Source organism: Micrasema longulum, unplaced genomic scaffold, assembly GCF_059751315.1.
Source record: "Micrasema longulum isolate JH-2025_06_02 unplaced genomic scaffold, ASM5975131v1 h1tg002105l, whole genome shotgun sequence".
NCBI classification, from domain to species: Eukaryota; Metazoa; Arthropoda; class Insecta; order Trichoptera; family Brachycentridae; genus Micrasema; species Micrasema longulum.
Window position 1 is genome coordinate 46,007 of NW_028279271.1, and position 144,179 is coordinate 190,185.

General features: G+C 32.2%; 7 protein-coding genes and 2 long non-coding RNA genes across 11 annotated transcripts; 3 read left to right on the top strand and 6 right to left on the bottom strand.

The window, feature by feature from the left end:
* Positions 1–2,106: 2,106 nt before the first annotated feature.
* Pgant5 (polypeptide N-acetylgalactosaminyltransferase 5) lies at positions 2,107–20,486 on the bottom strand. Of its 2 annotated transcripts, none has more exons than XM_088239269.1 (13): positions 20,352–20,486; positions 19,702–20,042; positions 18,242–18,446; positions 16,457–16,586; positions 16,027–16,193; positions 15,770–15,934; positions 14,999–15,152; positions 14,325–14,502; positions 13,227–13,407; positions 7,486–7,625; positions 6,606–6,839; positions 4,506–4,708; positions 2,107–3,327 (listed from the first exon to the last, which is right to left on the bottom strand). In XM_088239269.1, exons 2-12 carry the CDS (start codon positions 19,852–19,854, stop codon positions 4,526–4,528), a joined length of 1,890 nt encoding a protein of 629 aa, XP_088095395.1. In that variant the 5' UTR covers positions 19,855–20,042; positions 20,352–20,486; the 3' UTR covers positions 2,107–3,327; positions 4,506–4,525. The 2 variants fall into 2 exon arrangements, with proteins under 2 accessions (XP_088095395.1, XP_088095396.1); XM_088239270.1 differs by lacking the exon at positions 13,227–13,407 and adding an exon at positions 10,639–10,819 and having other exon boundaries at positions 20,352–20,485.
* A 2,838-nt stretch (positions 20,487–23,324) lies between these two features.
* On the top strand, positions 23,325–25,544 carry LOC148273017 (solute carrier family 41 member 1-like). The gene has a single exon (XM_088239266.1). It carries the CDS (start codon positions 23,745–23,747, stop codon positions 25,068–25,070), a length of 1,326 nt encoding a protein of 441 aa, XP_088095392.1. The 5' UTR covers positions 23,325–23,744; the 3' UTR covers positions 25,071–25,544.
* Positions 25,545–27,053: 1,509 nt separating this feature from the next.
* LOC148273018 (uncharacterized) lies at positions 27,054–27,967 on the bottom strand. Its single transcript, XR_015824712.1, has 2 exons — positions 27,419–27,967; positions 27,054–27,346 (listed from the first exon to the last, which is right to left on the bottom strand). It is a non-coding gene; the product is annotated as an uncharacterized LOC148273018 (long non-coding RNA).
* A 9,539-nt stretch (positions 27,968–37,506) lies between these two features.
* Tak1 (TGF-beta activated kinase 1) lies at positions 37,507–97,567 on the bottom strand. The gene is made up of 11 exons (XM_088239264.1): positions 97,296–97,567; positions 96,812–97,111; positions 95,536–95,715; positions 94,798–94,936; positions 91,868–91,968; positions 91,530–91,766; positions 90,705–90,890; positions 88,503–88,608; positions 43,490–43,707; positions 41,334–41,447; positions 37,507–38,608 (listed from the first exon to the last, which is right to left on the bottom strand). Exons 1-11 carry the CDS (start codon positions 97,374–97,376, stop codon positions 38,492–38,494), a joined length of 1,779 nt encoding a protein of 592 aa, XP_088095390.1. The 5' UTR covers positions 97,377–97,567; the 3' UTR covers positions 37,507–38,491.
* On the top strand, positions 46,533–48,474 carry LOC148273020 (uncharacterized). The gene is made up of 3 exons (XR_015824711.1): positions 46,533–46,725; positions 47,051–47,247; positions 47,508–48,474. It is a non-coding gene; the product is annotated as an uncharacterized LOC148273020 (long non-coding RNA).
* Positions 49,084–52,567, bottom strand: LOC148273021 (uncharacterized). Its single transcript, XM_088239265.1, has 2 exons — positions 51,430–52,567; positions 49,084–51,242 (listed from the first exon to the last, which is right to left on the bottom strand). Exons 1-2 carry the CDS (start codon positions 51,613–51,615, stop codon positions 49,830–49,832), a joined length of 1,599 nt encoding a protein of 532 aa, XP_088095391.1. The 5' UTR covers positions 51,616–52,567; the 3' UTR covers positions 49,084–49,829.
* Positions 51,978–55,024, top strand: LOC148273022 (uncharacterized). The gene is made up of 2 exons (XM_088239267.1): positions 51,978–53,208; positions 53,940–55,024. The coding sequence occupies exon 2, from the start codon at positions 54,550–54,552 to the stop codon at positions 54,961–54,963; it is 414 nt and encodes a 137-aa protein (XP_088095393.1). The 5' UTR covers positions 51,978–53,208; positions 53,940–54,549; the 3' UTR covers positions 54,964–55,024.
* Positions 97,568–99,195: 1,628 nt separating the features above from the next.
* On the bottom strand, positions 99,196–104,155 carry LOC148273023 (putative neuropeptide precursor protein). Of its 2 annotated transcripts, none has more exons than XM_088239263.1 (4): positions 103,991–104,155; positions 101,943–102,140; positions 100,669–100,879; positions 99,196–100,326 (listed from the first exon to the last, which is right to left on the bottom strand). In XM_088239263.1, exons 1-4 carry the CDS (start codon positions 104,088–104,090, stop codon positions 99,813–99,815), a joined length of 1,023 nt encoding a protein of 340 aa, XP_088095389.1. In that variant the 5' UTR covers positions 104,091–104,155; the 3' UTR covers positions 99,196–99,812. The 2 variants fall into 2 exon arrangements, with proteins under 2 accessions (XP_088095389.1, XP_088095388.1); XM_088239262.1 differs by having other exon boundaries at positions 99,196–100,344; positions 103,991–104,153.
* A 10,812-nt stretch (positions 104,156–114,967) lies between these two features.
* On the bottom strand, positions 114,968–118,203 carry LOC148273024 (uncharacterized). Its single transcript, XM_088239258.1, has one exon. The coding sequence runs from the start codon at positions 118,017–118,019 to the stop codon at positions 115,605–115,607; it is 2,415 nt and encodes an 804-aa protein (XP_088095384.1). The 5' UTR covers positions 118,020–118,203; the 3' UTR covers positions 114,968–115,604.
* Positions 118,204–144,179: the final 25,976 nt, after the last annotated feature.

Genomic DNA, 144,179 nt, shown 5'->3' on the forward strand with positions numbered 1-144,179 from the left:
ATACAAGTCTTATTTTAATATAGGTTGTACATAAATATGTAATGCATAATACTTTAACATTTTATTTAAATCATTTTTATATAATGAAACCTTTGTATAATGTAATACATAGCATATATATTGAGGAAGCTATTGGAAGAACTTAGTTTATTCTTCATTATCCCATTCCTAGGTATAATAATTGATCAAATCTAGTAAATATTAAATGCAAGCAAGCACAACAAAAGACGATAAGTTAACAATATATATATTTTCATGAATCTTATCAGTGTGTATTTATATTTATAAAACAAAAATGAGTATTCAACTGCATACATAACTATGTACCATTAAAAATTATTCACTAATATTTGACATCGATTTTAAGTAACTGATGTCGAAAAGTAACGTTTGAGAAATATCATTCCAAATTACAAACAGGTATCAATCACATAATATATACATAAATATTATAACACCATGGAACAATATTTTCTCATTCGGATACGGAATTAAATTTAAAGGACATATCTTTTTACCCTGAAAGGTTGTGTGGAAACCATAATTAAAATATTATGTATTATGTACATATATATAAATGCAGAAATTATTACTTTATTTCAATTTTACAATTTGGTACACTATTGATTCTTTTATTTTAAATTCTATAATTATGTAGTAAATTTACTTTGCAATAATAATGTAAAAAATATTATAGAAATAAAAAATCCATGAATACATATTTTTTTAAAAGGAATATCCCGCTAAGCTTCTATTTTAAAGGCTTGTCAGCAGGTAGAAAAGAGGATATGGAAGGAAGTTATGAAAAATACACCAGAAATAAAAAATGATATTAAATATCACCAGTATTTCATATTTACAATCAATTAAAATGATCATTAATCAAGAACATTTGCTACATAATTTGAATGGGAATGCGGATGATTAGTAACATCATAAAAAAGGGTTATGTAAATGGAATTTCTTACTACTAAATTGTTAGGACTGAAAAAATCAATGAAACACATCCAAATATCAGGCGAATGAATTAAAAATTATATTAATAAAATGCACAGAATTAATAAGTACATTAAAAAATGAGATAGGTTTAATATTGAAGTGAGGACCATTAAATCTTGTAAAATATTACAAAATACAAAAAGTGCATTTGTACAAACAGGCCCCTAACATCAGTTATCGTTAGAAGAAATAAATAAGCATATTTTTTTACTAAATCAATACTAACAAAAATGATTGACTTACGGAAGACTTTTTTTAAATGCTAGCTATTAAAAACATAATTAATTATAATTATTACAACATTTGATCTGTAATATGTTAAAATCCTAATAAAAAAAATCAACTAGAATTGAAATGCATACGGCGTATTAACAGACAAAATATTTTTATTCTTAAACCAGAGTTTATGAACTTTACATAATATATGTATGTACATACAATCATAATAGACCAAATAATAAAACATTTTGTTAATAATATACAACCATTCATCTTATATAATATGTGTATTCATATCGCAGAAATAACTCTCACAACAAAGTGTGCATAAAAACCACACAAAAAACCAACTCTTCAATATTTCTTAAATTACAAGTCGAGAGAGGAATACATTGTAAACATGCTTACGGGAACAGGTTTTAAAAAATCTCAATTCACTTAATCATTTTTAAACATTTCTAAATATGCTTTAAACTTTCAGCCAATTTACATCTTGAAACGGGGAGCTTATAGAATTTATTTACCGATATATTATTACGAAATGGGGTTAATTTTGTTAATATGTACATACGTAAGTATTTTTTTAAACAATATTTATGAAATAACATGATTGAAAGAGTGCAGAAAAACAAGTGAAATTTTGGGGACCAACAAGGCATAGACATCATATTTGTTGAAATTCAGCAATAATGTGATAGAAGACATAAAGCACTATCTCTGAATCTTTTCCAAATTACACTGATAATTAAATTTATAAACTCCAATATTCTTTCAAATCATATAACGAGGCAAAAATCTATTTCAAATTTGGATTAATTTTTTAATATTTGGTAAAAAGAGAATGTTTGAAAACCTGTTCACGTAAACTAGGCTTAGTGGGATTTTAAATTTTATTTTTCAGCAAACTGACCTGAAACTAGGCCATTTAAAATGCAGAATTAATATTTATACAAATTAAAAAATCATAATTTCACAACTAAAATTAAATAGAAACTTGTTAAAATAAATTGTCTCTTTGTGAATAAATCTTAAAATAGAGAGAAAATCATTACAAACTTAAATTGTCTTGTTTTTGTATATTGAGTTATTTTTTGTCAAATTTCAGAATCGTGGAAGATCTTCCAACGCAGTTAAATATGAATAAAATAACTGATAGCAATTTCTATATCTAATTACATGTATAATTTAGGTTGATTATCGGAAATCCAATTTAGAATGTAATATATACACATCTTTAGATGTACCTAGATTATCTAAATTTAGTAAGCAATTTAAATGATTTATTTATGCATATTGAGAAGATATGCATACACATTTAAGCAATACAGTGGGTTTTAAGTAAAATTATGCTATATGTGTGAATATTTTTTTATTTTATTACTCTGGTCTGTACTATAAAGTTGTATTTTGTTAGACAAGAGCCGGTAAAAGTGTTATCAAAGATGAGATTAGTTTATTTTACCTTTGGTAAAATCAATGACATAAAAAATCTTGTGATACTTTATTTTAAAACACATTTTTGTTAAAAGTAAATAAAAATTATTACTATCACAGAATATATCATATTACTGTAGCCGGCTCGTATTTATATATTGCGAGAGTTCTCTGGATTAAACAGAAAAGCAAATTAATTAAGTATAATAAATCTACTACTTGGAATGTAAATAACAAAAAGAAAGACATAGTTTTAATACTTTAGGCATACATCACGCTTGACTAATTTATTTACAAATAATATTAATTGAAGTGAAAAGTGTAAAAAATAATAATAAGTCAAACACTAAGGTTCCCTTTTCATAAAAAAGTTCTTAATTTTCAACAGTCTATATTACAAATGTTTAGGAAATATATACAAAGGAATTATTTCACCCGTGTAAAATATCAGCAAGTATCGGGATAGATAAATATTATCTTATTTTTAATACGTTTTATAAGGCCGGATAGCATTTCAAATGACAAGTCTGACCTAAAGTTATACAAATAAAATCTGTTTGTGGTTAAGTCTTTGAAAATTATATATATTTACCATATAATAGGATAAACCGTAAAGTACATGTTAAGGATATCTCTCCAACAGCTGGAAGACTTGAGACTTGAAGCACAGCACCACTGAAAAATACAAAGTACTCTCCACTATTATAATACATATAAATAAACATTAAAATAGCTTTAATATGAAAACAAATATTAATACAATTTATTGTGTATGCAGACAATTGGTAGAATTCCATATTTAATTTGGTAATGTATCCAAAATAAAACAAGTTTATTGAATTATAATTCTACTTTACTTTTTATAAAATATACAAAGGGTATATTGTGACGCGTTTCGTCTTGTTAGGACATTTTCAAACAAACAGTTTGTTAAAAATAAATATGTAACCAAATGTAGACGAACATCATATTAATTTTATCTATGAATGTGAAATGCTATTTGTTCTGGTAAATATTGTAAAGTTGTATTTTGTTAGACAGGTTAGTAGGTTGTAAAATTGTTACCAAAGGTGCAGCTAAAACGTCAAGAAGTATTTACAAATTGAATGTTGATGGATGTAGAATATGAGGAACACCGAGAAAAACATGGCATGACCAAATCAAACAAATACTTGAAAATAGACATGTCACAAGTCAGAATAATTGGCGTGTGTGCTTGAGAAGATTTATGAATGCAGAGGAAGCAAGGTCTGAATGCAAAGACAGAGTGATGTGGTGTTCAATCCTTTCTGCCTTTCCTTATGGAGGAGACAGTTCATAGACAGTCGTCATAATGTGCACGACAACAAACCTAATCAAAGATGGACACCCATCTTTGATTAGTGATGAACTCGTTCATGCAGTTGAAGGATTAAAGAAAATGGAATGTTTACAATTTTGGCTCTCTAATTGAATTCCTATCTCTATTGATTTTCCGCAAATTTCAAGACTGAAAACTCTTACTGAGGAACACTAATGGACTGAATGGACTAAGTCCGTTAATAAATAAACACACCCTTTTATGAAGAGGGAATACAAAAGCTTGTGTAGAAAAATAGTTTAGGGTCCAAAGATTATTTCAAAATAATTTTCTTTTTTGAATATGCACCACTTTGTTTCTTTAACTTGTCAAACAGAACATACTTTCTGAATACACTACATATATTATATAATTTATGTGACAATTTATGTAACTAATTACAAGGAAGCTCTTAATAGGACTTTATGAAATTTAGCTTAGAGCTTCTAATAATTGTTTGTGCCGGCTTTCTAATAAAACAGAATTTCAAAAATATATTTCAGTGGGTACTAACTTATGGCGTAGGAGGCCCGACTAGCTGGCGTGGCCATTATGTGAATTGGCAGACTGGCCGTCCGCCTGCCACTTGAACTTGGTGTCCATGAGCCACTGCTGACCAGCCTCTCCTGTACATGGCCGCAGCACGGGTACAGCGGGCTGTTCAGGCTCTGCACGCTGCAAACACGCCCCTGTGTTTGTGTGCTTTATAGTTTTACTCTGTTGAAAATGCAAAGATTATTATTACAAATTAAAATCATGTATTGCTCAATGAAAAAGTTCAGTGCTACGGGAAATCGGATGTAAAAAAATGTTTTCTTACATGTGGTAAAAATTAGAGTGCTTAATTGTATGGCAAAGTTTCTCAAAAATATATAAAAAAATTAACAAAAATGGTTTGGAGTAAAATGTAGTGCCTTATGCACCACTAGGTGAAGACAAGGAAATTACGATATTACTAGTTAAAAAAAAATTAGAACACTGTACAGTCCTTCTCAAAACAGGTTATCCTAGTGAGGACTCATTGAATACATTTTATAAATGTACAATGTTACATTGTCATCTTGATAAATACCACCCGTAACAAACTTTTCATAGCGCTTTATTTCAAAATTTGTAGTAATAGGTTGGGGAAAAAGTAATTTCCTATTTCGCACCCTTTTTTTTCAACTAAGTATATCTCGTTCATTATTGGTCACATCGGATCATACGATACGCCGTTGTAAAGGTGTGAGTGTATACTACAAACGCTTTTTTGACAGTATTGCGCTTGGTCGGTTCAGTCGTGAACTATTGTGCGTCTAGTATGGAGGTCTTAAAGGAAGAAATTTGCCATATTTTACATTTTTACTACCTGAAAGGGAAAAACGTGTCGAAAGCGATTAAAAAAAAAAAGCGATGTATACAGGGCCGATACTCAGTTTGTGCTGCACAACAGTGGTTCGAGCCATTTCGTTCTGGTGTAGTGGAGGTGAATGATGCGCCACGCTCTGGCAGGCCTGTTGTTGAAAATGTCTATGAAATCATGGAAAATATCGAGATAGACCGTCATGTTAGCAGTCGTAGCATCGCCCAGGAGCTGAATATCGATCATAAAACCGTTTTGAACCATTTGCAGACGTCTGGACTAAAAATACAGCTCAATGTTTGGGTGTCACATGAGCTGACGCAAAAAAACCTAATGGACCGAATTTACATATGCTAATCGCTGCTGAATCGCAACAAAATCGACCCATTTCTGAAGCAGATGGTGACTGGTGATGAACAGTGAGTCACTTACAACAATGTCAAGCGACATAGATCGTGGTCGAAAGCCAACGAAGCGGCCCAGGCCGTGGCCAAGCCAGGACTGAGGGCCAGGAAGGTGTTGCTGTGTATTAGGTGGGATTGGCAGGGAATACTCTACTATGAGCTGCTCCCCTATGACCAAACGTTCAATTCTGCCCTCTACTGCGAACAACTCAACCGTTTGAAGCTGGCGATTGAACAGAAGCGGCCAGCATTGGTGAATAGAAGAGGAATTGTGTTTCATCAGGACAACGCCAGGCCGCACACATCTTTGATGATGCGCCAGAAGCTACGGGAGTTCGGATGGGAAGTTCCTATGCATCCACCTGGTACCTGGTGGTGGACCTGGTACCAAGTGACTACCACCTGTTTCCTGTCTATGGCCAATGCGCTTGTGGGTACAAATTTGGCCTCAATAAAGGCCTGTGAAAATTGCTTGTCTGAGTTTTTTGCCAATAGGGACAAGGGCTTCTACGAGAGGGGCATTAAGAAGTTGGATTCTCGTTGGCAACAAGTTATCAAACAGAATGGCGCATATTTGACTTAAATCGGATGATTGTAACACTTTTTATAAAGCATTGAAATAAAGCGAAAAATACAAATTTACTTTTTCCCCAACCTATTATATCGGGTTATTGACATTTCCTGAACGTATCATTAACTTAGCTGAATAAATATCAGTACTACGACGGAAAGATGTATTTTTTCTTAACTAGTCAACATAAAAATAATTTATCTCAAAACAATGGTATTATGGCTCAGTTTTTTTTCCTAATAATAATAATTACTGTAACCTGATACACATATAACACAGAAATTTTTAACTCACATTTGTATCATACACCCATGCCTGGTTACCGGCCATTCCATGGCACCTTACTAGGCGGACAGGACCTCGTGGGTGTGCTGAATCCAAGCAGTTGTCATCAGACATGATCTGTTGCCTCTTGGTATAGGCAAACACCTGGTTCCCACCCAACTCGTGGCAATATGCCATCCCCAAGTTTTCCCCGGACTTGTGACCCATTGTATCCAGACAGTTCTGTGTCTCAGAGTTCCGGATCTTCAAACAAATACAAAGTATTTTCAATATATTACAAAAAACACGATATTAAAGAACATTTCAAAATAAGGATAAGTACATCATCGCTAATTCTTCAATCTATTTATTGTGTGAATCCACAATTTAAGAGAATTAATGGTAGAATATCCTGAGCTATGTCCTTCCGGAAGATAATGGATATATTATATTCACAGCTATTTTGGCTAGACCGATCGGAGAAACATCATTCCAAAACTCAGTAAGAGAAGAAGAGATACACTAAATACTCAACAAAACCTCGTTTTGCTAAGAGGTATAGACATCCTCATATAACAAGAAACCGTGTGTCTTACCAATAGGTGGTAAAATCCCACTAGCAGGACTATGGACATTTTGTCACTAAGCCCATAGTATAAATTTACAAAATGTACCCTCTAGTACTTCTAGTTTTTATAATTGCTTACTTAGTATGCATTGTAACTTATTTTTGCTCTCCTGTTGACATTTCTGCTCTGGAGATTCACTACCTTCGTACAAACTTGATGATATAATATACATAATAAGTTGTTTGTGAATAAATATGTAGTAAATATAATACAATATACATAATATCTTAAGTTAACAAACTATATGTGTAAATTTTCATAACAGCAAATGTGATACTTACATCTCCTAGATAGTAGTAATCCAATGGCATTTGACTCTCCGGGTAAACATTTTCCAAGTACCATCGGAAACTTTTACATTTGAGATTCTTCCTTAGTTCCTGTCTTTCTGTTATGTTTCCCAATGGGACCAAACGGGCTCCTAAATTGCCAAAAAAAAATAAATACATATGAATAAGACATATTTTGAGTCAATCACTGTTATGTATTTAGTCTGAAGATGCATTACTAGTTGCCCAAAAAGTATTGGTTAATATTTATGTTTTGAAAAATTATAATTACATACAAGGGATTACTCCCTTTTAAAAGAGACAGCTTACTTTACATTTTTAAAACATAAATATTTTAGATATGTTTTAGGAATTGTTTTGCTAATTTACTATTATTTACTGAAGTTGGCAGTATGAAGTATTTAAACATTTGATTTTAGTTCAATGTCCTACTTTTTTATAATTTGCCAGGATAGACTAAAAATCTCAGTAAATGCACAACCATACACATATTATGTACTAAGCTATTTTAATTTTTATAGATTTCAATTTTAACTATTAATTTATTTTATTTTTTATCTTGTTTTAGTTACATTTATGAGTGTTTACTATTTTTCCTTATTTAAGTTTATTCTTTAATTTAATTAGATTTTTTATAACCCTCAATTATTTTTAACTATTTTTACAGTTTTTAATTATTATTTTTTTCTTTTTAAAGCATCAAAACCATAACATACATACTGTTCATTATATGTTATGTATGTATATACATTTTATTTTAATCAAAACTATTGTCTGAGCACCATATGACTATTGGTTGATAGTTTATTGGGACGAATATTGTTTAATATTTTACATTTTATTAAGTAAAATAATGTTGTATTAAGGCTGTAGTCAGGTAAAACGAATGCAAAATTAGGAAATCATACGATTTTGCCATTTTAAAAAGAATGTTTTTTTTTTAATCGGGCAATGATAAAAAATCATAAATTAGATAAAAACAATATTTTTTAAAGGTATTTTTGTTAAAAAATAAAATAATTACTTTTAGACTGGCAGATTACGCCATTTCAAATTTAGACTAAACTTAGGTATCTGGGATCTCAATAAAGACTAAGTATTGAACAAAAATTTGTTGTAACAATAAGATATTGTTTGAAATTGAATATTACCACCAGAATTATCTTCTTTTTTAAAAAAAAAAGAATTATACTCCTATAAAAAAAGGTTTCAACTAAAGTATTTCAATTTTTTTAAGTATTACCGAAGGCATAATTTTAGGTAGAAATAAAGGAAAATGCCACAAAAATGTATGTGATTTAAAATGCTTGTATTTTTTTTCAAAAACAAAAAATTAAAATTTGGCCGAGACCACTTTTATGTTAAATGTATTATCTTCAAATTATTACAATAAAATTTTGATCAATACTTAGTCTTTATTGAGATCCCAGATACCTAAGTTTAGTCTAAATTTGAAATGGCGTAATCTGCCGGTCTAAAAGTAATTACATTTTAGTTACATAAATATATATTGGTATATTTTTTGTTTTTTGAAATGTATATTTTTTAACAGAAATACCTTTAAAAATATTGTTTTTAAATAATTAATGTTTTTTTATTATTTTATTATTGCGCAATTAAAAGAAACCATTTGTTTTAAAATTGCAAAATCGTATGATTTCCTAATTTTGCGTTCGTTTTACCAGACTACAGCCTTAACATATGTATATTTTCTTGAATAAAGACTATAAACAATATTTTAAAAGGCGCCCAGCTGATAAAAGTCTGTGCAGTTTTTACAGCCAGATACCTTTTCATTTTCATATCAACTATAATGAAAAAATCTCATGTTAGTATTTTCTTAGTTATGATGAACATAATAAATATATCAAGTCTACAAATATGAATGATCAAGTAGGCAGAATTTTTTTCTCAAGTGATGCATACAGTACTAAACTACCAAGCTGCTCTAAATTATATAATAATCATGTGTACCTATGACAAATTGAATAACTAAATTCATATCCAGATTTAAATAAACCCCAGTTCAATACTACATTTTGAATTTGGTACAGAAATATATTGCAAAGTTGGTCAGATCGGTTTTATCATGGATTCTTTGATATTTTAAGGATTTGGTCTGTTCTAAAATGTTCATATTTAAACTATTATTTTTTTGTTAATTTACAAAATTGAAAACAAAATAAGATATATCAGATTGATCAAAGCTGGGTTTTGCAAAAATTTCTGTACATCACTAAATAAAAGCTCATTTTGATAAAGAAAATCATTAGTGTATACCTGTATTATATATTTTTCACTCTTAAATTTTCTTTTACCAAAAACATAATTTAACATTTAAGAAAACAATAATGAAAACCATGTTATTAATGTATTAGTGTTATTGAGTGATCAGTTAATAAACTTATTCAAAATACAGTTATGTATGATGTGATTAAATGGGTATGATTTTCAATAAATAAGTTAGCTTCACATTCATGTTTTAATCGGTGCATTATATTTTTAAAATGTCAAAGTTGTTGTAGCATTTAAAAAAAAAAGAAAATTGTTAAATCATGCTTACTATCGGTAAAAGTGTATTATTGCTATAATAATAAAGTACATTTAGAATTCTGAACTCAAATGACGGAGTAAAAGACGCCATTCAGATTAAACTTTCTAAAAAAACAAGAAAAAACATTGCACTTTATAAGCGGTACTTAATAGATCATTGTGAATAGAATGCGAATTTTTCAAGTCATTCCAATATTTTAACAATTACAAGTAAATACATATATCAAAAGATAAATTGTATCCAATGTAATGCAGACACCACAAAAATTATGATATTTTTTAGTTGTGCAATCAACTGCAAACATAAGTTTTGTATGTTGAAAATTATTATAATGAATTTTTAAACACTTTTAAAGGCAATTTGTTGAAACAAACTATAAACATTCTGTAATACTAGAACCTGTCTATAAGATAATTCAACAAAATCCAAGAAAAAAAAACCTTCATCAAATCATAAATTAATAGCTAAGTGCAATAATTATGTAAGTAGTACTGTTTTTCAGTTGCATTAACCTTTAATACAAAAAATGAATGCACAGTACAATTACTGCAAATAACTATTGGATTGCGTTAGAATATTAGTGAAAAAACCTGGGTTTATGCTGTAGTAGAAATTCTTCCACGAGTCAAGCCAGACCTCGGCGAGACGTGCATTGTTGTGATTGACAATTCGGCTGGTGCCCCCGGGGAAGGAGTAGGGGGTGGATTTCCTGAAAACGTGCCCCACGTGCGAGCACGGCACGATCTCCAGAATACCCCCGCACATCCAAACCTACACCGAGTTAGCATGCCACATGACACAATTATTCCCCTCACTTCGCTATATCCCTTTCTCAACGGTTAATAGTGGATGTTTGTTAGTGTCGTGTGATATGATCAACACTCTTCAGGGTGATTTAAGAGTTTTATTTAAAATTCATACAAGAGGTCAATGAGGAAATTTAGTTTTTTTTAATTTAAAATCTGAACAATTTAATTGATCATTGTGTTATTTTGACGGCATAACAATTTTTTTATAGATTTTTTTTCAAAATTATATTATTACATATTCTCACCGGAATATGATCATACAATAAAAATCTAATACTACGATAGCAACATTACAAGATTATTAAGTGTGTACTGATCAGTAAACAGAACTGATAAAAATTGATGGAAACATATAAGTTCAACTGTCACTTAATATGCCTCGTTAAATTCATTTAATGTATGACAATAAATTTGAATAATCAAAATTACAATTAACAAATAACAAATAATAATGTTGCATTATAGGTGATTATGATAGACAAATTAGCAGAAAACGAACGGTTGGTGATTGCACATGTTTAAAATGTGTAAAATTTTTGACTATTTTTATAATTTTTTTGTAAACGTTAGAAAAGTTTTGCCAAACAATTTAATATTAATAGAGTTAAGCCGTCTAAGAATTTTTCCAATACAAAATTTCAGGTAGCACTAAACTTCCTCATTAATAATACAAGCTTTTGGCCAAAATGGATGGAGTTAACACATGAGCTGCAATGGGATAGCGATAAGGGTAGATTTTTCAATAAACCAAAATCTGCAACAAACGGTTTATTTTATATTGTAACCATTGAAAATAGACTTTCTGTTGCATCTTAATGTGGAATAGTGAAAAATCAAATTAAAACAACAAAAAAAAACAATATATATTTATAGGTATTTGATATACTAACATGATATCAAATTTAACAAACATTATGTTATGTTGGTTGAATTGAAAACAAATGTGCATAACTTCATATTAGTAATTAAATACACACAAAGTAAGTTATTATCAGTTATCAGAATAATAAAATTCCAAAATAGGATCTTAGTCCACCAATTTAATAACTTATTTTGTAGGCAAAAATGAGTGATTGTCAATATACATATTTTTATAACTGGTGATAAAGTAGGCTTTATCTGATATAAAAATATGTGTATTGGTGTTAGAAGTGACTAAGTATAATTTTATGGATACCTGCAAACACATGAAAATTAAAAATGAATTGTTATATTGTTAGCAAAACAAGGTGCACATTATTGTTAAGTAAAATAAATGAATACTGGTAGTCCACTGCGCCTAAATAAAGCATTTGGTTGCTTGCTTAGTTTCACTGGATGGATATCAAATGATAAGTAATAATAATGTTATTTCTATTATGCCATGAACACCCACTAAGGCTTACACCGCAAAATCTAAATCAAATCATTTTCAGTAAGTTGATGATAAATTAGGTATGTTTATTATGAACATGATATTTAAAATAAAAAATGGCATTAATTGAAAAAGCACAATGAAGAAAATAAATAAGTTGACTTAAGATATAATATTAACGCACTGCGTAAATGATATAACAAGAATATATTAATACATTGCAGTTAAGTAAAAATATTAATTTCATAGATTTAAATATGTATACATAATATATTAAAATAAATAAAGTATTTTTCATTAATTTGATTTTGTCAATCTAAATATATGTATTTTTGTATCATAATTGAATACGAATGTATTTTTTAATGCTGTAAAATGAAGTTTCTGACTTCTCCCAGGATTTGATACATCAATAAAAATGAAGATAGAACTGATTATTGTAATTTCCCGGAGGGAGGTAGCAAGATAAATTGTTAGCTCAAAGATAAATATATAAATATTTAGCAAAAATATATATGCAGTAATAAAAAACAGGCTTGCACATTTATGAATATTAAGATAATTCCAGAGAATAATAAAAACAATGAGAAAATGCTATATTGATATTACAATATGCATGTGAAATGAAAAAAAAATCTATTAAAACAATAAAATTTTAAACTACACGAAAATTCTGAGCAATTATTAAATATAGTTCATAAATAAAACATGCTATGATAGATTTTTGTAAATGCTGTTAAATAAATTCGACAGAATAAATTGCAAAATATAATATAAATTAATTAGGAGCTAAAATTTTACTAGAATCAAAATTAATTTAAATAAGTGAAAAAATGTATAAATAGGCGGAGCACAAAAATAAAAATATATACTTAAAAAATAAAAAACTGTCAAAATGGATTTTAAAAAACTTCTTGGGCGTAGCGTAGCTGTAACATGTTAGTAGATTGATTTTGTTATTGTTAAGGTGGTAATGTTTAGTTTGGCTATATCCCACACAGTGCTACTGGCCAACCTGGGTTCATGGCGTAATAGAAATCCCTCCATTCGTCCATCCAAACTTCGGCCACTCGAGCAGCGTTGTGCAGCACGATCCGGCTCACACCGCCGGGGAACGTGTATGGAGACTTGTCCCTAAACACGTGCCCTACGTGCGAGCACGGGATAATTTCCAGAATACCACCACACTGCCAAACCTATTACCATCAACATGTCAAGGTTACCATACAATTTTATATTCGCACACTCTCCGGAAACATGATGGGGTATTTTAAAAAACATAATAAGGTGAGAACAATGTTGAAAACATACTGAATATCGAGAGCAGATTTTTATGATTCTAATGCAGAAAATAACTAGTTTTCATTCATAATTTTTGGGTTTAAAAACGAGCACATACAAAACGGGTTGTAGTTGGCGTCACTTCACTTTGACGTCACACGTCATGCTTGCCGAGTGTTTCTAACAATCATCGCGTATAAATATGGTGCAGAACAGAAACATCTCATTTTCAAGGAGCTCAAAATATACGTATTTTAAAACCATTGTAATTTTTCTTTGTATTTGAGATACAAATATTTTTTGTAAATATACAATTATTATTAACATTTGAGGGTGAGGGCTCAGTGCCCCTTTAGCTCCTGATGTCACTGCAATCAGTGTAGTAATCTAACTCTAGATTTTTAAATAACCGAACTACTAAGTGATGAGCGAATGATTGAACATCTATATGTAGATTTCCCTCTAGTGGCCTACAATTTACTGGTTTAGATATATGTAGTACGTAATATCATATTAATTTAAAAATGCAATTGTAAACCAATTTTGATCGATATTTTATCAACATAAAATTAAAGAGTACATTTTGAAAACATGAACATTAATAATTTAATCTATTTTTATATAGCAGTAGATAAGTATCAATTTGTAAAGAGTATAAGGTATCCAAATACCATTAATTTGTAAACTAGTGAAAAAAACAATCAATGGTCTGAAAAAATATTTTTAAAAAGAAAATACCTAAGTTGAATGCCATTTTTTGGAAAGAATATTACAATTTATAAATACATAATATGAAAATTAAAAATTGCATTATAAAGTGTGGAGTTGTTACCCTGAAACTCATCTCAAGGTTTTCTCCACCCCAGATGTCCATGCCCTCATCGTAAGACCCAATCTTGTAGAAGAAGTCTCTGTCAATGGCAAAAAGTCCTCCAGCCATAGTCGGGGAGCGCAGTGGAGCAGTACGATCTCCTTTTCGTCTAGCCATTTCCCGATCAGGTACTCGGTACCTAGAGATAAATAAATAATAATGTTCAAAACATATTTTTCTTTAAAGCTTTCAATTATTTAGATTTAATAAAAACAACAAAACTTACAATATACATTAGTATTTGCCAAAAAAAATATTTTGTTTTATCATTAGCTCCTGATTATAAAGATGAGCATAATAGGAATCGGCGAGAATGCTAATGGGATAGAATCATTACCTCCCTTAAAACAACTTTCTGGGGACAGTTTTTTGTAAAGAGTAAACACTTTTTGAACAAATATCTGCTGATTTTATATGAACTCTTAGAAAACTTTTATTCATATTCTGTTCTCAAAGAGATTTTTCATCTCTGTTAAAAATATTTGTGAATCTTTATCTAAGCTGTTAAATATTATAGTTGTTAGACAAGCCACATTCATTTGACTGGCTAGTAATATATAATGATTTGTAAATAGTACCCAGAATGGCCGTTCTAATAATGGAGCACTACGTAAATAGAATTTATAAATAATTACCATCTGAAGTTTAATTTCCAGTTAAATCCTCCCCACGTCATATCTGAAGCCGTGATGTATTCAAATGTCTCATCCGATATAACATCGATAATGGGGCACACAACCGTCGTGCGGTCCTCCACTATCCGAGCCAACAATGGTTCCAGCCATCCCTCTGTTACAAATATTACATCATTTTAAATACTGTGAATATTTAATAAACACTTCATCAGCAGTTAGGTTGAAACAAAAAGCGCGGTTGCGTACAATTTTAATAGTTATTTTGTAAAATTAATTCCAAGAAAATGACAAATTAAAGTAATTTTTATTCGTAATAAATGTCCATTGAAGTAAATACAATTCATTCATGTAATTTTTGGTTTAGAAAATCAGTCAGCATTTTTTGCACTAGCGATGTTAACAATTTTTAAAAACAAGCAAAATTTCATAATTGGCTACATAAATTACATTCAGTAAAAGAGTTTGTTGACATAAAGTTTCCAAGAATTATTCCGTTTGTTAATATTAAAAGAAGCAGGAAACAGTTATTCATAAAACGATTTGACGGTTCAGGGTAATAAATAAATGTGTTCTCGCCTATTTGGATTTTTATCAATTTACGATAAACAGTATAAATATATACATCCACGTAAACAGATATTTTTGTATATTCTTGCCTTTTGGCAAGTATTTAATCATTAAGCTACATTGTTTCTTTACACCTTTTAAAATGATTATTTATTTAGGAATGAAATGATGAATGTCTGCGGACAATAAATTTGGGAAATTTACCTGTACATTCACAATGAGCATCTAAGAATGTAATAACATCTCCCGTGACATGTTTAGCTCCGAGTAAACGAGCTCGTATAAGCCCAGAGCGAGTCTGTGTCCTGTATACATAAGTAGGAACTGGAAGTGTATCAACATAATCTTCCAACTGTCTACCTAAATGGTCTGCAACGAAAAAGTCAACCAATTTTTAATACTTATAAATAATATCATAACATTTTAATTACCATTTCAGTTTAAAATGTCACAAAACTCACCCTTTTCACTAGAATCGTCAACTAAAATAATTTCCTTGAGCAAAGGTTTTGGTGACCTGTTTATGACACTCCAGACGGTTCTCAGCAGAGTAGTCCACGCTTCATTATGAAAGACTATAACAATACTGGTAGTAGGGAGAAGCTTTGGATAGTGTAAAGATTTGCACCTACAGGATAAATTTTGCTTTATAAAAATGTAAGTTAGACAATTGAATACAATACAATTTAAACGTAAACCTATAAATTACCTACATGTAAGTAATATTATGTTGCAATAGAAAAAGAATATCCTAGTGTTGGGGATTTTTCATACTTTTTTGTATCTTGTTAAGTTATAGAAATATTTGAGAAGTCACCAAATAATGATAATCAAAATGGTGATCGGGATCAGTAAAATAAAAAAGTAAACATTTTCATAATTTGTACTCACGATTCCATTCTAACATCTACGAGAGATCTGTTCAAAGAGATCATATCACTAGCCATTAAATTAAACTGATTTTCTTTAAATTTTTCTTTCATAATGGCTTCCTTTTCAGGAGGAATTTTTACTGCAGTACCTGTGAATAGAATATAATCTTAAAATGAACACTGCTAAGGTTGAGTTTATCAATACTAGCAATCAAATACTACAAACATATTTATGTCGTCATTACTTTTGACTTATCACAAAAATAATATAGGTTTATTTCCCCAGTTAAAATAATATGAAAGTAGGTTATGGTTGCCATGGAACATTAATTTTCAATAGATTTTTAATTAAGTGTTTTGAAAAATCAGCTAGGTAAGAGAAAAAAGCATTAACACTATCAGTGTTTAAAATCTTAAAAGAGTTAAGTGTGTCACATTTCACATTGCATGTTGAGATTCTAAATTAGTGTTGCATGTAAAAATTGCATCTCAACTTCAATTATTTAACTCTTCTTTCAGAATCAATTGTCAACTGGACATGAAAAATAAAGAAATGTTGCGTGTAATAAGATTCCTTGTAAATTGGGTAATAATCAGACAAGAACATTGAAAAAATGCAGCTTGCTCCACAAAAAACAAAATTACTAAACTGGCTTTTGAAAACAATACATAAATAAGTACATAACAGAAAAGTTTAAAAAGAAAATTGTTATTTTTTATATACAATTTTATTTTGAATAAATTTATTGTCAAACGCTTTTTTAATTTAGTGATTTGATTGTGGTTTTTACATTTCTAATGAACATATATATACTATCTAAAAATATTAAATTATATTGCCTGTGATAAGGTACTACGTTTACATAACGGAATAGTCCACCACCTGTTTTTACAATAATATTACCCATATGTTTATATAAAAAAACAAATAAGAAATTGATTTATGCAACTTATATAAATACTAAAACAGAAGTTCAATCCAGAAATGATAAGGAAAAAAAACAATGATTCAAGTTATAAAAATTAAGAGAGCTATGAGACATAATTAAAATTAGATAACATTTAAAAAAATTGTGAGTATTAAACATTGTGTGTGGTGAGCAGAATATGAATTTAAGAATATTTTTTTTTTTAAAGTTATCATTTATTAGGTAATAGGCAAACAAAACTGTGTTACCTATTGACAAAGATAATGGAGATTAAGTTAGTAATTTATAACAAAATGTTTTGAACATTTCAACTGCTTGAGGAGCAAACTTCAAAAAACTTCAAAGATAAAGACTCAAGAGATTTGTCTAAGCGGAGCACTATCTTTCAATAAAAAAAGAACTTTGTAATACAAAATAACAATCAAGTATTTCTAATATGTAAATTAGTTTTGAACATAAGAATTTTAAAAAAAAGAAGAAATATTATTTTTCCAATTACTTCAATTTTGGGGGCCATTTTTTACGAGTTGTAAATAACTTACTATTAGAAAATGGGAATAAAGTTGTGGCAGAGTGGGGTTTGAACCTCGAACCTCTGATCCGTGAGTCTGCGATTCTAATACAATACATATTGTTATTTTACAATATTAAGGTGAGCAAATAAATCTTACACTCATATTGTAATATCCAAATTAAGATCAATGTGGTCTAAAATTTCATAGCAGTGTTTATCTTATTTCCTGCAGATTTTGATTAGTAAATAATTAATTTTATGTTGTAATATCCTATTATAAAATGTACATTTTGTTGATACATTTATCTGGTTTTTAATATCCATAATGCGGTGTTAATAAAATGTAAATATAAGAACTGACCCATTTCTCCTGCTGAGCCCGCGTGCTCGGTGACAACAGGCGCTGGATCCCACCTCTTCAGTCTGGAGGGAGGATAGAGATCCATGTGGTGAATGGCTCCCTCGTCACTATGTTGGGAGTGCTTATTGCCATGTTCTAGTGAGTCCCGTTTCCCATTACTGTGGAACTTGTGATCATCTTCAGATTTCAAGTGACTAGCTTGCACCTGAAGAAATTAAAAAGAAAAATACTAATGAAGAGCGCCATCTTTAACATATTGGTATAAAATCTTTAACAATGAAAGATTTTTTCACAAAAAAATTATAAATAAAAATGTTCATAGACACTTATATTATTATTTTGTTGTTATGATTCATATAACTTATCGTATTGCTTTCATATTTTATATCCACAGGTTGATTTCTTCTAATGTATTGTGCAAGCTTAACAGTGAATGTATTGTGCAAGCTTTACCGTGGATGTATTGATGCAAGGAAATAACATTTTTACAATCCCAAGGGAGTATTTTACATAAGGGTTTAAGGCTAACAAATTCATAAGTTTTGATGAAGAAATGGGTCTGTGTATTATTGGAATGTTTAAGAACAAAGTTTTGGAGTCAGAAATAATAAGAAACACTTTTTTACTACAGGGGACAACTGATTTTTGTCATCATTTAGTATTTTATTTTGTTATTAAGGCCTTTTACAAAATCAGGAGCAAAAGATATAAAAAAATTAATACATTCAATTAACTTGATTTTTTTATTTAAAATACCTTGGTCTATCTTATCTGTAAAAAAAACTATTACAGGGTAAAACTATGTAATAACAGTTACTTAAATCATGAAATAACGATTCATTTTAGGCATACGTAAATAGTATTTCACTATTTTAACATATAACAAATTATACAAAAAATTGGTTAACATTTACTACTCCATCCATTTAACAAAATGAACTTTTTGTAAGTTGATTTTACAAAAAAATACACTTTAATAATCCAATAAAACAAATTTATCTTTAGAGGAAAATTATGACAGTTCAAGGTAATTAACCCATTGAAACTAAAAGGTCACGTTAGTTTTAAAAATTACACAATGTGCATTTTATTCATTTTAAACCTTCTGCATGTTCAGCAGTATTTTCAAGTGAGGAAGTTAGTTTTCAAAGGCCTAATTTTCATTTGCAAAATGTGAACAAAGTATAGAATCATAGTGGAATTATTGTTGAGATTGTTTTAAAGAAATGCACACTTTTAATGTAAAATAAGGTTTATCATTATCAGTTGTCCTTTATTTTGCTTTTAATCTATCATCGAGATTCTATTAAAATTCCATGTCGACACAAAAACAAAAATATAAAAACTCTTGAAATCATTCCTAGAGTTTGAGTTAATATTTTGATTTAATTGATTTTGATACCGTTTGTTTGGTTATTCTGGTTATTCATTATAAAGTAGTGTATTTTGAGTTAACTTACCATGGCATCATATTCCCCGGGCTTCTTTCCGCAGTCCCACGAACCGAGGCAATCCGCATAAAACATTAGGAGAACTACATCTATCATTAGCCACACTAAAGATGTCAGGAGGATGATGCGGCACGTATGGATTCTGATTTTACTCCGAAACATGTTTATTAAGTAAGGGGTCAACACTGTTATACTGTCATGTAAACTTGTCTCATTTACAGCACTATTTTTAAATTATAAATGTGATTAATTCACAAACTAGATCCAGAACAGGGGTTACCGCAATGAAGTCATTTTTAATTTAAGGGTTACAATTGAACACGGGTTTAAACTAAAACCTAAAAAAACACCTGAAACAAGTAGCCTCAGTTAACTTAAACCAGACAAAAGGTACTAAAGTATTTGGAACAAAATCACAATTAAATACATATAAACAATATATTGCACGTATCAATTAATATATGTATAAATTATTTGAATTCAGATCCGTATTTATTGTTTTAAGTTATAATACAGGTTTAATGAGCCAGGTAGACAAACGTATTTTGCGTTACTACGAACGATAAACAAAATTCAACCAAATCAGTGGAACAAACAATTGAAAAAATATTCACTGTTCAAATACATAATAATGATTCGGCACCAAAATTTGCAATCACCTGTATTAATTTATAACACGTCGTACTAATGCACCACCCGCAAAAGCAGCCATCGAAGCAAAATTCATACGTCAAACGGGTATGTTGAAAAACTTTCTCATTTGTTACTAGCGCTTAACTCTTCGTGATTACTACAAATCGTATACTCTATCTTTGTCTAACAAGTAGTGATGAAGGCCAAGAAAAGGCTAGCAGTATTTGAATGTTGCTGACCGCTAATAAACGTGTTGACGTGTAGGTACTTTAGTTGCTATAAAAAAAATATTTGTAAAGATCAAAGTGAAATCAGGTTAGCGGTGTTGAGTGTTGAGCTGATATTCCAATCGCTCTCGCGGCCGTATTATCTCCAAATTACATCCAAAATACACGAGAAAAACTGTTTTCACGTGCGGCGAGAGTGGTTTAAAATAGCGCCCCTGGGCAAGCTCGCTGGTTCCGTAGCATTCCGTAGCTTGAGTTGTTCAATTGACTATCAAATATAAAAACTAAAGCCATGCAAAAATAATAAAAAAGTGCCGTTGTAAATAATAATAATAATCTAAATGTAAATAATGAATAATGACTATTCACATAAACAGTAAAAAATAAAATTGATTCATGCCTCTGCGTTTTTTACTGTGGCAGTTTATATGCTTTTATTTTTGTGCAGTACGTTCATTTTTTTTATATTTTTTTTTTTAAAAAAAGAAATATTTGCGTTCTTATGATTTACCCAAATATTTAATTTTGAGGGCCATTTTCAACGAGTTGTAAATAACTCACTATTAGAAAATGGGAATCAAGTTGGGGTAAAGTGGGATTCGAACTACAGACCTTTGGTCCGTGAGTCCAAGACACTAGCCACAGGACCACAACCCGATTCATTTAGTCGGTGTTGAGTACATTACATATATCCGTGTAGCCAGGATTTTTGTGAAGGATAAAACAAGCCATCTGAAAACAATTTTCAAATCTTTTTCATCATTAATACGTTTAATACTTATTTACAAATTTATTATGAAAAAATATCGATAAACTTACAAAAAATATTATTATTTTTGCCTATAAGTATTGTCGCAAACTTATAGTTGATTGGAATATAATATTATACATAGCTTCAAAAATAACTTCTGAATTATAGTTGGAGTAGTTTTACGTTTTGACCTATTAGTTTGTTTTTAGATGTCGCTCAGTACGCAACTCCCAATTTGAATTTAACTATGCCGTGTTGTGTCGTTTTAAAGTGTAGAAATGCTGCTGGGATCAACGTACGAATGCTTTTTTATAAGGAGTATTTTAGCCAAAACCTATCCGCCAAACATTGTCTTCTCATTCCAAGTGGGGAATCAGAAAATCAAAAGCCTCTACTTTTAAAGCTTGAACTGGAGAGTACTTAATTGCTCCGATGACTAGTTTAAGACTTTGAGATTGGATCCGGTTGAATCTTTGGAGATTCTTTTTTGAACATGGTTCTAAAAAAACAAGACATAATTGAGATGGCTCCGGATACATGCAGTGTAAAAAAGTCGCTGTATAAAATGGTGGCTCCCCCACCATACTCACAAGACTGCTCTTAACGTATTCAATCCGGCTTGACACTTGTTTTTAATATGGTTTATATATGAGTTCCATGTAAGATGAGTGTCCAAAATTATTCCTAAGAACTTAATCTGTGTCGTAAAAGGGACTATCTCATCTCCATGCTGAATTTTTATGGTTGAGATTTTTCGCTGTCTACAAAAAGTTATGGCATTACTTTCGTCGATAGATCATGAATTAATAGAAGTCATGTTCTACTAACGGATTCTTGATGTTACTTATACCTAAATTTAGAACATTTTCCAGATTGTTTGGGTCCTTCCCATTTACATACATGAAGAAATCATCCACGTACTGAAGCAAACTGGCCTCCATAGGAACAATGTCGCTGATGTCATGCGTATAGATATTGTAGAGAACTGAGCTCAGAACAGAACCCTGAGGCAGTCCCTTGCTCTCTCTCTCCACCGCAACATGATGGCAAACACTGATTTCTACCTTTTTGGAAATAATCCAATTTGCTATGAAAGACGTGAGCTTTCGCGGGATTTCGATTCACGGCATTTTAGTTTATAGAATATAAATAATAACATTGTTACTACTTACATCCAGACAGACTCCTATTAAAAAATATTTTTTAATCAGAGCGGCTCTGATCTTGGATATCAGAATTGAAACGCTTTTCGGTTTTTCTTTCTTTTCCTGAATCCAAATTGAGATTTGAGGAGAGTTTTCGAGCTCCACACAAACCAGTCCAAGAGTTGTCTAACCGCGTGTTCCGCCACTTTCAACAATATGGAGGAGAGGGCTATGGGGCGGTAGGAAGACCCAAAATTTTGGTCTTTGTTGGGTTTAAGGATTGGGTTGATGGATGAGGTTTTTCATGAAAGAGGGATGCTTCCTTATTCAAAAATCACATCATATTGATCAGTGAAAAGATGTAGGAGAGGGTAGGATCACTGTTGTGTTGGATAAAACTATTATAGGGTACCGTCAATCGCCGGAACTGAGTTGGTAAGTCTGGCCAGAATAGTCTTCAGTTCATCTAAACCAAAGCTATGATCCAACCAGCTTCTATTAGTAAACTGGTAGGTACCAATAGAGAGACTCATTCCAGTTTTTCGCGGTCTGCGGGGCTAGCTTGTTGGTGAACTCCACAACCTACTCAAGGGACTCAGGACTAAAATTATCTAAAACAAAGTAATTTTACTATAACCACTTCAAAGTAAAAAAATATTATACCAACCAACTGTTTTTTTAACAAATTAGTATGTTATTTTCAATTGAGAATATGGGATACACAATTATAATTTTCTACAACACACAAAATCAACCGCCACCAATGTAAGTCATGGACCTATATTTGAACGATGCACATTATTCATCATATTGTCTATGGTAAATCAGCTGTCAGCCACCTGTCAGACGTGTGCCGTTCGTAGGTTTGTCAGTTCGGATTCGAGTTTTGGAGACTAGTAACTGCAATCAATCATGTCTAAAGACTTTAATAAAAATACATTGTTGAAATAGAAGCCGGTTAAGATTTTAGAGTTAGTAAATCGCAATTCGGTGAGTTACAAGTGCTTGTCTTATCGCGCAGTTAACAAATTTAATTGTTATAATAAAACTTTTTAAAATAGATTTATTTTACAAATTCTCCCGTCATAAATATAATATTTAAAAGTTGGTTTTAATGATTTTATATTTCATAATTATAAGGGAAGAATAAAATCGCAGCACCTCACGTTTGACTATTTATAGTTTTGAGCTACCGTTATATTTATACCACAGTAATATCAGTGAAAACTTTATTAGTTTTAGTTCCACTAGTGTAAATCGTGTGCAGTGAGTGGGTATAAACACATATTGGAAAATATGCATAGATTGAAAAGTTCATCAGTTTACAAAATGACCCAAGAAAGCGAGAATAAATGTGACGATTCTTCGGATAGTGATAGGGAGCATTTGTTGAATAATAACGTAAAGGGACGGGAATCTCAAGATGCCGAAAACTTGTGGATTGTAGCTGTTCAGATGTTTATACCGTTTCTCTTTGCCGGATTTGGGATGGTAGCCGCGAGTTTGCTTTTAGATAAAGTGCAACATTGGCCTGTGTTTCTGCAAGTCTCGGAGGTTTACATTCTTGTTCCCGCTCTGTTAGGGCTGAAGGGAAACTTGGAGATGACTCTTGCATCCCGCCTTTCCACTCACGCTCACATGGGGCACTTGGACTCGAGTATGGCCCCTCTAATTTTAGGAAACTTGTGTTTAATCCAGTGCCAAGGTGTTCTGGTGGGGTTTCTAGCAGCCATGGCTGCTGTTATAATGGGTTGGGTTCCTGAAGGAGAGCTGGACATCCATCATGCCATGCTCCTGTGCGCATCCAGTGTTCTCACAGCCTCAGTGGCCAGCTTTGTCCTCGGGTGCATCATGATACTAGTTATCGTTTTGTCGAAGAAGATGAATATTAACCCCGATAATGTCGCAACACCCATTGCTGCAAGTTTAGGTGACCTGACAACTCTAGCTCTGCTTTCTTGGATTTCATCATTACTGTACAAATCATTAGGAAATAATGTTTTGCTCCCGGGTTTAATTATTATGGCCGGGGCTTTTATCGTACCCACGTGTGGATACGCAGCATCCAAGAATCACTTTACAAAGCAGGTCCTAGAGGAGGGATGGTCTCCCGTAATATCTGCAATGGTTATAAGCAGTGTGGGAGGTTTGATTCTCGACTATACCGTTTCCAGTTACAAAGGAATTGCGGTATTTCAACTTGTTATTAATGGAGTCGGAGGGAACATGGCCGCAGTGCATGCGTCTCGACTATCTACTTGTCTTCATACTGGAGGAATTGTGGGTCCCGTTTTTGGTAAAACCACCAAGCTCCTTCTGCTGATGGTTGTACCCGGCCATTTGATATTCACCTACACCATTAGTTACCTTCAGGCGGGCCACACGTCCCTTACCCCTGTCTTCATTGTGGTGTATATGTGCGCGGCTATTACTCAAGTTCTATTGCTACTTACTATTGGTCACTATTTAGTTATCTGGATGTGGAAGTGGGGAATAGATCCAGATAATTCCGCTATCCCTTATCTTACGGCTCTCGGAGACCTCTTAGGAACCGCATTTTTAGGTTTGGCCTTCCAAGTATTGTACGTTATTGGTGATAAGGACAGTGACCTGGGAGATTAATATTGTTTCCGATTGAACTAAATTTATTTAGAATTAGTTTCTCTAGAGGTTTGTAGATAGTTGCAGTTTGAAGTTATAATGTCCAAAGTGGCCATATTATTAATACTTAATTGTATAACTTTAATATACTCCTAGGTTATTTTCTATATTTTATTTATTGAAGAAAACAAGTTTCATTGAAAGTGACTACCTTACTTTGTAATGAGGCCATTGTTTAAACATATTTATCTGTATTTACTTAATTTTTTATACTTCTTCAAATGTGACATATGCAATAAATTTATGCAAGTAAATATTTGGAATGTGATTTGTTGGAAATTATGTGAGTACTGTCTGTTATTAAACTTAAAACCAAATTTTGTTCCTAGTCTTTTGTTTATTGATAAGTGTAAACAAAATTATTGTGATAGTGCCTTACAGTTAAGAAATTGTGTAATGTATTAGATAATACAAACATAGGTATTGTTATAAAAATTTTCACTGAAGTATTTTAGTGTTTTACTGTACCGAGTACTTAAAAAATACTTCTAAAATTTTATTTGTTAGAAAATTTAAATACACTTTTAATATTGATATATCTATTTTCAGGCCAGTACATTTTTAATTTAAAAAAAAAAATTGATGTGTTCAATAAAACTTGTTTATCTCTGGTCTAATTTGGAGGAATACAAATCTGTGTACTTATTGTACGTATCTGAATATTTTTTTAAATTAATTAATATTTTGGTACCACTATACATTTTTTTAAAGGTAATTAATTATAATATTGTGAGTCTTAATCATTCTTAAAATGTCTTACTACTTTTGATTTACTGGGGCAGCTATAAATTTACAATTTTATTTAAAATACAGTAACAATAAATCATCATTCCCTTTCCGCACCTAATGGTGCATAGGGCACTGCATTGGTACACTAATCGCAGCGTATCTTGATATTTTTTATTGTTTTATGAAGGTAAGATGATCAGTCTTACGCTTCAGGTACTAGTCCAGGGACTATGAAATATTCTAGTGTGAAAACACCCTTTTGAATTGATATCTCATATCAACCATGTCGGGAATCGAACCCGAAACCTCTTGCATGGCAGGCTAACGCACTGACCATTACACCACGAGGCCGACTTGGTTGTAGTAAATAGAAGAGAAGTTTTAACCCCATGTTCAAAAACTGTACTAAAATCTATTTAAATTTAATAAGTATTACCAAGATATTCTTAATTCAGTCATTATTATTATCTATATGTGTATCTACACATATTATGTAAAACGACAATGACCTCTTGATTAATCTAAGCAAAATAGCGTGTATTATACTGATTTATATAACATTGCGTTGTTCTACTTAAGATATCTGAGCATAAAACATATATTTATAGCGATATTACATATTTTGTATTCCAATTTTCCATTAGAGAATAGAACGACCTCAAATCAATAATTTACGTGCAAATTTCCATCAAAATTAAAAATAGTTTTACTACAATATAATGAGCATAAGATAAGTGCAGAGATAATTGTCCAATAGGGCAAAATGTAAATACGAGTAGTACCTATGTATTCGAAATTATCAAACTATTATAATATAGTGATTTTTTATGTAAAATATTTATTTGATGTGGACAAGCGTTTTTCTTTTTACACCCATGGACAAAAAAAAGTTTGCACTTATAATATAATTCTTAATTTTAAAATAATTATATTCCTTATGTCCTTGAATTTTTTTAGTACATGTTTTGGTAGATCTGACGACTACGACTAAGTTATATTTTCAAGTAAAATATAAAAATAAAAGCTTAGGACATATTTAGAAAAAGGGTTTATTTCAGATAGTAGCTCCGCCACCATTGTTCTCGTACCTGACATAATTGATTTATGGTACTGTGTCTTTATTGGCCCTGGCAAATAATTCCATTTGCTTAACAGATTTGTGTAAAGCATAGACAGACTTATATTTTAAACAGAGGAATATAAAAATATAACGAATTTTTCGGGTTCAACTGTATTTTAATATTTTTTTTATATGTATTGCCTTTGCTCTAAATTCCTAAAAAAAACCTTTTTGGCAGTGATAAATATAAATTATTTATAATATCCAATGATATTTCATATTCCCAAACATGGTTGATGATTTAAATCAATTCCTGGGTGTTTTTGGCCCGTTCCTTCGCAATTGTTTGTTTCATTATTGCCCATAAATTATCCATCGAGTTAAGGTCCGGGCTGTTTCCAGGCCAGCTCAGTGATGTAACTCCAAAAGACTCTTTGAATTTAGTAACCTATAACAAACATATGATATTACAGATCAAGTTACAAAAATTTAGATTATTAGAATAAAGTTATCTACTCACAGATCGAACTCGATGGCAAGGCACAGAATCATCTTGGAATACAGGATTTGAACTAAATTGTATAATGTCTTCAACTGTGGGAAATGCATGATTCTCCAAAACTGTTTTATATTGTATAGCATTCATGGTGCCTTGGACTATCTGAAGTGGACCCAAACCATAAGCTGTCATGCACCCCCATATCATGACATAAGGTGAATGCTTTACGGTTCGGGTAATACTTTAGGGTGAAATCTTTTACCAAATTTTTGCCAGATGATCGTCTTTCCACCCGGACCAAACACATTAAATTTAGATTTATCGGAGAATATGACTAGTTTCCAATAGTCCATCCAATGGTGCATTTTCACCCAATTTAGACAAGCCTTCTTCATTTTTCTCTGTTAGAAAGTGATTTTTGCGGGGCTTTTTGCTTGGAATCCCTGTTCCATAATCTAGACACCGTCTTTACCAAGAACTCGGTTTGACATATAGACTGGATCTCTCCATGTATTTCTGCAGCAGTGACCAAACGATTTTGGTTGATAAGCTTGGCAATCAGCCAATCTCTCTAGGAGTTGTGATGCGCTGCCGACTATTTCCCTTTTTTTTGTCAAGAGCTGGTTTCATTAATAAGTTTTTTAAATTTTCTTAGAGAACACTCCGAGAAATCGGTTCTATGAGAAATTTCACGATTCGAAATATTTTCCTGTGACTAATAATTTTCGATTTTATTGTGATAGACATTTGACCCAAACTCTCCATATTTTCATAGCGATGTTTCTTTAGACGTAGCTTATAAAAGACTGATGTTCTTTTTAAAATGTAATAACTTTAATGTATACCCAATATAATCCTAAACAATACATACATTGTTTCTTGATGTAACTGTTGTAATTGGCTTAAGCCGTATATATATAATAAGTAAATAAGCAATTATTAAAATATTTCTAAGAAATAGGGACAGGTAAACTTAGAGTTAGGGGTAGCAGATAAGTGCAAACTTTTTTTGTCCATAGGTGTTTGTACAAACAAATTTCTGCGATAATTTTATAACACACTATTTTTAATTTTTTTAGATCTTTTGGCTTCACAGAATGAACTTGATTTTTTGTGTATGATTGTTTTCGCTGTATAGTTATATCAAAATTAAGTTAATATTTGAATAAAGAGTATGTGAATATAGATTTCAATATTTTAAGCCCTATTTTTTTAAACATAAAAGTTCAACCAACATAAAAAGTAATGTGTCACTACTAAGCTTTAATTAAAAGACAGGGTTAGATACAATTTCTCAGTAATAATTTAGTGTACATAATGTAAATTAATATAATGATTGTCATTGTGATTTTGTGATGTCTGAAATATCAATCAAAATACACATAAAGTGCCACTTAATACTATACAAAGTATGTTTTTTTTAAAAAATCAATTATTATACCTTGTGAGACTCAAGAATATACCTGTAATTCATTATGCCTCTGTAAAAAATACTTTAAAAACTTGACTGTATTCAGCTTCTTAGATTTTTACGGCTGTTCAGATGCACAATAAGTTTTTCAGGGTTATTATGACATGTATCGTTCATACTATTTATCGATGTTTTGGATCGCATTACAGTGTCCATCATAAGAGTTGATGTTATTTGTGTAGATATATGTGAAACGTTAAGAGTACTTAGGATTTGTACCGTGTCACAGTCGTTCCTGTCTACAGCTTGTCAAGGCGTAATAACCCAGGAAAACTTATTGTGCTGACCGTATTCATTTCCTTTTATGATTATCAACAAACGTGTTAAAGAAAATAAATATTTGTTATCTTATGGGACCAGTATTTATTGTTTCTTAAATCTACGTAATCATATCAAATATACTGGCAATGTAGCTTATGGGACAGCATAATTAGGTGGCCAAGTATTCCTTGGTGTGATGCCACTAGTGTGAAAATATAAGCGCCGCAGCCAGTAACCATAGAATAGAGATGTTAGAATGTATGTGACTGCTTCTATATGCCGCGTACTCGTCATGGCAACTAAACTAATTATTCAATTTTTATCAATGGCGTATAATTAAATGGACGATTTACAATCGCGTGGAAAATTTCCTGAACTATAAAAAACTAGTTTTTTATCCCCTATCCTTAAAAAAAGAGGTCCATCCACTGAATAGATAATTATATCTGTGGGTCCATCTAATGGTTTAAATTATAGGCCTATATGTTTACCATAGACGGTTCCAAAATGATTTGAATCAGTCCTTTAAAAAAAAATATTGACATAAATAAATCACCCGTGAAAAAGCAAAACAAATCCAGAAGAAGAATAAATCTGTGTCTGTGTATCAATCGACATGGATTTATTTCAAAGGATCAATATGGATTTATTTCAAGGCATTCAAAAAAGTTTCTCACAAAATATTTTTTCATAAAGGAGGAACATTAAATTATACGGCAAAGTTTCTTGAAAATGTAAAAAAAAAATATTAAAAAATATTTTAATAGAAACTTCTTTGAATGACGTCACTAGCTCATATGAATGAAATAATTTTAATTTACTTAATTCATTCAAAATTTTGTTTGTTGCATTATCTAGTTAGAAGTAATCTCGAATATAATTCCCGGATCTCTCTCACCTAATATAAATTAGAAAAAGTTCCAACGTAAATTCTTAAGATTGATTTACTTTTAATTATTGAATCCCTTTGAATAAATTAATTATAATTCATTCATGTGTAAACTTAATTTAAAAACATCAGAGTAGAAAGACAATCGGCGCTTTGATAACCAATCTCTTAACATTTAATGTTCCTAAAAATTGTATGTGACAAACACAGGTAATGCATTTTTATAATAAAAAATTTAGCACTAAATATTATATTCCACTCGCCTTTTCAGAGACTACATAAACTTGGCAATGAATTGATATCTTTTTTGTTCATTATCCAAATTTAAAGGTCATTTTCAAAATTTACAATAATTTATTGGTTCGTTTAGCCATTTTGCTGTTTTATTTCTTTATTTTGTATAGTTTATCACTTCACAAAAAATATAAACCTAAAATTTGGTAATGTATCCAAAATAAAACACTTTTATTGGATTTAATTCTATTTTTTTAAAAAATATATGTGGCACGTTTCGTCTTGTTAGGACATTATCAAAACTCAAGTTTGTCCTAACTAACTAAAATAATGTCCTAATAAGATGAAATGCTTCACATATATTTAAAAAAAAAATAAAGTAGAATTAAATCTAATAAAAGTGTTTTATTTTGAATAACTTACCAAATTTTAATGTGGAATTTTACCAATTATCTGCATACAAAAAAAATAATAATATGGAATTTTACCAATTATCTGCATACAAAAAAAATATATAAAAGCCCGCTTAGGGCGTATAAAATAAATAAAATGATTTGAATTTTAATTTGAAGAAATCCAATAAAATTGGAGAAGGATTTTCCTGAGCATTATAAATACTCTTCTTGAATTTTAAAAATGCTATGACCGGATGATATAATTGATATTTTATCAATATTATTATGAAAGTAAGCAATGAAAAAATAATAAATCATTTTTAAATGCATTAATTGGTCTCTATTACTGCAAAATGATATATGTTAGGTTTTTGCATATTAAAATATTGTATTCAGGAAATATATTGTACTTACTATCGAAAAATAATAAATTTGTACATACTTATTTTATCTTAAAATTTATTACGGTAAGTTAGGAGCAACTTGTATGTCTTAATTATGTTGTATGTGTTTTATAATTTGGCATTACTTGTTTATAATATAAATGATGGTGCTATTTTACACAATAAAATGTTATAAAGATTATTTTTTATTTATTCTAAAACCATTAAATATTTATGATATCATTCCATCTGCCCATTAATCATATTTACATGAACGATTGCATGTATAACTGTGTAAATGGAAACTGTATCAGTGTATACAATGAATGGATAATGCTATGAAATTCTTCGACCACCTGAACAAAGTTATATTAACAACAACAATTGATGTTAAGATCATTAATGCTAACAGTGAATTAAGACTGTGTTAAAAGTTAGTATTTAATTAATTTAAATTCTTTAACAAATATATTACTGTTTTAGAAAGGTTTTGATTTTTATCTGAAAATCCTTATTATAGTAAATAATACTACTTTTTTATTGTTAAAATGTAGAGTTACAAAAATCATCGATATAAATAATGTAACAAGCAATGATTTCGTGATTATTCACGTTGTTTCCCCATAGGGTGGGCCTAAAAGAATAGAATGCCACAATAATATCTACATAGAGAACTCACTTTCTCTATGTGCCTATGTTACTCTACTCTACTCACGGACTGATTATTCAAATTTTTAACATAATATAAATAAATATTGTTTATCAAACTAACCAGTAAAAAAATAAGTATAAACATTGAATAGTTTTTTCAAGCGCTGCCTAGTGGTGAAATAATTCAGCCAGATGAATCTCACCCACATAAACAAATGTTTAGCTCATTTACAAAAGTCGACCGATGAAGAGTTGAGGAAATGTGGATGTTTAAGCATAGGCAGAATGGTAAATGTTACACAGTGTGTAAAGTGGCTACTTAAACCAGCTAATGAGATGTCATAAGCCCTGTAAATGCCTAGACTTCCATTCCATACTCCCTTCTCAAAAATGTTTTTCCTGTCTGCTGTAGTTAATTTCTATAAAAAAAATATATTTTCTAAATAATCTAATTTTTTATTGTGAGTGTAGTTTTTACAATAAAGCAATTTTATTTCACTGAATTCTTTATAAAGATTATTGTTTAAACATTGTCGAATGTTTTGTAATTTACAAAGAGTAAAAATAAATTTAATTTTTGCAAGAATAGTTATAATGAATAAATTTTATTCACAAAATTATCATTATTCCCTTTCCGCACCTAATGGTGCACCGGGCACTGCATTGGTTGCGTATCTTGATAATTTTGTATTACATGTAGGTGAGATTATCAGTTTTACGCTTCAGGTGCCAGTCTAGGGGCTACTATTTAACCGGTCAAAACATCAAATTAATGACTCATCCGCCATAAAGTCCTGATTTGGCATCCAATGGCTTCTTTTTATTTCTGAACATCAAAAATAAATTGCCAGGTCAACTTTTTTCGGCACCTGAAGAAGCGGTTGATGCATTCAAATGCAAAATTGCTTCAAACGAATGCAAAAGTGTATTAATCATCGTGGATAATATGTTGAGAAATAATAAAGCCATTTTCGATTTAAAAAAAATGTTTTTTTACTATAAACCCGAAGTATAAAAGGCGACCCTCGTAATCATATACATAATGAACTTTTTGTTCAAGCTTTGTTTTGATATATTTTTATTTTGATTTAATTGGTTTAATTGATTTTAAATACAGGTCAATTAAAATTTTGATATACCTAAAATATATGAAATAAGCATAGAATTAAGAATAGTCCAGAAGGAGCGTAGAATCATATTTGAATACATCCGAGTATGTCCAATAATTCCCCCACTATGCCGCACTTTCGCCGCGCGCATTAATAATCGTTCGTGATGCCGTCGCGTAATGTTGCACGATGGAAAAATATATAATTATAACACAAATGTAAGGTAAAAAAAAAGCAATCTGTTAATTTCTCTAAAATTTTATTGTGCATGCGGAAATATTGATTGACACAACAGAGTAGATAAGTAAAGGGTCATTTAATAAGAGTAATAGAATTAATGAACTTTTAACTGAAAATAAATTTTATTTTACATAAAACGGATATTTTTATATCATATTAAATAATATTTGATGTTTTAAAGATAATGTCGGTCAAATGTCCACGATAGAGTTGTTTTATCCGAGATCCAATTTTCATTAGTTCTCTCATTAGATGAGCAGAAAATTTACTAACTGGCAACACTATCGAAATGTTCATTTTGTTTCTTCGACAATCTGACAGATGGTAAAATAATTCAATTTTTAAGTAATGCATTTGTTGCATATACATTCATTTGCTAATTACACATGAAATATGATTGCATCCTGTTTCTTTAAGATCCTAGCAGTATTTCTACACTTTAAAAGGACACAACACGGCATAGTTGAATTCAAATCAGGAGTTGCGTACTGAGCGACGTCTACGAAGAAACTAATGGATCAAAACGTAAACCTACTCATTTATGAGTAGTTTAGTCGCCTTCTGTTTGATGTGCATATGCGGTTTCTGGACTATTCCTAATTCTATGGAAATAAGTTTATTACTGTGTAGTATAAACATGTAACAATAATTTGTGCAACTAATGTGAAATACACAAAACCTTCCAAATAGAAGAAAAATGACAAAAAAATTCAATGAACGTGATGCATTAAAACAAAAAGCAAAAAATGATTCAAATAAGAGATGATCCAAGGAGATACCTATCTGTATATGCCTCACAAGCAAACTGGTGTTTTTTTTTAAATCTAATTGTTACTGGCTGCCATTGCTGAACAATCAAAAGTATTAATAAATTTAATAGAAAAATATCTGCAGACACTAAGAAATTATTAGGGTAGAGTTTATATGAGTGTTTAGACATTTACAGGGCTCATGATTTGTCATTGCCTGGTTTACATTACTTTGATGCAGAACAAAGCTTTTTTTTTCAATTTTAGGTATTCTGTTAATAAAAAATGTGTCAAAAATATGCATAAAATTTTGACTTACACTTTTAAAAAATCAGCTTTTCGCATTTATCATAATTATCGGCACCCAATGAAGAACATTTTTCACATGAAAATAAGATGATCAGTCTTACGTGCCAGAACAAGGACTATGAATTATTATTTCAAAATAGCTGGGACACCAACTTGGGACCGCATGCTTGGTAGTTGTCCCATTGTCATAAGTCAATGAAAAAGATAACTCTTCCTACACTTTGAGGTAAAACAGAGAACAAATCCCAAAATCATTACCAAACAAGTGAGAGACAAATACTGTCAACTGCATAATAAGTAGTATGGTAGCATAAAATGTCTATTTCTCGAAGAAGCTTGTTTGCTTTGAAACCGGTCCGTGGAAAATAAAAATTAGTGGTTAAAAACAAAGCTGTTTTATTTATTTTATTTTATTTATGTCTATTTCTCATTTGTGGAATAAAAATACACATATTTAATTATGTATTTATTTTAATTCAATAACATAAATGAAAATAAATTTAGTTTTTGCATAATACAAATAATTTATAGTAAAACATAGCATACATCAGTTATTGCGAAAAAGTATGTGTAAATTATTATATAATTTAATTATTGTCATAAAACTCACCACCAATGAATACATAATTGATAAAAAAATCATCAAAAAAACACAGAATGAGATTAAAGTGATATTAGAAATTAAAGAAAATTTAAAACCCAAGAATTTTGAAACTGACTTTGATTGATGCAGTTACATAAAATGAAAAACAATAAATTGGAAAAAAATGAACAAATAGTGAATACGTAATGTGGTTTTTGTATAAAAATACACAAGAAAATTTTCAGTAGTGGATGCGTATAAGTCTTACAAACTCTAACTTACATATTTAACAAAAATTAAGTAATAATAAATTATCTCATTTCGTATGTGATAAAGGGATATACTTTAAGTATATTCACCCAAGTGAAAACAAACATTCTTTCATTGATATTGTAAAATGTGATGCGAGGTATTATTTATGGTAATGAAACAGGGTCAAAGAATGTCATAGTTTTAAATGTCTCAGATGGAAATAAAATGGTTTGTATTATCACATCAAAATAATTTCTGATTCTCATTAAACATGTTTGAGAAAGATAGTATAATGTATACACAAAGATCTTATTTAGCATTCAAAGTTGAATGATATCAAACCTACGTCTAGATTTATAATCACAGATTGATAATCATGTCAAGAAAAATTAACAGCCACAGCAATACAGTTTATTTAGGTAAATGCATACAAAGGTACATCATTTCACATTAAAATGTATTCATTTATAAAATTTCTATGTACATATTTTAAGAGAAAATTTTCATTGTGAAAATAAATTTATCAGGCACCATTATTAAATGACAACATTTATTTATGTGTTATGAGGAAGTTCAGTAGTTTAAAAAAAAAATATTTGTTAATAGACTAGACCTAAATTTTTTTTTTTTTTACGTATCAGCAAAATGATTTTCTAAACTTTTGGATTTCTGGAATAACTTTGCGCGTGACGCCTTAAGTTCTCTTCCGCTTCTTCTCGGTTATTTCTGCCGATTGGTCCGTTGATTTACCGTAAACCGGAAATCTTTCACAATTCTCTCATCATTGGTTGATTCGTATGAACTAGTGACATCGTTCAAAGTAGTTCAATTTTATCAAAATATTTTTTTTTATTTTATTCATACATTTTTAAGAAACTTTGCAGTTAAATTTAATGCTCTAATTTTTATAGCACGTAAGGAAACATTTTACATCAAATTTCCCGTAGGGCTGAACTTCCTCATTCACTGCTGAAATAGGGCAAAAGAATACATATGAGATAAATCATAAAATTGTATGTGGGCTATGTATAATCCCGGTGAGGCTGGGGAACAATTTATTCTCATAGGCTATCGCTTAATCCGTTTCAGGGATTATTAAAAACATTAAAAAGTAAGCATTCATGCAAATTGCCAGCTTAATTCAAAATAAGACCCTCAATAAACAATAAACTGTGGCAGTATTGGTAAATATATTTTTTCTTGGCATAGTAAAAAACATATTAATATCAAATCATTAAAGTGACAGCACATCATAATGGAGCCATTCAAATTAACATAATTGAGTTATTTTACATAGTCCTCATATCATATGTATGCTCACATTTTTACACTAGTCAACAAGTAAAAAATATTGTAGGGAGGTCATCAAAAACCCTTTTTTATAAAAAAAAAAAAAAAACAAAACCACTAAATAAAAAAATCCTCTCTGAACACAAGCATCTTGCTCCATTGAAAATGTTTAAGAAAAAGATGTACTTTTTTGGTTTAATAAAAAAAAACAAATAACAAAAGTGTCTAGTTTTTAATTTTAAAAAATGCATCTAATAAAAAAATTGTAAAAAAGAGCTAAATTTCAGGCAGCGCATCTGCAAAAGTGCATCTCATTTAAGAAAGATAATCAACTTAAAGAATGCAAATATTTTCATTCAGAATTAATCTGTAGTAGTAAAAAATATAAACAAATCTGTCAACAAAACAAGTAGTTAAGGATAAATTTTACAGAAATGTTGACTTAATTTTTTTTACATAAAATAAATTCCACTGGAAAATACTTTAAATGATAATTTTGAATTTAGCTTATCAAAACTATTGGGGTCAGGCAGTCATGAATTAAACAAATTAGTTGCTCTGGTTATTAACGGTTTTTTAGGGCCATACTGCGAAACTTCAGAGGACATTTTTTATGACATACAGTAGAACTTCTATTATCCGAATCAATTGGGACCGGACCCCATTCGGATAATTTGTTTTTTTCCGAAAAAGGGGACTATTTGTATTATTTACTGTATGTATGTTGAAAATGAAGAATGAGCTTTTAATTCATCAAATGATAAGGCAACACTTTTAAATGTTAAGCGTACTTACAAGTGCCGTACATTAGTACAGTATGTACGCACCATACTGAAAATAAAAGTCATTGCTCGCTGAACATCTCAGTCAAAGTAAGCTGTTTGACTGACATCATCCGTTTTCGGGCTGCTAAGTATTTATTTTGCAAATCGCAGTACGCTTCCGTTTTATTTTATATTTTCTGAAATTTCGAAAGCGATTTGGATAATCGGCGATTTGGATAGTCTGAGTTCGGATTATTGGAGGGAGTTATCATCCTAATAAATTTTTTGGAAAATCACAATTTTTTTATTAAAAAAAAATATATATTTAAAACGTATTTGACCAACGAAACGATACGTAACGGGCGCGGATTAGGGAAGCGGTCGGGTGAGGGAGTGGTAGGGGTTAGGGGTTTGTGGGAGGGATACTTGTCCGCGATATATAGAATTTTCTCCATTTTCAAATTATATTTTTTTTTGTTAAAAAAATAGTTTTTGATTAGAATTTAAAAAAAGTTTACCATAAGGAATGTTTTTCTGAAGTTTTGCGGTCTGGCCCCGAAACACCTATATATAGTCAAAATTATGCAGTCAAGATTTATATAATTTGATATAAGTTATAAAATAGACACTTTATTATTATGGTCACCACTCTTATGTTTAAAAATATGTATCATTTTCGTTATTGAAGGATATCATTTTCATAAATAGTATTACGATTATTTATAAACATAATATTATTATTATCTAGGACCGCATCGCATGTTTTTTGTTAATCAGGCAATACATGTAGATTTATTATGCAACTGTGATGTTGATTGCAGGGACTCGAGAGAATGAATTATTTATAAAGTATGTTTTTAATGTAAAAAATAATGGTAATTGTGAGGTTATAATAATGTTTCTAAAATTAAATATTCATTTTTTCTTTATTTACACATAAAAAATTATAAATAATCTCAAATATACAGAAATCTAGATGTGATTGGACAATTAAAACCTGAAGAAAACTTGTACTTTTTCTCCACAACTTAAAAAATACTTAACTCAATCTAACATTATTTTCACATGAACTTTGTTTTCTGGACATGCTACAATCCTGTTAAACAAAATTACATAAAAACTTGCTTCACAAACAAGTTTTAGGACCTTCACACGAACATCCAATATGTTGGGAAAAATATTTGATGCAGAGAAATTATGCTTTGATTTATTTTCTCTTACAGTCATATTATCTATAAACATAAATTGCGAAACATACCTTGTGTAACTAATTACACAATATAGTATACTAGCCAGACGTCCAAGATTAACAAATTCTTTTATTTGTGATTAATAATACTTATGAACAAATTGGATCTTCACATGAAGGGCTCACAAGGTGATGATAACAGTCATAACAAGCGTGTATGAACACTTATCAATATCTCAAAACATTCAGGAAAGACGTGATAGATAAAAGGGATTCTTTTGGTAATCACAGAGTTCTACGGCAGCCACCAGTTCCCGAAATCACTTCACTCATGAGGTGATTCTTCCGGAATAAGGACCCAGTCGTCTTCTACATCTAAGGGACTCCCACCCATCAGTTCTAGTTGTTTCTTTAAGTTCCAATAGAGTTTGACTAAGGAATCCTGTATAAAAAAATGACACGATAGAGTTAAGGTTTCACAATCAGAAAATAAAAATATACATATTAAACATAATTATTTGACTAACTACATCACATTTTGTTTTATAAATAAAGGGGTAGAAGTCACAAAGCAAAAGTAAAAATAAATTTGTTTTAATTTATAAATAAAAATTTATTCAAATTGGAAAATGAAATATTTAGGGCTGGTTTATAAACAGCTGTAGGCAAGCTTGATACCATTTTTAACTTATATTTGGTATACCGGCCGATAATAGCATATATAAACGTTGATTAATGGTAAGTACCCGTTTTCGGCCGGTAAAATGCAATATGATCGTAGCGCCACTACCGTATATGACACTGACAGATGTATTGACACATTTTTATTTGATTTCTTTCATATTCCGCTTAATTCATTTTGCGATATGTGATTATTTCTTATATGAGGATATAAAAAATATTCTAATCTCTTGTATTATAAGTGCTTTAGGTTATATTTAAACATAAAATAGTATATTGTCGATGATACTGCAATACCGCGTAACTATGAATCAAATTTTTTGGCAGGGGAACCTAAAAAGCGCTCAGTTAATATCTGTACCTCAGAGGCAGACGGATGCAAATCCAAAGTCAAATGTTCAACAAGAGCCTAAAGAATCTATTTTCTCTAAGCGATTTCTAATAATTTATAGCATTAATTTGTATTTTCAGTATCTTAATACATTGGTTCTTTCATTATAAGACTTTTCTTCAAAATCAATGGACATGATCATAAACTGGATACGAAAATCGAAATGTCATTTTATCAAATTCTGGATTTGCATCCGTCTGCCTCTGAGGTACAGATATACTATTTACAATTTGAATCAACAAAAATACGGCTGGAGTATCAGAACCTATCATTATTTGAAGTAAAAATAGCAATAATTTAGAACTAAAGGCTCTTAGTTGCTGTAACGAATTTATTGCAGTAAAACATTTTCGTAAAAAAAAACAGGTTACGTGGTATCGCAGTATAACTGACGACATGTAGCAAAGAGGTACCATTGACATTGAGCGAAATAAGCATTTTTTTATAAAAAAAAATATGACTTAATAGAGCTTTGCCTAAGTTTTTGTTGAATTACTCTAAAAAAAAAAACCAAAATCACATATACCCTTCTATGTGGGCATAGTTAAACTGTTAACAATAATAACAATGTCAGTTAAAAATACGGTTTTATTTGTGAGAATGTGACTTTAAAATTATCGGGTTTGTTTCAAACATGGCAACCTCTATTTGAGTATTGCAAAGTTGGCGATCTCCAAAATTAAATAAATTTCGTATTTCACTATTGTTTCTTAAAATAAGCAAGATTATTTTATCACTAGTTACATATAAAATATTAACTGGTTATAATAAAAAAATTAAATATAAAAAAAAGTTAAAACTCTTATTTATCAGTGAGTGGCTCAAAATAAAGAAAGATGGATTTTGCTGGGTTTGCAAATAGTATCATTATATATTAATAACCATCCTAATATGTTTTACTCCGCGTTGTATTTGGCGAACATAATACACGCAGTTTTAGGTTTATAAACAACAAAACTAAGAAACCAAACAAACATTAATGATTTACCAGATTTCTCTTGTATATTTTCTTACTTTATATAATTGTAATTAGGAATATTGTTACTTTCTTTAGTGATTTGTTCTTTAAAAAATTGACAAGGAATTAATGGATCGTCAAGTAGGTATTGAAATGAATTTAAAATCCATATTTTAATACCTACAGAACATAGCATGCGCACAGTTTGCGCTTATAAAAAAATATTAAAAAAAATATTAAAAATTAATATTATAGACAACGCGGAAGTTCAGTGCTATGGGAAATTGAATATAAAGAATGTTTTCTCAAATGCGGTAAAAATTAGTGCATTTAATTGTACAATAAAGTTTCTCAAAAATGTATGAAAAAAATTATAAAAATAAACTATTTTGGACTAAGTCACAAATTCACTCGGATAAACCGAGAAATAGATTTCCAGTTTCAGGAAAGCCAATTCACCAATCAGCAGAACTCTCCGATAAAAACTTGTGACGTCACGTGCGGAGTAATTTCAAAATTACCAAACTTTAAAAAATCATAGCGCTGATAATATAATACACAAAAATATATATTTTTTAAATTGGCTTAGTTTGGTTGCCCAATTAAAAAATCCTTTTTTTTTTTAAAACCACCGAACTTCCTTATTGACAGTAAGCATAGAAAATACTAATCGGTGACCACCAGTTAACAAAATTGGTTTGTAAAACACAAAACTGTTAATGTTACCAACAGTTAACGGTTTGTAGCGCTGATTTAAGTTTGATAGATTGTTTTTTAATTTTTTTTAAAAGGAATAACCCGCTAAGCCTCTATCTAAAGAGGGGATATAAAAGGAGGTAGTGAAAAATTCACCACAACACCCAGACCAATTGAGAAATAAATATTTCATGGATTTTTTTCTTACAACTGGCGGGAATCGAACCCGCGACGCCAGTTTCACAGTCGGCCGTCTAACCAAATTTACAAAACAGGCCCTCAATACATATAATGGAGATATCATGTTTACATTTTACTTCATATACAAATTTAAATTGAAGAATATCAAAATAACAATTTGTATTCGAAAATAATTTACAATTGGTATAAATATTTAATAGATAATAATAATAATAATAATAATATAATAACAGATCAAACCTTTTCATCCTGCAATTGCAAAGCCTCTCGCTTTTGTCTTAATACTTCTTCATCAATATGCTGATCGAGGAGTTCTGAACGATATCTTGATAAGTAAGCGAGTTCAGTTTGAACCTGAAATGAAAATGGTTTACCTATTAATATCATATAGGTTAACATATTACAACAGAGGTGAAGAACATTTAAGAAAAGGTAATATAGAAGTCTAGGCATCTACAGGGCTTATGACCTGTCAATGGCTGGTTTAAGTGGCCACTTTACACACTGTGTAATATTCACCATTCTGCCTATATTTGAACATCTATATTCCTTCAATTTTTTCATCTGTTGATGTTTGTGAAGTTAAAGACCTGAAACCTTTATATAAATAGCAGGTGAGATTCATCTAATTGAATTATTTCACCTACATACTAGGCAACGCCTGAAAATGTTATTTTTTCAATTTCTATACTTCTTCATGGACCAGGTAATTTATCAACAGGGAGTTGAATCCAGTCCTTGTCTACAAAAATTTGGACAAACTCAAAATATTGTTGATCATATAGGTTGTTGTCCATTGGCTAGTTTCGTATACTCTGGATCAGGATGCCCAAGGTACGAACCTCACTTTACATCCATTTTCTAACACTGTTATTTACGACTAAAGAAAATGGTCCCAAAATTGAAATATTTGGGTAAATCATAAGAATGCACTAAACTATATACGTATTTTTATTATTATAATTAATGCAAATATGTTTTATTTAAAAAAAAAAGAAAAATAGAGTTTTTTTTTTTTCCAAATTAACAATGCCTTCAATGATTAGCTCAAGAAATTATTTTTAATGATTCTTTAATAGGTTCTTTCTTAAAAGAATACTGCTTGCCCACCACATATGGCGCACCGCATCTGAGGACATAAGTCTCCTTGGCGGTGCCCACATACACGGAAAAATTGTTTGTTGCCGAAAAATAAAAGCTGCCCGAAGGACCTATCTGTAATCTGGTAGCTTTAGCATCTTAGTGCTGAAATAAGGTAATCCAGGAGTCCATTATATGCACTTCAAAATAAAATTAAAAACATATAATTTGTCATTAAATTTACCATGACCTGATAAAAACTGCGTAGTCCAGGGATCGGGGATAACCCAAGAAGATTTTAAGCGCTGACAGATTGGAGTAAAAAAAAGAAAGATAACCCTCCCTGAAGGGGAAGATTTCCATCGCAATTGCCAAGCATCAAGAAGAGCATTTAAATGTAGTTTTTTAAATATCCGATTGAGACATTCCTTTAGTTGGGAGTAGACGGACGCCACCAATAACAGAGGAACGCTTCCTTTTTAAGTGGAAATTCGTGGATCGTCTCTGTACTTTCAGATACAAAGGGGACAAGCCTGTTAGATCCGGAAGTGCATCTGTCGAGCATGTCCTATATGCTCTAGCAAGAGCCAGGAGAGGTTGCCTTTGTCCGCTTAAAATAATTCGCCAAAAATATTGCAACTCGCATCGGTGTGCCCAACAGCCAGCTGCATAGAACACGATGCCTAAGAAAATGGATTCATAGCTGGCCAGCTGGCTCTGGCCAAGCGTGCCACTTTATGAAAAGCCATCATTCCCTAATTGACAGCTTTCCTAGCATAGGAAGTATAAGACAAATTTCTTTCAAAAATAACACCGAGGCTTGGTACCAAGTTTGAAGCTCGAATAGAAGTGCCCAGGAATTTGTTAGAATGAGGACACACAAGATTGCCTTTTAATAAAAAAAGTGGGTTTTTTGAGGAGAAAAAAACTTGATTTGTTTAGAATACCCCAATCGGCTACTTTTTTTAATGCATTAGCTGCGTCACCCTTCAGGGATCTGCGGCTATTGCCCTCAATCAAAATACATCCATCATCGGCAAAAGCCAAATATTTTAGAAGAATACAGCCTGGATAAATAAAAAATAAACACATGTTGCAAAAAAAGAGGCCCAATTACAGTGGTGAAATACAGCACAGAACAGTAGGGTTGCGAAAAGCCACATCTGAAGAAATAAATAATAAATCCACCATTTTAGAAAATAAACAAGTCGTGATAAAGCGGAGGGTTCGGCCATGAAAAATAACTTAGTTCAGCCCATCTACACATTGCCGGTCCGCCATGCCAGTGCTAAAATATTAAATATAAAATGGCTAACCTTCAGATACTCCTGAGCCAGCTGCTTGTGTTCCTCAAATATTCTAAGTGAGGTGTCGTTGGTGGGGTCAGGAGTCACGGGGCGTAGCTCAGGGTCCAGCATCATGTGCATAGAGTCCAGGGCAGGGTCTTGGGCACCCTGCCCCCCTGGCCCAGGGGGCGGGGAGCGAGAAGGAGCGTCGCCCCCCCCGCCGCCGACGGTTGTTTGGCTGCTATTACCTGGGAAATAATCAAAAGTGAATAACTGATAGATATTTATTTTTGTTTATTGATCAATTTATTACTAATTCATCTATTTATTTAGGATAATGTTTCCTGAATGTCTTGTGGTGAGAAAAATATTTAACACATAGTTATAATATACATCTATTACATTTCAAACCTACATATATCACTAACTCTTTACCCACTTGTATTGATCCGTTTATTTTATACATCAGGTACAGTAAAACTACAACTATCTGGATTACAGCGAATTGGAATCATATTTAAAAATTACTTAAACATGTTTAGGAAGTTAATCGCACAATTAAATTTTAATTAAAAACATCTCCTTAATTTTTTGTTTCTAACGATTTTGGTATTTGGCAATCTGGATGACTGGAGTTTGAATAAATGGAGTTCTACCGTATTTATTATTTGCCCTTGTGGATAACATAACGTCGCTTCAGTTCATTTTTGTCCAACAGACCAAAACACAAATCTGCGGAAATAGAGTTTCAAAGTATTTTTTACAAAATAGGTATAAATAATGACCGCAACTTAAGACAAAATTCTTTAACAAAGCCCTTAAACATTAAAAAAATATATGTATTTTCATTTAAATTTTATAAATAAAGGATTTCTCAGAACTTCAGTACACTTAACTTAATTTTGTTAAAAATGGTCTGATGGACAAAAACAAACGAAAGCGACGATAAGTAAGTGATTTTGATTAAGAAATACTTTTGAAAATTTAAAAACATACATAGGTCCTATAGGTGCGTACATTTTTACCATTACTGTTATCAATAAGTATTGTTTTTAGGTGATCCCTTGTACATTGAATTAGTTTCGGCTACCTTTGCAGGAGCCGCTGTTGTATGGCCTCTGCAATGGTGGCCGAAACGTCAGAACGAATCCAATATACACGGTATCACCCAAAAAAGACGATTCATATTTATAGGTCCTATATTAGTTTATGAAAAAAACATAATTTTACAAGATTGATTATGCATGTTTCGAGCTAGTAATTTCAATCTTTATCCCATGTCTGCCCGGAATAAATAAAAAAGAGTGGAGATAAGTCCATCTTGCAGTGCACGCATGAGGTCCTAAGTTCGATTCCTTGCAAGGATAACATGCAATATTCATTGAAATGTTGGTTTTGCACCAAAATATTCCACTGTCCTTAGACTGGCACCTGAAGCGTAAGACTCCTCACCTTACCTGCATGTAACAGAATTTTGTGTGCCAACGCAGCGACGTATTTGCCATTGGGGGTGGATAGGAAAACCATGATGATTATTAATCTGCCTTTTTCTGAATGCCTATCTTGAAGTGATGAAGAGGTTAGCATAATTAAAAGATGGTAGTGTATACTATTAGAAGGAAGTCTCGAGCTAAATAGGTTTTTGCCGAGAAATCAAACATAAGGTAGGTTGAGCCGACCTTAGGGGTTACCGAACAGTCACCCATAGACCGCAAGGCTTATCACGAATTGATTATGAAATCCCCACAAAATGCTTGGACACTGGCATCTCTCAAATCTGACCTGCTTATATCCATACAGAAAAACCTAGAGGCAATGAGTGGATGCTATATGCTTTACTGAGGAGCGAGAATGGATTTGATGATGAATATGAATCTACTCAAATGTACTAAACCAGCTTCAGAACACAATGTTTTTATTATTATCTGATCTGATTATAATCATTGTGTTAATTACTTGAAATCAAATTTTGTGTGTGTACATCTCAACAGTCCGAAATGCAGATTTGCCACATTGACATTGGCCAGTTGATATTACCGAATATTTTAATAAAATGATCTATTGGTTAAGAAAGATGTGGCTGTTAGCAGGTCTAAGCAGCCAAGTAAATAAGTCCTTCATCAAAAAAAAATATTGTCACAACTGAAGAACAGAGACGCATGCGATTTTCTTCAACTTTACGTAAGATGGTTAAACTTTTTTTTTTTTACTTTTCGTGACATAACTTGGTAAGAGTGAAAGTATATCCTGTGATACTTGGGTTAGTTACATAAATATGTTTTTCAAACCTGGAATATAAAGCCTTTATAAAACCTTTTCAAGATCAAATATTTCAAAGAGACCGCGATGTCGTATTTTTCACACATCCGTCGTTGTTCTACGAACAAAACGATACTTAAGTTTGCAATTAATTTGTAATGGATAGTATGGACATTTTGGTTTTAATTATAGATAGAAAGTAAATTATAAATATCAAAAAATAAAATAAAATAATACATAAAAGCAATAATAGATTGTAAAATAGGCACATAAAGTATATGAAGTTTGGAAATAAATTTAGGGATTATAAATATTTATCGCAGGAATTACGTGTTGTTTAATTTTAAAAATATTTATAAATCACATAATACAAAGTATAATGCATATAAATAACATTCATTAACATTAACAGGAGTTACTACAACTCAAATCGAGACATCAATAATATTAACTTTTTTTTAAAAGCACATATTAAGAAAAACAAAGCACCAAAAAAATAATTTTTCATTACCTAATTATAACATCGGAATTTCTATTAAGGAATATTGTTCATTTCAATTTGTGTATCAAAGTATTTTCATTAACTTCATATTAATGGGCTCCATGCATATGTTAGAAAAGATGAAAGTAATTGATGATCCTGGAAGAAAATTAAAAACTATTTATTTATTTTCAAGTCTAATTTTATTTTTTAGCCGTTTTTAATTAAAATTTTCGTTTTAAATATTGATTTCTGGCGAATGGATTTCGAACGCATCGTGATTGGTTGTCGTGTTTGTGACGTCATTTATCTTGTTCGACAACGCTGTCATTCATTTCCGCTGGTGTTTTTGGTGGCGACGGTTTGTTTAACGCTTTATTCGCAATTTTAACGAAATGACGGAAGATAATTTTATTAAAGGACAATCGGATAACATTCCTCATGTAAATGAATCCATGTTAATGTTGTTTTTTTCCGAAAATACAAACTTTTGCAGCGCCGAAATGAGGGGAGTGAAAGTTGACAGGTGAGTTTCAAAAATGTTTAACTATAATATATTACTTAAAACTGTCACCTTTCTTTGATATTGAGTTTTTAATATGTTAAAGACGTATTTTATATTCAGCAGTGATACAACTTATCGCCAGAAATGGTGTAAATATACTTGGATACTATTTTTTCCATACATAACCTCCTTTGTTCTGTCATGAGTATTTTAATGGACTTAATTAGTTCTTAATAAACACTTTAGAATTAAAATACTGACTGTTTTATGTCTGATTAATTATTGTCTTAAAAACTGTAACCAAGCACAGAAGGGACAAAATTGTAAATACACTATTTATTTGCAGGTCTTCGAGAGCTGAATATGCGGACAACGCTATTGGATATGTCCAGATCAAAAGAAATAAAAATGTGTGCACTGTAAAATGCCGGGTTACACCAGAGCATAAAATTCGGAAGAAGGCATACTCAGTTATCAGCGTCATTGATGAGGCAAATAATAAAATAATATCGTGCCAATGTGAAGACTGTGCGGCTTCTCAAGGTAAGCATGGTAGTAGACGCATTATTGTCGATGAATAGTTGACATCGGAAGCGTCTTATTTATTTAAAAAAAAGAAAAAAACGTACTGCATTGCATGTTCTTTTTGTATAAATTTGCAGAAGGAAGAAAAATTTTATTGTTAAATTAATCGCGTCGCACATATTTTTTTAATCTGTCAAATTATTAGTGTGTATTGAGCAAGTGCTAGATAGGACGATGTCATGTTTATAAATAACTGTAAAATAACATTTATATTACAGGAGGATGCAAACACTCAGTAGCATTTATATATTGGCTATATCGACGCAGCATTGAGCCCAGCCCTACTTCAGTAGCCTGTTATTGGAAGCGTCCGATAATGGCAGGTATCGGCACCACGATTCCTTTCGTTATGGCCAAGGAATTTGGAAACCACGAGGATTTGCCATCAGGAGATGGCTCGTTTTTGGCAGCTGTAGTCGATGCCAGCAACCAGTTGGGTGATGGTACTTCAAGACGAATGCGTCTTTTTACCCAACATACTGATGTAGATAGGTTATCTTTGCATGTTTTAATGTGTCAATTTCAAAAAGAACAAAGTAATTTTCTCCCAAAAGATTTTTTAAAATATTGTCAGGGTCAAATGAAGATGCCTATCTGCAGAGCTGCTGAACGCTTAACTGTTGAGCAAAACGATATACCTTTGTGGCATAGACTGCGTTTTGCTCGAATCACTGCTTCCAACGCTTATGCTGTGTCAAGGTGCCAGACAAGTGATGGTTCTCTCTGTGAGAAATTGTTGGGAGCCAAGTTGAAAGCAACTGCGGCGTTATTACGCGGCAGGTCCTTAGAGTCCTTAGTTTTAAAAGAAATGCAAAGAAAACTAAATGTAAAGTTTAGAAAGTGTGGCATTTTTTTGTCTCCTGAATACCCCATATTTGGAGCATCTCCAGATGCGCTGTACGAAGAGTATATTGTTGAGGTGAAATGCCCTGTATCTGATGCCACTTTTCAAACATATTTTACAGACGGAAATCCCTCTGAAAAGTATATGGCTCAGGTCCAGCTAGAAATGTTTTTTTCTAACAAAATAAAAGCTCTGTACTGTGTAGCACATCCTGATTTCGAGGAATCTAAGAATGTTACACATTTGTTTATAAATATAAATAAGGAGTATTGCTTAGATTTAATTGAAAAGTGTACAGTGTTTTGGAATTTAGCAATTTATAATAAACTCAAATAAATTCATGTTTTTTTATTACTTACTTATTCTGTTTTATACTTTATAAATACATATTGTTGATTTTGATAGTTGCATTACCTTCGTAGCCTTGTTAACGAACCTAATTTACCTCTTTAGTCTTAGATTCACCATTTCCTCTATTCTTGAAAGGGTTTTTTTTATTTATTTGTTTTATTCTGTATAGTACTTTGTTTTTTTTTTCTACTTGGATTTTTAAAAAATATAATTGTTGATATATTTAGTATAATAATTGCACGTTGATATTTTAGTTACAATTATGTGTTGATATGTTTAGTGATAGATTTTGTTTTGATATATTTAGTTATAAGTTTAAACTTGCTTTGTTTCTTGGTTGTAAATATTTTTTATCCAAAAAAATGTTATATATTATTCAAGTCCCAAATTGAGTTGTTTGTAACTCCTGGGAATATAATACATTACTGTATTATAATTATGAATAAATAAAAAATATATATATTGTACACACAAATGGCCATATTGTTTTTATTTACAGCACTTGCACGTTGTAATACGTCAAGTGCACACGAACACACATTTCCTTCTATAAATACTCCATTCCATGCTTCTTTAACTCTGTTGAGATATAAAAAACATTTGTTTGTTTTGTTAAGCATTTATTTACAAGTTGAGGGTAATATTAGGTTAACAAAACTTTTAATGTTCAAATAATCTTTACATTTATATTGTAAAATAGTGATGGCCAAAAAAAATAAAGAAATAGAAACCGGTTTAGCATAGTCATTGATGATTTTTAAAAAGATTACTGAGAATGCAGAAGGAATCAAGTGCTGGAGATACCGTTTTGTAAATCAACACTAGGACAGAGTCGTGCAAATGTCCTTGCCCTTAAACTGTATAAATCATACTTTTTAGACACAAGAGAAAATGGTAATTTAAGCCTCTCTTCTACTAATGATTCCTTTATAAATTAGGTCAAAAATATAAATGTCAATGTTTTCTTTTCCCGATAAACTTTTAATTTTCTCTTGTATTTTTTCCTAATTTAATTATCAACTTTCATTTAATATTTTTTTGTTCTATTTCTTGTTTTCAGATTCTCTACTCTTACTCAAATTAAAAATTAAAAAAAACAACTTGAATGTAACATAAAATTATTACTCATGTTTTATTTTCTTTTAAATATATTTACATATTATGCATCTACACTTATTGTGCCTCTACACTTATTGTGCCTATGTGGGATTTTTTAGTTTTCATGTAAAGCTGTAAAGTTACAAATATATTATGTAATAAAAAATGTACTAAATGTAAACGAAAAAATTGTAAATAAAAAAATGCTTAAGTCAGTATTAAGTAATTATTGTTATTTTCATAGTTATTAAATTTTAACCAGTGGCTCCTGAAGGTTTATTAACCCACAAGCAATATTAATAATATAATCTAAGAGGCCAACATAATTAATATCGATGCATGCGTGCATTGCCAACATTTTAAATTCCCTTATCCGACTGATTGCACGTTCAACGTTGATTCGTAACGCAGCCACCCTTTTAGCCTCCTTGACCTTGTCACAAGATAGAGGAATGTCCGCGCTCACACTTGGTGGACGAATTAACTTGCATTGTTTTAACTCGAGTAAATGAGCAATGTTTTTAAAACCTCGGTCTGCCATCACATCCATACCAGGTTTCAAATTATCTAAAAATCTGCAAACCTCGAAAATCTTTGTGTCACTGGTTCGTCCACCATATCCTTTTGAAATAAAATTGATGTGTCCGCACGGTGTACAAGAGACAAGGTATTTGATGGTATTGCATTTTTTGTAATCTGACCATGTCGTGGCTTGTCTAATGGGGTTTGAAGGCTTATCGATTTGTATTTCCAAACAATCAATGATAGCTTGGACTTTACTGTATCTTGCAATAAAGGGCAAAGGCAAATGAAGCCGAACGGTATATTGGTCTGGCCAAAATATTAGCTCCTGCAGACAGATCGCTACTAGCTTTACCGTCTTCCTGAAGATCCTGCTTACAGTTGGTTCTGACAATCCAAATTGCATTCCAAGAATTGCATTTGATTCATCCAATCTGATTTTTTTTAATGTTATTAAAATATTCAGGCGCGAGTCACATACTTTTTTGCACAGAAGTGTTAAAATATATGCCATATCATCTGGTATGCCAAGACAAAGTCGATAATTTCTTTCAATACCCATTACAGTAGCCTGTCGTAAAATAACATTATATTTTTGAATTTCAAAAGCATCAGCATTATCGTCAGAAGTATCGTCATGAGGTACAAAGTCCTGGTCATCGGAAGTACTTTTCCATTCTAGTATTTCATCATCATTATCTGGCATAACTGAATCATAGCTTATGGTAAGATCTTTAGGTGTAGGAAAAATAATAGGAGATGTAGCTCTTGTCACCGTTAGAAACGTGGCGTCAGTTGATGTTCCCTTGCTGCGAACAATGACTTTATTTGACCTTAAACTTGCTTGAGTCATTTTACTAGCTTTTTCAACTGTGGGGGATGAAGAAGCGAATTCGAGTTCAACTGCCTCCGTTGCAACATTTATAGATGAAGATGTACAGGGTTGTTCTTCCTCCGGAACTTCAGACGTCATTGTTCTTTCAAGAGTTCCTAAATGGCTTCTTCTGTGTCCCGTTTGTCGTAAAAATTTGATGTTTTTCTTTTGACACTCGAAAATGTGTGGAACAACATTTTTTTTTAAGGACACCCTTCCTCCCATAAGCTTGAATCTGGTAAAATTATCAGCATCTTCTTCAAGCTGTGAAAATAACATTTAACATAATTAGAATACTTACATCACGAAATGGCTAACCATCAAAATAAGTTTATGCTTTTATTACAATATATTGTATTTATTTGACAAATAATATTTAATATGTACATATAATGTATTATCAATCAATAAATAGAAGTATAGAATGTGTAAAATATAAATTTGAACTTACGTTGAAATGATCCTCGCAACAGTAAATTCCGGATTTACAGCTGATTTTGTCAAACTGTCTCTTCATCGCCACAAACCATTTTTTTCTCAGTTTAGCATCTCGTGGAATAGTGACAAACTTCTTTCCCGGTGTTGTATGTGTCGTATTAACACATCTAGGAACTGAACAGTATTTGTACCCAGCCATCGTTCGATAATTGCAACACAATAAGCTTTAATGTTAATATCACGGCAATTAAAATAAAAACAACTCGACTAAACTCAACAACTCGCAAGCAATTAGTTCTGTTTTGACAGATACAGATTCGTACACGCGATAAATGACGTCACACAACAAAAATCGGCAAAAGTTGCCGTTTTAGCGCGAAATCAAATTTTTTAAATTTAAAACCGTAGTACTTTGCTTAAAAGTAAAAAAAAAAAAAAAAAAAGCGCACTCGTGTTTCTCTTTTTTTCCCCTCTTTTTTTTGAGATAAAAAAAAAAAATTCTGCATGGAGCCCATTTCGTACAGAGAAACATACCTACATATTATATTAAGTACATAAAGATTTTTTTAATTGATTTTTTTCTTAAGATTGAAATGGGTGCCTATCGCGAAAAAAAAAACAACTTAATTCAGAGTAATTTTAAGCCATCGACAATGTAGGAGAAGAAAATAAAAATAATAAACTACTACTACTAAGCTAAGACAGGCAACATAAATGTAAATACATAGATTTCTATATTCCCTGTATATCTAGATAAAATTTCACAAGGGTTAAATCGAGTACTTGCATAATAAATACATATCCAAAATATTGTCAATCTAATAAAAATGTTAAAAAAAGCATAATTTGTTTGGCAATTGCATATGTATTTTTTAATTATTCGTTTTATTTTATTTATTGGGGATATCACCAGTAACACAGATTGAAAATATACAGATTATAAAACCAATGACAGAAATACAAAATATACAAATCAGTTATGTTTCCTGGTGTGTATATGTGTTGGTTATGTATATTCAATTATAATCTCAATTTTCAATATACAATTTCGCAATGTGCTTATAGATAACAAGTTTTCCACAGTCGATAAGGTGTCTAAAACTGCATTAAAATCGTCAGAAAAAAACAATAAATCGTTAGTCGTGAACATTTACGATTATTTTATAGATTGAGTTCAGGCTTGAGTTTATTTGATATTTTACCAATCGGAAATTAAAGTAGATATTGCCAAAACCTATGGATACATCGCGCCACGTTTACAAGTATTTTCGAAACAATTAGATTGGGGTTATTTCCGAGAATGTAATGCGAATTTCGAGTAATTATATAGTACTGTACAATGGGATGACCTACCATAACGGGGATTGGGCAACGCTGCCCATCTGTAGCGCAGTGTTAATTGGGATGAAGAATGCATGGATTGGGAGTTCTCCATTTTCACACTGTTCCTTGTTACTCAAACTTCTGATAATGTTCACAAGTAAGTGTGCTGTGCGATAAAATACGTATATCAATAATTTGTTCAAAAATATGTGTTATGTTTATTTTTGGAAATGTAAATTATAACATCCATAAACACAAAGATCTCACAAGAACTTCACTTCCGTTCGACTTCGTGTGCGGTAAGCGATGGTTTGAAATCGCGAGATGAGTACTGGATTAAAATTTCTAAACGATAAAATTTTCATTCCAAAATATTCACGAAATAAGGAATGTTTAGTTGATCACACGAACGAGATTTCATGCGTGTATTAAAGTGGCTTTTTGTTGATTCTAAACAGAGAAAACATTCGTAATACCTTTATTTTTTTATTTTTTTTTTTTTTTTTTTTATTTGAAAATTTATTTATAAACCCTTACGGATTATAACATTCATTTTACATAAAATAATACATACATTTTTCATTTATACTCTGTTGTTTAAAATAATATTTTTTACATCTTTTGTAAAGTTTGTCTGAGTCTTTTGTTTAGTTTTGTCTGGTAGTTTATTGTATAATTTCAGTCCCTGGTTCATTAGTCTTGATTGTCCTTGTCTTGTTTTAAAAAGTTGTATATGGTATTTGTCTGATATTCTCGTATTATGTCCATGTTGACTACAATTTTTTATTAGTTTTAGTTCTTCGTCTACAATTACATTAGTGGCTAATTTATGGATAAATTTTAATGATTCTAGTTGAAAGAGTTCAGTTATATTTAATTGCTTAGTTTGTTTAAAAAGTTCTCTAGTTGCAGTTAAATAGGGAAGGTCATATACTAACTTTAATATTTTATTTTGTTGTCTTTGTAGTTTGTTTATGTCATTTTGATATCCTGCTCCCCATAATAGTTGCGTATAACATATTTTAGTTTTTACATAGGCTTCATACATTAGAATTTTTTCCGTTTTTGGAACAAAGTTTTTGATTTTTAAAAAAAGACTCGATAATGTCGCCACTTTGCTAATTAAATTGTTGATATGAATTGTCCATGTTAATTGTCTGTCTATTGTTAGTCCTAAGTATTTAACATGTTCAATTTCAGTAAGTCGTTATTTGTTTTTATTTTTTATATTTTATTTACAGTCAATATTGTGGCCAGTGTTTACAGCACGCTGTTATAAGCGTTTTTTAAAGTTTAGTTAAAAAGCAAAGCCCTAAAAATTCGTCGACGAGATACAAAATTCATCAGAAATCACTAGAGATACGGATATTCTTATACGGCGTATTCTTATGGAGTTATGCGTTTTGTAATAATCCGTTTTCCACTGTTTCCAGAAAATACCTTTTCGTAAGAGGCCCCCGAGTACACATTAACCGACCGTACATTGTTTACGTTTACCGATACACATCCGACGACCAGTCAATTTTTCATCGATCGTTCCGTCGGATACTTTATCGCGAATCCGAATGTCGATTACGACGCGACTGGTAGAAGGCCCCGAGAGGGCGAAGGGCCGACGCAGACGCAGACGCGGGAGAGTTCTCGGGGATCAGAAATAATTTTATTGCCGCAACGGCATGTCGTCACCTCGTAAATTTTCCCTCCCGTAACCGAATTTCCGAGGACACGCGCGACACGGGGTAGCGAGGCGCGGAACAATAACTCACTGTAAAATACCCAGCTGCAGGTGACCGTGTCCCTGACGGTGGTGATGACACTGCCGGGGATGTCGCACATGCTGGCGGCGGCTGGAGCGGCGCGTGCAGGGGGCGCGTGCAGCGGCGCGTGCAGCGGGCGCGTGCAGCGCTGCACTCCGCCGGGCCGCGCCCGCCGGCCACCACCGCCGCCCGCCAGAAGGCTTCCCGCTCCGCTTCTCGTCCCGATCTTCCGCGCGGCGGCCGGGGACGTACACGACACTCGGAGATCGAATGCTCGCCGAGATCGAAGCGATCGACGCCGCGGCGCGAAGCAAAATACGGAGGAGATTCGATCCGCGATTTGTTTCTCCTCCTGCAGGACGGAGAAGTGTGTCGCGGAGGCGAGGGCGCTGCCCCTGGGGGGCGCTGCACGGCCCCCCTTCCCGCCGCCCCCTCCCCGCCCGGCCGAAGCTATTCCCGGCGCCTGACTCACGGAGCCATACGGGCTATATCGGGGCCCGTGCGCACGCACACTATCGTCCCGTCTCCGCCTGAGCGTATATTATATTAGTAAGCGTAACGATTGTGGCGATTAAAAAAACAGTAATCTACTTTGAAAAGTAATGTTTGTTTTTTTGCATATGGGATATAAAATAAGCACAATCTATTTTGTATAATAAAGAGTACAACACGAAAATATCACTTGTCAATGTTTACCTTCAACAGGACAATAAAAGGAAATACGCGAACGAACGTAATTTTCAGAATATCACGACCTTCCTCGAGAGTTATTGGCTTGAGAATTGTTCGTTTCTTCACGTGTTTTAGGAAACCGTAGACACAGATGACGCGAAATGTTCATTTACAAGAATTAAAAATATATCGAAAATGTTGAGTATTATTCAAGAACACGGACGGAACAAATTGCAGTTTGTCGCGGAATATTATTATGGGATCTAGTTCCTCCATCCGCGCCCATGGAGCATGGAGCACGGAGGAAGGAGGGCCGGTACTAGGAACTAAGGCACTGAGTCACCCGAAGAAAAACTGCTACCATTGTTTTTGTGTCGCAATCATTGGGCTCGACTCCAAATGAAATAAATGCAAAAGCTTCACCTCGGGACACTCATAGTTGCGCGGCGCGGCGCGGCGTGTCGGGACTCCACTCGGCTCACGAAGTATTTAGGATGCTCGATTTAATTCTCGAGCACGTGATAAATGAAAAGGAGCGTAACTTCGGCGTTATCACCGGGGACACGATGAGGATGATTCGATATTAAGAAAATATTGAGTCAGAAGTTCGCAGAAGCTTTAATCTTGCGCGCCGCGGTGATAATACAGGGGAGGTAAACGGCTTTCCGAGCACAAGTCGTTACTGTAATGATGAGGAAAACCCGCCTTAAAAATAATGCTAGCCAATTTGCGGACGCCATGAGAAGAACAGTTGAGAAATGCAACAAAAAAGCGAGTGGATTATGATGATTGGTTGTGATTGGGTCTAGAAAGAGATGTATGTAGAGGATCGACGATTTAACAAGAGCAAGTCTTGTAAATCTTAAATAAGGAAAAGGATTAACTTCCCAGGCTGTCCGCGGGCCTCCGATTGAGCGTCCTGCGCGGATGCACTATCAAATGATAATACGACTGCTTACTACAAATATCTCGAGTATTGGATGCGTCACGCGCTAAAATAGGCCACTAAAAAGCTACACGATGCCGGTCCCAGTACAAACAGAGCCGCAGGGCGAGCTGTGAATTCTGCATCTACGGTGAATGTTATTTATTGAACGGCTGCCCATTGCACTTGAAGGCGGCCCATCGCTTGTATAATAAATGTATTCGTACACCGCAGACACCTAGAATACAAGGCGTATTCACGATGGTATGTAGGCAGCCCATCGCTTGTATAATAAATGTATTCGTACACCGCAGACACCTAGAATACAAGGCGTATTCACGATGGTATGTAGGCAGCCCATCGCTTGTATAATAAATGTATTCGTACACCGCAGACACCTAGAATACAAGGCGTATTCACGATGGTATGTAGGCAGCCCATCGCTTGTATAATAAATGTATTCGTACACCGCAGACACCTAGAATACAAGGCGTATTCACGATGGTATGTAGGCAGCCCATCGCTTGTATAATAAATGTATTCGTACACCGCAGACACCTAGAATACAAGGCGTATTCACGATGGTATGTAGGCAGCCCATCGCTTGTATAATAAATGTATTCGTACACCGCAGACACCTAGAATACAAGGCGTATTCACGACAGTATGCAGGGCAGCCCATCGCTTGTATAATAAATGTATTCGTACACCGCAGACACCTAGAATACAAGGCGTATTCACGATGGTATGTAGGCAGCCCATCGCTTGTATAATAAATGTATTCGTACACCGCAGACACCTAGAATACAAGGCGTATTCACGATGGTATGTAGGCAGCCCATCGCTTGTATAATAAATGTATTCGTACACCGCAGACACCTAGAATACAAGGCGTATTCACGATGGTATGTAGGCAGCCCATCGCTTGTATAATAAATGTATTCGTACACCGCAGACACCTAGAATACAAGGCGTATTCACGATGGTATGTAGGCAGCCCATCGCTTGTATAATAAATGTATTCGTACACCGCAGACACCTAGAATACAAGGCGTATTCACGATGGGATGTAGCAGCCCATCGCTTGTATAATAAATGTATTCGTACACCGCAGACACCTAGAATACAAGGCGTATTTACGATGGTATGTAGGCAGCCCATCGCTTGTATAATAAATGTATTCGTACACCGCAGACACCTAGAATACAAGGCGTATTCACGATGGTATGTAGGCAGCCCATCGCTTGTATAATAAATGTATTCGTACACCGCAGACACCTAGAATACAAGGCGTATTCACGATGGTATGTAGGCAGCCCATCGCTTGTATAATAAATGTATTCGTACACCGCAGACACCTAGAATACAAGGCGTATTCACGATGGGATGTAGGCAGCCCATCGCTTGTATAATAAATGTATTCGTACACCGCAGACACCTAGAATACAAGGCGTATTCACGATGGTATGTAGGCAGCCCATCGCTTGTATAATAAATGTATTCGTACACCGCAGACACCTAGAATACAAGGCGTATTCACGATGGTATGTAGGCAGCCCATCGCTTGTATAATAAATGTATTCGTACACCGCAGACACCTAGAATACAAGGCGTATTCACGATGGTATGTAGGCAGCCCATCGCTTGTATAATAAATGTATTCGTACACCGCAGACACCTAGAATACAAGGCGTATTCACGATGGTATGTAGGCAGCCCATCGCTTGTATAATAAATGTATTCGTACACCGCAGACACCTAGAATACAAGGCGTATTCACGACAGTATGCAGGCAGCCCATTGCTTGTATAATAAATGTATTCGTACACCGCAGACACCTAGAATACAAGTTGTATTCACGATGGTATTAATTTTTCGATTTTACATTGTAAAAATTAAACGCTTTATAATTCCGATCATAGTTCGACAGCGAAATTATCAGGTCAGTTTTAGAAAATCAACAAAGTCTAATGAATTTAAACAAATGAATCGTGCCCACGTAGAAGGGCATATACCATACAAACGAAAAATAAAACGAAAAATCGTTTAATTTAAACGCAAAATGGTATATACCTATAGCAACGAGGCACAATTGCCAATCATTGCATTTTGGGAAATAAGCATTGTTTATATTTTAAAAATAACAATAAAATGGACTTAATAGAGCTTCGTCTGAAAGTTTTTGCTGAATTACTAAAAAGGAAAATCACGAACGTAATAAATCACCACGTAGTCATAATATAATTATTTACAATTGTTTAGGAAATTACAGGAACAAGAAATATTTAAATAATCGAGCAATTGTGTAAATAAAATTAATAAAATGAAGTTTTTTTAAGAAATTTGTCGTGCAACATAAACCAAATTGCTTATCGTACGAATAACAAAATGGCATCGAACCAGAGGTATAACAATAAACAAAATCAAAACATTTAATTTGAATTAATCACAACAACTTTTGATTTAATTAACTTTCAGTGATTTACATATTCCATTTTTTCGGTTCGTGTACCTGCACACAAATCTGGATTTTCTCCCAAGACGGGAGTAGGTATATATTTTTATTCATATCCCTACAGAGATGAGGTAGAATTTTTTTCCAATTCAAGGTTCAGGATTATGGATATTCGAGCGTTTACAGACTTTTAACTTCAATATCAATGCATAGATGGCGCTTCCAACTTGCGTGTGGATGGGTTCTTGATTCGTAGCATATATACAAAAACCAAAAATGTTACCTGGTGTGGATATTCGCTAAAAATAAGCGTAATGGGGAATGTTGTAGTACCTACCTAAAGTGGCCACTTTAACCCAGCCAATGACAGGTCATAAGCCCTGTAAACGCTCGAATATCCATAATCCTGAACCTTGAATTTGAAAAAATTCTACCTCATCTCTGTAGGGATATAAATAAAAATATTTACATATTCCCCTCTTAAAGATAATTCTCCATCTCTGTTAAAATTAGAGTTACCAATCTTATGTGTCCATTTTACAGTAGGTGCACAGTGTTATGATCTAAAATTACAAGATTTAAGACATTGTATTTATTAAACCATGACCAGTATTCTGATGGAAAGTTGACCAGTCAATTTTTTTTTCAATTATATCTACCGAGTAAAATTAAGTTTTCTGTAAGAAAAATATAACACCTCTAAACACGTTCAATTACAGGTTACCGACGAAGCTACTTTGAATTTTCATACAAATACACATTTTCGTACATGCATATCGATTTTAGTTTATACCGTCTCGATATGTGCCGATGAAGATAGCGTTTGTAATCACGGCCCTTGTATGGTCCCGTATGCTTTTTATTAAAAGACAAGACCCGATGACCGAAAAACGGGATGTCTTAAAATAAAGGACAATTAATTACCCTAATAGAATATCTGTCGATAAAAAATAAACGCGGATATTCTCGGAGGGTGTCGTGCGATGCTATGCATGTGTGCGACTGTGCGTGTCGCGTCTAGGGAAATAAAGTAAACAAAATGCGTTTGGCTGACAGATGGAGCGTGAGTCACGCACGCAGCGTGGCGTGTGACGGCGGCGCGGCGCGGCGTGGCCGCGTGGCACATGGCACCACGCCGTACCACAGCACTACAGCACTACAGCACATGGCACGCCCGTTCTGGGAAGTCTAAAGCTAGCCACCCAAAGACAGACTCCAGAAGAGACTCGAGATTTATTTATGTATTTCACAGTTTTAAAATGTACAGAGTTTCTTTGTTTCAGGTCCCGACTAGCTAGGAAATTCATGTGTTAAGGAAGGACCACATTTTTTACATTTGTTTTTTTAAATCCATTATTTCATTAAATGATGCTTATTAAATTCAAAGAATAATAATAACAACGTAAGACAAAATCAATATAAATATAAATTAGAAAACATGCAAGTAATAATTATAAAAATTAAATCATAAAAATAAATTAGAAAATATGCCATTAATAGTAAAGAAATGAGACATAATTATTATAAAATGGAAAACATACCGATAATAATAAAAATTGAAGCATAAATACACATTATAAAATAAAAACATTAGTAATAAAGAAATTAAACAAAAATATAAATTGGAAAACAAACCGATAATAATAAAAATTGAAGCATAAATATAAAATTTGAAAATATATCGTTAGTAATTAAAAATTGAAGAACAAAAATAAATAACAGAATATACCTTTTATAATTAGAAAATTAAAGATACGTGTAAATACTAGTATTAATAATAAAAATAAAATATATGTAAATTAATAAACATAAAAAGTAAAAATAAAATATACATAAAAACAATAAGGAGATATTTGTCAATTAAAAGCAACACAATTTTTAGTCATGAAAATAATTACAGGATATAAAAAGGTCTACCCCTTATCCACTTGCTCACCTTCTATGAAAGAGTGAACATTATATGAGATAATCATTACAAATTATTGTATAAAGAATGAAAACAGAGCAGACTAAACGTTTCCAAAAATATTTTGTGTACATTATTTTGAGTTTGTTCAAATTTTTGTAGACAAGGACTGGATTCGACTCCCCGGGGAGCTGTTTATATTAACATATTACAACAGAGATGAAGAACATTTAAGAGAAGGTAATATAGAAGTCTAGGCGTCTACAGGGCTTATGACCTGTCAATGGCTGGTTTAAGTGGCCACTTAATTTGGACAAACTCAAAATATTGTTGATAAATCCACCTGGTCCATGAAGAAGTATAGAAATTGAAAAATAACATTTTCAGGCGTTGCCTAGTATGTAGGTGAAATAATTCAATTAGATAAATCTCACTCGCATAAATAAAGGTTTCAGCTCTTTAACTTCACAAACATCAACAGATGAAAGAATTGAAGGACTATAGATGTTCAAATATAGGCAGAATGGTGAATGTTAAAGTGGCCACATAAACCAGCTATTGACAGGTCATAATCCCTGTAGACGCCTAGACTTCTATATTACCTTATCTTAAATGTTCTTCATCTCTGTTGTAATATGTTAATATTTTGTGTGTCTACATTTTGCAATATTTCATTGTCCCTGTAGGCTTATTCCGTCACAATTTCATTTCGTAAGTTCATTCGTCTGTCATATATCCATCTCACTTAAACGCAATCAAAATCATATTTCGCTCTTATACGATACAAATAAATTTACGCAACGAATTAGTTACAGAATAAGGCCACTGATCATTTTACTTATCTATATAATAAAATTGGTTCAGATACGTTGCAATTAGAATATCAATGCAGTGCCTTATGTACCACTGGGTGCGGATAGGGAAATGAAGATTATTATGTTTTAGGAAAAAAAAATTTTAATCCTCAAAAGATAATTAGTTAAATAGACATCGCAACAGAGACGAAGAAAGTTTTGGATAAGGTAATACGAAGTTAGGCATTTACAGGGCTTGTACGTTTCCCGTGTACCCGGACGAGTGTTTTGTCACGATGGCCACTCTAAAGTTTAAATCCTGAAAAAGAAAACCGAGTGGAGAATAGCCGGCCTCGTGGTTGACTCGTTAGGACATTTGCCTGATATGTCAAAGATCTCGGTTACGATTCCCGGTGGACTATTTCATAATCCCGTGACACTGATCATTGTGCCTTTATTTTTATTAAACATGATGCTAAGAGGCAATCGCAAGGTGATCAGTCTCACGCTTCAGGGTCCAGAGAAAATTAAATGTTGCAGTGTAAAACCACCGTATAAAGCTACATTGCATATCGACGTTTCCAACGATCGAACTCGGGACTTAAAGCATGGTAAATAACATAACGTAAGTGTTACGATGTGAATGCTGATGCAGCCAATAAAATTATGCGGATACGATCTAGTTAATTTTACCAATAATAAGATGTATTCTATTTTAATGTCAGTTTCCAGTGGGAAGGTGTCATACCAAATATCTCGAAGGAGTTGTTTTGACACTGAAGATTACTTTCCTTTCAAAAATCAGACAGTACGATTTATTACCGCAGTGGCATCAAGATCCATTCTACCATTAATATTGGTCGTGGATTTGTGTAGATACGATAGATTTTTACAATATCGTGAAAGCCGAGATACGAAAATCAAACGAAACATTTAAAAACTAATCTAGGCTTTCCGTTCAAATATTTATATTTTATTGTAAGCAAATAATAGGCAATAACCTTAGACTTATTTGATATTTCATACAAATACAAAAAAGAACTAACAATCTTGATTCAGAATAACAGAGAATAGACGTTTTGCCTTTTATTTTTTGTTCTTTATTTTTCGTCATAAAATCAAATGCAATTTTACACTTCAATTTTCCTATGTTCATCCTTTACCACTCCTTGTCACTTTCCTTATTTTCCCTTCCCACTATATCTTTGTTTTGTTCTTTTAATTTTATCTAGAATATTGTTTTATTTAATACCCCGACAAAACGTCGCGCTGTTTTCGATATAAAATTTCTCTATAAATTATTAAACTATAAAGTAGATAGCGACCTCCTTAAACATACAAATAAGTGCTGGATTGAGCACACTCAGACATCGGGATACAAACATGCATTCAAACTGCCTTCATTTTCAAGCAGTGCAAACAACATACCTTTGGCCCGCATGTGTCAGGAATACAACATAATATACTACCGAAATAACAAAATCGACATATTTCATGATACTTTTCCAACTTTTGCGAATAATCTTAATTAACAAGTGCACATGTGCAACTAATTTTGTATTGTCTTGTATATTATACAACAACAAATGTCATTTCATATATTATGTGTGATTCTATAATTGAAGATATATATGCATATGAATGTAAAAATGTACCGACTAATATCTACACATCGTATGTTTTCAAGTATGCATCTTTGTTAAAATAACCTATAAAATAAATTACTTATTACTTAATTTTTTTAATTTTTTAAACTGTCTTTTTATTTTGTAAAATTTAAGAGAATACATGTAATTGGATGGCAGGCACTATTGCAATTTCATTTATTATACTCATTATTGAATGGGGAAGTTCAGCCCTACGGGAAATTCGATACAAAAAATGTTTTCTTACGCTCGGTAAAAATTAGAGCATTAAATTGTACGGCGAAGTTTCTTGAAAATGTATGAAAAAAAACGAGCTACTTTGAACGACGTCTCTAGTTCACATGAATCGACCAACGATAAGAGAGTTGTGATGAATTACCGGGTTACGGTAAGTCGACGGACAAATCGGCAGAACTGAAGAGGGGGAAGAGGACTTGAGACGTCACACGCGAAGTAATCTCAAAAGCAGAAAATTAAAAAAAAATCATAGCGCCGTTAACACGATATACAAAAAAATAAGAACAGTAAATTTGTCTTAGCCTAATAGTCTATTAACAAATGAAAAAAAACCACTGTTATCCCAGAAAAATAAATATTATACATGTATAATTTTTGTAAATAGTTATACAATTTGCGAAACATTAAGCTTGTTTCTTCCATCGTTTTTAATTGAACGAAGGTATTCTATAAAAACATAAAATCAAGATGGTGAATTATCAAACGTGTTTTATTTAAACTAATAATAAGAAGCTTTTTTTAAAAATTAGTATATCCGTTTTCATTACTTACCTCACTATTTCAATTGATCTAATAGTGAATTGCAAAGACATGCTTTAATTTTTTTTAACTGCAATTGATTAAATTATTTAGGAAGTTTACAGGCATGTATAAAACTTAGTTTAAAAAAAAGTCATGTTTGGAAAAAAAATTAGATGGATCCATTGACTTTTTTTTAACTGAAAGAAATATATGTATACATAAAGATCTTTAAATCTTTTAAAACAAAATAAATAACTAATAGATGGTTATTCTAAATTGACATATTTTTGAATATCGTATTTAATTAATTTATTGAGTGCAAGCAAAAAATAAAAGTGACAGCGGAGGAACAAAATTTATTGCAAGATTATACTTTTAAAACGCAATAAATTTTCTAGTGAAGCAAAATAAATGACGTTAAGATGAGCCATTCTAGCGGCCGGAAAACAAAGCTAACACTGTGCTGGTTACTATAAGTTACAGTTTAGTATATTGCTACATTTATGTCGAGTGGTTACCAGGCGAGATATTCCTTCACGGCTATTATTCGGCACTTGTAGCTGGCGCCAGAACTCATGAACGCAATAGTAAACAAGGAAAGCATATTATATACCAAGCTATTTCTTGTTGTATTAACTTATTTCAGCACAAAGATGCCAGGGCTAACAGATCACAGAGAGATCCCTCTGGCGGCTTTTCTCGTTCGGCAACGAGAAAAATTTCATTGTATTGGGCACCGCCAAGGAGACTTGAGACTTATGTGGTGGGCAAGCTGTTGTTTAGTCTACATTCGTTTTATTTATCCGATTGTTGGAAACACCGATGCGATTTACAATATTTTAGGCGAATTATTTTAAGCGGACAAAGGTAACCTCTCCCGACTGTTGCTGGAGCATATGGGACATGTTCGACGAAAACACTCCTGGTTCTAACGGGCTTGTCCGCACTGGGTCTGGAGATCCAGCGACGATTCGCGAGTTTTCACTTAAAAAGAAAGCGTTCCTCGGTTAAAACTTTGGGCCTTACTTATAAACCTGGTACATAGTTACGCCTGGGCATAGTGGTAGAATAAGGATGGTATTCCCATCTTGCCTAGGCGTAGCTTTATACCAGGTTTATACTCTGCTTGGCATTTTTGATGACATTTTGTTAAATACAGATTCGGAACCACGAAGGAAACCTCTTTATTTTAGTCTTAATCCCATACCAATATTCCTTCAGGAAGCAAAACTGAGTAACCAGATTTTCGATTCATCTTTAATTTAGGTTCAATTTATTTTTTAAATTGGAATATTAATCTGCATGAAATAAGGAAGTTCAGTGTCTTTTTTAAATTTTATTTTATTTTATTTGTATATATCGTATTATCAGCGCTATGATTTTTTAAAGTTTTGTATTTCTGAAATAACTCCGTGTGTGATATCAGAGGTTGTTCTATGACAGTTCTTCCGATTAGTTCGTTTACGGTGATCAAACCGGATATCCTTTAAGCTCTCATATCATTGGATGGTTCATATGAACCAGTAACGTCACGCAAAGTAGTGCGTTTTTATTTTTAAAAAAAAATATTTTTCGTACATTTTTAAGAAATTTTACCGTACAATTTAATGCTCTAATTTTTACAGCGCGCAAGAAAACATTTTTTGTATCCAATTTCCCGTAGGGCTGAAGTTCCTCATTGAAATATTCATATGAAAACTAGGTACACAAATCTCTCTTTTCGTCCTTTCTTTTGATACATAGCATATAGTGATGACATCAATAGTATTGAAACTACAATAAAAACAACGTAATTTTCTTTTACCGCGTTTTTCTCAGAAACATGTCTGAGATAATGCACTCTTCAGTCTTCTCACGGAGGGCAGTATAAGTAAGGTCCGTTGTCTTTAAATGCTCTTGATGCTCGGAAATCGCGAGGGGAATCTTCCCCCTCAGAGAGGGTAACGTTTCTTTTTTCCACTCAATACGTTAGCGCTTAAAATCTTCTCGGGTTATCCTTGATCACTGGACGACCCAGTTTTTATCAGGTCATTTAAATATAAGTATTCAGTAAATTTCATGACAAATAATTTGGTTTCTATATTGTTGATTTCCTTTTGTGCTGCTGCGGATATCCCAATAACTCTTCTGAACACGTTACTTCTGAATACTATACGTGGCCTTTTTATAGGCCTCACAGTATATACAGATTTAGTGGTTTCTAAAAAAATATTCTTGGATTTTAAAAGGTTTGTTATCATTTCGGTAAATTGATTGTGTCCAATCTAAGAATTCGTTATTTTCCTTAGTCCAATGAAGAACATATTACGTACTTTTGAATTATCTTTTTTCTGCACAAAGATGACGAGGCTACCAGTTTACGGCTTTTTTCGTTCGGCAGCAAGCAATTTTTCCTTGGATGTAGTATTGATCATATTACCTTCATGTATCGAATGATCAAAACATGTCGCTTTGGAGTACCAATTCAGTGCCCTATACACTGGGATGGGGAAATGGTGACGGTGAACTTAATATACCAAACATAAAAAATGCTTTGTCGAAAACGCAGGAAAAAAAAATAACCCTTATAAAGATATTTTATAATAGCAGATGATTTTCCATCTCAATCTGAGAAAATAATGGTTATGGCTTGTAAAATCCTAAAAATCCGAAAGCGAATTATGGAATTTAACAAAAAAATAGGTCGGTAACACAGTGGAGACATCATTATTAATCTCGCGGCACTCGTGAATCATTCACGCCGCGCGCCGACACGCACAATCGGTCACAGCATCAAGTATAAAAGCCAATAGGCACGCATGACCATCTGAAAATAAACAAAGGCTGGAATAAAATGAGAACTGAAAATTTTCAGTAGAAGCGCGAGTGTGTATCAGTAACGGAAATTATTGTTAGTTTTATTTAATTTCATCAGCGCAGCGTGCGAAATCTATTAGCTTAGCACGTAAAATGCAATTGCTATTATTTCAATGTCTTAGAAGTTTTTGAATCATGATTTTTTTTTCTCCCTTGAGTTCCAAAAATGTGGCTTCTTTTTTAGGTAGACATTTCAAGATTTTTTAGATCCTTAAATTATGAACTTAAAAGTTTTTCACAGTATTTTATATTAAACTTATGATTAAATTACGAGCTCCTTCAACCGTCACGGGATTATTCGAGATTCTTTCGAAATTTCTCTTGCGTGTGGGAAGTTTTGGGATGAATTTCCGGGATTATTCAGATTTCCGTCCGTGTTTTGAGTAACAATTTATTTATTAGGACCCTATTTTAAGATCTTTTAGACCTTTTGTGCTGTTGACAAAAATGAAGGGTAGGTAAACGGCAAAAACGTGATCATTATTTTAAAAATATTTTTATATATTATGTATTTTTGTGTATATCTCTTATTGGTTTCATTTTATGTTTTTTTCGTTTGAACATGTATATTCGCTGTATTGTATCGCTGTTGGTGACTCATTCCATGTTAAGTTTAGTTTATATAGGACGGCCCTTCATCTGTATTTCATGGGTAGGAGAAGCTAGTACCTAATAGTTCTAGATCAATTAGTATTCTTCAAAATTGTTTAAATTTCTTTATAATTGTTTTTTTTCTATTCTTTTCTTGATTTTATTTAAAAGAACAAAATATTTCTCTTATTTATTTTTATTTATTTTTATTTTATTAGGGAAATCAACAGTTCTACATACATATTTTTAGTAAACAAACAGATATAGTGTATAAACTTAGAACCAATAACAGATTTCCACATAGTATACAAAGTTAGTAAAGAATATATATATTACATATCAAATAAATACATACAATTTATACATATAAAAATGTTATTTTCAAGTACTCAATAAACAAAGATTTTTTAAATATTAATTTTAAGAACATTAAGTTACTGTAAATTGGGCGGGATAAGGACAAAAATGCTTGAAGATAGGATAAGGAGGGGGGGGGGGGGAGATGTACATATTTATTATTATAATGTCTACTAAGTTACATAATACATTTTTAGTTTAAATTTTAAATCTGACAGAGTGATGTTTGTATAATCTATATTTTTAAATTTTGTATTGTACATTGAAAAAGTCCTACGAAAAAAAGCATTTTTAACATACGATGTTTTACTTGTTGGTACATGAAACAGGTGGTACCGTCTACAAATCCTGGCTGGCACATGTATTTTTATTAAACCAAGCAGCTCTGTACAGTCAACCATTCCTGTCACAATTTTGTAAAGCAGTAGTTGGTCCGCACACACTCTGCGGTATTGTAGAGAAATGATTCCATGGAAGGTGGAGACAGTGAGAGTAGATACATAAGAAATACCGGTTTTGTTATGATTTTTTTTATCAGTATGTATTAATGTGTATATTTATGTTTATTTGTGTATGTGTGTATATTAGTTACCTAAGTAGTAGATTTAAATAATAGTACATGTAATTAAAAAAACTTCGTTTAGTGTTATTCAAAATTGTTTTTTATTAATATGTGTTGCTTTCTTACTTTTTTTTTCTCTTTTTTTTACAGGTTCAAAATATTTCTATCACCAAATATTTAATTTTTCAAGTATTTTTATAACTAGTAATATTATTTTTAAACCGTGTATATATATTTTTTTTGACTCCTTAATTTGTAAATAACTGTTTAGTAATAATTTGTTTTAAATACTATATTTGACTTATTTCACATACATGTATGTATTTTATTATATGCAACTTATATGTAACAGGCACTAAGTGCCGTTTATTTCCATAAAATAAACTAAAATAAAATTACTGTTGATATCTCAAATAATGAATGATATTTTCAAAATATTTTTATATATTCGTACATATTTTTAATCTGTTCATTAGTATCTCTACAAAAAGTAGTATATACTCCTACATAATATTATGATATAAATTGTTTATAAATTTTCTGTTGTTTTTCCAAATTAAAAAAAGAAAGCTAAAGGAATAATAACAATCTTATTTGTGGAATACTGGATTAATGTATTTAATAAAATAGGTTTTCAACTGATTAATTAATTTCTTTTACATTTATATGGTTATACACAGAAAAAACGAACACGTCCACTTTAAATATAAATAAAAAAATCTCCTTCCTCGAACAAAAAAAGAGCTTATTGAAGCACCCACCACACGGAAAGGGTTTTCACCAGCATAATGTTTTTCTTACAACTTATGAAACAGGAAGTCACTTTTTGTTCGTTTTTAATGTTCTATTCTATTGAACTCATTCATGAGAAAATAAAGGCAATAATATCTTGAAAATCTAAAAAATGCAATTGCCGCGTACCCCCAAATGTGTTATTTATTTACGTTTTTTTTGTTTACATAATATATATCACTTTATTGACAATGTAAAAGCTTCATTTCCATAGGTAATGTCATATCATTACTGTTTTGGATGTTTGCAGCACCAACTTTAATAATATATAATATTATATTATATATAATATTTTTTAGAAATAAAATAACTTTGTTTTATGAACAGATTTATTCATTTACACAACCGACTAGTTTCGGCAACAACATTTTCCCCCTTTTTAGGGTTATTTAACAACTAAACACATATAATTTTCATACATTTTTTTCTGTTTTTGATGTGTATTATTATTTATTATTATCTTTTTCTGAAATTAATGTATCAAATATTTTTGTGTACCAGATTATCCTTTATATACTTACTGTAAACTAATTGTTATTATTTGTTTTTAACAATAATTAGTTAATACCATTATTTATACGTATAAGTATATGTATATATATATTTGTTAAAATTCTTTACAAGTTATTTACAATTTGCTTTTTAATTCAATTACTTTTCTTATATCCTTATATATATATTTTCTTTTTTACTATGTAAAGTTTCACTTTTTATTTTGCATGGCAGTATGCTTTTTATTGTTTCTACATGTATAAAAAAAATCGTTGTTTATTTTTTAAATTATTACTTACTATTTCATTTTTTTTTGCACCACAACAGGCCAGGAGGCCCAATTACAGTGGTGAATTACATTACAGAACAACCGGGCTTGAGAAAAATCACATTTGTAATTTTTGTGTTCTCACCGGGAATCGAACCCGGAACCTTCCGTGCGTGAGTCAAGCGTCTTGACCACTACACCACGGAGGCCACTATGTTTGTACTTACCTGTATATTTTTTGTAAATGCCCCTTGGGCGTATTGTAAAATTAAATAAATAATACATACATGTATATAAAAGCAGCAGTGAACAGATTAGCGGATGTCGATAAGGAGGGGTAATTGTGTTTAAGGTAGGGCTAGACTTAATAGGAAATCTATTTAAAGTAGGGCTTTGACTTAAGTTTAATTGATTATTGATTACATTAAAATTTTGTTTGACGGTTTTTTTAATTTCTAGAATTTGCAAATTATTGAGATTATTAGTTTTATTATTTAAATGTAATTTTTCGATTCCATCTTCAAAATTGTCAAAATACGGTCTGCAATTCCGAAAAATTGTTATTGTGGAGATATCTCATGTGTTCTATTATTCTAATGTTAAGGCTGTAGTCGGGTAAAACGAACGCAACATTAGGAAATCATACGATTTTGACATTTTAAAACGAACGTTTTTTTTTTTTAAATCGTGTAATAAAAAATAAAAAAAACCAATAAACTAGATAAAAACAATCATTTTTAAAGATATTTTTATTAAAAAATATAATTAAAAGTTTTATGTAGCTAAAATATAATTACTTTTAGACCGGTAGATTACGCCATTTCAAGTTTAGACTAAACTTAGGTATCTGGGATCTCAAAAAAAAAGCATTGAACTAAAATTTGTTGTAATAATTTGAAGATAATAAATTAAACATGAAAGTGTCAGCGGCCAAATTCGAATTTAGTTTTTGAAAAGAAATACATGCATTTTAAATCGCATACATTTTTGTGACATTTTCCTTTATTTCTACTTAAAATTATGCCTTCGGTAATACTTAAAAAAAAAAAAAATACTTTAGTTGAAACCTTTTTTTATAGAATTGTATTCTCTTTTTTTAAAAAAAAAAGATAATTTTGGTTGTAATATTCAATTTAAAAAAAATTATGACTTTTTTTTATGACCTTCAGACCAGCCCTAATCGTTTTCGGTAATCCTGGCCTGGCGGCCATTTTCATGTTCAATTTATTATCTTAAAATTATTACAACAAATTTTAGTTCAATACTTAGTATTTATTGAGATCCCAGATACCTAAGTTTAGTCTAAATTTGAAATGGCGTAATCTGCCGGTCTAAAAGTAATTATATTTTAGTTACATAAAACTTTTGAGTATATTTTTAACAAAAATACCTTTAAAAATATTGTTTTTATCTAATTTATGTTCTTTTAGTTTTTTTATTATTGGGCGATTACAAAAAAACGTAGATTTTAAAATGGCAAAATCGTATGATTTCCTAATTTTGCGTTCGTTTTACCAGACTACAGCCTTAAATGAACGCGATGTTTTTCCTATTTAAAAAGCTCTTCAATCGTGGTAAGTTATTTTGTACACCCCTAGTTTATCTAATTTATTTGTTTTATCTTTCGTATTCTCATTTAAAAAAATCCTTTATTGTGATTTTGTCTAGGTCGCTGGGCAAGTAATATAAAATTCAATCGCTTAAGTTGTAAATGTATCAAAATCTTCTCCGTGGTTTATTGTCATTTAAATCTACGTTATTTGAATACAGGTATTTTTATTTATTATCCATTAATCTGTTCGCTGTTTCTTTTATACATTATGTATGTTTAGTTGTTAAATAACCCTGAATAGGGCAACGTGTTGTTGCCAAAAAATTCGGTTGTGTAAATGAATAAAGTGGTTCATAAAACAAAGTTATTTTATTTCTCAAAAATATCATAACAATTAGTAAATAAAGTAGTTGAAATTATTTATGATTCGGCATTCATTCACGATGCTAATGCTAATCGTGCGATGAATAGTGAATGTATATCTGTGTGCGTGTGGCTGATCTTCCCAGCGCCAGATAAACGCGGTGGATTTCTGTCGCACTTCTGGGAATAGGGAAAATCGTATTAATTCGGGACGAGCGCCCGCGGCGCTGACTGATGATTCACTCCAAGATCATGAGATGTATCGCCCGACGCTCACCGCCACCGCTTGCTGCCACCGCCACCGCTTGCGCTGGCGCTGTACGCCTCGCAAGGCATTTTCTTACTTCGGAAAGGTTATATTAGTTTAATAACGAACTTAGTGCAATCGAAACCAAAAGAATAATTCGAAACTTGATAAGTACTCAATTGAATATAAAGCTTATGTAATAAACAAAACCTAAATAAATTTTATTGATAGGTTCTATTTACTTTAATTGATGTTATTTGTTCATCAACTATTACATTTTAATTTAATGATGACTTATTGAAATTTTAAAATGCGTGCTAAGAAAACTCGTAAAATCATGATAAAATAAAACAAAAGTTGTTCAATTCATTTCAACTTCGTAAGTAAAGAAATCAGAATAAATTATAGCGATTTTCAAAAATAATTTACGAAATTAAAACCTAGTAAAAAAAGGGAGTATTATTTTCATTTACCAAATAAAATATGTATTGTTAGATTTAACAATTTTCAATTCAAATTAAACTTGTTGAAAGAAAGGTATCTGTGTGTCTTCTTGTCTTATCAAAGCTACACTAAACTGTCTACAATTTGTATGCGATGTTTACTATTTCTATTTTAGAAATTATAAGGAGTATGTAGCACTAATTAATTAGGTCCAGTTGTTTTCACGTGGCGGCTGTTTACTATTATCGAGAAAATAAAAAATCTTCATGTTTTCAGATCCATAATAAAATTACGTCAGTAATGTGCATTCTGAAAAGAAAACAGCGTTGATGTGGGGAGGTTTACTCGTGCGCATTAAGCCAACTTTAATTTATAAGGTTTAGGTGCACCAAGATCAGGTGATACATTTCTTAAAGCTTGAACGATTTAAAAATTACTATAGATTATGTTTCATTATTATTATTATGGATTATGTTTGCAAAAAAATAAGAAAAGCATGCCGCGTACACACACTTCTTGGGAAGTATATAAGTTTTTAACTTTATTTTCATCAACATCATCATTCCCTTTCCGCACCTAATGGTGCATAGGGCAGTGCACCGGTACACCAATTGCAGCGTATCTTGAACATTTTTGTTACATTAAAGTAAGATGATTAGTCTCTGGAAGGGCCCGTTGCAGTTTTTATTTGGTCAGATCAGCGCACGGGAGACCTCCCTCGTCCTTTTCTTCCTTCTACGCTGCCGACCGCAGCAGGCTACTCCGGGCAATCTTCTTCTCTCCTTGCGAGGTGACCAACATATCGGAGAACTCTTCTGAAGAATGGAGGCGTCGGTGCGTCTGGCTGTCCAGGGTATTCTTAGCATACGCCTCCAGCACCAGATCTCAAAGGCATTATGTTGTGTTATTTTGCCTTTATTGTCCATGTTTCCGCCCCATATAAAAAACTTAAGTTCTGACCAATCTCAATTTTGTCGTTTCGTTCTTTCGTTTCGCTCTGTTCTTCCATATCTTTTCCAAAGATGCCATTGCACTTTTTGCCAACCCAGCTCTTCTTTTGATTTCAGGTTTGCAACTGCCATTGTCCGTTATCTAAGAACCCATGTAATTATATTCATGGACAACAATAAGGTCGATTAAAGTATTTGTCCCGGTGATATGGTGATTACGATCTACAATAAGTATTTTGGTTTTAGCTTTGTTATCTCCGGACCCATGTTCTTGCTTTCTTCCTCAACTCTTGATAGCGGTTCGGTCATTTCAATTTCAGTCGAAGCAATCAGTGTTGTATCATCGGCATATCTCAGATTAGATCAAAGTTTTCCACCTATTTTTACCCCCCATTCCAGTTCGCAATTGTTTTTCTCGTGATATATTCTCCATAAAGGTTAAACAGATCTGGCGACAGAATACACCCTTGTCTTACTCCTTTTCGCACTGACTTTCCCGATGAGATAGAGTTAACCTGTACCGTTGGCGAACTGTTAAGAAACAGGTTTTTGATAAAATATAAAATAAGTGTCGGTACTCTGATTTCTAGAAAAATTTTCCACATACACTGCCAATCCACACAATCAAAGTCCTTTTTGTAATCTATGAAACATAGAAGGATTGAAATCGGGAACTCTCTCTTCTTTTTTAGTTTTCAAGTTGTCTAATGTTAGATCATATACACATGCTATATCAATTTAAGAAGTACCTAGTTAATTTAGTGATCGTAAATATTTTTTAAACGGCTGAAGAAAAAAATCTATGTTTACATGACGTAGTTTTTTGTTCTCCCAGCAAATATTGAATTTGGGAGTTAACTAATGTAAGGTATCGTATTATGCTTTTATTTGTGAATTAGCAACTGTTTTTATTTTAAAGGTTTTTTGTTTAATTATTTTTGCATTATTGTCAGTGTACGTCCTAAGTCCCAACTTAACATAGGACGGGGAGTCCCAAGGAGTTGGGTCAAAATATTATGTTCTCATGTATTTTTTTACATAATTTTATGCGAGTTCCTACAAATAAATAAATAAAATACACACCATGGAGTTAACTTCAATTGATTTAATATAAATAAACCCAATTTCGACTTTTTTAAATGTTAAGCGTTATCACCTGTTCTATCAATTATTTGAATAAATGTTTCACGTTTTAATTAACATGAATTCAATACTGCATAGGCGTGATTAAATATAGATTAAATATAGTCAACTTTTTCGATAGTAACTATTGCAACAATAACTTTGGTAAATTATGTATCACTAAAATTTGGCTGCTTTGCCTAGAAAATAAATTAATTGAGGATCACTTTTGTTAAGGTCCTTTAGGATTTGTATTACGAAAATGGCTCCATATAATATGTTATCTTTAATAATAATAAATGCTAATAGCAATAATTATAGCATACATAAATAATGCAATCAAGCCAGAGAATTCTAGTTTGCCTACCGAAAATGTTATTTATTGGAAAAGAAAAACTACGAGGAAATGTATAGTAGGTACAACCCAATAAATTTAATATATTTTATATAGGTACTAAGTATATATTTAATAAATATAATAAATAAACATATAAACGTTTATCTGATTTAAAAAATATATGTTATAAGATTTAGTGAGCACTGTTTGCAAGGACATTATTTTTATCTCTAGCATGTGGTCTTCTCGGAAAACAGAGAACCAAGATTGTGACTCAAGACAAAACAAAAAGGGTCTGTATCTGTTCTAATGGAATGCATCATAATATGATGACTAACGCAAGACGTAGAATTATGATTAATAATTAATGATATAATAATGTGCATATTCGTGCAGCATGCGCCCATATTCTCGTATGTTGTCGATGGGTGTGTTTATTAAGTTTATTTATAATCTTTACATATACGAGTACGTGTAATGGCAATTCTAAAAGGAAAACTGTTTGAAAAACTACTGTTGTTACCGTCTTTTTTTAAATGATTCTTCCTTTTCTTTTTACCCTTATACCCACCTATGGGCGCACTTTTATAGTGTTACTTATAGGAAAAATGTTGAAAGTAAAATATTAATTAATATGTATTTTAGTGCATGTTTCAAAATTGTCGAAATCAAAATGTATCCCTCGGCACGGGAAAATCACAATTATTTTCTTAAAATACAAAAATTGTAAAATAATAAATAAACAAAATAAAATAATTACACGGTGCATTAGTGCATCGTATCCTGATCGTTGAAAGGGAAATTATCAGTCATACGTTTGTACGAAGTTTTCTTAGTTCGGGTGCAGTGAAAACTGGGACCCTATGTAAGTTAAAGTCACCTGATTTGGTGTTATTTTGATTACTGGTTTCGGAGTTACTACTCCACCGTAGAGCTCACTAAGTGGTAAATAGGGAGACGAATAGATAAGTAGACTGACGATGGGGTGGTAGTCCAAAAGCCACATAAATGGATTAAAAAATGTTACTTAAATATGTTTATTTATTTAACAGTAATCAGAAATGTTTTTAGAAATGGGAGGATTTTAGTCAGCGAAAACGGTGCGAACGGAGATCGAGGCGCTTGACTCACGCCCAGAAGGTTCGGGGTTCGATTCCCGATAAGAACATAAAAAATAACGCGATTTTTTTCTAGACTGGGTGTTCTGTGTTGTAATTCACCACTGTAATCGGGCCTCCTGGCCCGTTGAGGTGCAAAAAAAAGTAAATTTAAAGGTTAATTAGTTTGTATGTATCCAAGGATGTTTTGGTGTTATTTATTTAGGATTAGGTACCCCGATGATGGGCGATAGCCACGAAACCGGTTGGAAAATAGTAAATGAAGTGTTTTTTAAATGAATCGAAATATTCACAAATCCCGAAAGTCAGCAGAAGTATTTTTAAAGGGTCTACTATTTTATAAAAAGGATGAACATGATTGTTTCCTTAAAAATTTAGACGGTCAAGGGAATTTGACATTATGAACAAATAATTTATTTATGGGGTTTCTGAAGATTACAATTAAAAAATGCAAGAAAATTCTTTAAAAACACATACTCACTCATTATAAAAGCATCTCGGGTGGTAGATTGTAACTGGTGCGAAAAAACATTACATTGAAGAGTCATTAAAATCGTTTCAACCACGATACATGTACTCTTTAACTTTAAAACAACAATAATAAATGTATTTGTAACTGTTAGATTTAGTGCATTTTGGAAGGCAATTAATCAGTGTGTATGTATCGGTTTTCAGCAGTAAGAGATTGACACGCGAGTGGGCCCGTGCTTTGGTTTAATCTGGCTTAAGCTCCGGAAGCTTGTCGCCGGGGACTGGCGGCGCCGGCGGCAGACTGCCCGGTGCCCGTTCAGTGCAGTGGATGCACTTAGGGCGGGGGCGCGGGCGGGGGTGAGGCCGGGTTACAATTAACTATTTAGTGATTGTAATTATTGCTATTTTGATTAAATTTCGTCAGCATGCGAAACTTATTGGCTTAGCATGTGAAATGCTCGATTGCTATGAAAAACTATTATTATTTAATATTACACAGTAGTGCTAGACTCAAATAAACTTAATTTAGTGATGGAGGTGATTATAATTCAATTTAATTTCAAACCTTGAGGTGGTGAGTGTTATCCTTAAAGGTTATATTATTATTATTATTATTATTATTATTACTGTACATATATTTTTTCCGCTATTTTGATAAAATGCTGTATGTATGCAAAATGGATTTATTTCATAGCATTGCAATATGTCATGAGAACTATTTTCCGATTTTTTTCGCTCCTTGAAGATAGGAAAAAAAATATTGTTACGTCTCAATTTTTTTCTTTTTTTGCACAACAGGTCAAGAGGCCGAATTACAGCAGATAACATTCAGTATTCATAAAAATACATTTGGATTATTACATACCTAATAAACATCATTTAGATCTTTCATAATACCGATTAAAAATTTAATTCTATTTACTATGCTGATTTCGCAAGTACTTTTTTTAACGCTCTTCATTCCTCGACATACCGCATCATTCTTTAGCAATACCTTTTCGATTCGAGGCGCCAGACTTTCGAATGAGCTACATGTAAATTCTAAAATGCACCTTTCTTGGCCACTTTTAGAAACGCCTGAAACATTTTTATTTATCCTTAACCTCCCTTGGTTTTTTTCTATTTATTTTTCATTCCATTTCTTTCGTATATCCTCTTTCTGTCTCCTTCCAAACTCAGCACCCCATTCCACCTTCCTCATCACGCAGATAATGTGTATTACATAAGTATTTTTTTATCGATAAGTTTTTATGGAACAGCTGTAATTTGAAAATAATTAAAGGAATTTATATTTTTTCTTCTCCCGAATATACAAGTTTTAAACAATTTTTCTTTTGACCAGTCTATTTTTTGGTTAGCTATGAGATATAGCTTTTAGCAATAAGCCCCCCTAAGTACACTCATTCTTGTACACAGTTTTGAATGAATAAATACATTTAGCAATTGTAATTGCTATTGTAATGAATGATGAATTGACGCTAACGCTTATCATGCCATCACTAGTATTAACTGACGCGCATTGTGACAATGTGGAATTAACTAAACGCATCGTCTGGCAGAGGCGGATGTTTTACTTTACACCAACTCGTACAACTAACGCCGATGCCGATGTGTCATACAAAAGAAAACTTGGCCAATATATTTCGCATGATTGACCAAGTGGTTATATCGTTTGTTAATGTAATTATTTGTCCGCCTTTTGATGCAGTGGTTTGATATTTCTGTCCTCGATTACAATAGCAAAACATTGAACGATGCTAATGAGGGAGATCAGTGGTACGGGAAATTGGATATAGAAAATGTTTTCTTACACGCGGTAAGAATTAGAGCGTTTAATTGTACTGCGAAGATTCTAGGAAATGTATCAAAGAATTAATAAAAATGAACTACTTTGAATGCCGTCAAAAGTTCTTTCGAATCGACCGATGATAGGGTTGTGATAGATTTCCGGTTTCTGGGAAGTCAACTCACCAAAGAGAACTAGTGACATCACGCGTGAAGTGATGAAAATATTACAAAACTTTAGGAAATCATAGCGGCAACATTTTGGCTTAGTTACAAGTAAACAAATAATAATAAAAAGAAAACGTTGATATAAACATGAATATTTAAACACAATACATTTTTCAATTTAATTTGATCCGGTTGGGATTGGAAACTCGAACACAGGCAAACCTGCCGATCACTACTTGAACGAGGCGAAAAGAGCGTAATATTTTATTTAACGGAAACGAAGGGAAAACATTCGTAAATACAAAAAATACTATAGTAAACACGGCGGTTGAACGTAAATCTTAATGTAAAATTAGAAAAATCGATGAAGATAGTAGATAAGAGGTCATTTGCTAGAAATTGTGCACAAAAATAGATACGTTATATTTCTATAGTGCACGAGAATAAGAAAGGACGACCATTGTGCGTCAGCATCGCCATTGGCCGATAGCCCACCGCTAGACAGAATATTGAAAAATGCTACTAAACTGATATCCAACCTTCCCATTTATTGCGGCTGTAGTAATAATACATTATCATCTCGTATGTATGTCGGTCTCCACGAATCCACAAACGACAGAATCATGTTGGAAAAATACATATGTTATACTGATGTCACCCTGGTACTGATGACACCCCGTGTAATAGATTTTATGAAAACAGAGACTGCAATAGAACCATATGAAAAACCTTATCCTTGATAAAACGTAATATTGAAAGCGGAGATGCAAACATAACACGTACGGCAGTTACACATTTGCTTTAATGATAGACAATAGACACATAATATAGATTGCTAATTTATCAATTTATATGTTAAGCTGTATAACGTCATATTCTTTTCGTCTCGATTCAATTTTATTTTGTTAAAAATTTAATGACATCTTGTAAACGATTATAAAACATTCTTAAAACTCCATTTTATTCATCAATATAGTCGATAATTCAAATAGAGTTTAAAATAAAACAATTTTGTATTTGTAAGCTGTAAATTATTTAAATAAAAATGTCGCTATCGCTTTATTTGAATAAGGAATTTCCGTGTTACGCGCGGTAAAAATTAGGGCATTTAATTGTACCGAGAAATTTCTCGAAAACGTATAAAAAAAAGAATTTTGATAAAAACTAACTACTTTGAACGACGTCACTAGTTCTCTGAAATCAACCAATGACCGAGTGTTGTGATACATTTCCGGTTACCGGAAAGCCAACCCACCGATCAGGACATACCACTGTAAAGAAATTTAGACGTCACAGGCGGAGTAATTTCAAAACCACAAAACTTTAAAAAATCATAGCACCAATCTGAAAATCAGTATTAGATTTTTTCACATCGTTTTTCATGAGCTTTTATGACAATCCTGAAAGGTTTATTATCTAAATTATTAATTAAAAATACACTTCAAAATATTTTTTTTAGGCGAACGTTATTTGCGATTTACGATGGTTTCAATAATTACACGGGAGAAACATCCATTATAATGTATGCACATTACAACGTCACGTGTAACAGTTATATATTATAATATAATATAAAAGTCTAATCAATGTCAAGTCGATTTGATTTTAAATTGACGAGAACGTTACGTCACACATCGTGGTATGTAATATACATATTAATACATGATATATTTCTTGTTAAATGTTTAAGCTTCGTATTCGCCATTCTCGACAGTTCCACAGAACATAGAGAACAAACAGATGTCTTTCATCCTTTTGTGTTTTGTGTGAACGCAAACTATTCTGAAATTTATGTAATTTTATATTCTAGGCAAGGAACATGTTACGTCTTAGATCTTTGAAGCCATAAAGTCAGTTTGTCTATTTTTTACAGGCCGCCTATGAAAAACATGTTTAAAATTGAACGCGATTGCTAAGTTTTATTATTATTTGCTAACGCGAGCATTTTAAGACCACACCGTCCGATTATTGAGTCTAAATGGAGCCGAGGTGGAGAGTTTGTGAACAAATTAACGGTTGGTGGTAGTATAGTTCGGTAGACAGATGGCAGAAGGGACCATCTGTAATTTTCAAAAATGTTCAGGAGAGCTGAAATAAGACTTAATTTCACGACTTTAATCCACAAACTAATTTTTTTTTAGTTACTTTTCAATGATAAAATACCATTCTAACTGATGCTATTTTTTTTTTCTTTTTTCCATGTGTATTTACTGAAATATTAATTTAAAATTTTGAAAACTAAAACATAGACAAAAATATAGATGGTTCCTTCTGCCATCTGACTACCGATATAATAGTAGTTGAGATTTGATATTCAGATTCTACGCTAAAACATGGATTAGAAAAAGCTATAAAGGTAGCTTAGATTAATTATTGGTTTTTTTAACATATATTTTGATAACATGTTTATACTACAAGGTGGCGCAAGTCATCACCCTATCGGAAGATGCCAGAATTTTTGAAAATGGCGGCAAACGTCAGTTCTGCTTTTACATTTGTGAAGAAAACAGATACAAAATACAGGTCAACAAGACATGAATCGCCATACTACTTAAGAACGCGGAAAACTGTTTAGATTCTTTTGCGGAATAATTCGTCGGTGGTGCTGGCGCAGCGTGAATTTAGGCGCAGATTTCCCGGCCGTCCGACAACAACTGGGCAAACACTACAGCGTTTAGCCGCTCGCCTAGAAGAGTATGGGACAACATGAGATGCTGCCAGGTCTGGCCGGCCCCAAAGCAGCCGTTCTGCTGATAATATCGCGGATGTGGCTGAAGATATCGCAGATGACCCCGGAGTATCGACCAGACGACGGGCCACGCAATTGGGCATCAATCGGCGGTCTTCACAGGGAATTTTGGTGAAAGACTTGAAGATGTTCCCTTACAGAGTGAAGACAGCACTTTAGCTGCTAGCCGTTGACCGCCAAGCGCGTGTAACCTACGCTCAAGCCACCCTGAATCTTGACCACGAGGAAGTCAACTTTTTATCGAAAATCATCATGAGCGACGAGGCCCATTTCCATCTCTGTGGATATGTGAATAAGCAGAATTATCACTTCTGAGGCACTAAAAATCCGCGTATAACCCACGAAAAGCCATTACACCCACTTAAAGTTACTGAATGGTGTGGAGTTTACGCTGGAGGCGTCATCGAGCCTTATTTTTTCGATAACGCCGCGGGTCAAACGTCTATTGTGGACGGCGAGCGCTACAGAGCCATGCTCAACGACTTTCTTCTACCTCAATTGGATGAATTGGGATTGGAGAACGTGAGGTTCCAACAGGATGGAGCAGAAGCGCATACTGCACGAGACACAGCCAATATTCTGAGGGCTGCATTTCCGGATCGCCTGATCTCTCGTTTTGGTGATTTGCACTGGCCGGCAAGATCGCCCGATTTAACCATTCTAGACTTCGTTTTGTGGGGTTTCTTAAAGTCAAGAGTCTACGTCAACAAGCCTTAGAATTTTGAAGCCCTCAAAGAGAATATCCGTCAAGAATGCGAGAACCTATCGCCGGAAGTTCTGGAAAATGTCATAAATCGGGCCCGCATGGTCATCAAATCTAGCGGCGGCTACTTGGCCGATATAAATTTCTAGACTTAATGGAAAAAAAATAAGACATCGAATAAACACAATCCAAAAGCAGAACCAAAATTTTCCATTTGTAAAAAAAATTACAGCCAAAGTACATCGGGTGACAACTTTTGCGCCACTTGTATAAGCATTTTTTTTATTTCATATGATTTTTTTGTATTGAATGTAAATTACATGTACCATTTTTTGCCAATGAACGCCATACTTTGGCACTGAAACTGAAAGTGGTAGGACACCCGCACTCTTTTTCGATTTAATGTATTCATTACAATATTTTACACTCTTTTTCGATTTAATGTAATCATTACAATATTTTACACTCTTTTTCGATTTCATGTATTCATTACAATATTTTACACTCTTTTTCGATTTAATGTATTCATTACAATATTTTTTTTTTACTTTTATAAAAAGTAATATTTGCGTTCTTAGAATTTACCCAAATATTTCAGTGCCTTTTTAAAAAGTAATAAATAACTCACTATTAGAAAATGAGAATCAAGTTGGAGTAGAGTGCAATTCGAACTTCGGACCTCTCATCCGCGAGTCCGCAAAGCTAGCCACGGGACCGCGACCCGATTAATTTAGGAATATTAACTTACCATCGTGGTTCATAAATTAATATTCCAAAATGGCAAAATTTAAATCCTGAATTATTAAAGTTTTTAACCATATTTTATAAACAAACCACAGAGGTTTAATTAATCTTACGATTATATCACTAGTGATTTTATATCAATATGCTTACGTTCATATCTTGAAATTTATTTGGATTCGTTAAAAAAAACAAAATAACGATTTAAAAAAAAATACGTATTACGCACGCTATTACGGACCAGTTGAATGTTATGATTTCGTGAAAATGGGCAAAATGGGTGGCTTTTTTAACTTTTTTCCTGCAACCCGTTCAATCAATTTTTATGAATTTTTTTTAAAAACTTGACAATTATTAAACTTTAACGTTTTTTTCGTTACAACTGGCTTTTAGAAGATTTAAATGCAAAATTTCAAAACAAAACCATCTTACCAACCTATTTTAGATGTGCCAAAAATATAATAATATATCAAACGAGGTTCCCAGGATCTGGTTTTCCACGCTGTCATTATCATACTACATCAGTTCTAAAGTGTTACGTATTTACGCCCAGCGTAGAGAGGAGGAAAATATGGTGTGATGATGGCACGACAAAAGACCCTGAATTTATAATACCCGGTGACACGATTCATCGTTTCGTTTTACCGACTGCTATTAAAATTACACTGAACGACGAGGCCGCTAAAGATTAATCTATAACATCGTAATTTTATAAAATATAACAATTATTATTTTTAAAATAACACTATGTATCGCATAAAACAGGCATATATGTCATCAAATGGGAACACGGTTATGCTAGGCTTTCCAGATTCACCCAAATGAAATCGATATAACATAATGATGGAGAAAATATCTTCATTTCGCTGATAAAAAAATATGATTAAAAACACACTAATTTATAATTTTACAGCGTACGAATTTTTTTTTTTTATATTCAAAATAATGTACCGACAGTGCTGAGGAAAACATTTGAGATTATTTTGAACATGCCCTAAATACAAATTAAACAAAATTTTGCTTTTAACATTAGTTAGTCCCACAGATATATTATCTATTCAGTGGTTAATCCCATAAAAACTTATAAATAAAAACACTTTTTACCTATCTGTCCTGATCCACTCTTCAATGCGTGCACAACCCACTTCCATTATCCACTTTTTGAAGATATACCCTGAGCCCATTTTATTATTTCCATTTATTTTTTTCAAATTAGTAATATTGTTACAAAAAAAAATATCCCTGAAGAAAACTGCGTCAGCAGTTGGCCGGGAATTTCTACGCATCGCTTTCAATATACATAATGTAATTTTCAGACAGTAAATAAAAGTTTAAAAAAACTATAGGTACAGTGAAAATAAAAGAGAAGGAGCAAAATATTTTTTCTACAAGTTAGCAATACTTGACTGATTTTTAAAATTCAATTTCCACTTCAATCATTTTAGATTATAACCCTAGAAAAGTACAGTCGTTAGGTACTTTAAGCGGATTTTGACGCAATTAAGACCAAAATAATATTTTTATAGAATACTCATAATTTGTTCACACGCAGTGTCGTGGCACGTTTGCATACCGTGCATGAGGTCTCAGGTTCGATTCTCGATAAGGTTGACATAAATATTGATTTCAAAAGGGGTTTTTCCGCTGTAATATTTTATTGAACTGGCATCTGAAGCCTCACCTAACCTTTGCGTAATAATAAGCTCCGATTGTTGTACCAATAAACCGCCTTGATTGACGATGAGGAATAATAATTAAGATGTACAGCGCATTGCAGCTAGACATGGGCATTTTGTTGTTTTTATAAGATTAACAGTAACAGTTACCGTTTCACTAATAAAGCTGTTTCGTGAAGACGTTTGAAAAATGTTTAGTGCAGTGTGCGACCCCCGCACATGAGTGCAGTGTATGACACAGTTTTAGGTTAACTTGCTACTCCTTTGTAGAACCTTCAGCTTTTGTTAACGACTTCGGGCTGTTTAAAAATTCGTTTTCAAGATACGGCTGGACAAGGGCACGGGACTGCGCAGATGTGGGGTGGAGTAGAGACGGACCGGGGAGATTTCATGCGTAGATGTGTGTGTACTTCTTCCTTGGGAGATTATAGTACGAGTAGGTAGGTATTAAGGATAAAGATTTGAAGTTTGAGTTTGAAGGGCGGTGCGCGGTACGGAGTGCGGCGAGCGTTGAATTTTTCGCGCGAGGCGAAATGTTTTTTTTTTACTTCTGTGGCGGTTATTTAGTTTTTGTTTTTTTTAAACAATTTATTTATTTTCGTGAAACTGTTTTAGGTGATTCCGGAGGATAACTGTTTTAAAACCGCAGTTACATTTTTTTTACCACCTCTAATTGCAGCGTATCTGGTACGTGGACGAATTTTATTACACGGAAGGTAATGTGATCAGTCTATCGTTTTAGGTGCCTGTTCAGGGCTGGTATTCCGAACGCGTTTACAGCGCGCTATAATCCGTATTTAGTACGTAAAAACGCGCTATACCGCGCTATAATTTCGTTTGGAATACCAGCCCAGGAGCAATGTAACATTTCAGAGATGGACCAGCTGGAAAACTTATATTTTGCATCCCCCCTGCCAGGAATCGAGCCCGGGACCTCTAGCGTGGTAGGCGAATTCGCAAACCACTTTACTACAAGGAAGATTTATCTTTTCTCTATTTCCCTTTTCACGATTTTCACCGAAGAGTAGCCATCGAGTCAAAAACACTCGCTCAGGGTTCTGGTTCCCTTTGACAGAAATAACTTATTTCTATATCCGCCAAAAAGATGATTAAGGGGTACAAAAATACCCGATACATTTCATAAAAATGGCGAAGAAATTCAATACGGTAAGTCAAGAAAATAGTCGACAAGCCACGGGCATGAGTGTTTTCCACCCAACCAACTGAAATAGAGTTGTTCTGTGCAGATTGCAGACTGCAGACTGCAGACTGCACTGACAACCGGTGACACGACGAAGCCATCTTGTGCCGCATATCTGCCGGTGCCGAGTGCTGAGTGGTGAGATCACCGATTCGCGGAAGGTACCAAATAGTACAACGACAAATTAATTCGCTTGACAAATAGACACTGATCGCACAAAAAGACACACGCGTTGAACGGCGAGTCACGCTTTAATAAGGTGTATCGATAAATAAAACAAAATGCTGAAAATCTAGAGTACATTGCGTTTTTTTTTCATTAATTGACACACGGATTTACTCCTTCTCAATATTATATCAGTGGTAGTAAACAAACAATAAAATATCTCTCTAACGCTGAAACTACCGAACAATTGATTTTTTTTTGCACCACAACAGGCCAGGAGACCTAATTACAGTGGTGAATTACATCACAGAGCACCCAGGCTTGAGAAAAATCACATTTTAATTTTTGTGTTCTCACCGGGAATCGAACCCGGAACCTTCCGTGCGTGAGTCAAGCGTCTTGACCACTACACCACGGAGGCCGACAATATTGACACAAGGGTCGCTTAGTTTTTTTCCCTGGTCGTATAGATTTGTAATAATTTATTGACGCACCATAATTCAGGAAGAACTCGTGACTTGAGTTGCGTATTAAGGCTTAGTCTGATAAAACGCATGCAAAATGAGGAAATCATACGATTTTGCCATTTTAAAACGAATGTTTTTTTATTAATCCCGCAATAATAAAAAAACTAAAAGAACATAAATTAGATAAAAACAATATTTTTAAAGGTATTTCTGTTAAAAAATATACTTAAAAGTTTTATGTAACTAAAATATAATTACTTTTAGACCGGCAGATTACGTCATTTCGAATTTAGACTAAACTTAGGTATCTGGGATATCAATAAAGACTAAGTATCAAACTAAAATTTGTTGCGTTAATTTTAAGATAATAAATTGAACATGAAACTGGCCGCAGGAAAATTTTTTTTTTTTTCGAAAAGAAATGCAAGCATTTTAAATCACATACATTTTTGTGACATTTTCCTTTATTTCTACGTAAAATTATGCCTTCGGTAATACTTGAAAAATATATATTTTTTGAAATATTTTAGTTGAAACCTTTTTTTATGGAATTGAATTCTTTTTATTAAAAAAAAAGATAATTGTGGTTGTAATATTCAATTTATAACAATATCTTATTAACATTTTTATGACCTTCATACCTGCCTTTATCGGTATCGGTATGTAGAAATAAAGGAAAATGTCACAAAAATGTATGTGATTTAAAATGCTAGTATTTCTTTTCGAAAACAAAAAATTAAAATTTTGCTTCGGCCACTTTCATGTTTAATTTATTATCTTCAAATTATCGCAACAAATTTTAGTTCGATACTTAGTCTTTATTGAGATCCCAGATACCTAAATTTAGTCTAAATTTGAAATGGCGTAATCTGCCGGTCTAAAAGCAATTATATTTTAGTTACATAAACTTTTAAGTATATTTTTTAACGGGAATACCTTAAAAAAATATTGTTTTCATCTAATTTATGTTCTTTTAGTTTTTTATTATTGGGCGATTACAAAAAAACATTCGTTTTAAAATGGCAAAATCGTAGGATTTCCACATTTTGCGTGCGTTTGACCAGATTACAGCCTTAAGTATGTGTCCTCATATCTTGCAGCTTTAATCTATCCGAGCCTGAAGGTGAAAAAAATCTACGAATTCCGGAGGAGGGTACCAGGAATACCCCAGATAAAATGCTAAAAATACGACTCACAAAAAAAGTCATTATGATTTCATAATTTTTTTCATAAAGTACTGTTTCGAGAGGACGTTGTATGGCATCGCGCTGCTCTCTTTACCACACGTTGAAGAACACTGATCTAAAATCTCGCCACGTGTTAGTGCGGCGGTACGCGGGGAGTTGGGAGAGGGAATGCATATAAAATGTAAAACACAAAATCCGTTTGTTTACACCACAACAGGCCAGGAGGCCTAATTACAGTAGTGAATTACGTCACAGAACACCCAGGCATGAGGAAAAACATATTTAATTTTTTTGTGTTGTCGCCGGGAATCGAATCCGGAACCTTCCGAATGTGAGTCAACCGTCTTAACCACTATACCACGGAGGCCACCTTGGTGGTTATAGCTGGAAATTTGCGTCAAAATAGCAAAAAATACATGTGCTAAACTGGCCAATACATCAAATTGTAAAGCTAAGTAAACCGAATTGTAATGTTTGTTGTTTGCACGGGGAAAGCAAAGACAAATGTGAATTATTGTTGGAAGAATTAGGCAGAAAAATAATTTAATAATTTTGATACTTTTTAAATATTATGGAATAGGCTTACGCAAAAAATTAAATCAATATGATTAACAAAATATCCCCTTAGGTCCGGAAGGGTTGATCAGCTGGGCAATACGTGCCCGTAAGAAGAGCTTTGCATATTTTTATTTCTAAAATAAAGTGAACTGAATCACATGAAATCTGTTTGTGTCCCTACAACGAAATATTTATGTTAAATTTTCGGCTTTATATTTTAAAATGGAGTTTTGTAAAGCATTTCATTGAGCATCATTTCGGTTTTCTTAGTAACAGCTGTCACTCTGGTTGTCTGTTGCTGTTTAGCTTATCTTCCAATCCTTACAAAAAGTCAATGATACAGGACGTAAAAATATTTTAATCTATGCCACCATCTATCTTCCTCGTGCCATAATACCACTACCACCTTTCGCATTACAAATAGTAAATTGATAAACGCACAATTTTAGTTTAAAGTACTGCGTACCGGTGGAGATCGAAGGATTTTTTGCACTGCCTGCAAATGTATAGTGAATAAACTGACCTCACCAATTGAACATGTGTATTTCTTTATTATTTTGGTTTTTTATTTTATTCAGAAAACATAGACATACATAATAAGTATTAAAAACAAAGATTTTCAAACACAAAAAGACCAATAAAGTTTTCATAAATTGAGTGAAAGATTAATTGTGACAAAAATAAAACTTATGTGAGAAAATAATAATCGTTAAGAATAATTTATCTGAATCTCTTTCTCTGGATATTCGTCTACGTCGATATTGTTCTTAAAAGCATAGCCCAAATAGCACTGATCTTTTTAAGGTCTACATAGACCCAGATGGAGCAGCATTTAGGCGAGAAAAGGTTGATATAAGTCAAAGTGTTTTAAAAATCTTGTTCCATTTAAAAAAGGATCAATTTACAATAAGAATCAATGTTTCCTACCTTTCAATGCCTGCTTCATAATTATCTGGTCAAATCCTGCCATGTTCCTCATTTCCAGGCTTTCAGCAAGTTCATCTTCTTCTTCATTGGACAAATCCCATGCGTTCTAAATCATACAAATACAGTATCAAAATGGGCACATTCAAATTTAGTGTTGTGTTATTTGTAAAGTGTTTAGGGAATGTAGTTTAGAGAGCCGTAAATTAGTATTTACACGATCTAATTATCGGGCATTCAGTTAGCATCAGAGCAGTCTGTTCAAATTTGTTATTGCGGACTCAAACATAATGTCTGCATGATCATAAATTATGTCTACTATGAGCGTGCAAATACTGTTCATGCAACATTGTCAATAGATCACACATTTAAAAATGATCTTTTAAGAAATCTGTTTACATACGACTCAACTAATTGTAAGCATGTATGTACTATGTAAAATATCAATAGGTACGGACTTTACGGTCCTTTCATGATCGATTTCACATTTAAATAAAGCACGAAATATTATTTTTATTCCAAGGAATTGATAACTAAAAAGAAGTACAAGGAAATTTTTTTAAAAAATAAGTATATGAGAAACTGCATATAATTATTTTAGTTCTAACACTGTAAAAATACATTCCTTTTGATTGGAAAAAACATATAGGAACCTGCTTACAAATTGTAGGTTAAAATTCAGCAAGACTTTAATTTTAATATTATTGTGTAAACATTCTTAAAAAAAATATATTGTAATTGGTAAAATAACTATTCAATTTTTAGTCCCCGAACTGTACAAAAAGAAAATGTTCAGATCAATTTGTTTTTAATACAATTTGTATAAACAACTTACACTAATTTCATTACTACTTCTATTTGTGCAATATTTTTTTACCTGTTGCCTAAAAAATTGATTTATAAAAAACATTAAAAAAATTATTCATGTTAATATTTATAGAAGGGTCCCTGTCCCTCCTAGAATATGCACTTTATTCAACCATGTACATTTGATCAAGCATTCCAAATTGGAAAAATTAATCAAATGAAAAACATTGCATCAAAAATGTTGTGGCTTTTGCCGCTCTTTTGAGCATTTAAATATAAAATAATGCTCAATAAAACTGGGGGTTATCGCACTTTTAAAATGCTGGTTTAAGGGATTAAGTGAGTTCTTGTTGTTCTTGAATTTATTGCATGTTCTTTGCAATGACTCAGTGGAGATTAGCCAATAGGCTTCTACAACTGCGTAAATATAATAATAAAATATTTATGTAACAAAAGATTTAAATTAAGCCAAATTGGATCAAAACACTTTGGCTACTTGTAGTACATAATAGTGGTCAGTCACTTGAGCCAATATAATAATGATATCGATCACATGGCACTATTTTATCCGTTGACTCATTTTCAATGACATCGAATAATTGGCATAGGTAACAGTGAGTACTCTTTATTTCAGATTATTAAAGATACTAATATCGCCAGTTGGATAATAAACAAGCAGTGTTTAATTCAGTAAATGTTATATTTATCACATCAAGAATTTTAAGCCCACAATTAAAAATTCATGCAAATTAATTGGTAATGCGTTAGTTGAACATTTATTGTACTTATTAGATCATCATATCAAATCAATGAATTGAAAGACACTCTTATAATTATTAATTAAAAGGTTACTTTATAATACATAGTTTATTGATAAACAATCGTTATAAAGTTTTACGAAGTCAGTAATTTATTAAAATTATACGGCAACCACAATATAAATTCATTTTAACTATCTTAAACAAATATTAATGCGCATTTGTGACCTTTTGAATAAAGCATTATAAAAAACAAATACGTAGCATATCTAGCCACTGATAACGATGGGATGGGAAGAAATTTACCAATGGCTGGTGGTAAAGTCAACTCGAATTTTCCAGATAAATATATAGGTACATATTTTGTCAGTAACATGATCGGTACTACGAATTGAAAAAAACAATTTCTATCAATACTGAAATTTATTGACAGAAATTTTAATTTGACTCTACAAACAATATTATTGGTAAATCTCTTACCTTTCCATTGATCTCTTGGGCCTGGTGTTATTAAAGCGTTAAACAAAACTGAAAATATTTATCTGAGTCAATGTAGAATGATTGTAGTAATGAGATATGTATAGGTGTGGTGTGTAAAACTCATCAAGAGGTAGAAAGGCATCAACGTAAGAATACTAACTGGGTCCACAGCAATCTGTAAAGGTGCTTGCAATCTACACTCTGGAGCGGCTAATAATCCGCCTTGAAACATGTTGCCATTCACAAACTGGTGATTGTATACGCCACCTTCATTGGATGACGCTACATTGTTCCAATATCCCTCGTTACTCGGGTCTCCCGGGCTATTACTCCAGTTGTCTTGACTCTGAGGATAGAAGTAAGCATTTGGATTAGGAGATAAAGTATTTCTCATGGGCGATCTACTGTTGTTCTCGTGTTCTTGGTTCCAGAAGGCTTCAATGTCCGCGTGTCTGGGGTTCATATTACCCACATTGTAGTTTAACATAGGTGATCTTCTGGGAGAACTGCTTTCGCTGAAGTACACGGGGCTTTTATTTACAAATCTAGTTTCTTGTTGCGTACCACTATGCGGAGTGTTGGTACCAGTTAGGTTTTGGTTTAGATGTAATTTATTATAGGGTGTGAAACTAGGCGCAGCATTCGTCGATGACGATTGCTTGGTGCTCTGCGACGGGTTATCGGTGGGAGCAAAAGGCACTTTTCTGTGGGGACTATTAAGTAAACGATAAGGATTTTTATTAGAAACTTTTTGACTAGAAACAGTATTTTCTGCAGGACTTGACATTTGCGACTGAGGATTTCTCTTGAAATGTTCAGGAATTTGCACTTGCCCTATACGACTAGCTCCGGAGGACGCGATGGGAGTTTTAGTGTGCGGCATAAAGGCTATACTTAAGGGTCTTGGAGTGGAGGAAGTGGATCCACTTTGCAATCTACTAATTTGAGATTCCACAAAACTATGAGGTCTAATCGGTGAACGTACATGGTTTCTTCTTAGGACAGCTTGTGTTGATAGTGGGTGTGAATCGTTGGACTGCTGAGTGGAAATGGTTTCATCGAGAGACCGGTTATCAGAACGCGTTAAACTACGTTGGTAATCTAATGTGTCCTCCCCCTCTCTTTCGTCACTCATCAATTCTTCAGAATAGCTCCCTTGATAGTCGATAGGTGTATCAGCACCGGGGAAGAATTCACACAGTATGTTCATACTCTCCACTACCTGAAATTTAACAATTATGTTGTATTTTATATAGTGGAAAAAAACTGCAGTGGTCGGAAATCTTACACTGAGAAATTGCTACAGTAAGAAAACTGTATTACCTCATGCATACTGGGTCGTTCTGCGGGAACCTTTTTCCAGCATTGAGTCATGAGATTTTCAATTGGTTTAGGGCAGTTTTCAATGAGTGGTGGTCGAATTCCTAAAATCCAAAGAGTATGTTAAAAATATTATCGTAATAAAAAAACTATAGATATACACATTCAACAATATAATGCATTAGAAGTAGTGGGTACATACTATATATTTTAAAATTAAGAATAAGAATAATAAGAATATAATAGAAACATTATAACATTTACTGTAGACGTTTTGAGATTTAATGAGAAATTTGTAGTATTTGAAAATAGGCAATAAAAAGTCGGCACATACTTTTATTATAATATATGTACATTGGGGGCCTTATTGCTATGTGGAATGTTCTTTTAACCAACCAAAAAATTTATAAAAAAGTGTGATGTAAGCAATAAACAAATAAAAACAATAATCATGCAGATCAAATGGAATTTCTTGACTACAGTAAATATACACATTTATACACAATAAAAACCGCTTTATACCTCAAATGGGAAGGAAAGAAGAGGTACTAAAAGATGATTCATAAAATATTTCTTCAAAAGCAAGTTGAAAAGGTTTAGGCTCTTAAGGTTAAAGTAGAATCGTTTATGGTAGATGGAAATAGTTCCGCAGAAGAACTATGAATTGTAAAAAAACAAAGATTAAGAATGGATATTCACAAAGTTCTTTTTTTTTACTATGATATTATATATTGTCGTTGCGTCGGCAATATCTGTTAATTTACATAAAAAAAATTGTTAAACTTTGCTTCCACCATTTTCCTATAGATGGCTTTAACGATAAGTAGTGGTCGAAATAAATAGATCATGCTATAAACTTGGTCATTTGTAAATATAACCTTAAAGAAACATTTGTCAAATTGTATCTGCATCATAAAGTTATTCTTAATTGAAAATGACAGTTTTTGAGCCAAATTCTCGTCATTTGCGGGAGGTTTTATTTTTCCTGCTTCAATATGAAGAAATCTGTGGCTGAGGCTCACCAAATGATCTCAAATACTTATGGTGAGGCTGATATAAGTGAAAGAACGTGTCGTGAGTGGTTTAAACGCCTCAAGAATGGTGATTTTCACGTCGAAGACAGCTATAGTGGCCAAAAAAATTTTTTCGAAAATGCAGAATTGGAGGCATTACTTGATGAAGGTTTGTGTCAAAGTCAAGAATCATTGGGAGTGACTCAACAAGCAATTTCAAAACGCCTCAAAACCATGGGAATAATTTAGCAAGAAAATTGGGTGCTGTATGCGTTGAAACCGAGAGATTTTGAACGGAGTTTGTTTGCTTGTGAACAGTTGCTTGAAAGGCAAAGACAGAAGATATTTCTGCATAGCATTGTGACTGGGGATGAAAAATGGGTCCATTATGATAACCATGCTTCCATGTCGACGACTAAACTAAATATTCACGGCTCTAAGGTCATGCTCTGTATTTGGTGGGACCAGCTCAGCGTAGTGTATTATGGGCTGTTAAAACCGAGTGCAACAATCACAGGCGATTGTTTTCAAATGCAATTAATACGTTTGAGCCGAGCATTGAAAGACAAATGGTTGCAATACAAGGAGAGACAAAATAAAGTTATTTTGCACCATGACAATGCTCGATCCCATGTTGCAAAAGTGGTCAAGATATACTTGGAAACATTGAAATGGGAAGTCCTACTACTGTATTCACGAGACGTTGCTCCCTCTGACCATCACTTGTTTCGATCAATGACGCATGGCCTGGCTGACCAGCAAAGTAAAAAAATTGGATCTCTTCAAAAGATGACTAGTTTTTTCAACGCGGGATTTGTACGTTGCCCGAAAGACGGGAGAAAATAGTGGTCAGCGATAGACAATACTTTAAATCATAAATGTATAATCAGCTTTTTACAATAAGGCCTCGAATTTCTGAAAGAAAACGGTGGAAAAAAGTTGTACACATGATACTTTTTTGATTTTGTTTTAAATGTTTTTTTTTATTGATAACAAAAAAGAAAATTATGTATTTTCATTTTGAAAAAATATTTGAGTACATTTTGTTGAAACAAAATTGCATAATCTCAATAAAAAATACTTTTAAAAAAGAAAGTTCACATAGTAGATATTGCCAGCACACGGCGATATATTAGCGCAAGCAATTAAAAAAAAAAAAAAACAAATTATTGTAATGAATAAGATACTGTTTTGGTTTTAAATATTTCAATTCAAGAAAATAATGTGTTAATGAATAACAAAGATTGTGATTCTGTTATATATTGAGATTTATAGGAAACGTTTTTAAAAATGATGACAGTCAGAGACATCTTCCATTTATTAAAAAAATTAAGACTGAAGCTGACATACAACTCTGCATGCATACTAAACTTCGATAATATTCATAGTAATTTCTGCATCATCAAGATTTTTTTAAAATTAAAGATATGAACAGGGCTCATAAAACCTTAAATATTATTTTATATATATATACATTATGTGGGAACAGAGATGAAAGAGCAAGGTAATATAAGTATAACTTTATGATATTTTCGGTCTAGCGGGTTATCTTTTTCTTCTATTTACATGTATCTATTTTAATAAATAAAAGTAAGAAATTAAAACAAACTGTAATTAATTAAATGGGGTATACATAGTGGGGATTTAAACCATAACTGCTGTTGCAAAATTCGCAATACCACAATGCCATGTTTTATTTAATTATCTATGTGTTTATATAAAGTCAATGCATATTGGTAATGTAAACTAAAAATGAATGTTATATGTGTTATGCAGTGTAATAAAGAAAAATTAAGTGAAAATAGTTATAAATAGTTAGCTTTAATTTGCTTGAAATTTTAAAATAAATAAGGCATTTAAAAATAAATATGAATGTATTGACTGTGAGTATTAATTGAAGATGTAAAAGATAGATTTTACCATTGTGAACTGCCCACAAAATACTATATGCAGTTCCACCAATCTCATCAAATGGTTTCTGTCTTGATAATACCTCCCATAATATAATACCCCACGAAAATACGTCACATTTTTCAGTATAAGATGAAGTTTCAAAAACCTGAAAAAGTAAATATTAAAATTAGGACTAATGCAAATAATTACATTTCTTATTTATTCACAGTACTATATTTCATTTACAATTGTTTTTGTCGGTTATAATGTTTCGGCGATCATAACTCAATATCATTAAATAAACATTTTTTCCGTATTAAGAAAAAAATGTGAAGATTTTACTACTTTCAAAAATTATTATTGATTGCACGTATATACAATATTTAAAATTTTCAGTATTACATATTAAATTATGAATATAAATAAGTTAAAAATGTGCAAAGATTTCAATTTAACATTTCTTATTGGATTGTGACAATTCTTCCCCATCTGAGGTAATTTTTAAAGAGAGTTTGAATTATGAAACACATGTGATTAATTTCTCTGCGTATTACACTTTTTATAAATGCTGTAAAAATAAAGTCCACGTACAAATGTATAATGGATTTTTAAAAAAATATATAATCACTTAATATGTGTGCAAGAATAAGGTTGAAGGAATAAGGTGAAAATTTGATTCAGAGCTTTGTGAAATACGGGACTTCGATACCGATGCCCCGATTATTATAAAATGAAATATTTTAAAACCATGGGTAGCAAGATTACCTCGGGTGCCATCCAAGCAGCACTTCCTTGGTTGTTTGTCATGTTAGTAGCCTTATCAGCTGCTGTACCAAAATCACAGATCTTTAATCTCAGTCCTCCCATTACCAACAGAAGATTAGGTGGCTTTAAATCTCGGTGAATCAAAGGTTTTGGACTCATCGAATGCAAATATGCAACACCCTAAAAAAAAGTAAATATTCAATAAAGTAAAATTTAAAGTACTTTATTCTGATATTGTTAATTTTTAAATGAAAACAATATACAAAAGTAACATTCCTTCAAGCATTTTGGCTGTGTTTCAATTACCTATACTTCTTGATGACATTTGAATTGCATTGCTGCATTCATCATTTGTCAATACGGTTCATAGATTGGGAAAGATACTACTTATGAACAACCTTGAAATTTACTATTAGTATCTTAAAGGCTGTGAAAGTCTGCATTGTAAAAACGATTTGTTAAATGATTATATCATATGTTTTTATAAAGAACAACTGTCACAATAAATAAAAGATTCTAAAAATTTTAATGAATGCAGTTTTATTAGAAAATTAAGTAGTCAAAAATTAGCAACAAAACAATAACAGCGATACATATTTTTTTAATAGAGCTAATAACACTGAAGAGGTCGTAATTTTATATCGTAGTGATCGTAGAACAACAAAGGTTGTGAGAAAAATACGATATTGACTTCCGTTTATATTTTATCTTAAAAGGGTTTTATAAATGCTTTATATTCCAGGTTTAAAAAAAAAAATATATAATAACTAACCCAAGTATAAAAGGACTATACTTTTGCACTATTGGTTACGACATAAAGTGAAAAAAAAAATTAAACCGCTTTTATGTAAAGTTGAAGGAAATCCCATGCGTTGTTGTTTTACGATTGTGAAAATATAATAAACCTACAGATAAATATTTTGTATTAATTTTAAAACGCAAAAACGGCTAAAGTATAAACAGGCATTAAACTTTAAACTATACCTGTGTAAGTGTACTAGGTAAGTAATTTTTTATTGAATAAATATTTCACATTAATCCAGTTGGAAATCAAACCTAGACCTCATGCCTTACATACTTACAAAGCACATTGCTACAAGGTGTATAAACAAAAACACATAAATAATTTTAAATTGTGGAAACAATTTCTCGCAAAAATTAAAAAGTAACCAAATAGCGAGAGTTTATTAGATGGAATACCTGACTCTTGAACGAAATAATGAATTTTATTTTTCATTGAATAAACCCTCAATCAAATAAATATCTGAATTATTACCTCTGCACATTGTCTAGCCCAACTCATAGCGTGGGCGGCTTTGTATCTAGGTTTCGGGTTGCAATGAAGCACGTTGTAAAGGGAGCCACCCTCTGCAAATTCCATGACAAGACAGACTTGGGCTCCCTTGGTACAAGCTCCATAAAGCTTTACAATGTTTGGATGTGACACTCTTGACAGTTGTCTGGCTTCTACACTTAGGGCCTGTCGTTCGGCCTCTGAACTTATATGTTTCACAGCCACTTGCTTGCCTTTCCATAATGCTTTCCACACTACCCCAAAAGCACCTTTCCCCACCACCTGCGGTTGTAAAATAAATTAACACTTATTTACGGCAGACGGGCCATATAATTTTGACAACACCAATGTTAACTTAAAGAAGGCGAAATAAACTTAATTTAAGGGCATATAGTAGTTCACAGTATAAACCCAAGTTTCAAATGTTTATGTTAGAGCTTATTGCCGTAAATAAGCTATAACTTACTTGTATTTTCTGTATTTCATCATAGGCAATTTCCTCTAACTTTTGTTGCATGATGGTTCCATGTTGTATTTGCGAAGCCATCAGTCATGGGCACCATCACATAAAATTTTAGGACTCCATTAAAAGCTTATTATATTTAAAATTAGTGAAAAAATACAAAATATTACAATAGTTCACGATATTTTTTGGTTATGTTACTACGAATTGTCTTGGCTATGAATATTGTTTAGGATGAGATGAAGTATACGATCGGGAGACATCTATTGACAGATACGTTTCTATATTGCTAAAAACAACAGATGGCGTTATTCGTCAGTAGGTCACAGGATGAAGCGCTGCAATGCTACCTACCTTTTTGTTGGTAAATTTATATATATAAAAAAAAAACATTGTTGTATAAAAATCATAATACAATTATGTTAATAATTTCAACTTTTATTATGTTTCAAACATATTCGCCTGATGCGAAAATGTCCGTTGAGCGTAAATGAATCGAACAAATTGTAATAACTACGAATCCGTCAACATAATATATTTTCTAATTATTTATTATTGTCAGGTAATGTAAATTTAAATTTTTTAATTTAAATCCACGAAAACCAGAATTAAAGCTCAGACAACATTGTTTAACAATTATTATTATCAAAATGAAATTAGGTTTTAATTTTCTTTTAGTTTTCTTTATTTTTTAACTTTCTCCAATAATTATTGTAGCAATCTTAGGCACTAGTAGACATTAGCCCAGAATAACTAACATGACTAAGTATAAGAACTAATCATAGTTAATATACAATTACTATAAGATCAAAGATCAAGTAAATTAGTGCACAAATTATACTTTACACTAGTGTTTATTTTCACATTTGAGGGGGTTTGATTATGGACAGTGTTGTTTTTGCTTTTAACCCTCTCATTTATTAGAATAGGTAGGTGCCAACGAAAATATTTGCCTGAATTACAATAATAACCTTTATTTTTCCGTAGGTCTACCGATTTTGGGAGGAATCTACCGATCTCCTGAATTTGATGGTAATTTTATCGATTTTTAGACATCTTGAACAAATGACGATTTTTATGATATATGTAACAGCAGCCATCCCCCCCCCCTCACCGCTCTCCATGGTTTTGGAACTGTTTTTGATGAGTAAAATTGTTTCGTAAAAAAACAGTTTTTAGAGCTAGAGTTTAATTACTTTTTGTGTAACTGTTCTAGCTGATAACGAATCTACCGATTTATTTATCAGAAGGTACAGCAACGCTGATCCAATCGGGTGTCGAATTTGGGACATGTGCTACTATGGAGAAAATATTTTTACATAATATCTCGATACGAAACGATAAATAATAGGTAGATACCACTGGTAGATAGTAGATACCAAAATTATTAATGTTTCGGAACACACGAGTGAGTGGGTTTTAGATTTGCATCTCTTTAGAAAAAATACAGAAAGTAAGTAGGTTTAAAAAACAGTTGTAGCATTCAGTTGATATTTTTAAAATCACAAAACAATAGAAAACTGTACGTAAATAAATATTTTATAAATCAAGTCCTTTCTGGTTTTGTTGTTTATAATATGCTCATTGTAATCGTTTGTAAATATATTGAACCTTTATTCGGCAGATATTATCATATTTTGGTAAAATGCTTAAATAAATAAAATAAAAATTGTCGTTGGTCTGCGGTGTATTTATGTTGCATACGGAATATTATTCAATTTTGTCCTCTCGCAGATAAAATCACAAATAGAACATTGGTAGATACCTACCTACTCAATCTGTTTTTCAGAACCCCCATCTCTTCCAAAAGTACCCACTATTTTTACATGACGTGTGCACCTGTGTCTGCAGGAATTAAGAAAACATTTTAGGGACTACCTAAAATAAAACATCAATGTGATTGTGAATATTTAATTAGATTTATTGGTGAATTACTAAAATTTGTACGATTTTTATACTAGTTTGAATTTTAAAAGAAAAACACATCGAAAAACACATTTCCCATGCTGCTAAAAAGTTCTTGAAGATTAGAAATAGATCTATAGATAGGTCATTTTTTTTATTCATAGCTGCCAAATGTTTGTCTTCTTTGTGGAATGAACATAACAAAACGATAAACTCTAAAAATATTAACCACACTTTCTCACTCCTATAAAATTTAATTATATAAAATACTATTTCCATATAATAAAATTCTAAACATTAATAGACAAATATATTAGATTTTTAAAATTAAGAACTACACAAAATATTTTTTTTTGAAAAACCTAATATGTAACTATTTCAAAATGTATTCGATCGATATGCGCGAAAAAAATATAAATATTATCGATATTGACATCTAATAATTATTTTATAGAACATTTAGATGAACTTGATATGACATTTAAATTAGGTCTATTGAGACATCCATACAATTACCAAATTTTAAGTATTTACAATGGTTGTAATTATTCTTACTAAACAAATTACACACATTTGTGGTGTATTAGTAATATCCGTCATGACGCATTTACCAGTTTACAAAATCATCCGTCTGGAAATCGGGTAACCAGAATCCCCGTTGGCGGAAGACCTCTGAAGTAATTCGTTAAGAGTGTAGAGGTCGTCGTGAGGACGATAGTTAAGCGACGAGCGTTTCTTAGCTACCATAAACCTTTTGGCCAGATGATTCCTGTTCCCAAAGCCCGCCCATTGCCTCTTCCTTCGCAGAGCTTCCAAGTTTTGCAAGTAGGGTGGTTCTGCCTGAGCCATATCGGGGAACGCGTGGCTATATTGGTAGCGCCCTTGTTTGGGCGGGTGCAGGGCATATAGGGGGCGAGAGAAGTGAGATGGGATTGCCGGTTCATCTAGCCATCTCTCGTCAGCATCTTCCCTGTCCTCGGGGCCATTGTAGAACTGTTCAGGAACGCCGTAATAGCTATCAGGAGAGTAGTTGATAGAAGCAGCCTCGTTATTACGTCTCTGCTGCGCTTCCCAAAGAGAAAGAAGAGCCAAAATATCCTCGGACCTCATGTTGGATTCCCTCTTGAATCTGTTGATAGTAGAGTACCTGAAAAAATGATATGAAAAGTAATCTGGGCTTACCACTGGCTGACGCGTGCTTGTGCACTTTTAAAAATCAGTAATAGAGATAATTTAAAGAGTGATCTATCAACATAATCATGGAAAAAATACGGTTTTTGAAAGATAGGTTTAATTAATTTTTTTAATAGGTAAGACTTTTTAATCCAGCGATATCGATTACAACGCGAAGATGTCTCTTACATTAGTTATTAGTACAACGTTATAATTATTGCGATTTTATTTTTCAATTCATATTGGCATAAAAATAGAATTAGGAAAAATTATAATTTTATAAAAATGGTTTGTGTACCTGGGCGCCATTTTGCTCACACGACTGAGAGTTGTTCCGAGGTCAGCGCGGAGGGGGTGAGCGTTAGCCCTCTTCCGACGGAGGGCCAGGCGAGCGGGGTTGGCCGAGGGGGGCTCTCCGTACAGCTCGGAGCGCATGATCACATGCTCCAGCATCCCAGGAGCAGCCCTAGGGGGCTCTGCACCAGCACGGATCGGCTGCCCGTCGTAAACTAAAAATTAATAGGATTTATCGTTTAATTAAAGCGGTTTATATATTCCATCCTGAAAAAAATCTAGATGAAATCGGTCGAGGGTTGAATCCAGTACCTATTAAATTTATCAATGTAGGTACTTATAGGAATTTTGATATTTTAAAAATATTATGAACTCGAACATTCATACAAAAAGTATAGGTGCTATTGCATACAATAAATGAATAAAATTATTCGTTAACAAGATCTCGCATCGAAAAACTCCCCCAGAGACACGAGAATGACTTTTCTTCATACAAAAGTATTTTAATATTTTCTCCCAGCAGTGATTTTTCCGTACTATGTGGTTACCTTCTGGTTTCAGCTAAAACTTGAGTGTACATAATATTAATCGATCACTTGCTGTACTAACTTATTTTATAAAGTAATTCAAAGTTGGAAAATTGATAGAAAATAAGCTTTTAATTTACTCCATTATATAAATATCATTATGATTCATATCATTAATGGTAGTGGTTTCACACTTATAGATTACGCAGACAGGGTATAGTCTAAGCTTATAACCGAGTTGCACAGTTTAAATCCGTACTATGCCAGCGGGTGCCCTGCAAGATATCGGACCCTCGCAAAAAGCTTAAGAGGAAACGCTGTCTGACTTTTCTTTATACAAACGTATTACCGTATTTTCTTCCTGGATTATGGCACTGGAGCAGAGGTTTACAAATATCATAAATTTTGAAAAACGGAAAAGGTACCGCCATAGAAAATTACGTTCTGATACTCTTTCTAAAAATAACGACCAAATCCGTTCAGTTTTGGAATGTGGAAAACGGGATAGCGTTTTTGCTGGGTCGATTTTGTCGATTTCAGTTATACTAAATTAATTCGACGTGGAGTTGTCGTTTTAGCTCAGTATCGGGGAGGCATTTGCGAGAGAGTGACAGAAAAACAATGCGCAAATACCTATTCATCGAAATTCCCAGACACCTATCCTCTTAATCCCGTCTTTTAGAACATGGTAATATTATATGGACGCTATCTTAGGTAATTATTGGGATCATAAAAATTGTGATTTGTTTACCATCATCACTCAGCGCCATGGGGTAGGGCTCCTGGTCATTCTTGTCGCTCTTGTTGAGGAAAAGAGATTGTGCGTCGTCCTTAGATTGGTCCCAGTTTTCTGGGACGTCTCCAGCGATATCTCCTGCCATATTGGGAGGCAACTCTGGCAGTTGTGTTGTGATGCGATTTCTGAGTCCTTCTTCTATATCTCCAATATCTGACATGCAAAATATGCTAGAGTTAAAACCTAACTAATGTTTTTGATTCCGAAGCATTTATTTATTTACGTATAACTTCGTATCACACCAGTTTTCAATGAAATAATATAGCTTTGGAAACAATATTTAAAAAAACAAGTAATTGAGGTATCGATTTTCAAGGCTGGTGAAATAGATTTCCAATCACTGTAATGTGATCTCGAACTACATGCGTCATCAATAAAAATCCCTAAGTATTTACGAAATATTTATCTAAAAAGGGTGTGTTTACACTAGAATATTTCATAGTCCCTGGACTGCTGCCTGAAGCGTAAGACTGATCATCGTACCTTCGGGTAACAAAAATTATCAAGATACGCTGCGATTGGTGTACATGCAGTACCCTATGCACTATTAGGTGCGGAAAGGGAATGATGATGAAATATTTTTACTTGCTTCCATCTAGCCCATCGCGTGGTGTTTATTCATTTATATTTATTTTTTTATTTACAACATACACTTTTTAAATAAATGACATAATCATAGGGAAACCTATGTCAAGAGTCAAGACTCACTCTTGAATACAAGGTTTTTTCTATTTGACTCACAAAGAAAAAACTTGAGTAAAAATATAAAGCTAAAATTCAAATGCATACCTCTATGGTGTTTTAAAGAATGCACTATTTTGTCGTTGTAAATTATCATTTTTTCAGCGCACAAAACGATTCACACCATGGGTTATGGATTGGACTTACATATATATGTGCGTCTTGAGTGGTTTATGCTATGTATATGTGCCGCATGTAATGTATATGTTTGTGTATATTTTATATGTGCGTTCATGTGTGTACGTGGATAGCTCGGAGTGTACATTCGGTATTTTTATTTATTTTAATTTATTACCTCCATGGAAAACGCAAATGTCAACAATTATTCTTTTCTCACTCAAAATTCTTATTATTTTTTATTTTTTTTGTCACATTTAATGTTTATATCTTTTTAATTTATGAAAACTCAATTGGTCTTTTTATGTTAAAAAATTGTTGTTTTTAATACTTATTTTGTATGACTGTATGTTTTCTGAATAAAATAAAATAAATAAATAAAATAATAAATATGTTTACACATCCACTGCACATTTTATTATTGTATAATTATAAATAAATAAAAAATGCGAGAAAAGAGCAGTGTATCTTTAATTGTTTGATTATTTGAGTGCTTGCTTTTTGCTAAAAAATGCAGCGCCTTTATAAAACGCCGACTCTAAAAAAAACATTCAGGCGCGTTGCTACGCAGTATGCAGCAAGCCGGGCGTAGAGTGCACTTAAAAAAATATGCATTTAGAATATGGAAAAGGTTTCATATCTAGAAATAGTTGGTAAGCGGCTTACACATCCAGGATGTCGAATCAGAATGGAAAATGTACATATGCATATACATATGAACCTATGTATATAATATACATATGACAATATGTCATACTCTGAAAATAATGTATTAAGCATTTATGAAAATAGCTTATAAAAGCACACCGTGATATTTTAATGTAGGTAGAAAAATTTTAATAATATTTCCTACAATAAATACTATTATTGTTACCTAACCATATCAATATTCACTATCCAACAGATGTTTAAAAATACCAATACTTATTATAACTGCTACTCATCTATGCGCGTCGCCATTCTTAGTGTCAGTGGAGAAAAATGAGAATGCATATTAACATTATAAATATCGAACCAATCATGAAGAGGTTTTTCGTATATTGTATATCTACATATTATAACCAACTGTATATATTTCAACTATGACCTTTGTAAACAGGTGTGTCCCGCAGACGTTAGAATTATTCGGAGGTAATGGGTCTTACCTTTGTTCCCGTGGTCAGCAATCTCCCCGGGAGGCTTCGGTGCTCCATGTGCCATCACAAATACGGAACAGATTACCCAAAATACTTGCGGGAAGTTCATCTTGGACGAGAGGCCGTCAGAAGCGTGTGACGTTCTAGCTCCGTGTGTTACAGGTTGCTGATCACCCGGGGCCGGTGTTATTATTTTATCAGACCAGAAGGAAGCTATTTCAACTCTCAAACATATCTTCATCCCCTATACCCCCACGCTGGAAAAGCTGCGTGGAAACGGGACGGATATAAATTTTGCTGTCGATATTATCTGAGTATGCGCATTTGAGATAACTTGTTGACGGAAAGAATCACTAGAGAACTTACATTTTCATGAAAATATTATTTTTGTGAATTAAAATTAAACGCAATAAAACCAATGAATGGGTTTTCTCCGCAGGTAGAGAATATTATTTCTGAGAATGTTTTGGGATTCTGAAATACTACTCCACTCACGAAAGATACGAATGAACAAATAATGAATAATGATGAAGTTCAGTGCTACGAGAAATTGGACGTAAGAAATGTTTTCTAATAATAATAAAAAAATATTTTACGAAAATGTATGAAAAATGAGTAAAAATGGTTTTTAATAAAAATTTACTACTTTGAACTAGAGATGGGCATTTTATTTATAAGAGTAGGTAGCAGTAACATGTACTGTTTCACAAATTATTCGTGAAGACGTTTAAAACATAACAGTTTAGTGCAGTGTGGGACCCCCAATTTTTTTTAAACACTGGGTGAAATGCAGGTTTTTTGGCTACCCATTTTTTTATTTATTTATTTATTTATTTATTCACACTTATTATCATTTTTTATCTTATCGTTTTATGTATATTATGTTATGAATAAAAAAATATATTTAAAAAAACAATAAATTGAACGAAAGTTTTATCCGTTGCTCAATTTTCGTTAGTTAAGAAAAAGAAAATTACTAATTTTTTAAAACGTTTTTATTTTTTAAATTATTATTTGATGTATTTTATAGGAACCAATTTATGGAATAACATTAATATTTTTCGGCTAAAAATGTATAATTTGCATATAGAGACCTTAAAATCCACAAAATGTCTTTTCATTTATTCCTAAAATTATGTTTTCATTCGTATTATATGCGTTTTATACACTAAAATTAATAATAAATTACCCACGCTAAATTATCAATATTGTTTTTAATAAATAAAATAAACTTGAACTGTGTACATGTATTGCATTTATGAGCTGCAAATAATCATTGACGATTATCAAAAAGTATCGTTTCGGCTCACCACCGCGCTGGCGCGGCGGTTACAATAAATTATGAGCTGATTTGCCTCATTACCATGTGAATTCTGATATTATTTTATGGATGCACATGTCAAAAAAAATAACTCCTATTTAAATTCTTTACTTACATTATTTATCGGAGACATGTATTAAATTGAGCCACTTAGTAAACTTAACATTCCTTTTATATTACTTCATCGATGTGTTTTCATGTAAAATATAAAACCCCTTGTAAAATATGGTATTCAAAATTCCAGGTTTATGAGCTGTTGATTAAGTATTATTCAAGGCGGATGCAGCGCTGCCATTCAAAAGAAATTGTAAGCTGATTAAGTGCCTCATTACCATAATGTAAATTATGATAATATTGTATGGTGAATGGATGGATGGGTCAAAAACGTAAAAATAACTCATAGTAAAATTTAAACAAGGTTTCTTTTGAATGCAGTTTTTTAAGAACGGTGTACGCTCCCAGTTTTTCAGAACGGTGTAGTTTTCTCGTATTTTTAAAATGTTTTAAAGGTTACAATTAGTTATGATACAGTTTTAGTTTAATTTGCTTCTCTGTTGTGGAAACACTTTCAGTTTTTAGTGTTCTCTTACAACTGTAACGACTTCGTGCAGTTTAGAATTTCGTTTTCAACTGATATGAATGGACAAGGGCACAGGACTGCGTGGGTGCGTGGGCGACTGTAGACCGTCCGGGGAGATTTCATGCGTTTATGCGTATGTATTTCTTCTTTGAGGGATTTGATTTATAATATGCGAGTAGGTAGGTAGACGCGGCAGATTTTGCGAGAAGCGAAATGATTTTTTTAAAAATGCTTTAAATTTAGTTTTAAAAAAAAGGTTTGATTTATTTCAGTGAAGCTGCTTTAGGCGTTTTAGGATGATAACCGTTTTAAAACAGCAGTTACATTTTTTTACCATCTATGCTTTGAATGGTATCACAAGTTTTTGACAATTAACAAATCAGTTGATCTGAGTTGTGATAAATTTTCTGTTTCTGGGAAGCAATTTTTTTCAATGATTAGTACATTTTTACGTCTAAGGGGTTTTAATTTTAAATGTCCAGGCAACTCATCAATGAGAACTAATAACGTCACGGGAAGAGTAATTTTAAAATAACAAAACTATAAAAAATCATAGCGATGAGAATACGATGCACAAAAATATATAAAACATTTTTCTAGCTTAGTTTGATAGTCTTTAATTAGTCTTAGATAGTAGATTAAGATTTTTTTAAACCACTGAACTTTCTCATTGTATATGATACGTTTTTAATTACCTATTCCAAATAATTTCGCTCTTATATAAAATCTTCTCTAAAACATTGAAGTTACGATGGTTTTTACTACATATTTGCATGAAGAATTCTTGAATATTGGAGAGAGACGTATAAACTATACATAAAACATTTAAGTTTGTAAGTGAAAATTCTTGATGGAAGTTCATTGTAATTTATTATATAAATAAAAGACGAGTGATACTTTAATCAACAAATTTGGAATATCCAGTGACCGGTTTTGACCAGTCTCGAAGATGTCGCGAAAGCGATGAAACCGGTCACTGGATATTCCAAATTTGTGGATTAAAGTATCACTCGTCTTTTATTTATATAACGAACTATACATGTTTGGCTGGTTAATTGGCATCAGGTACCTACTTTCCTTTTCCAACAGTTTGGTGCAGTTGTGGAAAACAAAACTAGACGATTTCTCAAGTGAATCGCCCCTCGTACGTGGGCAGAAAATAAGAACGGGGGATGACGTCTTACCCCAGATTATTATGGACAGCGAAATGTTTATTTATTTATTTTAATTTGTAGCAAGACGATAAAAGAAGTAAATTCGTAATTTGCATGATGGCTGTCAGAAGTGTCGAAACGAGAAAAGTAAAAGGCTGTTTTTATTTAGGTCGAATCACTTTGGAGGTAGGGGGGAATTTTCCACCAGACGATGGAGACGTTCCGCAAATAATTGCTAGGAAAATAACAGAGCAGATGAAATGATTTTCTTCTTTACATAAATGTATATTTATTTATATAAATATATCTATACGCATTGAAATATTAATAAGTGTATTAATAAATCAATATCTATACGTATATATAAAAGGTAATTCGTTTGTAACTGAATAACTACTAGACCGATTTAAGTGCGGTTTGCAGCGAAATGAAGATCTTTGCTTTAAGCATAAGTATAGTTCTTTAAATCTTCAATTTGTTAAGTAGAAAAAAAAGTTAGGAGCGTAAATGTTTTTTTCATTGTTCACCAGGGCCGCATTTGCCGAGAATCCATACACGAAAAAATTGGAAGACTGATATTTTTTTGTGTATAAAAAAAGTTAGTTTTCCAATGTTTACAACATTCTTTTTTATGGATCCCAATCAAATTATTTTCTTAAACTCCTTATGATTTCTAACCATTATTTTTTTTACTGGATTTTTGGCAATACTAAAATAATATTATATTAACTGACATTATATACATTTTTGAAAATCGCAATACTAAATAAAGTGCACAGTTAGTGAGAAGAAGACAGTGACAGGAAAACACTGTTCAAATACCTATTTATCAAAATTCCTTGTCACCGCATATCCTTATAACTTATGTAATCCGAAACACAAAAATAATAATGCAATATATGTACATATCTAATTTTAACCAAATAGAATAATTGACATCGAACTTTCGATTGTTCATTTAATATATATATACGAGCATGTACTCAAATCAAGCAATAGCAAAGCATTGCCGGGTTTAGCACGAGCTATAAGAGATATACATTTACGAGACTATACAAAAAAAGCAATGTTCGCATGTGTATCCTCGATAGATTTTTTGCGTGCGGTTTTTTTCTAAATTATGAGACTTGCGCTGGGCATTTTTATAGCTCTTCAAATCTTCAATCTAATCCGTAGAAAAAAAAGTTAGGAGTGTAAATGTTTTATCCATCGACCTACAAGGCTGCATTTGGCGAGAACGTATTTACTAAAAAAATAGAAGATTTTATTCTTTGGTATGTATTTGAATGTTTAAAAACAACATTTTTTTGTGGATCTCAATCGGATTCTTTCCTTAAATTCCTTTTAATTCCTACACATTTATTTCTTTTAACCGGATTTTTGGCGATACTAAAATAATATTTACTGACATTAAGTATATTTTTGAAAATAGTACCTATTTCTACATTAGGTGCACCCCTGTTGGCAAAAGGAGCAGAGTTTGACACTAGCAAAAATAATTCTAAATTGGAATGTTTATTATTTTGAGTTATTGAATTAAATCATAAACAAGTACCTGGTGGTGCTATTCTGAATCTTCCCTACCCCCTAGAGAGTGGTTAATTCAGGGATGTTTATTTTTTTAATGCTACGACACTTTGCTTCATATAATGGCCACACTGATGATTAAACGTCAAATGATGTATAAAACTGTTATAAAAAATAGAAAAAAACTAATACGATTTGGTAAATTCAACTAAGTGTTTTGGGTAATGATTAAGATTGCAATTATGTTCTAAATGAAAATCGCCATGTTTGATTTTATGTGTTCATATTTATTTGAAGTTTAATTATCAGTGTAGCCAGATATGAAGCGAAGTGTAAACGCATGCTAAAAATAAAAATCCCTAAATTAATCACTCTTTAGGGGGGTAGAGAAGATTCGGAATAGCACTCCTGTTATAGGTAACGCAGCCTAAGTTGAGGCCATCACGTTACTCACACAGATGTAAAGCTTGTATACAGAGTGTTACTTTTCTGTATAAATAATATGTTATTTAGTTAAGTATTATTATTACTTTGTATTTTATTTTTTTAAACGTATTTTATGTCTAACCGTGCATAAGGTTAACGTGAAATATTTATTCAAAGTGATTTTTCAGAGCACTGTTTCGTGTTAATATGGAAATACATATTTAATATGTATTCCAATAAACAATATACTGTATTTTCAATAACTTATTTTTTCAAAAATGTGTAAAACATTATAAAATTAACAGAGATTATTAAGACCCGGGGGGTTCGTATTAATGTATTTTTTTCTAATAGCCCACCGTAGTAAATTTATTACATAAAAATATGATTGCTTTAACGTTTAAGCTTTTTAGTGCTCATTAAATACATTAATACAATAGACTCATTGTAACATAAATTATCTGTATCTCATTTCGATAATACAAAAGATTTATTTGATATAAACATTTTCTTAGAATTCGGTCAGCACCTTTACAAAGTAATTAATCATGTGGGAGTAACCAGGGTTGATATGCAGGTAATACTCATAGAGAATTTCTAAAATATTTTACTTTAAATAATAATTATTGTATGTTCACAGAAATGTATTCATACAACCTTTTCCTGCTTTATTGTTTTTATATAAATGGTACTTGAATGAAATCGTTTTACATTTACTTTCTTATCAGGTCTAAAGGCAAGTGTTGTAAAATTGAAATAGGTCCAGCAAAGTCAATTTCAAAATTAAATTAAAATTTTATACTTCTTAATTTTTTATTTCTTGATGACGATCTGGATATTTGGCAATCCGGATGACTGGAGTTTGGATAAACAGAGTTCTACTGTTAAAACAAAATGATATTACAATGCGGTTTTATTTTCCATTGTTTTTTTTTAATGTATAATGTTTTTCGTTGTTTCTGTTTTAAATTTTTATGTTATACTTATCTTTTATATTTTGTAATAAATTGATAAAGGTATTATTATTCATTTATAATTTTTAAATGTAAAAGTCGAATAGGCGTTAATGACCCAAATAAGACGGTACTTGTTTACAAAGATTTGATCACATTAAAAATATTGGTCACAGTATAATACTTAGTAATTAGTGTAGGTACATTTTGCTATGAGCAAGGTTTAGGTGTGATTCACAGGCATATTAACATAAGAACCACCAAAGAAATCAATCTCACGAACCAGCATGTTTCGTAAACATGAAAGTGCTATAAACCAGGTAATAAAAAACCCAGATAAAAAGATAAACCCCAATGAGTTAAATCCATTTTGATTTAGATGCTAGAATAACAAAAGATTAAGGTTCTTTAAAAAACCTGGCAAAACAATTTCACCCTTTTAAATGTTGGTACTTATATAAGTACTTGAAAACATGTGGATTAACCAAAAAGTTCAAATCAACAAACAAACATTATTGAAAGTTTCCTTTCGAACCTTACCATGTATTTTATAATTATAAAAGATACCACAGTAAATATTAACAAACACATGTAACTTGCATAATAATGATGCATTTAAGTAAATAAAACAGTGGAGGGGAGGGATTAGGAAAGGACTTGAAAATAAATAGATTGGGTACTAAAAAAGTTGTTTTCATACGTACATACAACATCCAGCATTTGTTGGATTTGGTCATGCCATGTCTTTCTCGGTCTTCCTCCAATTCTGAATCCATCAACATTCGTATTGTAAATATTTGTAGCCGTTCTTTCGCTCTAATGTCCAAACCAGCGCAGGGCTCCTTTCTTGATTTTGTTGATAATGCTTATCTCAGCCTTACATAATGTACGGATGTCTACATTTGTGTGTCTATCGTACATAGTTTTACCACACATTCGCCCAAGAGATTGCATTTTGACAGCATTCAGCCTACTTTCATCCCTGTTTTTCAAAGTCCATACTTCGCTCCCATACATCAGGGTCGGGACCGGGACTCATTTTACCTCTTTTAACTAATTTTGCCTCTTGCAACAAACATTTATTTGCTAAGGTTGATTTAAGTGCACCGCTCACTCTCTTCCTGGCACTCACTCTCCTTTCAATATCTTTCTGTCATTCCATCCTTCGTAAACATACTTCCCAAATACAAAAATTCCTCTATTTTTTTTAGTATAACTCCATTCACAGTGATTTCACATTTAGTCATACTTTCGTATCTTTTAAAACCCATCACATTTGATTTATTGACATTCATCAGAAAACTTGCATATATTGTAGACCTTTGTTACCAAGAATTGGAGTTCCTCTTTGTTGTTTTTAAAAACAAGGAAGTGTATTACACATAGTTCTGTATTAAAAAGAAAAAAAATACACATAATAATATATGTGATAGCCCAGTCGGAGGCCTAGAAAGCAAGTCAAGACAATGCTTGGATGCAGCGATGTGGCATGTTTCAAATAAGATAAATATGTTAATAATAAAGATAAATCAAAGTCAACTGTTTTCATTCTTCTTCTTCTTCAAAACTGTCGTGTCAGGGCCCCCCATCATTGACGATCACTGTGGCAAATGTTACCCTGTCTTGCGCTATCCGGAATAGATCTTCTACATATACTACTCCGGTCTAATTTCCTATGTTGGGCAGGCAAGATGTTAGATTGTTTTCATTATTAAATTAAATTTATAATAAAATACTACTAGATTATATTTTATACATTTGGGTATTTTTACCACATACTTACGTTAACCAGTTTTAGAGCAACCACCGTTTCATTAGAACTGCTTACAAATAACAATATAGTTTTAGGAATGCGCTGATCTACTTAATAAAAAAATATTTGCGCAATTAAGTAAAATTTTATGACTCAAGTAAACCAAGTTGTCCTGTGGTAGTTTTGTGGATTCAGTGGTCAGATGCCCTATGTTCAAACCCCAACACGATTCCTATTTTCAAGCAGTTATTTATAAAAGGGTCCCAAAATTTAAATATTTTAGTAAATCATAGGGCGGCCTCCGTGGTGTAGTGGTCAAGACGCTTGACTCACACACGAAAGGTTCCGGGTTCGATTCCCGGCGAGAACTCAAAAATTAAAATGTGATTTTTCTCAAGCTTGGGTGTTCTGTGATGTAATTCACCACTGTAATTAATGTTGTGGTGCAAAAATAAATAAATAAGAATCCAAATATTTATAACTTATCGGGTTCAGGAGAAAGACGTCTGATGAAAATCTGGCTTTTAGAAAGTTGTTTTTTATATTGAATTTTTTTTGTTTTTCTTTTTTATTAGGACAATTTTTTATTTTCGATATACATGGTAATATATATTTTCCTTTTTTTTTCCATAGTAATAAGAGTTTTTATATGTTTATAGAATATAAGAGATAATATTATGTATATATATTAGAACTTAACTATAAACACCTGCTGACGAACTGCATTTTATACAGTTCAGTGGGACTTGATAATTTATATGTTAATTTTTGTATGCTTTTGATAAAATAAAAAAAAATGCATTTAAAGAAATCCTAATTTGATTTGAAAGTGAACACAGTGCAATGCAGTATAATTCTTGAGAGTAATTTTAATTTTTGCACATATTTGAACAAGTCATGATAGGAGAAAATGTTAAGAGGAGGAATCCAAAGTTGACTGGAACCTGGCGAATCAGTACATACCAAAAGTATTGCTATCCAACATTCAAAAGATAAGATTTTTACGACCTTTGGACTTACTCTTTTTCTGAGGATTTTTAAGCAATCAGTCTAAGTAATCTCACCAATTATCCATAATGTAATCTACAGAACATACATTTTCCGTTACGTATCCGTAAAAATACAATTTTCCTTTTAAATCTAAACAGCAAAAGTATGTAGCCGTTAGATTATGAAAATTAGAGTCAGTATGTAATGCTACATAGTAATAATAAATTATCTAACAGATATAGCTAAGTTCTCAACCTTTCCACTTTCAATTAAAATTTGTATGAATTTATGAGCTAACCTCACCCAACACTATGTAAAGAAAGAGTATTATTATTAAAAATCAATCGATTTTATAAATATTAATATAATGCCACACCAAATACTATTTTTGCTTAGTACACTTAGATGTCTGTAGCTACAATATCTAGATTCGAAATAATTGAGTCCCCCGCAGCATCAATAACAGCCCTGTCATATTTATATTATTTTATCTTTACATAGAGGCTCAATTATAATGTAATTGGGCCTCTTGGCCTGTTGTGGTACAATAAAAATACAATCATATAAATGCATTAGTTACGCTTATATGCTTGTAAGGTACTCTACAAAAGAAAAATAAATAAATAACAGTTTAAAATTTATTCAATTTATTATGTACCAAATTAGTTTAAAATAATAAATGAATTATATCCATGAACACAGTAATTTAATATTGAATACGATAACTAACTACATAACATATGTAGAAATATTGTGAGCGATACAATCTGAATCCTACAATTTATTAGCATTTTTTAAATCTCCAATAAAACTTAAAAGTTTTTATATTACTTTAAAGAAGATAGGTTTGATGATCAGTTTTTCCCCACAAAACTGGTAAGTATAGATACCTACTGAAGAAACTAAACCAAACTATACCAAATATAGTAAAACTCCAATTATCTGGATTAATGAGTGCCAGACGTTATCACACAAAACTTACTTAAACATGTCTAGTAAAGTTAATTGCTTTGAAGAAGAAACACAACGGCCACCAGCATCCCGTTTTATCTATTATTATAATATCCATCTCCTTTATTTTTTATTTCCTGATAAGGATCCTGATATTTGGCAATCCGGATGACTGGAGTTCGGATAAACGGATAAATGGAGTTCTACTGAGCTGGTAAACTTTAAACTCATATAAGTCTGTGAAATAGGGAGACTAAGTATTTTGCCTAATATTTTAGTGTAGGAATATTATTTTAAATGTATGGCTTATTCTGTAATTTGTTTCTTCGCTATAAACAGTAAATTAAAATGCAGAGTTACAAATTAATAAAACATCTAAAAAGGATTATAAAACACTATTGAGCCCACAAAGTTTTGTGAGTCGTCCAACTTTCATAGGGAATTGGGAAGTGAAAGTGAGTTTGTAGTTTTCTTAGAAAAAACATTAATCTATCAATGTTTATTTTTGCTAAATCAGTCAAATAAAACAGAAATGAATCAGGCCTATTTTGCATAAAATGCACGCTGGACATATCAGTCAAAAATATTATTTACTGCATATTTTAATATTATGAGAGACTTTGAATTTGTTTGTGTAAGTGTGTAATCATTTAAACAGCAATGATTTGTAATATTAAAAAAAAAGACAAAACTAGAAAATAAAAACAGGACAACCAAATAGTAGAGCTCCACCAATATGCATTATTATTTATAATGAATGTACACAATGATCACCTCAATAATTTATACCAATTTGAAGCAAGTAAAAACTAATGACAAGCCAATAGAATTTCAGTACTTTTCTAAATCAGCCTGTTTTATTTTCGTGTGTTTTTGATTTCTATTATTGACCTGTATTCATACAATGTTTATAATTTTATATTAAGAGAAATATAAAAACAATTCTGAAAAAAAAACAGACGCATAATTATTTAAATTTGCACTAATGTTAAAATCACTCATTAATCAGTAAACTTATAAAATTTAGCTAGTATATTCCTTCTTGTTTTTTAGGTGTATTTTTGTTATACTTTCAATTTTACCTCTCGGGATTCCTCCAACTGTTGGGCTACACACCTAACTTTGTTTAAATCAAAGATTCATGTCACATGTCAAGTTCTATAGATCATAACACAAAAATGACGCTGGACGGTTAAATGCTTAAATAACAAAATGCCTGTGATGATAGCGAAAAATCGTATACCTAAGTTGTTAAATAATAATTAACTATAAACCATGCTTGCTCTAACAATGCTCAACTTAAATATTTAGTAGGTAGGTATAAAACTGAATTGGTTGAATGCTTTTAATGAAAGATCGGAATTTTACATTGTATACACTAAATCCAACTATAAAAAATACCTTTTTACTATATGTACACATTTACATAGTTATAGGCTCTGAGTAATAACACGCTCCTGCTATAGAGCTGTTCATACGTACAAAAAATATTCTCGGATTATCAGTTACGAAGTTAGCTATAGTTTACAGCTAAACAATAGGCCGAGTAAGTACTCAGGTCAAGAATCACAAGTACAGCAATGAAACCGTCCGTTTTGAGTTTGTTGTTAAACCAAAAACCAAACAAAAAAAATTGCAATGCTTTTGTTCTATGCAATAGAGCGAAATAGCATCTCTATAACTGTAGCGCATTTTTACTCTGAGGTCACAGGCATTTAATTTTTCGTTTTGTGGTCAAAGTGTAACGAATCATTCAAGAAAATATGATAATTAGGAATATTATACTATAACAGACCAGTACTTATTAGAGACATTATCGATGTCTAAACTTTAAATGCAAAGTTTAAAAAATTTAATTCCGGATAGTTTCACTCAGAGTTGATCATACATTTGTACAAAGGATAATTAATCATCCACAAAATGAGAATTAAAATACTTAATTGACGGGCATCACAAGTACCAAGCACTCTATTTTTTACTTTTTTTCTTTGCTAATTTTTCACGAACTGACTTCTTGTTCTTAGATTTCTTTCTGGAACGTTCATGGCCACTATCACTGGAATCTGAAGTGGAACTGGACTCATCGGAGCTTGTGGAGCTACTGTCAGGTGAGCTACTGGAGGAACTTTGTTTTTTACTGCGTTTTTTTTTAGTCACCTTAGAACGCTTGGATTTTTTCTTTTTTTTCTTTCCATCATCAGAGTCGGAAGAGCTGTCGGATGTATCGCTACTGTCGGAACTATCAGAAGATGATGAATCGGATGAACTGGAGGATTGAATTTTTTTCTTTTTACGCTCATTTTTTTTTGACTTTCCCGTTTTATTGGACTTTGATTTTTTAGGAGCCTCTTCACTATCTTCGGAGGTATCAGAACTTTGTTTGGTTTTTTTCTTTTTTAGAGTTTTTTTGTTTTTTCCTTTTTTTTCAACTTTTTCTGATTTTTTGTTTTTCTTTTTAGGGGGTTCATCGACATCCGAATCTTCATCGCTTGATACAGAGCTAGATTTTCTTTTATTATTTGCTACTTTTTTCTTCATCTTTTTTGATGATTGTGGATCTTTTTGAGCGTTGTCAAGACGTGACTTGGTCGGTTCAGAAATGCATTTATCAGTTTCAATAGAATTTTTAGCCCTATCTTTAATAGAATTATTTTTATTATCATTCGTCTGTTTGGAAGAATGCTCATTACGATTATTCTTTTCGGATTGCATATTAGTAGAATCACCTTGAAATGAAGAGCTTTTACTTGAATTTTCATTTTTGTTACTAGTTTTTTGGATATCTACCGAATCATAACGAGATTTTGATTCTGAAATTTCTTGGTTTTTGTGTTCTCTGTCTTTAAGGTTTTCTGGCGATCGATTAGCTTTTCTATATTTATCGGGAGTCTTTCTCGATCTTTCAGGTGTTCTATCGCGTCTTCTCGAGTTTACAGGAGACCTTTTACGTTCTCTATACTTATCTAAAGACCTTTGTCTTTCTCTAGATCTTTCGGAAGATCTCGGTCGATCTCTCGCTTTATCGGGTGATCTGCGTTCTCTAGATCGGTCTGGGGTTCTTTCACGTTCTTTACGGCGATCGGGTGATATTCTACGACTCTCAGAATTTTTGTATGAATTTTTAGTTGATAAGTTTTTTTCTCGAGAACGATTTCTATCGTCCAATTTTCTATGATCACTATTGTAATTATTGCTATTTCGAGAATTATCTTCTCTAAAGCTTCTTGAATTTTCATAAGTATTTCTGCCTGCTACATTTTCCCTTGAATTATATCTATCATGAGTTTTCGGTCGTAACTCTTTAGAATCACGTAGTTTATTATCGTTAAGAGTAAATTTTCTGGATTTATTATGGTCATTGCTACTGAAATTTCCATCACCAGTAACAATAACACCGCGGCCTTTTCCTTGCCATTTAATTTTTGACACAGATTGGGAGAAATCAACGTGAATTCTTCTATCGTCAATAAGAACATTATCCATTTTAAAGAAAGCATCTTCGCAAGACTTTTTGTTATCAAATTCTATAAAAGCGTATTGCAAAGAATCTCCAGTTTTCTTGTCTCTTATAACTTCGCAGCAGACTATTTTACCAAAACGGCTAAAAATGATTTCTAAATCATCATCTGTTGTAACGGGATTTAATTTACAAACAAATAATACATTTTCAGGGGGTGCCATATCAGCATCAGGAAGATCGCCGACAATTTCTAAAATTGTAGCTCTCGCTTTAGCTTCTTTTTCTTGGATCATCTCGGCTATTTCCTGTTCAGTTTTTCCCTTGGTATCATCGAGCTCTTCATCGGGAGCGATGCGACCTCCTGCGAGTCTCTCAGCCGACGGAGACGGTGATCTCGACGGTACTTGAAGTCCCGTGGGGTCGTTAAAAGGGTCTTCCAAAACAACAGTATGCGTAATCCGTACATCTTGATAGGGTCTGTGGCTAGAGTCACAAATTGTTTCATTCATGAGTCTCAATACTTCGTGCCCTTCTGTAACTTCTCCAATTATACAATGTTGTCCGTCCAGGGAATTCAAGTCGGACGCAAGAGTGAAAAAAAACTGAGACCCTATCATACCTTCTGTTGTAGCTACCATCGAGAGCAGCCCGGGCTGGGAATGCTTAATCCTGGGCATTTTTTCACCTTCAAAGTACCTCTTGTCTGGCCCCTCGACGATGCCCCAAACAGATTGCCCACCGAGTCCTTCTCCAGTGGGATCACCAGTCTGCGCGATAAATCCATGTTGAATAGTATGAAATAGATTAAAATTGTAAAACTTCAATTTACAAAGCTTTAAAAAGTTCAGACACGTCAGAGGCCGCTGATCGGTAAATAAATCGACCGTTAAATCTCCGAGAGTAGTTTCAATCACTACAGCCATTTTTTAGGGTTTTATAATTCAATTTAATAAATCACTTTTAAAAACAATACTACATGTTTGCGTTATCTGAATACGTTTTGACACAACGCTTCAACATAACCTCAACAATCTCGGCTCTGTTAAACTACGCTGGACTACACATTGCAAATACTGCATATACATATACACGAAAACACACACACAATATAACAAATTGTCATAGAAAACATTTCCATAATCTCAATTTAATTTTTAGGCCATAGACAGAGTAGAGTACCTGTACATCTAGCGGTCGGTAGAATATACTTTTCGTACATTCGTTCTACAGTTTTATAGAACTCTTCTGCTTGAAGGTTCGAATATTATCTGATTAAAGGAAAATGGTTTGAGTCTTGGATATTTTAGAGATTTGGTTGTGCGTCGCTCGAAGTTGGGCATGTGAAAATATTTTTAGAAAAATGTGACATAATATGGTATGATTTCACCGACGGCCTCGGGTTGTAATAGTCAGCGCGTTTGCCTACCATGCAAAAGGTTTCGGGTTCGATTCCCGACATGGTTGACATTTAATATTTATTTAAAAATCTGTTTTTACACTGGAATATTTCATAGTCCCTAGGAGCGTAAGACTGATCATCTTACCTTCATGCAAAAAAAGATCAAGATACGATATAATTGGTGTACCAATGCAGTGCATTAGGTGCGGAAAGTGAATGATGATGATGATTTCACCGTGTTTTACACTCGTTATACACCCTGTTTCAATGAATTTATTAAATTTGTAATTTGAAATATTCTATTGTTGCAAAACTGTTGTAATTTATTAAATAAAAGAATATTATAATTTTAATTATTCATAACAATTTTTCACCACACGTGAAGACATTTTCTAATTTTTTTATGGCTATTCTAAATATATGTTAAAAAACGGAGAGAATTTCCATAATTTACCTATTGAGTACAATATATTTTTTTTAAATATTGATAACGCGTTTTTTAGTGAGATTGCAATTATTGTTAGGGACCACTCAGCTTTCAAGGCTAGAAGCGGTTTAGGCATTTAATATATTTCACAGAAAATAGTTTTAATTATAAATCATATCCAGTTGATTTTTCGTTATATTATAGTATATTTAAGTATTATTACGGCACATAAATGACTGAATGAAAAATGTATAATGACTTTCAGTTCTTTTAGTTTCGAATTAATAAGAAAACGTCTTGATAAAAAAAATCCGCACTAGATATGGCTAACGGGCCAATCATTAGGCGTTCTAAATTCTGGTGTATTATTCATGATTAGTTAATTAGATTTTATTTGTTTATTTTATAAATTTATTGCATACATACATATTTAACACCAAAGAATCTATATAAAACTAGTAAATTAGAAAATGAATACGGAGTGCACAGAAGGGCCTATGGTCTGTAATTGGCTGGTGTAAGTCATCACTTTACACACTATAACATTAATCATTCTGCATATTTTTAAACTTCTGTATTTATCGAGTTTACAGGAGATCTTACCAAGAAGCAGAAAAATTGAAAAGTATTTTCAGGGGTTTCCTAGTAGGTGAAATAATTCAAAAATGAATCTCGCCCACATCATTGAGGTTTCAGTTGTTTTACTTCACTAAAGTCAAAAGATAGAAGAGTTATTGACAAATGAGACTATTATGATAAATCTACATAATTTTATTTCTTCATTTATACTTTTACAATTTTTGGTATTCATTTTTAAAATTAAAAATAATGTGCCTTCACTCTCACTGGGGTGTCCCGTGCTGAGGGAAACATATTACACTATTCCGAAACATGCCATAAATACGCATTAAACATAACACAAACCTATAAAAACTTTTTTACCTATTTGGTGTGGTCCATTCATTAATCCGCGCGGAACCCATCTCTATTATCCATTTTTTAATAGTAATTTTATGGTGAGAGTTGGTACTTACTTTTACATTCCTAGTTTCTTCCACACTCCAGATTTTTATCTTATCATGCCAAATCTTTGATGAATGTCATTACGCTAACATTTACGCTCGCCGTATTTACCATAGGTATCAACTATATATAGAGGAACCCGGGGCTGGAAGTTTCCGGGTTAGGTTGTTCCGATGAGAATAGGTACGAGAGAAAAATAAATGGCGATACGTGTGAAGTGCATCATGGAAGAGTAAGATACTGCGCTTTCGCAGCAGTCATTTTAATTGCTCCCAAAACTACGAAAAAGTGGATGCGTGCAAAGGGGCACAAAATATTCACGAAAGTAAATTTTTATGTACTTGAACTTTTTAATCGATCTCGTTTAATTAAGAACTTATTCACATATTGCTTACATGCACACAACCCTCCAATATTAGAAACACCAAACAAACTCTTGAGAATTGTAGTACACTTAGCATTGGATATAGACCAAGAATCTCAGTTGATGCCTGAAAGAACAGATACTTTAAAATTTTCTACCGAAATTGTGAAACCCTTCATTATCACCTAGATTGAAAAAGTTTTCAAAGGCAAATATGAAAGAGAGCAGTTTTAACAGATACGTTGGTAAATAATGAAACAGAATTACAGAAAAATAGAACAGGAAATAGTGGAGGAAAGGTACTAAAGAAAAATGAAAAAGACGAGTATTATAAGAAAGCGAAAGTGCCACCAAAAAAGATCTGGAATGGTATTGCATAATTTGCTGTCCTTCGTATTTCGTATTCCTATATCGCTGTCCTGTGGCAATGTACAGTGCGCAAAAATTAAGCACACTTAAAATGTTTACACAAAGAAAACGTAATTACTTTTGTATGTCCGAACTATGAGTCTGATAAAGTATCTAGTGATGTGTAAGATTATTTTACCAAAGTTGTTTTTGCCTGATTGAAGTAAGACAAAGGTTAAAAATTATAACGTTTATCAGTTGATTACCTTCAGTGACAATAATTATAGTAAGTACGAACTTGTAAAACGATGATTGTTACCAAGAATAAATATGAATATCTTCTTTGAGACCATATTTTTGTTAAATGATTAATTATGCTGATTATTCTTGCTCTATAAATGACTCTTTCTCTGAAATTTTTATTTGGTTGACTTTTTTATCTAGTATGATTGTGAATAGCAATAAATTATGTTTATTCTTAAAATACCTGTAATTAATTTAATAAAAACCTGCCTCGTTTTGGTTTATTATGGTAAAAAATGTGGGCGGAATAACTTACCCCAACGACGGAGCAACCAACCCCACTGCGGGGTAAATTGTTCCGTGCCATTTTTCTCAGAAATAATGCTTCTGCAGAGAAAACCGATAACTATTTTTTAAATGACTCTTTTTTCTTTAAGACGATTAACTATTATTTCAATAAATGTATAAGTCGCAAAGCCAACACTTTGTTTTCATCTGATAATTTTGTTTTGTTCGGAACTTCCAGCCCCGACTTCCCCTATTTTATCAAAGGCTGTTATATTTTTCGTGAAACACTGATATTTTCGGCTCTAAACTGAAAAACAATTTAACTAAACGATAACTCTTGATCTGAATTACCCACGTAAAACAACACGGTATGTGATTTACAGATAGTAACCTACTATAATAGTAAACACTTATTCACTCACATGAAAGTTTACTTAGGGATGATATCGCAACAAAAAAAACAACTGAATGATACATTTATAAAACATTCACACGTGACCGACCGAAAAACTGGTAGTGACATGAATAATGGAATTATTAGCTCCTAGAATCGGTATTTAACCCAGTGTGCTATGGTCGGGATAAGTCGGATTACGTTCGGCTGTTCTCGGGTGCATGTTATGGCTCGCGACTATAAGTTCTTGCGAGTTCTAAGATCTTTCCTTAGAGTATGATCTTTCATGTTTATATTTTTGTAATTCCTTTAGTTAATGAGTTAAAGTTTTGTATGCGTACATTGAACAAGTTATATGTATAACAACGAACCAAAAAGCGCTTAAAATAAAAAAAATGCTTATTAAATTTATCACTTTAATTTCAATGAGTATTTTATTTAACATTTATTTTTATGAAAAACGCCTAGTTTCGGACGTTTTGAAGTGATTTTTAACTTATTTAAATATGTTTCGGTTTTGGCCGAAACTAGAAAAGAAGCCGAAATTCGGTTTCGGTTTTGGTTGAAAATCTGGATTCAGTCGGTCACTAGTCACTAGTTATTGCACAATGCGAAATTTCAATGCGAGAATTGTTTTTGTTATATTATGTGTTATACTTAGTAGTAATATGTCCGTCTCATGGTCTTATGGTCTTGATTCCCGATATGGTTGACATGAAATATTTATTTGAAAATGCCCTTTTAGGCTAGAGTATTTCATAGTCTCTAGAATAGCACCTGAAGCATAAGACTGATCATCTTACCTTCATTATCATTATTTCATGTCCACTAGCTGGAGCGTATGGTGGGCACAAAGATCCTCCAGGCATCTATGTTGGCTGCCAGCTTTTGTGCGTCCTCCAAAATCAGGTTCGCGTCCCGTAGATCTGACATAAACTGCCGACGGACCGTCACCAGCGGAGAACCCGATGCCTTGTAAATTAGACGAGCGTGGTTAAGGCTTTCAGGAGGTAACCGCAGCATATAGCTTAGCCAACCGCATCACCTCCACTTGATGACAGTTGTGACCGTAGTTTACTGCGTCCGTTCTCTTATTACTCCATTCCTCACAAAGTTAAACCACCGAACACCCTGAGACCTTTCTGAGGCACCAATTCTCAAAACTCGGTATTTTGCTTGTTTTTGCCCTAATGAGGTGCAACGATTCATCTATCATTCCATCTTACCTTCATGTAACAAAAATGATCGAGATACGCTGCGGTTGGTGTTTCTACCAACACAATGCCCTATGCACCATTACTTAAGAATAGGGAATAATTGACGATATATGTAACTCTAATATTTTCAAATAAACAAAGTGATATCTTAAACAAGCCAGGCCTTAAACACTTCGAATTCCAAGTTATATTTTTAAAAATCTGTCAACATGCCTATCTCTATATCTACATTTTATGGAAGTAGAAAGTTCGGGTAGATTATTATTAAAAATGTTCATAAATCTTTTATCGTTTTGATGTAATCAAGAGTTTGGTTTTTGAGCACTTACGAAACATGTAAACCATCGCAACATAGAGAGGACAATGTAAAGTAATTGTAACTAGAAACGGATAGAATTTAATAGCAGGTACTTTAATTAGCTTTTCAGTTCGACAGCCCTTTGTGAGCACCCTGTAGAATGTTTGGATGGAAAAGTCTGCCATGTAAAGCGATACATTTCCATTCCTTTAAGAGTGTTTTTAACAACCTGAAATGGGTGGTGCGCAGATGGGGAACATTATACTGGACTTGTTAGGACCGTATTTGGGTAACGTAGTTAAAATAAATAAATAAAGTAAGAATAAAAAAACGACGAAAATTAGTGATTTATCATTGGGCATTTTGTAATTGCTTTAAATTAATAAAATTAGCCTATTATTCAATTATTTATTTATTTACAAAATTTCGTACAATATTTTTGATGAGTTTTATTTAAAATACTCATTCAAAGAACACTTTTGAGGAATTTTTATTGTTATTTGTGTCTAGGATGAAAAATAATACAATTCTGTGTGTAAAAATCACTGAATAGATAATACACAAAAACCCCGAATAAGGAAATCGAGTGTAGATACGTCCGCCTAGTTGTGTAGTGGGTGACGCGTTCGCCTACCATTCTTGGGGTCCTGGGATCGATTTCTGGAGGGGAGGACGTAAAATATTTATTTCAAAGGTTTTTTGAATTGCAATATTTCATTATTCCTCGATTGGCACCTGAAGCGTAAGACTTATTATATACATTCAAACAAAACTTAAATTCATACAATTGTTATTACTGTATACTAAATTTATTTAAATTTAAACTCTTTTATTTCCATAATTATATAAAATCATGATTTACAACCCGCGCTTGCACTTGCATATAACATAGAAATTAGTTTAGTCTCCCACCAGTCTGACGATGTCAGTCACGACGAAGCCCGGTCACTGGTAAAACATTATAAATAAAAGTGGAGTAAAACTATTTACGTATTTTTATTATTACGATAAAAGTTTTTAAACGAAAAAAAAGACCTTGAAAAATGGCAGACGAGTAAGAAATTTTAAGAAAATCTAGTATTAAGTAAAAGCCTCTAGACCAATAATGATTAAGTTGGTATAAGTCTCGTAATAAAATACATTTGATTTGCAGTTAAAATTAAAAGTTCAGCTCTGTGGGCAGCAGGCACCAGTCAGTGTACCGAGGCGACCAGCGCTGGACATCCTCTGTAAATCTAATAGTGTCTGAGGGTGCAGTCGGGCAACCTCCCCTCGTCCAACCCGGGTAGCTACTGGCTATGGACTACGTCCCACACCCTATTTATACCCCCCCCACCACCTGACTGGCACTATAATAGACTAGTGACTAGAGGAGAGCACATGGGGCCTCCGTGGAAACATTGGAAAATCTAATACAAAATGCAATAGATGAATATGGGCTTTGCAGTCATTAATGCCCATAAAAAAATGATCAATATCCATTATAATTCCCCAGAGCCGATCTCACGGCTACCTGAAGTTTACATGTTAAACATTTTGTTCTTGCAAAAGGTATATTTAAATATCGTTGAATATTACCTATAGATAACTCATAAATTAATAAGTACTTAAATGCTTAAAAATTCGTTTACCAATGCAGTGTTCTATGCATCATTAGAAAAGGATAACAAAAAGCAATGACGTATGATTTTTAAAGTTTTAGGGATCAGATTTTGAATAGATCATGGAATAGATTCATGCTCGTTTTTCTAGGTACTTCATTTTTCATATTCGGTATTTGAAAATGAAAATGTTAATTTTGCTCTTAAAAAAAAAGTAAATCAATGCAAAAAAGAACAAAAAGACTGTTCTGAAAGACGGAAAGAAAGATAAGGGGGGAAAAAAGAATAAAAGTAAAGAAAACGAATTTGTAAACAATAAAAAAAAACGAATACGCGAACGAAAGAAAACTATAGAAGAATAATATGTGCATCTTAATTCAGTGCGTAAATTAGATATTTTCAAATGGATTTCAGAAATAACGTTTTAAGTTTAAAATCGATAAATAATACATGAAAGTTATTTTAAAAATTGTATTATAATATAATCCTACGTTGGAATAAAGCTTTTACGATTTTTAAATTCACCAACATTTATAACACGTTGATTATATTATAATGTATGTAGGTTAAACAAAACGTCAACGTATGAATTATTCCAATTTTACAAAAACGTAAACTACTGGAAAGTTAAAGTTATGTATAAATATATATATATATATATATAAATAATAGTTTGACATTTAACATGTAATTGTATAATCAAGAAGTTAAGGGCTACAGGAAATTGATAAAAAAAAGTATTCTTACGCGCGGTAAAAATTAAAGCATTAAATTGTATTGCGATGTTTCTTGAAATGTATGAAAAAAATAATACAAATGATTTTTACTAAAATGAACAACTACGTCACACGTTCTTGCTAATCGATCAATCAACTACAGCGTCGGATTGATTTCCGGTTTCCGGTTGGCTAACTCACCAGTCAGGACAACTCACCGACGGTAACTGGTGACGTCACGTACGCCATAAAATTTGCAAAACTTTACAAAATCATAGCGATGATATTTGACAAATAAAAAAAAATAAAAACCCTGAATTTCTTATTTTTAATAAATATTTGAAGATTTATTTTCCAAAAAAAAGTTTTTTTAAACTATTTTACATATTATTTTACACGTATTGCGGTGCGAGTGTTATTCAATATTTATTCAAACCAACCTTTCAATTCAAGAATCTTCATTCTTAAAACAATATTTTAAAAAAAAACGTATTTAATATTTATCTGGCTATAATAGGAATATTATGATGGTGGACATTTTAAAGATAATCAAAATAAAAAAGGTGAACCATAAATTCCTTTTGATTAAGGTGAAAAGTTGACCGATTTTAAGAAAGAAAAGATAGTGTAGGTGAGTTTGGAGGTGTACCAAATGACACCACCTGGGATAAAAGATGCCAAGGGTAGAAGTATGAGACGTGTTCTGAATTTTAAATCATTTCTACAAAATACAGGTCATGGATCACAAAAACGTACTCGATTTACTCAATACTCAATTTTATCTTACAACAATGTTTGAGTATGTCCAAATGCTTGCAGACTGGCTGGATTTACTCCCTTGGGAGTTATTCATTTTTAAATTTATTTCAACAGAGAGGGAAAACATTTTTGAGAATGGAATATGGAAGTTTAGGCATTTACAGGGCTTATGACCTGCCATTGGCTGGTCTAAGTGGCCACTTTACACACGGTGTAACATTCACCATTCTGCCCATGTTTGAACATCCACATTTCCTCAACTCTTCCATCTTTTACTTCACAAAAGTCAACAGCACACACATTCATATTTTACAACTTTTACGCGGAGAGAGTGACGCACTATAACCTGTGATTTCAATCTGATAATGATATAGGCAATTTAAAAAATCAAAAACAATGTTTTGAATTACTCAAATAATATTCTAAATGTTCTAGGAACAGTAGTAAAAATATTTAAAACGTCAAGTTTTCTACATGCCTCTCGTTATTTTGATTATTTTAAGTCACAATGAACAATCCTACGCTCAATAAACTTTAAAATTTAGATATTAATTTTATATTTTATTTCTTAGCAGACTCTATAGAAAAAAAAAGGTTTTTAGAGACATTTTTTTATTATTAAAGAGGAAGTTCAATGGTAAGGGAAATTGGATCTAAAAAATGTATTCTTAAACGAGGTAAAATTATGGGAGCATTTATAATGAAATGCGAAGTTTCTCGAAAACGTACGAAAAATAAAAATATTTAAATAAAAATGAACTACGTTATAAGTTCTTCGGAATTAACCAACTATAAAGTGTTACGATAGATTTCCAGTTTACGGGAAGCCAACTTACCAGTCAGCAGAGCTCACCGACTAGAACTTGTGACTTGTGACGTCACACGCGGAGTAATTTCAAAACTTAAAAAATCATAGCGCTGATAATGTGATACGCGATAATATTTTTATAAAAATAGACCAAGTTTGATAATTTATTAAAATATAAAAAAACAAAAAAAAATCACTGAACTTCCTCATCGAGCTGGACTTATAATGATTATTGTAATTATTATTATTAAATACTAAATGTGTCAGTTTTTTTGTACTTATTTTTTACAACTATAATCCCTTTTCAAGGCAATTTAAGAATACATGATATATAATATAGATAGGTGGGTACAACGTCCCAAAGGGAATCGAGCCGTGGATTGAAACTAAAGCGGAATGTTGTCGATACCTTCTATGGCCTGGTTCTAATATATATCTTTAGAAGGACAGCAGACGATAATGTCGTCGATGTCGGACAACAGACGATAGTCAATATTGTAAAGAAAAAATGAAAAAATATTTTCATTCATGTTTGAGATTATACCGACGTCTATTTGAAACCCCCAACTATTTTATTTAATGAGTTTGTATTATAATGTGTCTGTATTTTTATCAAATGCGACCTATACAGGGTGTTCTTTAAACCCTGTCACATCCGAAACCACGATGATCAGTATGACCAAAAAGACGTTTTTTTAAATTTATTTATTTTCTTTTATTTAGGAAACATACAGTACAGTTACAACCTTTTATATTTTACCCAGTTAGATTTAAATCTAATGGACCAGCGAAGTTTTAATATTATAAAGTAATTATATGTAAGGTTACTAATTAAAGTACAAAAAAGAGAAGGAAAAAAAAACATAAATAGAAATTGTTTAAAAATTAAAATTAAAGAAAAAAAATTAAAGACATATTGGCACATTAAAATAAATTTTCTTCTGCAAGGGGGAAGCGAGGAGAGAGGGGGGGGGGGAGTCTGATTCACCGTCAACCAAATGGCCACGCCCCCCTCGCTTCTCCCCTGCAAAAGTAAGCAACCATTTGTTTTTTTAAATATTTTATTGAAAAAAAATTCTGCGTTCTAAATATTGTTTTAAATATGCTAATATTTCTTCTTGCCCATTCTGATCATCGTGGTTTCGGATGTGACAGGGTTCAATGAACACCCTGTATAATGCCCGCATAACACCTATTCTCATCTATGGATGCGAAATTGTGGCACCTTACCAGGGCTAAAAACACCAAAATACCAAAATACTGAGTTTCGAGAAAAGGTGATCGGGTGTGCCGTGGTTTGATTTTGTGAGTAATGAAAAAATAAGAGAACGGACGCAGCAAACTCCGGTGTCAATTGCCATCAAGCCGAGGCTATGTGGTTGGGTAGGCTTTATTCTGCGGACGCCTCCTGAGAGTCATATTCACGATTGCCTGTTTTACAAGGGATCAAATTCTCAACGTCCCGGAGATCCAATGCTACTGTTCGTTGGCGGCTTATGTCAGAACTACAGGACGCGAACCTGACTTGGGAGGATTCACAGGAGCTGACAACTAATAGAGATGCCTGGAGGTTTTTGTGGACATCGCATGCTCCAACTAGTAAACGGACATGGAATGTTGATGATAATGATATTTTTACAATTTTTATAAAATTTATTACACTTATAATATATTATAATGGTAAACACGCAATGTTTTATCTATTACTTATAATAAACTCCTTAGAGTATGTATGTATATACTCTAAGCTAATGTCGTTGGTGGCCTCCGTGGTGTAGTGGTCAAGATGCTTGACTCACACACGGAAGGTTCCGGGTTCGATTCCCGGTGAAAACACAAAAATTACAATGTAATTTTTCTGATGCCTGGGTGTTATGTGCTGTAATTCACCAATGTAATTGAGCCGCCTGGCCTGTTGTGGCGCAAAAAAAAACAAGATAAAATAAATCAAGTCATATTCGCTGTAAATTATTTGAAAATCATAACCGTTCTTTAGAAAAAAAATTCAGCATCTCAGACCAAAAGAATTAATTTAAAATTTAAAATAAGGGGCTCATAACATATTTCCACCGTAACAGTACCCAATTAAAACTAAAGATTGTAAATCCCAAAGTAAATGCCAATTGACAAGTACGTACTGTTAAAGTCTGGGGATAAAAACATTACCTACCCGTGCAATAACGCCACATGCTATAACAATAAACGAGCAAATTTTCACTTCAATTTTCCCCGTCGATCCTGCCTACGATTTCCAATCACTTTTCCCCCAGTACTGGATGTGCCGAGCTCTCCTTAAAGGCCTATCATATTTTTACGGCTTCGTCCACACGGCTGGATTCTGGGTCTTTGCTACATACATCCGTTTAACCGAACGAAGGTGTTTGCGATCGCTTACAAGATCGCAAACACCTTCGTGTAAACGAATGATTTAAGTAAATAAATAAAACTTTACTACTTTCTCTTTATGGTTTAACAGTATAGTTTAGCTAGTATAGTACATGTCATAACTTTGAACTATTTGCTACATTTTTTAATTTTTTATTATTTGTTTATTTTTCCATACATATATCATTTACATAGAAATATAATTACAAAAATACAATTTAGAAAAATACATCTTAAAATAAAGCTATAACATGAATTGGAAAAAATTCCCACAAAGACTACAGCGTCTGAGCGTGGGCCATTCCTTTTTTAATTGAAAATCTTTGTGTATAATATACTTAAAACTCCAACGCACTGCCTTATACATAATTGGGGTAGATGAGTGTCAGAATATAATATGTATTAATAAATAAATGTTAAAATTATTTTTACAAAATGATCACAAAGTTGTGTGGCATAATATACTTTATACTATAACTTAGCTAAGTCTAATATTTTCTAATTATTTTACCAAAATTAAACAAAAAGAAAGAAAAATTCACTCAAGTTTTTTAAACAAATATTTAATTTGTTTTGATGGATTATAAAACAAACCTAAATTGAGTAATATTAATTGAAAAATTCGGACAGTGTGTTTATAAGCTAACAGAAATATCAAAAAACATTTTATTACCAGAAAATACGCGGCATCCATACAGTTCACTTTGACAGGATTATGCGAGAGCCAAATATCATATGTTAGTGGCTCTATCGTTTCGCAAATAGGGATTTTTATTTATTTTTTATTTTTTTTTATTTAGGAAACATACAGTAAAGTTACAAAGTTATATATTTTACACAGTTAGACTTAACTGTAATGGACCAGTGACGTTTCTATATTATAAAGTAATTATATGTAAGGTTATTAATGAAAGTACAAAAAAGAGAAGGAAAAAAAAAATATAAATGGAAATTGTTTAAAAATTTAAATTTAAGTAAAAAAAATTATTTTAAAGTTTGTAATTTGTAGTTAGTATTTACAAATGGAAATAATATTAAAAATGAAGAAAATTTGTAAGAGTAATTAAAAGTTAAGAGTTAAAATATAATATAAACATGTCATAAAAAAAATGTGTCCCACCGAAAAGTCTTTAGACTTAGTGGGTAACAAATTCTTATAAGTATTTTTTAATTATAAAATAAACGCTGCTCTGCAGCACTGAAAACTGAAATTGAAAATAAATAAAGAAAAACTTGCGCAGATGTAAAAATAAAATAAAATAGTAATAACATTTTTAAAAAAGGAAAAACATAAATATACACATACATATTTTAAGGGAATTCAAACAAACGATGAGAAGAATCTTTAAGTGAAATATAAGACAAAAAATTTAAGTCAATTAAAAAACATCTTCAAAATTAATTGCACATTATAGTAAGAGCAGCAATATATTGATTTTATATACATCTATACTATAAGTAATTAAAAGTAGGGATGTATGTTTTGTAGATTTTTAAATAGTTACGGGATTTGAACTCACTTTTAGACCATTGCGAGACTAAGAAACGGTATGAGTACTTAGTATTATTGATAGTAGGTATAGAACTTGTATAAAACATCGTGGACAAAATTGATTTAAGAGTCGTACTTACCTAGAATAAACTGTCCCGATGAGAACTATACATATGTCTTGTAAACACTTTTAAAATGTTTTGTTTGTCAATATGTTTTGACCAAGTTTGTATTCGCGTTCGTTTACGGCTATTTTTGAAGGACAGATCCTATGGCTTTGTGTGCCAGGTCTCCTAGTTTCTGGCGGAACGAGTACCCGTCTAATATCCGCGGGGTCTCTTCACCTAATAAAGTCGTGTATTGAAAATTTACCGTGCATTCTCCACGGGATAGGTTAGTCTGCCCCCGTCGAGAGATCTCTCCCTGCTCCACAAAGGAATTCATATTTCTCACTTTTATTTTGAAACATCTTTCGGTGAGTGTATTGTCAGATTGGGGGAGACTTTTTGGCTGTAAAATCTCTTGACTTCGTCCGAGGGAAACCTACAAACTTCTCAATTTACGAGTGTTTCCATCGGAATAAATTGGTATACCAATATTTACTAAGTAATGAGCATGAAAAAAGAAAACTTTAAAAGCGGTATATTATAACATGGGCATGGCATAAAAATCAAAGTGTAATCGAGAAACTTAGCAAACTGTTTACGTTCGTTGGAAGCTTTGTGCTTATGAGTCAAAGAATGGAATTAAAAATTCATCATCTTGCGTCGTTTGTATTCAGCACGCAATTGTTGTTTACTCGAGGACAATGGTTTGCTGATGGCGGCATTGTGTAAGGTGGGCGGTTTGTCCTCCCAGAACACTGAACACTGAACACCCTGTAGCGTGCTCGAGCCTGATGATTGTTGACCTTTTTGACGTCAAGCCCCAACTTGAAAAACGATTGGTAAATGCAATAAATTGGGTACAACCTAAGGTTAACAAGTCAGTTTAAAAATGCGAGTAAAAAATAAAATAATTAGAAAAATAAATAGTAATGCTAGGAGTGGAATTAGAAATATTCTGAATTAAAAACATTATTGTTTGCAATATGTAATATTTAAGGAATTACTAGTTGTTAATTTTGTATTTATTTATTCATTAAAAATTACAAAATTAAATATTTATGAACTTATTGAGGCTTTTTAGGCTATGCCCGTGTCAAGCCACAATAAATAACAATAGAAATACATAGTAAAATTAATTAGATTAAATTATAATGACATAGAATCACAATTTAGAAAAAAAAGTAAATGTAATAAAAAATCAAATTCCAAAGAATACAATGCAAAAAAAATAATCAGAAATCATTTTTAAAATATAAATTATACAAATTAAGAATCACACATAATCAAATATACAAAATATCATTAAAATCAACAAATAATAGTAAAATATAGTAGTATTAAAAAAAAAAACAAAATAAGAGCATCATTTAAATCAACAGAAAAAGAATATATATATAAAAGCATAATTGAAATGATAATTGAGTTATGTTTTCTAGAAATTCACTCAATTATAGTAAGAAATATAAGAAATAGGAGCAATAAATCATATGCCAAATAATAGTACGTACTAAATTAAATTATACATAATAAGAAAAACATAAAAATTATCAATATATATAAAAAGCGAATAAAAGTAAAAAGTATGGAAGGAAAGCAGATTTGTACATTTTTGCTAATCTCGAACTTTGAACAAATTGACAACCTCGTCCCTATCGATGTGCGGTAACTATCTGCTGTATGTTATGCAACTATTTGAATAACCAAATAAATTTCATTACAAATTGTTAAGCTAAATTACCTTGAATTTTAAAGAGCGCATATAATTATATTTTGATTAAATTATCAATCTCTCATCAACTTTAGGGTGCCTGGAAGAATGACTAGACAGGTGCCACCGTTTTGTAGTTACAATTCACGGACAGTGTTTACTTGTAATGTCGTATTGAACAGACTTCATGAACTCAGCAATAGTTATTCCCACGTGTCGGATATATTTTGCGTAGGGTATTGTTCCTATAGAACAAACCTTTTGAACTTTTTCAAAGATGGTGAATGGTAATTATATTTATTTATTTATACATTTTATAATACATACAATTTTTCGTTCACTTTGCCCAGCTGTATGAAACAGTGATTACGATTTTCTAGTTATATTACTTTGAAATATTTTATTATTTAATTTATTTTTTACATTTATACTTAAATTGTTTAAACGTTCTACTGAAAATGTGGTATAATTTTTAGGTTATTTTTTTTTTATAAACCTTGTATTATTTTAAGGTTTAATTTTTTTGTAAATCTTGGGTAAAAGGAAATTTATGTTTTTTTAAAAAAAAAAATGTTAAGCCAAATGCCATGTTGCCAAATAAGACAAAGCATTATATTTTTTTGTAAAAGGCAGATTTGCCGTTTATGTTATTAAATAAAAAAAAAAACAATATTATCAATATTGACACAATTGTCGAGTTCATATAAATATCATATTATCATTTCCGATGAAAACTGATGGATATGCTTCAATACACGTTTAATTAGTATTTGACCTAAGTACCAATATTAAATAAAAATAATTAAGCCAGTATAATAGACAGGGATTTTGATGCCTGCGTACCCCTATAATATTATTTTTATACCTATATTTAATTCTTCTAAAGTTGATTCTACACTATATAATATGTATGTATGTTCACTTCTAAATTGAAGTATTTCATAGGAGAATTAAAATAAATGTATGAATTCACCTAATACGCTTTTAACTATATTTATTTAAAGAAATAATATCATTAGAATAATTATTTTGGAAAATAATTTATTTGGTGATATTTTCGTGAAAACCACCACCTGAAGGTCTTTGAATAATAAATATCACCATACGTCTTGCAGCTACCGAGGGCTTTTAGAATTTTGTTTCCCATTTACAATTCTGGTAAATTTAGATAGAATAAACGGTATCCATATTTTGTATACGACTGTTTAGCTGTTACGATAAAATATTTGATATTAGAAAATTTGATATGGAAAGCTGAAAGTTGAAATTTTCCCGCGATTTAAATTCGTGTTTTTAATTTTCAGGTATTGACAGAATTCGGAATAGTGGAATTTCGTGATTTCTATTCGACTAACAAGTGAGTTTCACCTGTGCACAAGTAGCGGGTGGCGCTGAGCAAGTGGAATGGGGGACATGCGGAGTGGTTGTGTCAACATTTGCTTTGGTGATTGCTAGTGACGGTTGTGTTTATTGTTGTGTTCTGGGCGGGTAGTTTTATTGGCAGAAAATAACATTGGCGGCACGAAACACTGACGCGTCTTTTAGCGAGCGCCACACATTTCAAAAATAGAAACTCCTAACAGAATACCAGCTCTTCATCATCACTCTCATATCATAATCCCCCATCCGTGCAGATGCACCCGACCATGGATCGCAATCATTATATCTCTATCCGCAACGTATGTTAAGTGGTATGGTAGATTAAGTGTTACTAGAAAGCAAGAAGATCAGATTATATATCAGTATGGGAACACTAAAATGTTGCAGCACGAAATTCAGATCAGAGTAAAAAAGCAACAAATCCACATCTTTGGCGTGACAAATGACAACTAATAGAGCCATTGGCATGATTCTGACAGTAAAAAAATAGCGACAGTATTGTGCGAATCAATGGAACAAATGTCAATTCGACAGTTGTTTAGCGCCAAAAATTATGACTTACTGTTCATTTATCTTTTGAGAGCTCATATTGGTGTTTGTTGGTGTACTATCTGCTGTTTTTTTTAAATTTTTTTTTTTTTTCTCAATAAAAGACTAATTTTAAAAATTGTTTGCATATTGAACAGTGTTTTTAAGTTGGTTTAAATTATGGATATCACGTCGAGGAAAAGGGAAAAGATTATAACCTTAAGTGAGCATACATCAATGACTTAGAAGAAGAAAATGTACCAAATGGACTGTAAAAGACTGGAAGAAGGTGCTGTTTTCAGATAAGACCCACTTTCTCGGGCAGGGATATCGCACAAAATTTGTTAGAAAAAGTAGGGATGAAAACTTACTGTGGCTCATATTGACTAAACGGTGAAATATCCCGTGAAGAAGATGTTTTGAGGCTGCTTTTCGTATATGGGGACCGGATCTTTTATACCAATAGAAGGAATGATGAATAGCTTAAAGTATAAAGCTCTATTGGAGCAGCACTTGAGTGCAGAACTAAGTAAATTTTGTCCTAATGGTGGGGCTGTATTTCAACAGAACTCAGCTCCCTGTCACGTATCGAAGTTCATGCTTAAGTATTTCAATGATAAAAATATTCATTTAGACTGGCCTGGAAATTTGCCTGACCTTAAACCCATAGAAAATTCATGGGTGATTTTTAAATCTAAGATACAAAAATTGGACTGCACCACCAAGGTAAAGATGATAGAAGCTGTTATTCAGGCGTGATTTCGAGATGAGAGAATAAAAGAAAATTGCCGAAATTTAATTGATTCCATCCCAAAACGTGTTCAGGCTGTTGTAAAAGCAAAAAAAGGGCAAACATCTTATTAAATTAAAAATATTTTTTGATTATATGTCACCTGTAACTCAAAAAATTAATGTAAAACGTATTTTATGATTACAAGGAATTTTATTCAGTTAATTCGCACAATACTATAGATCTGTCACACATCGGGAATATAAAACAATAGATTCGATAAATAGTGATATGTTCCAAATAGGTAAATAATAAAAAATAAAATAATAAAGAAAAGCAAGTAACAATCGCATTAGTATAGATTTTTTTAAAAGAAAAAAACAAGTTATTTTTCATCGTACATTAGTTGCATCTCTTTAGAGTCCAAGATCTCATAAATATTAGTAAAAGTGGGAGCAAAATGCAGAGGGAAAAATACGAAATACAAATATGTAAATAGTAAATACATCAAAGCACTTTATGTAGGAAATGGACCCCGCTTCACAGCCGGGATACATTTTTCCTTCCGTTTGAAGAAAGCTTCATAAATTATGAATCAGTTGTACGAAAAGTTCATTTTAAAATTCGTTCTTTCTAAGTACTTTAAAGGAGCTTCCAGAGAATTCATATTATTTATGGCAGTACTCTACTTTTACATTTTTTCCTGGATATCGTTTTAACGAAAGCTGCTGTGTAATTTAATCATAAAATCATTGAAGTGAAACTTCAAAAGGTGACAGTATCTTCAATGCTTTTTTTCAAGTATACGAACTGACTAAAAGTGCGAAGTAAATAGTTTTACAGACAGTGTAGCTTTCAAAAATAGAAGATAAACTATAAAAAAACGCTATTTTCACTAAATAAAAATCTTTCTATTTTATTTTCCTAATATATAAAAATTTCTATTTAATTACTATTTCCTAAAAATCGTAAATAACTTGGGCTAGAAAAATATAAAACGAGTTGTTCAAATACAGTGATAAATGTTTGTTTGTTTATCACATTATTCCTCGTGTCCGTGTTATATGTTTACTCCCCGTGCGAAATGAAGAATACAGTTTTGTGTATGAATAGAACCAGAATTCTGGACAAGTGTTTTTGACTCGATGGTTACTCTAAGTTAAAAATCCTAAAAAGGAAAAATCGAGTGAAAATTAGTCCACCACGTGAATGTAAGAGTTTATAACTACAATACCTGAGGTCCCTGGTTCGATTACCGGAAAAATCGACACGAAATATTTATTTCTTTAATATAATTCAACTTAATTTATTTATTCATATAAAGACACACACTACAAAAAAAACGGATCCCTAACTCTATGAGGCCAAGAGCTCTGTGTTGAGTAAATATATAATAAAATAAAAGTGGAAGCATGCATATTTTCAAAGAATACTACAGATAAAAATTATTGCATGAACATAGATTTCAATAATCATCTGGACAACACGCTCAATAGTACTATAGATAAATCTATGCAATGTCTCGCAGCAGTCTCCTGCAATGGTCTCTTCCCTTACACAAAATCCAAACTTGTAGACTACTTCTGAAAATGACCATCGTTTTGAAGAACTTAATACGTTCATCCAGGACATTGAACACTCTTGGGGCCACAAAAGATAAATTTCTTTGAGCGAAAGTCGTACGTGTTTTTGGTATTGAATAATTCAAATTACAGGAGAACCTCGTACGAGCATTCTGCGGGGATCTCTAATTGTAACCGCATTACCTGAAATGTGTCAATGACTCTTTTTAAAAATGGACCAATATAATATAATAGTGATTTAATATTTCTGTCTCTGATCTGGAACTTAAGCGTAATACTGATCATCTTATCATCACTTGGTTGAGATACGCAGCAAGTTGAGTATCACCGCAATGCTCTATGCACTATTGAGTGCGGATAAGCAAATAAAAATGTTTTTGTTAGTTATAAAAATAGTTACCTCACTAAAAAGATTTTTCATGTTAATTAGCGCTAAAAAACTATTATTGAATACGTTTTTTAATATAACGATTCTTGAGCTTTTGAAATCTCTTTTTAATTAAAAAAAAAAACTGAAATCTCGATCGGCTAAACTGACACAACCCGAAATAAAACTTCGACTACAAATTCCATCGATAAAAATATCTTATCTTTAGAGATTTAGAGCATCTAGATGCTAATAAAAAAATAAGGTTTCATCATAAATGTCATAACTCAAAATAAGACAGTTTTGAATACTACCACCGCAGTTAGTTGAAGTGAGTCAAAGCAACAAATGTGCCTAGCGCCATTTTTCCGTTGATTTTTCAAGCTAACTTACGCTTTAAATGATTCAAAGAGAAACATTTGCTAATCTCCTACATAGTGATAACTTAAGAATATTTAAATTTATTTCAACAGAGAGGGAAAAATTTTTGAGAAAGGAATATGGAAGTCTAGGCATTTACAGGGCTTATGACCTGTCATTGGCTGGTTTAAGTGGCCACTTTACACACTGTGTAACATTCACCATTCTACCTATGTTTGAACATCCACATTTCCTCAACTCTTCCATCTGTTGACTTTTGTGAAGTAAAAGAGCTGAAACCTTTATCACGTGGGTGAGATTCATCCGGCTGAACCAAATCACCTACTAGGCAACGCCTGAAAACAATTTTTCAATTTTTATACTTCTTCTTTTACCAGGTAGTAATTCAACAATGTTTGATTATGTCCAAATGCTTGCAGACTGGCTGGATTTCCTCCCTAGGGAGTTGTTCATATTTAAATTTATTTCAACAGAGAGGGAAAAATCATCTGGTGATGGAAGAGTTGAGGAAATGTGGATGTTCAAACATAGGTAGAATGGTGAATGTTACACAGTGTGTAAAGTGGCCACTTAAACCAGCCAATGACAGGTCATAAGCCCTGTAAATGCCTAGACTTCCATATTCCCTTCTCAAAAATTTTTCCCTCTCTGTTGAAATAAATTTAAATATGAACAACTCCCTAGGGAGGAAATCCAGCCAGTCTGCAAGCATTTGGACATAATCAAACATTGTTGAATTACTACCTGGTAAAAGAAGAAGTATAAAAATTGAAAAATTGTTTTCAGGCGTTGCCTAGTAGGTGATTTGGTTCAGCCGGATGAATCTCACCCACGTGATAAAGGTTTCAGCTCTTTTACTTCACAAAAGTCAACAGATGGAAGAGTTGAGGAAATGTGGATGTTCAAACATAGGTAGAATGGTGAATGTTACACAGTGTGTAAAGTGGCCACTTAAACCAGCCAATGACAGGTCATAAGCCCTGTAAATGCCTAGACTTCCATATTCCCTTCTCAAAAATTTTTCCCTCTCTGTTGAAATAAATTTAAATATGAACAACTCCCTAGGGAGGAAATCCAGCCAGTCTGCAAGCATTTGGACATAATCAAACATTGTTGAATTACTACCTGGTAAAAGAAGAAGTATAAAAATTGAAAAATTGTTTTCAGGCGTTGCCTAGTAGGTGATTTGGTTCAGCCGGATGAATCTCACCCACGTGATAAAGGTTTCAGCTCTTTTACTTCACAAAAGTCAACAGATGGAAGAGTTGAGGAAATGTGGATGTTCAAACATAGGTAGAATGGTGAATGTTACACAGTGTGTAAAGTGGCCACTTAAACCAGCCAATGACAGGTCATAAGCCCTGTAAATGCCTAGACTTCCATATTCCCTTCTCAAAAATTTTTCCCTCTCTGTTGAAATAAATTTAAATATGAACAACTCCCTAGGGAGGAAATCCAGCCAGTCTGCAAGCATTTGGACATAATCAAACATTGTTGAACTTAAGAATAATTTTTTTAGTCACTCTAGAAATACATGTACGATATATTATGTAGTTAGTTATATACGTACAATCATCGACATGTCCTAAGCCCTTAAAAATGATGACACAACTCATGCTTAAACGTTCGGTTACAGTCATGCCCAACGTTTAGAAGGCGTGACGTTTTAGAATCGAAACAATGCTTACTTGTGTCATGAAAAAGTGTAAAAACCTTTCAGATAAACACTGTAAAAAAAACTGATTGTGTAAGTTTTCATTGGTAAATGTTTGTTCATGAGTGATTAACAAAGCTTAAAACAATAAATATTCCAATATAAATATTGTTTTTTGTAAACGTCAAACTACGCCTAGCGGCGCAATTGCGAAGCTCTAAGTAACAATGGTGCACTGATAGAGATAAGTTTTTAAAATATAATAAACGTGAGTTAATAATTATCTTTTCGTTCTTAAAAATCCAGTAAAAAGAAATAAATGGGTTGAAATTATAAGGAATTTAAGGAAAAAGTTGTTTTGAGTTGATTTATTTTTGGATCAATAACAGATAATTAGAAATACTTTCATAGACACACATAAAACAAAATAGCGCACGAGTTCACAAGAATGATGAAAAAAAAATTAAAACCAAGGAAAAAATAAATAAAACACAAATTAGTTGATCTGAAATTATTTATTTATTTGTTTGGTTTATTTATGCCCAACAGACATATTCAAATTTGGTGCATAATAAAAGAGGTTACAAAGTGTAACTTTTGAAGGCTCAAAATAACACTATTTAACCATACCTTCTGGTGTACTACAGGGTTCTCACCTAGGCCCTTTACTCTTTAATGCATATAATTATGACGTACACCTTTGCTAATGGCATGAAAATTTACGCCCGCATTAAATCTCACACTGACTGCGCAAAAATGCAAGAAGATCTCGACAGACTTTTTCAATATTGTGAGCAAAATTAACTGGAATTGTTGTATTTCACGCAAACAACCGATGATCAGCTTTCCTTACTCTTTCGATAACACCCCTTTCTCTATAACAGATAGTCAAGTTCTCGACTTAAGTGTTATTATTGATACGAAACTAATGTTAAATTTTCATATTAAATCAGTCCTGAAAAAAAACTGATCGGACTTATCATGCAGGTATCGAAACCATTTAAACATGCAGAGACATATGAAACACTTTATAAAACATTTGTTCATCCCCAGTTCGAATACTGTACTCCTATTTTGTCACCTGACTATAATTGTAAAGTAAAAATAGACTAGAGGGGATTCAACAAAAAATTTTTGAACAGTCGACTACGGGTTAAACCTTAACTCTCTTACTATGCTGAAAGTATGCAGTACCACGGAAGAAACTCTCTTAAAAATCGAAGAATTTTAGACCAGTTATTTTTATACAAACTAATACATCATAAAATTGATACTCCTAATCTATTTGAAAGATTTAAATTCCGTGTCCCATCTAGACCAACAAGACAAAATCTTTATTTTTTATACAGATAACGTGTAAACAAACTATTTATTTACAAATATAACAATAGATTTACCGAGGCTGATATTTTTTATGACAATGTATGTAAATTAAGGTAAAAAATCATAGAAACATCGAGATATTTAATTAATTTTATTATCATATACATATTTTTCATTTCTTATCTCTTGCATTTGTTATATTTAACATAATTTAAATTATAATATTAAATGTAAACAATTTTTTGGTATGTGCATGAGTGTCCTACACTAATATACAATGAAATTGTCAATATTTGTGTACATACTCTTTGTTAACACAATAAAATAAATAAATAATACAAATTGGAAATCCGCAGGTATTTAAAAAATGTATCGTCAATTTCTAGGAACTGTATCTCAAAAGATGTTTTTCGTACATTGTTATGTAAATGAAATGTGATGATCACTCGATGGAATCAAAATTTGATGAGAAATGCAAATGTGTACACAATTTAACCATAGCCCTTTGAAGAGGGAAGCAATAATTTGCGCTAACTTTCCTCTTTTCGTTTTTATGTCTCTCTACCCCAAGCGGGTCGAAGGGAACATAAAAAGGCGAATGATAGGAACTCCGGCCTTAACTTGGCCCAACTCGGCCCCAATCCCAAACTCCGGCGCACCGAGGACATAAAAAACACCCGACACCCGAACTTAAGAGCGGCCCTGGGGTAAATGGGTGAATTCACCAGCAATAGACAAACTTTATCACACTATTTATTCTTAAAAAATAAAACTTACTTCATTACGGTTTTCGTAATTTAAAATATATTACAAAAATATTTTTTATTTTGAATATGATAATCATAGATAAATTGAGTTGTGTAGAACTGTAACCGAAGTGGCTAAAGTAAACACAAATTATTTGCTAGACTTTTCTGCTTAATAATTTAATGTACAATCTTACTGATTGGCGAAAATTGTGAGTGAATAGTGGTGTTATTTGCAAGACTTGAAATCAACTTGGGACATAATATAAAGTGATTAAAATATAGTGATTTGACTGACATTAGTATTGTTGTAACTTTGAACTGTCAATTGGTAGACATAATTCTAACGCTCATTGGTCGAATATAACCAGAGACAAAAATTTTACCATAACCAATAGTAGACTCAAAACCATAGACCTTTTACACAATTGTGCATATTTATATCTGAGGAATCATAGACAATTTTTAAGTTGCTTCTTTATTTTTTAAATACGAAATGAACTGTAGCAAGTGTGTTCAATCGGTAAGTCCCGTTAAAGCTCTAAAATGTGCACGATGTTATCTAACTGTACATCCGAAATGCGTGGGAACGACAACAGAAATGTTTAAAAAAATGTCTAAAATATATCGAGCCAACTGGAAATGTGACGAGTGTAAGATAGATGATCCACGATCTAGTACCAGTAAATCTCCAATAGTTTTTACAGAATCCTTTAAGGAGAAAAGCGTAACATCTTCTGGAAAAAAAAATATGGATATTGATTGTAAACTAGAAAAAATTGTCAATCAGAACGATAAAATATTGGAAACTATCTCTTTCCTGTCATCAAAATATGATGACTTACTACTTAAGGTCACAAATCTAGAAGGCGAAAACAACTCCCTGAAAACCGTTAATAATGAACTAGTGACAACAGTCAAAGAGCTAAGTTTTCGTGTCTCACAGATGGAACAACAGTCAAGAGAACATAATATCGAAATGCAGTGTATTCCGGAAAATAAAAATGAAAACCTTATTGATTTGGTGACTCAACTGGGAAGGACTGTCAGAATGAAATTAAATGATTCTGACATACTTTCATGCTTTAGGGTGTCTAAATCAAACAAAAGTAGTGATAGACCTCGTTCAGTCATCGTAAAGCTATCTAGCACTAAATGTAGGGACGCCCTGCTTGGTGGTGTTATGAAGTTTAACCGGGAAAACCCAGGAGATAAAATAAATACTTCGCACGTTGGAATTGGAGGAACAAAATTTCCTATATATATTAGTGAACATCTTTCTCCTTCAAACAAAACCCTCCACGCAGCTACGAGGATTAAAGCAAAGGAGAAAAATATCAAATATGTGTGGACACGAAACGGTCGTATTTTTGTTCGACGGAATGATACATCTCCAGCTATTTTAATTAAGAGTTTAGATTGTCTAAATACTATTAGTTAATTTATAGGTGATTTCTCTTCTTATTTCTTATGCAACAAATGTACATGAAATTGAACAAATAAAATTCTTTTCACTTCGTTAAATATATATTATCAAAATACAAGAGGCATGAAGACCAAAACCGAAAATTTTCATCAAGAGGTTTTAAATAATAACTATGACATAATCTGCTTGACGGAAACTTGGCTTAACTCAACAATATTTAGTGAAGAAATATTTGACCGGCGATATGCTGTCTTCAGAAGAGATCGCGAAACATCAAGTTCTACTTCAAGGCAAGGTGGAGGAGTTTTGATAGCAGTCTCGAAAAAGCTAGTGTCCAATAGAAATAAAACATTTGAAAGTGAAAATGAAGACATTTGGGTGGAAATCAAATCGAATATTACTTCAAACTTTAGTATTTATCTTTGTGTAGCATATATTCCTCCAAATTTAAATATCTCTAACTATAATAGCTGCTTTCAAAAGCTTCAGTACAGATGTCTTCAACGTAAATCAAATTCACAATGCATCATTCTGGGTGATTTTAACATACCTGAAATTAAATGGGTATCAGATGCTTCAGGTAATAATAATTTTCTCTGTCCTACAAATTATACTAGCCCAAAATCATTAATTTTGGTTGACTTTGCATGTATCTGTAACGTTTATCAATTTAATTATCAATGCAATCATAATGGTCGAATATTGGATCTAGTTTTCTCTGATAAAAATAATTTAAAAGTTTTTCCAGTCGACGGTCTTGTAGCAATTGATCAGCATCATCCAGCAATCGAAATTTCATTTGAAATTGAGAATACTCAATTATTGAATGAAAATTGCGAAACTTTCAAATACAACTTTAAAAAATGTAATTACGAACTCTGCCGTCAAGACATATCATCTGAAGACTGGAAGATGAAGTTTGGAGAACATAATACAAATGATATGGTCTTGATTTTCTACAACATTTTATGGGAAATAATAAATAGACATGCCCCATTTAAAAATAGTAAATCAAATTGTAATTATCCACAATGGTTTAGTAAACCATTAATTAAGGTTTTAAAAGAAAAACATAAAATGCGGACGAGGGCGAAAAAATACAATAATTCACTGGATTATGAGGCATTCTCCATCCTAAGAAAAAGATCCAAAGCTTTGCAAAAGAAATGCTATAGAACTTATATTAAATCTGTTGAGGAAGGCTTAGTAGACAATATGAAGGTATTCTGGTCATTTTCTAAAACACAGCGTGCTACTAACTGTATTCCAAAAGTTATGATATATGAAAATGAACGCGCCAGTGATGGAATTGCCGTAGCTGAAATGTTCTCGAATTATTTTGCCTCTGTTTTCAGTAAATCAAACATTGTTCAGAATGTATCAAATAC

Coding starts and splice junctions, on each gene's coding strand:
- Pgant5 (XM_088239269.1), bottom strand. CDS start 19,854: ATGTTTCGGAGTAAAATCAGAATCCATACGTGCCGCATCATCCTCCTG. Junction 18,447..19,701: donor CCGGGGAATATGATGCCATG/GTAAGTTAACTC, acceptor TAATTTCTTCAG/GTGCAAGCTAGTCACTTGAA. Junction 16,194..16,456: donor GTAGATGTTAGAATGGAATC/GTGAGTACAAAT, acceptor TTTATCCTGTAG/GTGCAAATCTTTACACTATC.
- LOC148273017 (XM_088239266.1), top strand. CDS start 23,745: ATGCATAGATTGAAAAGTTCATCAGTTTACAAAATGACCCAAGAAAGC.
- LOC148273021 (XM_088239265.1), bottom strand. CDS start 51,615: ATGGCTGGGTACAAATACTGTTCAGTTCCTAGATGTGTTAATACGACA. Junction 51,243..51,429: donor GTTGCGAGGATCATTTCAAC/GTAAGTTCAAAT, acceptor TTATTTTCACAG/CTTGAAGAAGATGCTGATAA.
- LOC148273022 (XM_088239267.1), top strand. CDS start 54,550: ATGACACTGCCGGGGATGTCGCACATGCTGGCGGCGGCTGGAGCGGCG.
- Tak1 (XM_088239264.1), bottom strand. CDS start 97,376: ATGGCTTCGCAAATACAACATGGAACCATCATGCAACAAAAGTTAGAG. Junction 97,112..97,295: donor ATGAAATACAGAAAATACAA/GTAAGTTATAGC, acceptor TTACAACCGCAG/GTGGTGGGGAAAGGTGCTTT. Junction 43,708..88,502: donor TATGAAGCAGGCATTGAAAG/GTAGGAAACATT, acceptor ATTATTTCCCAG/GTAATAGCAGCCAAACAACC.
- LOC148273023 (XM_088239262.1), bottom strand. CDS start 104,090: ATGAACTTCCCGCAAGTATTTTGGGTAATCTGTTCCGTATTTGTGATG. Junction 102,141..103,990: donor TGCTGACCACGGGAACAAAG/GTAAGACCCATT, acceptor TTTGCATGTCAG/ATATTGGAGATATAGAAGAA. Junction 100,345..100,668: donor GTGAGCAAAATGGCGCCCAG/GTACACAAACCA, acceptor TCATTTTTTCAG/GTACTCTACTATCAACAGAT.
- LOC148273024 (XM_088239258.1), bottom strand. CDS start 118,019: ATGGCTGTAGTGATTGAAACTACTCTCGGAGATTTAACGGTCGATTTA.